This window comes from Mus musculus, chromosome 2 (genome assembly GCF_000001635.26).
Source record: "Mus musculus strain C57BL/6J chromosome 2, GRCm38.p6 C57BL/6J".
NCBI classification, from domain to species: Eukaryota; Metazoa; Chordata; class Mammalia; order Rodentia; family Muridae; genus Mus; species Mus musculus.
In genome coordinates, this window is record NC_000068.7 from 128,477,757 (window position 1) to 128,621,935 (window position 144,179).

The 144,179-nt window shown below is 45.4% G+C and overlaps 2 protein-coding genes, 4 long non-coding RNA genes and 3 pseudogenes across 19 annotated transcripts in view; 2 read left to right on the forward strand and 7 right to left on the reverse strand.

The window, feature by feature from the left end:
- Positions 1 to 12,413: 12,413 nt before the first annotated feature.
- Positions 12,414 to 71,961, reverse strand: Gm39928. Its single transcript, XR_866723.3, has 3 exons — positions 71,729 to 71,961; positions 24,725 to 24,836; positions 12,414 to 12,972 (listed from the first exon to the last, which is right to left on the reverse strand). It is a non-coding gene; the product is annotated as a predicted gene, 39928 (long non-coding RNA).
- Gm39927 lies at positions 42,268 to 44,132 on the reverse strand. Its single transcript, XR_866722.1, has 3 exons — positions 43,999 to 44,132; positions 43,545 to 43,683; positions 42,268 to 43,116 (listed from the first exon to the last, which is right to left on the reverse strand). It is a non-coding gene; the product is annotated as a predicted gene, 39927 (long non-coding RNA).
- Positions 79,308 to 80,496, reverse strand: Gm14006 (predicted gene 14006; annotated as a pseudogene).
- Positions 92,397 to 114,157, reverse strand: Gm36203. 10 transcript variants are annotated; one of them, XR_001783455.2, is made up of 10 exons: positions 113,345 to 114,157; positions 112,952 to 113,058; positions 108,387 to 108,392; positions 104,907 to 108,274; positions 103,646 to 103,801; positions 98,127 to 98,271; positions 97,520 to 97,636; positions 96,725 to 96,870; positions 93,789 to 94,028; positions 92,397 to 92,779 (listed from the first exon to the last, which is right to left on the reverse strand). It is a non-coding gene; the product is annotated as a predicted gene, 36203 (long non-coding RNA). The 10 variants fall into 10 exon arrangements; XR_001783459.2 differs by having other exon boundaries at positions 104,907 to 107,928; positions 108,139 to 108,392; positions 112,723 to 113,058; XR_001783461.2 differs by having other exon boundaries at positions 104,907 to 106,544; positions 107,768 to 108,392; positions 112,723 to 113,058.
- Gm14008 lies at positions 110,086 to 110,643 on the reverse strand (annotated as a pseudogene).
- Spdye4c (speedy/RINGO cell cycle regulator family, member E4C) lies at positions 113,445 to 123,906 on the forward strand. Of its 3 annotated transcripts, XM_017318199.2 has the most exons (13): positions 113,445 to 113,726; positions 114,496 to 114,675; positions 114,840 to 114,947; positions 115,129 to 115,245; positions 116,081 to 116,197; positions 116,363 to 116,569; positions 117,937 to 117,995; positions 118,285 to 118,370; positions 118,753 to 118,927; positions 119,028 to 119,146; positions 120,678 to 120,744; positions 122,271 to 122,376; positions 123,079 to 123,906. In XM_017318199.2, the coding sequence occupies exons 2-10, from the start codon at positions 114,585 to 114,587 to the stop codon at positions 119,085 to 119,087; spliced, it is 1,020 nt and encodes a 339-aa protein (XP_017173688.1). In that variant the 5' UTR covers positions 113,445 to 113,726; positions 114,496 to 114,584; the 3' UTR covers positions 119,088 to 119,146; positions 120,678 to 120,744; positions 122,271 to 122,376; positions 123,079 to 123,906. The 3 variants fall into 3 exon arrangements, with proteins under 3 accessions (XP_017173688.1, XP_017173687.1, NP_001297570.1); XM_017318198.2 differs by lacking the exons at positions 122,271 to 122,376; positions 123,079 to 123,906 and having other exon boundaries at positions 120,678 to 121,143; NM_001310641.1 differs by lacking the exons at positions 113,445 to 113,726; positions 120,678 to 120,744; positions 122,271 to 122,376; positions 123,079 to 123,906 and having other exon boundaries at positions 114,585 to 114,675; positions 119,028 to 119,087.
- On the reverse strand, positions 123,759 to 127,626 carry Gm39929. Its single transcript, XR_866724.2, has 2 exons — positions 126,836 to 127,626; positions 123,759 to 124,138 (listed from the first exon to the last, which is right to left on the reverse strand). It is a non-coding gene; the product is annotated as a predicted gene, 39929 (long non-coding RNA).
- Positions 127,627 to 129,185: 1,559 nt separating this feature from the next.
- On the forward strand, positions 129,186 to 129,463 carry Gm14007 (annotated as a pseudogene).
- Positions 129,464 to 132,326: 2,863 nt separating this feature from the next.
- Positions 132,327 to 144,179, reverse strand: part of Anapc1 (anaphase promoting complex subunit 1) — a 77,324-nt gene continuing 65,471 nt past the window's right edge. For 2 of the 3 annotated variants that reach the window (XM_030248086.1, XM_011239333.3), the window contains 5 exons: positions 142,138 to 142,224; positions 141,498 to 141,593; positions 139,798 to 139,996; positions 137,614 to 137,748; positions 132,943 to 135,307 (listed from right to left, as the gene is read on the reverse strand). In XM_030248086.1, the coding sequence (XP_030103946.1) occupies positions 135,192 to 135,307; positions 137,614 to 137,748; positions 139,798 to 139,996; positions 141,498 to 141,593; positions 142,138 to 142,224 (633 nt within the window). In that variant the 3' untranslated portion in view covers positions 132,943 to 135,191. Of the gene's footprint in view, positions 135,308 to 137,613; positions 137,749 to 139,797; positions 139,997 to 141,497; positions 141,594 to 142,137; positions 142,225 to 144,179 lie in introns of all 3 variants that reach the window. The other variant, NM_008569.2, reaches the window with a different exon arrangement.

Sequence of the window (144,179 nt, forward strand, 5' to 3'; positions counted from 1 at the left end):
AGGAACAAATGAGCCCAGGACACAGAGGAGAGCTGGGAAACCCTGTAAGAGAGTTTGTAAAGGTAAGGAACAGAGACAAAAGGTATGGGTCTCCAACATCCAGGAACAAGTCTGTTGATTTGGGGAAAATTCTGAGTTATCTCCCTTGTAAAGTCTGGACTGTGCCCATCTCCCAAATTAGTCTATGACAGACAAAAGGATGAAACCAAGGATGGGATGCTCAAAAGGAAGGTCCAAGCTCAGGAGAAAACAGAGAAACTTTCAGCTGCTTGATAGGAAATGATGGCAGTATCCTTAGTAACGACACCCACTTCCAAGGAACATTATGTATGCTCTCTGCTTTTCTAGCCAGACTTGGAAGTGGTCTTACGAAAAGCCAAAAGACAGACAAGTCTATATGGTTACTCTCCCAGCTATGGTGGCCCTTGCATGAAAGAAGTGAAGACATTCTACCACCAGAGATGGAAAAGAAGCATGCTCATCTGAGATGAAAGGATGGACCATGTAGAGACTGCCATATCCAGGGATCTACCCCATAATCAGCATCCAAACGCTGACACCATTGCATACACTAGCAAGATTTTATCGAAAGGACCCAGATGTAGCTGTCTCTTGTGAGACTATGCCGGGGCCTAGCAAACACAGAAGTGGATGCTCACAGTCAGCTAATGGATGGATCACAGGGCTCCCAATGGAGGAGCTAGAGAAAGTACCCAAGGAGCTAAAGGGATCTGCAACCCTATAGGTGGAACAACATTATGAACTAACCAGTACCCCAGAGCTCTTGACTCTAGCTGCATATGTATCAAAAGATGGCCTAGTCGGCCATCACTGGAAAGAGAGGCCCATTGGACACGCAAACTTTATATGCCCCAGTACAGGGGAACGCCAGGGCCAAAAAGGGGGAGTGGGTGGGTAGGGGAGTGGGAGTGGGTGGCTATGGGGGACTTTTGGTATAGCATTGGAAATGTAAATGAGCTAAATACCTAATAAAAAATGGGAAAAAAAAAGAAGCATGCTCATTTGAATCCAAACAAAAGGAAGGGGAATAAAGAGATATGTGTTTGAGATAGGGAGAGATTGGGCCAAAGGGTATCATATACCATATCAATGACAAGTTAAATGAAAATGGCACTTTATTAATGGCTCAGTAATAAAAACTATCAAACTTGGTGGCACCAATCTGTCACTGTGATAAAATATGATGGCCAAGGGCTACTTAGGGGAAGAATATTTTACTGTGGGCTTATGGTTCCAGAAGCATAAGAGTCCATAATGCTAGAGAAGGCAGAACAACCGAGAGCCCTAGCAGGAAGCTGAGGGAACATCTTAGACAGAAAGCATGAAGCAGAGAGAGCAAACTGGAAGCAGGGTGAGGCTATAAATTCTTAAAGGCAACCCCCAGTGACATACTTCCTCCAGCAAGGCCAGACCTCCTAAATCTCCCTCGAACACCACCAACTGGAGACCAAGTTTTTAAATATCAAGCCTGTAGGGGACATTCTTCATTCAAATCACAACCTGTAATCTCAGCTACTCAGGAGACTAAGACAGATTACAGGTTCATGGCCTGTCAACGCTACAGAACAAGTTCAAGGACATCCTGAGCAATTAGTGAGATCCTGTCTTAAACAGAAATATAATAAGGACCGGGACTAGAGCTCCATGGTGTAGTGCTAGCCTAGCATGTGACAGGGCCAGAGTTCAGTCTTCAGCACTGTAAATAATAGCCAGTGTCATGGCCCTAGGGTCTAATGTACAAAATACAATGATAATGGTTGGCAGGTGGTGCTCTGTAGCATGTGGAGTTTTGCTTGTTTGTTTTAAGTGTATGCAAAGTGATGCATGCATGCATGCAGAGGACACTGCAGGACAGCAAGTGCCTTCCTCTCAGTCTCTGCCTTATTGTCCAGTGCAGTCTCTCGTGCCTAAAAATTGTGAAACTGTGATACTCTGGAGATTCTGAGTTTTGAGGTCATTAAAGACATTACAAACTGTTGGGGTTCCATACGGGTTGCCTCCTCTCAAACGAAGTGTGAGAATCCATTCCATATTCTGAGGAGCATGGAAACAATGTGATTAGGGAGTTGGCAGGTAGGGTCCTGGGAGGTGACTGGGTCAGATAAGGGTATCCGAGCAAGGCCCATGATCAAATCCTGATGGCTTACAGAGAAGAAGAGGAGATCAGGAAGCACATACAAGCTGGAGCTGGTCATCTCATGTCATATGGCCTGTATCATACCGCCAGCAAAGAAGCTATCACCAGGAGAGGTCCTTGTATTTTGGACCCTCAGAATGACGAGGCAGGATAAACTCTTTATAAACCTGCCCAGTCTGAGGTGCTATATTACTTAGTCAAGAGATAGACCTGAACTGCTACCTGGAGCAACCATGGCCTCTGTCACATTAGAGCAATGGTGGCACCTCTTTGTGCCTCAGTTCTCATCACACTGGTCACATCATACAAGGCTAGGACAGGGCTGGATGCACAGTGTGTCACCTGTATAAAATGTCCTCCACATCTGCCACTTGCTGTGCCACCACAGGCACAGAGCGGTGACGTAAGTGGCCCCTACCTCTCATGACCACACCACTAGAGCACTGCCCCACAGTGACCCTGTTCCAGGTCATTCCTGGTGTGGGACAGTGACATGACCCCTGCATTGGGAGCTGGGAAAACCATTCTGGTCCAAAAGTTCTTCATCTTATTTAAGGATTTGCCATGTGTATTAGTCAGGGTTCTCTAGAGTCACAGAACTTATGGATAATCTCTAAATAGTAAAGGAATTTATTGATGACTTACAGTCGGCAGCTCAATTCCCAACAATCGTTCAGTCACAGCTGTGAATGGAAGTCCAAGGATCTAGCAGTTACTCAGTCTCACGCAGCAAGCAGGCGAAGGAGCAGGAGCAAGAGCTAGACTCCCTTCTTCCAATGTCCTTATATTGTTTCCAGCAGAAGGTGGAGCCCAGATTAAAGGTGTGTTCCACCACACCTTTAATCCCAGATGAAAGGCGTAGCCCAGATTAAAGGTGTGTTCCTTAAACTCGGAGATTCAATCTTCTGGAATCCATAGCCACTATGGCTCAAGATCTTCAAACCAAGATCCAGATAAGGATCTCCAAGCCTCCAGATAAGGGTCACTGGTGAGCCTTCCAATTCCGGATTGTAGTTCATTCCAAATATTGTCAAGTTGACAACCAGGAATAGCCACTACAATCCACCCCTTGTCAACTTGACACAAATAATATCTCATGTTCACATGAAACAATAACAAGGTTGTAAATACGCCTAACATGATATAACTATCCCTCGTACAATCGCAAACACATTAGTAAATTTACAATGGGCATTCATATTACTTTATAATCCTCGTTTCTGCAACTGGTTACGTGGCCTTAATTGGTATTTATAACTACCTTCCTCTACTACCCATTCTGTATTTCCTTCACCTTCAGCCAGCACCTCAGCAGGTCTTGGCTCTTTTCCTGGAGGATTGACCCATACCTTCATTCCTGATGGGTCTGTGTCCTTTGTCATCCTGCTTGGATTAGGATGTTGTAGTTTCCCATTGACTTTAATCACAGGACATGGTAGTACTAAGAGACGCCCTAAGGGATCTCCTACACTCCAGACATAATCTTGCTTACCACCATTGTGAAGAGGTAATCCAATTTCCCCATGGTAATCTGGATCTATCACCCCTCCTAACACTGTTATTCCTTTTTTAGCCTGTTGGTTTAAGGGCATTAGAAGCCCAAAATGACCAGGGGGAAGTCTGAGCTTCCAGTTCAATGGAATGTTTGTTGTAGCTCCTGGTAGGAGTACTCCCCTCTCTGGAGCCAAAACTTCTAGGCCAGCAGAACCTAGAGTTATGGGGACAGGAAGCAAAAATTTTCCTAGAGGGTCACTAGGAGTGATAGTAAGTGGAACTATTCCATTTTCCACCCCTTGATTCCTGGACCCATGAATCCTGGCTATGGGTGAAACTGTACCATATATCGAGCGCTGATTCAAAGCATATACTGCCTTCTGAAGAACTCTGCCCCAGCCTTCCAAGCTGTTACCACCTAATTGGCGCTGTAACTGCGTCTTCAAAAGGCCATTCCATCTTTCTATCAGACCAGCTGCTTCAGGATGATGGGGAATGTGGTAAGACCAGTGAATTCCATGATCGTAAGCCCACTGTCGTACTTCTCTGGCTGTGAAATGAGTTCCTTGGTCAGAAGCAATACTGTGTGGAATACCATGACGATAGATGAGGCATTCTGTCAATCCGTGAATGGTGGTTTTGGCAGAGGCATTACGTGCAGGAAAGGCAAATCCATAACCAGAATAAGTATCTACTCCAGTAAGAACAAAACGCTGTCCTTTCCACGAAGGAAGTGGTCCAATGTAGTCAACCTGCCACCAGGTTGCTGGCTGGTCACCTCGAGGAATGGTGCCGTATCTGGGGCTCAGTGTTGGATTCTGCTGTTGGCAGATCTGGCAATCAGCAGCAGCTGTAGCCAGGTCAGCTTTGGTGAGTGGAAGCCCGTGTTGCTGAGCCCAAGCATAACCTCCATCTCGACCACCATGGCCACTTTGTTCATGTGCCCATTGAGCAATGACAGGGATGGCTGGGGAGAGAGGCTGACTGTCCACAGAACGGGTCATCTTATCCACTTGATTATTGAACTCCTCCTCGGCTGAAGTCACCTTTTGGTGAGCATTTACATGGGACACAAATATCTTCACATCCTTTGCCCATTTGGAGAGATCTATCCACATACTTCTTCCCCAGATGTCTTTCTCACCAATTTTCCAATTGTGATCTTTCCAAGTCCCTGACCATCCAGCCAATCCATTGGCTACAGCCCATGAGTCAGTGAATAATCGTACATCTGGCCATTTCTTCTTGCAAACAAACTGTAATACCATGTGTACTGCCCGAAGTTCTGCCCACTGTGAAGATTTCCCTTCACCTGTGTCTTTCAAGGTTGTCCCAGAAAGGGGTTGTAATGCTGCAGCTGTCCACTTCTGGGTGGTGCCTGCATAACGTGCAGAGCCATCAGTAAACCAGGCTCTAGTCTTCTCCTCTTCAGTCAGTTGATCATAGGGAACACCCCATGAGGCTATAGGCGCATGCTTGGCAGCAGATGGCATTGTAACAGGAGTAGAAACCATAGGCATTTGAGCAACTTCTTCATGTAACTTGCTTGTGCCTTCAGGACCTGCTCTGGCCCGATCACGTATATACCACTTCCATTTGATAATAGACTGCTGCTGTGCGCGTCCCACTTTATGACTTGCAGGGTCTGATAGTACCCAGCTCATGATGGGTAGTTCAGGTCGCATAGTAACTTGGTGTCCTATTGTCAAACGTTCAGTTTCCACTAAGGCCCAATAGCAGGCCAAGAGCTGTTTTTCAAAGGGAGAATAGTTGTCTGCAGATGATGGTAGAGCTTTGCTCCAAAATCCCAAAGGTCTTTTCTGTGATTCACCTACAGGGGCCTGCCAGAGGCTCCAAACAGCATCTCTATCAGCCACAGACACCTCAAGTACCATCGGGTCTGCTGGGTCATATGGTCCAAGTGGTAGAGCAGCCTGCACAGCAGCCTGGACCTGTTGAAGGGCCTTCTCCTGTTCCAGGCCCCACACAAAGCTAGCAGCTTTCCGAGTCACTTGGTAAATAGGCCTAAGTAACACACCCAAGTGAGGGATGTGTTGTCTCCAGAATCCAAATAGACCCACTAAACGTTGTGCTTCTTTCTTGGTTGTAGGAGGGGCCAGGTGCAATAACTTATCTTTCACCTTAGAAGGAATATCTCTGCATGCCCCACACCACTGGACTCCTAAGAATTTCACTGAGGTAGATGGTCCTTGAATTTTGGTTGGATTTATTTCCCATCCTCTGATACGCATATGTGTTACCAATGAGCCCAAAGTGGTTGCTACTTCCTGCTCACTTGGTCCAATCAGCATAATGTCATCAATATAGTGCACCAATGTGATATTTTGTGGAAGATCCAAACGATCAAGATCCCTTCTAACTAAATTATGACACAGGGCAGGAGAGTTAATATATCCTTGAGGCAAAACTGTGAAGGTATACTGTTGGCCTTGCCAACTGAAAGCAAATTGCTTCTGGTGGTCCTTATGGACAGGTACTGAGAAGAAGGCATTTGCCAGATCAATAGCCGCATACCAGGTGCCAGGAGATGTGTTAATTTGCTCAAGTAACGAAACTACATCTGGTACAGCAGCTGCAATTGGAGTTACTACCTGATTTAGTTTTCGATAATCAACTGTCATTCTCCATGATCCATCTGTTTTCTGCACTGGCCAGATAGGAGAGTTAAATGGAGATGTGGTGGAAACCACCACCCCTGCATCTTTCAAGTCCTTGATAGTGGCAGTAATTTCTGCAATTCCTCCAGGAATACGATACTGTTTTTGATTCACTATTTTCTTTGGCAGAGGCAACTCTAAAGGCTTCCATTTGGCCTTTCCCACCATAATAGCCCTCACTCTACAGTTCAGGGAACCAATATGAGAATTCTGCCAATTTCTGAGTATATCTATCCCAATTATACATTCTGGAACTGGGGAAATCACCACAGGATGTGTCCGGGGACCTACTGGACCTACTGTGAGTCGGACATCAGTCAAAACTCCATTAATCACCTGCCCTCCATAAGCCCCTACTTTAACTGGAGGGCCACAATGTTTCTTGGGATCCCCTGGGATCAGTGTCAACTCAGAACCAGTATCCAGCAGACCCCGAAAAGTCTGATTATTTCCTTTTCCCCAGTGTACAGTTACCCTTGTAAAAGGCCGTAGGTCCCTCTGGGGAAGAACTGGAGAAAGGGTAACAGCAAAACCTTTGGGTGTCTTATCAAGATCCTTCCTCAGCGGAACCTGGCCACCCCTTCATTCAAGGGGTTCTGGATCTGCAAACTGTCTCAAGTCTGGAAATTGATTCACTGGCCGAGATTGCTGTTTACCACGATCTAATGTAGCCTTTCTTTCATTTGGCTGTTTACCACGATCTAATGTAGCCTTTCTTTCATTTGTTTGAGAATTTTTCTGCTTATACAGATCAAACAAATATGCAGTAGGCTTCCTATGTATTTCATTCCTGGAAACACCATGATTGGTTAGCCAGTACCAAAGGTCCAACCGAGTCATGCCATTATAAATTTCACCTCTCCTGTGCTGACCATTACTGGGTATGTTATTATAAACATTCTTTTGTCTACGCTGTCCATTATAATAACTAGAATCACCTTGTCTCGGGCGATTCAATGCTGCCACCTGGCCCTTGTTACCTCGGAATCCAACTAAACCCAGTGAATTTAATTCATCTAATTGAGCAGAAGCATCTCCAATGCTAAGATCTGGCACAAGGAAAAGGGAAAGAACAAAACCCTTCAAATGTGCTGGTGCCCCTCTCACCAATTTGCGTCTTATAGAGCTGGTGAAAGGCATATCTTCTGGACCTTCCCATTGTGGACAATTATGCTTTACACAATATATCCACTCTAGCATTGCAATTTCCCTAAGTCTTAAAATCCCTTCATCAACACTAAGCCATGGAATATCAGGCATCTCCAAGTCATTTCCAGTAGGCCATCTTTTGATAAACACCTCAGCCAACCATTCAAACAAACTTTTGACACCTTTTTTAACTATGCGAGCTTCCGTATTAAACCTAGAATCTCTACTCAGAGGACCCATGTCAATAAACTCAGCCTGCTCTAGTTTTATGTTCCTTCCACCCTTATCCCACACCCTTAAAATCCATTCCCACACATATTCACCAGGTTTCTGCTTGAATGAATTAGCAAACTCATTAAGCTCCTTAGTAGTGTAGCGAATTTCCTCATGGACTACACTTTCTACCTCCCCTCTAGGAGCCTGTTTTGCTTTGAGTCTGGTTACAGGTCTAGAAGAAACTATTGGTGGGCCATGAGCAGACTCTGCAAAATTAATTTCCTCATGTGGGGAAGGCATTATTTCAAGAGGTGGGGCTGAGGGTACTACTTCCTCAGGTGGGGCAAACCCTTGAGAATCTGAGGATTCAAAATTCTCAGCTTCAACATGGTCTTCCCACACATCCCCATCCCATGTTGTAGGATCCCATTCTTTGCCAATTAGAGCCCTTACTTTAACTGTCGACACACTCTGAGGCTGAGACTTGAATTTTCGCTGTAGTTCAGCCAACCTTACAATGAGAGTTTCTGTTTGATTTTCTGCAACTTGAGCTCTATTGCTACAAGAGAGAAGATTCTCCTCAAGGACACACTTAGCAACTTTTAGATCGTTTACTTGTGTCTGGAGCCTTTCGATTTTATCACACAACTCCTTCCTTTCATTCATCATTTTTTCCACAGATACTAAGAGCAGCCAGCCTGTAAAATCATTTTTCGATTTTTTCCCCATCTTGTAGAAAGCTTTGTGCACTGAATCACCTAATTCATTAAGAAAATCAAGGGCATTAGCTTCTTTAAGTTCGGAATATAGTTTCAACCATGGGTCTTCAAAATTCTCTGAGCTCCCAGGAGGGAGAGAATCTGGAGAGGTTTCAATATTTGAAAGTGCTGGTGGATCAACAAGCCAATTCCAGTATTTTAAAAGATTCATCCTTGTACTTCTGTTACTCTAGAACCACTCCTGGTACCAACTTCTGTATTAGTCAGGGTTCTCTAGAGTCACAGAACTTATGGATAATCTCTAAATAGTAAAGGAATTTATTGATGACTTACAGTCGGCAGCTCAATTCCCAACAATCGTTCAGTCACAGCTGTGAATGGAAGTCCAAGGATCTAGCAGTTACTCAGTCTCACGCAGCAAGCAGGCGAAGGAGCAGGAGCAAGAGCTAGACTCCCTTCTTCCAATGTCCTTATATTGTTTCCAGCAGAAGGTGGAGCCCAGATTAAAGGTGTGTTCCACCACACCTTTAATCCCAGATGAAAGGCGTAGCCCAGATTAAAGGTGTGTTCCTTAAACTCGGAGATTCAATCTTCTGGAATCCATAGCCACTATGGCTCAAGATCTTCAAACCAAGATCCAGATAAGGATCTCCAAGCCTCCAGATAAGGGTCACTGGTGAGCCTTCCAATTCCGGATTGTAGTTCATTCCAAATATTGTCAAGTTGACAACCAGGAATAGCCACTACACCATGCCAGATGTGCTAGGCAGAAGCCAGAATGGCTACAGGGTGACTTTGGGCAAATCACTTACCATAGCTGAGATTCTGTTTCCTGTTTTCTCAAGTTGAGACAGAAAATGAGATGCCAAAAATAAAAAGTTTGCTATGAATTACACAAGTCTCAGATGCTCTGCATCAGGACAATCCATGTGACTGGATTCTGAGATCACACTATAAAAACCACACATGTCACAGGCCCTAAAACTAGTTGGGTACCGAGTAAATGTTATGAGATGAGAAGTCACATGAAAACGTGCGGAAGGGAAACACATCTTTGAAGCTGGTGTCCCAGTGACACTCAGGACAATGCTCAGAGTCTTGAGCTTTGGAATAGTCAAAGGAAAATGCAATTTGCCTTTAAGCCAGTATTTACCCAATCGAGAAGAAAATTACATAAATCCCCCATGTGGACAATACTGCAAGTCATAGAAAAGAGGTGGGTCTGAGCCCCATTTAACCATTGCTCTAAAGATCTAACACTTGATAAATGTTGATGGTCCCTGTGTGCACTTCCTGTTATGTGAAAAACCATATTATCTATTCTCATAGTATCACTAAATGCCACAGGTTTAAAAAAATGACCTGAGTTAGAACAAAAAAAAGGAAGAATTTCCAACATGCACGGAACTCCAAGGGGAGGCAGGAATTGTCAGGTTGCTCAAAGTAAAAGGAACTGGAAATTTAAATTTGATACGTAATGAAGACTAGGACATCTTTTATTATGTGACCCTGTGGGTTTTTAATTATTATTCAACATTTGGAAGCTGTCAAAGGTGGAAAATGCAACTACCAAAACAAATAGACAAAATCCCCAGCAATAACCAGGCTAGAAAGATGGCTCAGTGATTCACAATACATACTACTCTTATGTGTATTTAATTATGTATTAATCACATAATTGAACCCTTGAGTTTGGTTCCCAGCACTCACATCTGGTGGCTTACACCCACCCGAAACTCTAGCTCCATGGATGCTGTCTTCTGCCCCCCTAAGTATCTACACTCATATATACATAGCCATACACAGACACATATATACACACATAATTTAAAATAATTATCTTTTAAACAATAATAAGACAACTTCATGGCAAAACAAAAACAAAAACAAAAACAAAACCCATTGGTAAATACCAAAGATAAATACTGAGCTAAAATAAAAGATTATAGCCCATGGCACAGACCCAAGATCAATAAAAGGTCTTTGCTTAGGGTTTGCTCGCTAGGGTTTGCTTGCTAGGGTGAATTAGAGCAAACCCAAGAGTCTTTTGTGCAAAGGATGAGCAAAGACTTCACAGCACAGCAATACGATGGTCCTAAGACAAAAGGCAACCAGAGTAAAGATGGACGCTGTGTGAGCCTTGCTGCCTTCAACTCATCCAAGCTGCACTGCTACCTGAGGGTGGCTCTGGCCAGCTCAAAAGGAGCAGCCATTAGCTTTTCAGGAGCTGGTTGTACAAGTTGATTGTTAAAGTCCATCATTACTAAAATGTTAACCATATAGACATTATTTACATAAAGCCTACTGATAAAGTAATAAGACTCTTAGATTCGTCATTATTATCCCATTATTCCTGTGCTGTTTTTGTCTCCATGTGTCAGGTGACACTATACAATGATGGCTGATGTTCATTTCAACTTCACGTGCAGGGAGCAGGCATGGGCATATCTGAAGTTACAATTGGGCTGGGAAGAAATAGCGTATTTACTCCATGAAAATCACCAGACACAATAAATCAGTGAGAAATACTAATACAATGAGAAGTGGTTGTTTGACACCAGAACATCACTGCAGAAATCCCAAATGTCACTAAGATAGACTGTTGGGAAAGCTGGAAGAGGAAGGACTTCCAATTTCATGCTCATGATACTGCCCAGCAGTTAGCAGAACTCTATGGAATGTAATTTGGTAATGTGTGCTAGAATTCTAAAGGCATTTGCCGCTTGTCCAGCAGTTTCTCTCCAGAGAATCTGTCTGTACGTGTCTGCCTGTGTGGAAGATAAGACTCCATCTGAGGCCATCCTGCGAGGTTCATAACTGCAGGGTGTGTTAGCCAGGAGTTGTCGCAGAGGGCCACGAAGCCAGCTATGTAGAAGTGTAGGGGTGCTTTCAGTGTAGATAGGGGAATCTGTCAGAGGCAGAGAATATGTTAGAAAAGCAAGGCACAGATGGTTTGCTTCTTCTTGTCTGAAAGTGGGGAAACGGAGTGTATTTCTACATGTTTGTGTTTGCGTGTTTGCATAAAAGACTTTGAAGGGTGGGTTAGTATGATGAAAGCCAGTTTCCTGATTCCACAGGTGACCTGGGGATGATGCACTTACTGCATAATGGATTTGAAAGTGCCATCCCATGAAGGGCTGCACTGGAGAAGGAAGGAAGAACAGGAGGAAGGACACTTGACTGGGAAGCCAAAGCTACCAGGAAGGTTTGAGGGCTGCATGGTGCTAGATGCTGCCTATGGGGGAAAGCTGTAGTCCACACAGACTAGAATAGAAGTGGAGGGCAAAGCCACCAGAACCCCTCACCAAGGGGGTACAGGCACATAAACACAGACACAAGGAGACAAGGAAAAAGGCTGGTCACACAGCACCCTCCCCTCTCTTTCTCTCTCAGGAAAGTGTTAGGTTTCTACTGTCACTGGTATAACAGCAAAAACACATGGGAAATGATGATTCTTTCCCACAATTCCTACCTTCTGAGGTATTAGATACGTTCTCAGAACTATCATTATAATATGTTAGTTTTATGTATAATGAAGATGCCTATTAGCTCCTAACAAGATGCTAATTTCATGCCAAAGTCAATTAAAGAAAAACAGAGTCTATATTCAGCAGTATTAACTTTTACACATGAAACATGTTTCTAGAGGGAATAGAATTAGATTCAGTTTCAAACCTCTTGTGTACAACCATGGAAAATTTGACAAGGACACTTAAAACCATACAGCACTTTAAGTTATAGATCCATAAGATGACAGATTGGTTAAAATTGACTTTAATTCTAACTTAGAGTTCTTCCAAGTTATAACCTACCCAGGACTCAACTAACAGGGTAGATGCACTTGAGCTGAGCCGGGTGGAGTTAGGAGGATGGCCAGAACACAGAGGAGGTGGATGCTTGGGCTTACTGAGTTCTATTTACAAATAATACGTTCACTATGCTCATCAAATGTGTTAACCAGAAGGTTCCTTATTCGGCTCTCCCGCTAGCCTATGGAAGTTTTTTTTTTTTTTTTGAATTTTTTCTTTTATTGAAAATAGATTATTTTCTCATATAATATAACCTGATTACATTTTCTCCTTCTTCTACCCCTCCCACTTTCTTCTTCCCCTCCTCTCCCCTCCCCTCTCCTCCCCTCCCCTCCCCTCCCCTCCCCTCCCCTCCCTTCCCTTCTCCTCCAGATCCACTCCCTTTCTGTCTCTCATTAGAAATGAATAGGCTTCTAAGAGATCACAACCAAACATGACAAAATAAAATACAATAAGATGAAGCAAAATCTATCATATCAACCCAACATGGCAACCCAGCAAGAGGAAAAGAGCCTTAAGAGCAGGTAAAAGAGTCAGAGACCTACTCATTCTTATAATTGGGATTTCCATAAAAGCACTAAGATAATAGCTACAATACATACACAGAGGACCTGGTGCAGACCCGAGCAGACGCTGTGCTTGCTGCTTCAGTCTCTATGAACTCACATGAGCTTGGTTCAGCTGATTGATCTCCTGGTGTCCTCCATTCCTCTGGCTCTTACATTCTGCCTGCTCTTCAGCTGGGTTCCCTGAGAGACAGAGGGAGAGGGAGGGAGGGAAGTAGGGAGGGAGGGAGGGAGGGAGAGAGAGAGAGGGGAAAGGGGGGGCATGAGCCACATGTTTGCTGCTTCCAAGAACCAAGTAGGCAGTGATCCATGTTGAGTCTAATCACTGTCCCTTTCTCCTGGTCAGCACTCGAGTCCACAAGCACACAGGTCTCCACAGTGAGCAGACACTGGCTATAAAAGCGACTCTCCTTTTCTTCCTAGCCTTCTCAGGTGAAGCAGTGGACAGAAAGCCCTCAGGCTTGGCTAATGTCTGGGGAAGACAGAAGTCCATCAGAGTAGTAGTCACATCTCACAGGGCTTTCTCTTGAAAGGAGTCCTCCCCACTGGTCCCCTCCCCTGCCTGTCCACCCCCCCCCCCACCGCCTAGACAGACATAAATATGCACCGAGACCTGGGACAACCGTGAACTCTGAAGCCCCGCATCCATTTCTCACAGGCATGCTTTATGATTCCCTGTCAGAAGCCAGGTTTCCATCCCTTCAACTCCTCTGTGGAAGAACACCATGCCCAGATCATAACAGCATGGAGCACGTGCCTCATCTCTCCTATAAAACAAGTCCAAGTACCTAAGGCATGCATCTTATCAGAGACTGTGTGCTGGGTGATTTTAAAATATTGCCCCCCCAAGTACATATTGAGTATGCCAAGAAACCATCAACAGTAAATCATCTCCTGCTCCAAGGGCCAGGACATGGGCACTGTCCTCATGCAAGCCATTCACATAAAACCCAAGATGTCTCACACTTTATCTTGAAACTTTGTAAAAATTTATTGATCTTTATAGCCATGAAAGGCAGGAGGAAATATATTTCAAGTTCATGTCTTTTATTACTGACCCACTGACCCACTGACCACGAGACATGGCTCAGATTTATCCTCTCCCTTCAGCTGCCAGCATTTACGGCGACCTTTAAACATGTCACTTTACCCAGAACTCTGCACAGTTCAGGCACAGTGGGAGTGAGCTGCGTGGCTCCGGCTTTGGGACCTGAAGAACACATTGCAGCTTAAGTACTTTTGCAGCTCATGAGGCAGAGGAAGGGAAATCCACTTGAGAAGATAGTAGACCCCAGAAAGTCAGTGAAGAAGCCAGCTCGCCCAGATTTATGCCTTTCCACACGGGAATAACAGAAGTTCCCCTTGTCAATGGGAGTTATGCGTGTTTCTCTGCTGTGATAGAAGTCTAAGAAATATTCAGACTCCTTGGTGACACATGCTACCTGCAGAATCACTCTCTAACAGAGACCCCCAGTGGCCTCGCTGGGCTCGGACTCAGAGACTCCACAGCTACCACATCAGCTGAGGACCCAGAGTGGGCGAGAGCAAGTAAAGAATGAGTATCCACCCAGGAAAGATGGGACCAGATATCCGCACCAAGAAACATCTCTATCAACTTCACTCCAGCAATGTGGAGGGATGATGGGAAGACCACAGGAGGATGGGATTAAAACACAAAAATGGCCAATCTACCCAATGTGTCTCCTCCAGAAGGCAGCATGTCTCTGAAAGTAGGCCCTGGGAGAAGCAACTTAGTTGAATCACAAGCAAGACAAGGGCTTCAAAATAGCAATTACATATGTGTTCAAGACTTGAAAGAGAGCATGCCTTAATGAAGACCATGAAAACACAAACAGCTAGACGAAATAATGAGAGCACTTCAAGGCACAAAGGTGGGATTTTACAAAGAAATAGAATCACTAAACAACAACAACAAGAACAAAAACAAAACAAAACAAAAACAACCTGAACTGAAATACAGCTGGAAATGAAAAACACTGAGGATGTCCAACAAAAACCTCAGAGATAAACATCAACAACTGATTAAAAGACAAGGAAGAAGGAATTTCAGGTCTTGAAGACAAGACAGAAAGAATGGAGAGTTTGGTCAAAGGAAGCGTTAAATCTAAAAAGAAAACAACATCGGGAATATCTGAGACTCTGTGATAAGAACAAAGCTGTGGACTGCAGGTACAGAGGGAGAAACCCGGGCCAAAGGCACAGAAAACGCATTTAACTGTTCACTCATACTGTGGCCCATGCTATAGCCAAATGGCTTAAACAACATCTATTTATTTTCCCACAGTTCTAAGAGACAGATATCAAAGCCCCGGGTGTCAACAAGGTTCATTCCTCCCGGAGACTGTAAGAACAAGCTGACCATGCTCCCTCCTGGCTTCTGTGTCTTGCCTGCTGGCACTTCTTGGTATTCCTAGTCCCATTAATAAGTCACCCTCATCTCAGGCTTTGTCCCCACAAAATGGTCCAAATTCTCCTTTTTATGAGGGTGCTTATCATATTCACCCCCCTCCTTATTACGTGATTATCTCTGTGAAGACTCTGCCTCCCAATTGCAAGACATCATGAGATAACAAGGTTGAGTTAACACATATTCTAGAGGCACACAATCCAGCCCCTACCATGCTACATATTGGCCCTGGGTCTAGAGAACTCAATAAAGCTTGGCTCTAAGTACTAAGCAGCTTACTGCTCCGGGAACTGGGGAGTAGCTGTGTTTGCCTCTGTGACTGTACTTGTCAACACGTAAGACACACAAGTCTCTGGAGTGAGAAGTTGTGCTAACCATGGATTCCCAACAGCACAGAGGCCAGGCCACTCAGGAAGCCACTTTTCCCTTCTACAGGGAGATAGACCTGGGTAGGGGCCAGGGCATAGGTGAGAGAGCTATCCACCCGACCCCACGAAGAAGAAAGGCAACCAGGGGAATGGCAGGACACTGTGTGGGGCCAGTGCCTGGAGAAAGGGTGGTAATTTAATGGGGATTTTAGAGGGGACACTTATGACCATGATGAGATTAAGACAATCTAGGCAGAAAGTGAACCAAGACAACAAGAAATGACAGTTACCAGATGTTAGGTTGCCCAATTGGGGATAGCCTATCCTGAGACCTACTGTGTTTCAGGGCATTGTCCCAGGACCCCGGGAGCTGCAGCACTCTGCCTGGTGTTTCCTACGGTAGAGGCAGGCCAGGACACTGATTAGAATACATACACTTCATACATGTTTCTGCTGTTAATCACTGCTGACTCTAAACTAGATGCTGTTACTGAGAAGCCTTCTTGGGATCCCAGTTGAGGTTTAATAAACACATCGAGACATCTGTACAGTTTTAGGCTGGGGCGGTCTCTCAGATAGCCTCTAACTTAACCCGACTTCTCTGACATTGTGGCTCTCCATGTGGTTCTCACAGTCTACTTCCCAGCACCTTCCGGACTCATCTCCCTCTGCATCTGCCTGCATGGGCCAACTGGCCCAGACATTCTGCACTACTTCCTCTACTTCTTGCCCCAGCTCCAACTGCCAGTTCTTTATTATGCAAAAAGCCACCTTCCTTACTCAACCAGTTGGCTTTAGGGGCTTTGGGAAACCAGGGCAGCTTGCCTTTCTTTTAAAGGCAGCTGAGGAAGTGACATTTACACATCCCACTAGCCTGGTGCTGCCAGGTCCAATTAACAACTAAAAACACAAGGACACGGTTTTTCATAGCAAGAAAATACAATATCTGTGGGTTGTCCCTACACCCTGTGATCTACGGTTCATTATGATGTATATACCTAAGATCTCAGGGCCTAGTCTCATAATCTGAAGCCTCATCTGTGAATCTGGGCAGGCAGTGATAACCTGAAAGACTTTTCGGTAGCCAGCTTTCTGACACTGCAACAAAATACCTGACATAATCAACTTGTAAAGACAAAAGGTTTTTACAAATAGCTCAGTCTTGGAGGTTCAACTCTATGGTGAGTAGGTACAATCACTATATTATAAACCTCTCATTTTTCTTGTAAAGTCTCTCTCTCTCTCTCAATTTCCCTCTCCCTCTTGCTTCCCCTCCCCTCCCTTGCCCTCCTCTCCCTTCTTTCTTTCCTACCTGTCTCCCAGGTTGCTCTATAGCCCAAACTGGTGTTAAACACACTGTCCACCCTCAGACTCAAGCTTGTAATCCCCAGCCTCCTGAGTTATGGGACTATAGTTATATGCCACTGCTCCTAAACTCTCACCATCCTGTTTGGCCTTTTCTTCTTCCTGCTTGGCCTTTTCTTCTTTCCCCAAATTCAAAGTTTCTTTATATCCTGCATACATCTGCCTGTATACCCAAGAACTGAAATTATAGACTGGGGCAGCAGAAGAGATTGTATTGAGAATGTTCTTTGGAAAACCATTTTTCTTTGCCCCAACACACACATCCACCCACGCAGAATGTTTGGGAAGCATAAATCAGTGATTAAAAGGTCATAACTTACAACTGAAAACTTACCTCTGAAAGAATGATGAGCAATGTGGAGGGATGATGGGAAGACCACAGGAGGATGGGAAGCCATCAGAACCACTATAGGGAGCAACTGAGCAACAGGTATTACACTTAAAGCTGAATAGCTGAGGTTGTGGAGATGGCTTTGTTGGTAATTTCATACCTAGGCAAGCAAAGGGACTTGTGTTTGAGTCTCAGAACCCGTGGGTGTGGGAGAGGCGCCAAGCACACACTTGTAATCTCAGTGCTGGGGAGTCAGAGACAGAACTCCTGAAGCTTGCTATCCAGGTAGTCTAGACAAATTGGTTAGCTCCAGGCTCAGCACGAGACCATCTCATGTATAAAGTGAAGAATGATTGAGGAAGACATCCAACATCAACTTCCAGTCTCCAGGTGCATGTACACACACACACACACACACACACACACACACACACACACACAGACATACACACACACACACACATACACACACACAAACACACACACATACATACACACACAAGACATATAACTGTAACAGGGAGACATCAACTTAGAAATGGCTGGGATATCAATGTTTTTTGCAGCCTTGCTTATGATAGCTAACAACCGGAAGCAATCTCAGTGTCTAACTGCAAACAATGAATAAGTAAGCTGGCCATGTCATGAACACATGTTCCCTTTCAGAGCAGGAACAGGGTCTCTCTGCTTGCCTCACCTCCACCACAGACAGAGCTATCAGCCCTGTGGGAAGCTCATTTGCACCCCAACTGTGGCATTGCAGTGTGGAACAGAGGCTAGCCAGACGACCACCGATTCAAACCTCAGCTTGGTCTTATCATGACCACTACTGTTGGTAGCTCTTCCACCTTCAGCCCTGGGAAGCCAGTTGAAACTCTTAGGTCAGAAGATTCTAGAATACTGTGCAGTTCTCCTGGTACCCGGGAGCTTGGCTTTCATGCAATCACCCACCAGCATCATCCACGGTCAGAATTCAAAACAGAGTCCTGACAGTTCCAGGAGCATGTCTTTCTCAGTCCCTTGGCATCCCCAGCTTCCCTCTTCCCTAGACTGGCTTCTAAAAGCCCAAGAGAGGCTGCTGCAACATGACTCTCAGACTAAGAGCCAAGATACAGAGTTCTGAATGTGGTCTTGGCCCCTGAGACACATAGAATACCTCTAAGAGGTTACAGCAAACAGCAGCTTTCCCAAGGAGGTCCCAAACCCTGGAGTTGGGATACCAGGAGGAGCCAGAGAAAACATCTGTGGATCTGTTAGGGAATGCTGATCCCCACAGCTTGCTGCAAGAGACACGGCTAGATTTGCTTATAGGGAATGGCAGGTTTTTTCCTTGGGAACATTTGGGGCATTTTATAGCTGAGCGAGAACAGGGGATGACTTTGGCCTGTAGAAGACAGAGAAGCAATCTGTGCTGCCTCCATGGAAGGGATCGGCTGCCCTCCCTCCAGAAGATGCTCAGGATGGGTCTAAAGTGTCCTGGGAGAGATTCTCCAGGCAGTGGGGCCTCCCTACCCTGCTGAGGCCTCACCTCAACATGTCAAAGACAGAGAGAGCCCAGCCTTCCTTCCACAGCTAGTTCATCTCTTCCCCTACACCCTGCCAAAATGTCTTCACACACGTGGTAACTCGGCGATCTTTTGTTGGTTTTTTTCTCTGGAGATGGGGTGTCTCTCCAGAAGAGGTCTGGTCTGTGATGGTCTACTTAAAAACAGGAATGTGGCTCTGGGACAAAATGTGGCACACTGGTAAAGGGCACATGGTGGCTTTTCCTCGTGTCTCCTAACCCCTTCGTGGGCTAGGGTTCAGTTCCCAGCACCCACACTGGGAGGCTAACATCCACAACTCACACCTGAGGGGGAAAGCAGACCTCTTCCACAGAGGCAGCACAGATTGCTTCTCTGTCTTCTACAGGCCAAAGTCTCACCTCCAGTAAATACCCGGACTGCTCCCAAGGAAAAGACCTGCAGTTCCCTATAAGCAAATCTAGCCCATGTCCCTTGCAGCCAGCTGTGGAGCTCAGCATTCCCTAAGGCTCACATCTGGCCTCTGCAAGCAGCATACTTGTGCACCAACCCACATTCACGTGAGCATACGCGTACACATGATTAAAAGGATTTTTGTTTTCTGGAACTATTGTGGGCAGGCAAATCAACTGGTCTACGAGGCTTTGCAGGGGTGCAGCTCACTGTTGGAAGGAAAGCAGGCAGTTGGAGCATGAAGCACCTGGTCACATTCTCTGCCATCTCTGTAGTCAGAGCACAGAGAGAGATGAATTCCAGGGCTCAGCTCATGATTCGAGAATCAGTCTACAAATTTAGGCAAGTTTCTTTGTTTTGTTTGTTTTTTACCTTTCTGGGTCTCAGTTTATCCACCCCTTAAGTGTGCATAATGCACTTACTGCTAGGGTTATCAAAGAGAATATGCATGTATGATTATCTATAATGCTGCCAGTATCTAGGACACTGGCTATCATTTTTATTGCTGTCTAGCTTAGCAGAAAAGAGGAAAAGAAACAGAGGCTGCTCCTTCCCCATGGAAGGTGAGTTCTGTCCTAGCTCTGAACACACTGAATCCACAATGAAACGGACTGGCTTTGAACTGAGTAATCCCTATTTGGCATTAGTTTGATCTGGGGCAGTACAGACTACATATGGGCCACTTTGGATGCCCATAGAGAACCCACCTACTCAGCTGAATCCATAGCAGGTCTCTGAAAGACATCTCTGAACAAATCACTCCAACTATGTGAGGATGAGCAAGGTTTCCCAAAGAGCCCCACACCCGGGAAAGATCTGTATAAAAACATAACTAATAGAGCTGCACTTTCCAGTTTCCTCTGAATGGATGATGACGGACTGGGGTGCTCCCACACTGACCCAGGTGGAGACCTCAAAGCACGGACTCTACATTAGCTCCCTTCTCATTACTGTGAGAAAATGGCTGTCAACGGCAAGTGAAAGACGGGAGGGGTTGCTTTTATTCACAGTCTAAGAAGGAACACAGTCAGCTCATGGTGTGGGAGGCATGACAATGGGGGAGGGGAGCATTATACAGCTGGTCACATTCTGCAGTCAGGGAGGGAAGAAATGATCACTGTGCTCAGCCCCCTTCCTCCTTTTTATTTTATTTATTCCAGGCCATGGGATGTTGACACCCACACTCAGGATGGCTATTCCCTCCTCAGTTAAGCCTTGCTGAAAACACCTTCCCAGAGATATGTTCCCATGTAGGTTTTAAATCCCCTAGTCCTGCCTTATTGTTTTACAGAACAAAACCTAAAGAGCATTTTCACTCAAAAAGGGGGAGGGGTCATTTTGTCTTTAAAACCCTCTCACGGTTATTTTCAATCACTTCATGACATCACATCTTTTATCCATCCGTACAGCCAGCTGAGGCTTCTGGCAGGCACAGTGCACGTCCTCCTCTGGTAGCATTGGTGTCTGTGCATGCTGGTCTCTCCACCCCATAGTCCCCCACAATCAGCTGAGACGCCACCTCTCACATCTCTATCGCACTTTTCTATCCTCCCATAGCATCCTCTTGCCCTTGTTCCTCTGTGTCCCACCACCTTGAAACCATTACCCGGGCCATCTCCCCCTAGTAGGCAGAGGATTCTTAGATCTGACAGTTCTTCTCTTTCACCTTTTCAGCAACTCCTACCTTCTCCCACCTATTCCAGCCATTTTTACAGAATCACTCCTCCTGCCTCCACCCACCTCCCTGTGACTCAAATGTGGCAATTGTGTCCTTTCTGAATTCACCGGGTGTGCTCCTTTAATAACTCGCAAGGGGAGATTTCTTGGTAGAAATCAGTTGGTGTGGAAATAGTAGCTACGTTGAGTAACAGATTCAGATGCTTATCTCATTATAATGGGAGTTCTTAAGGCCAGATTAGCTCACAGGAGCCAGTCGGTTGTAAAACTGCTATAACTGGTGGCTGGTATGTAGTATACAGCCCCTTCAGTGATGGCTTTATTGTTTTTGGATCTTTGTCATGTTTGTAAAATTCATTGTGTCCGTGGGTGGAATCTATCACTGTTAGTTGAAAAGCACACAACACTTAACTTAGAACCCAAGTCACAGAACAAGAAGAAGTTCTGAGTTCACTTTTCACCTTCCATGACCCAGATCTGGAGCTGGAGAAGCTAGCAACCTGGAGGCACCAATGGACACTACAGTGGTTAGCTTAACAGTCAAACTTGACACAACCTAGAATCACCTGGGCTGAGAGTTCAACAAAAGGATTGTCTGCACTACTTTTGCCTGTGGGCTTGTTGGCGAAGGGCTGTCTTAGGTTAATTGATGTGGGGAGACCCCGACCACTGTGGGTAGTGCCATTCCCTAGGCAGGGAGTTCTGAACTGTATAAGAATGGATAAATCAAGCTGAGCACTAGAAAGCAATTGAGCAAGCATGCATTTATTTTCTCTCTGCTCTTAGATATGGCAAGACCAGCTGCCTTGAGTTCCTACCTTGATTTCTCTGCAGTGATAGACTGGACTGTTAGTTGGGATTTCAAGTCAAATAAAGTCTCACTTAAGTTACCTTTTTTTGGGGGGGGGCGGGGGTGTCAGGGTATTTTATGACAGCCACAGAAATGAAATTAGAACACAAAGATAGCTCACGAAAGACTGCTTCCCCACAGCCACAGGACCAGGAGAAGACAGCCTAGAAAGACAAAGGAACCGCAGTCACACCACTTCTGCCAAATGCCATCAAGAAGCTGTGGTCTAGTTGCTACCCACACCAGCAAAGGCTCTGAGTGGGGAGCCCAGACTCACGGCTACCAGGCGTCACCCTAACCCTCTGTGAAAAGGAAGCTGAATGGGAAGCGTCTTCCATATTCCAAGCAGCATGAAGCCCCTTTGCCCTTGCAAGGTGCCACTGGAGACCGTGTGGGAAGTGTGGATCACCACGATGGTTCATAGCAAAAAGGCTGAGTGGGAAGTCGAGACCTTCACCAGAGCCCCGTGGCGATAACATCAGTGCCCTCCCCCTCCCCCAGCTTTTCAAGTGAAGAGAAAGAATGAGTCATTTATGCCCCTTTCGCAGGAGGAGCATCAGCAGATAGCAGAGGTGATAGGACGGTGGGATCAGAACTATCTGACAGAGATCCTAAAGCAACTTCTATGAAAGAGTGCTTCTGCGAGCATGTGCAAGCACAAGAGTACCAGAAGTCAATGGGAAACTGTAAGAATTACCAGTGTCATTATCACTGTCTTCCTTTTGATGTGTACCTATTGATGTGATAAAATACCCTAGCTAAAGCTACTTAAAGGAGAGTGGATTAAATCTCATCAAAAACCAACATCCAGGTATTTATTATAATACCACTTTTTTTTTGACATTAGAATCTTGTAAAAGTAATTTCTTAGTTCTGAAACTAAGACCTGAAACACCACATAAACCTTTGAAAGACCACCCTTTTTAATATATTAAAATTTGATTGTTAATTTATTCTTGGCTGTTTTGTAAATAATAAGAGAAGAATTTCATTTATTTAGTTAGTTAGTTTCACCATTTGTATGTGTGTGTGCTGTGCATGCATGTATATGTGCATGCATATATGCAAATATGGGCTATTAAATACATGTTTGTATGCATGTATGTGGAAGCCCAAGGTTAACATCAAATATCTTCTTTGTTATGAAGCTAAGTCTTTCACTGCACCTGGAGCACATTGTTTTTATAAATCTTTCTAGCCATCCTGCTAGGCCTCTGTCTCTAACTTCCAGGTGGCTCAATTATAGAAAGTCTGCCATGCCTGACTAAGTTTTTCATGGGTTCTAGAGATACAAACTCTGGTTCTCACGCTTGCATGGAAAGTACTTTTCCTGATAAGCTGTTCTCAAAGCCCTGAGAAGAATGTTTTTATAGAAGCTGTATTTAACACTGTGTCCTGATTTGACTTGAATATGGGCTGTGGACTAAGTAAGTAAATAAAATTTTGATCAAAAAAATAAAAGGAGAGTGGATTATATTTATTGATTGGAATTATAAAAGTCCATCGTTAATTCATAATTAATTATATAAGAACTATTAATTAATAGTGTATGCATGCTACTTTCCCATCTCAGACTCATTTTTCTCTGTAAAGTCTTTCTCAGGTAGTTCATCCACCTGCCCATCTTAGCAAGCACCTGCCAGGGGTGACACCCACCATCTAGTTCATAAGTACCTAGTACTTAGGTGAAAGTCTCTGTTAGCAGAGGCAGAGCACAGGGAAGGACTGGATACAAGAATCCAGTTTACTATGATGTAGTTTTCTAGCATTGTCTCTTCACTGACTGTCACCCTCTGTAAAATCAAGCTTCCCTGGTCTAGGCTGAGAGCAGTGCTAGTTTATAGAAATAAGCATCCCTACTTAGAGAGCTATTCTATTACATGCCCACTTAGCAATGCATCAACAGTAAATGCTCACCTATGACTTTGGACCTGGCCAGGGATAGGCTTTTGACTAGATTTACAGCACCACCCTACCATGGAGCAGACCTCAGACAGAACCAGGAGTGGTTGGTTACCCCCTGAACAAGCCATGCCACTATTGTACCAGTGGGTACATCTTGCCTGACTGGTCAGTATTATAGCACATAGTGTCTACGGATGTTTAAGACTGTTACTATCTTTTCTCCTCTGGCAGCCAGCACCTCTAATCAACTAAGCTCCAATTTGACTCTTAAGAGTCCTGCACATAAAGTATGTGATACCTTTAGCAATCAGGTCTTACTGTCTAGTTCTCCGGTGGATAACCCAAAACAATGGCAATAGGCTATATTGTTCTGTCAGCCTCTGGGAGCTCCCTGGCCAATAATTCATAGAGAGATATCCTCCATGTAAGCACTGGGATTTTTTTTTTTTTTGAGACAGGGTCTCACTATATAGATCTGACTGTTCTGGAACATGCTATGTAGGCCAGGCTGGGACTCAGACTCTCAGATCTAGGCTTGCCTCTGCCTCCTGAGTGCTGGGGTTAAAGGTGTGCACCACTACGTCCACACTGGGATATTTTTGCCTTCTCTTCCTGTGGGAAGCCACATGTGCCGTTGCAGAGTGGCACTGACTACTGCTGGCCACCACGCATAAGTTTGGACAAACAACCAATGTGTACATATGCAGTAAAGTTTTTTGCAAAGACACTGCCTGACCCAGGCATGATAATGAGGCTTTGGGAGTATAACCAATCAGATGTGAGACATGCAAATGAGGTATGATAATGAGGCTCTGTGAGGTACAGAGAGAGAGAGAGTAGCCAATCAGATGAGGAACATGCAAATGAGGCTTAGTGCATAACCAATCCGGGTGTGAGACACGCCTCTCCTAGGCCTATATAAGCAGCACCAGTTCTGGGCTCGCTGGTCGAGTAGGGCACGTGCAAGACCTTCCCTTCCCTTTTCTTCCCTTCTCCCCTTGTCTCCCCTCCCCTTGGAAATGTTATTTTACTTACTTATTTTGTGAGATAGTCTCCATCTTTTCAGTGCAGTCTGGATAAACTTGCTATGTAGACGGAGCTGACCTTGAAGTCAAGGCAATCTTTTTGTCTCATCCTTTCCCAAGAGCTGGAATGACATTCAAGAGCATCCACATTTACCTTCCTGGACAGTTTTACTTGTGCTTCATATTAATCTATAGTTTTAGGGGGTACTTTTAACTTGAAAATTGCTGTAAGAACATGTATCGATCACTTGTATCCAATTAATCACATCTGGTTCTATGCTTTCTTGTGAACACTTTCCCTGAGTCACTGATTTTCCTGTATGAGTCTGATGCTTTTCCCCCGAGGACTGTTTTCTTTAAATACCTGTGTTTGTGGGTGTGTTACCAGTGCACTAGAGGTTACTTGTTGCTGTTTCCTGCTTTCTGGTCTGATGACTGGTGAAGCTTGTGGTCATCATCTGTCAGTGGATGTGGCTCTGCATTACCTCATGGAGTTCCCCACCCACCCACCCATCCACCCACTGCAGCTCTGGTCCCTGTGAGCGCCCCCTTCTGGTTATCCAGTACAGGTAAGGGTTTTTATCCTCTACAAAGCTTACTCGATTACTCTCTAGAGATGGAGGATGAGAGGTCAGCAGGTCCCATTGCTCTGGCTAGCCCTCTTGGGATACATTTGAAAAGAGAAGTGAGAGCCAGGCCCGGGAGACAGGGAAGAGGGATAAAAAGAGACACAGACTCTTAAAGTCATCATGTCCCTTCTTGGCCTGGTTCAGGCAGAGTTTCAGGAGATCTTTACCTTCTCTCCTTTCTCCCCTGCCCTCCTGTGCTGGGCTGGGCCAAAAGCCAAAGCTGAGAGCAGCTCCCAGCTCTTCCTTCTGCTCTTTGCCAATGCTAAGCACCCTTTTTGTGGCTGCCCCCTGTGGCCAGCACACCAGTGTGTTCTTCAGAGGACCCAGCAGGCTTCTCACTACCCATTCACCCCCCCCCAACAGTCAGTAAAGTATCCTCTCTCTGAAGGAAGAAGCAGAGATCTGTCAGCTGATAGGTCAAACATTCACTGGGTGCTGTTACTGCTGGGTACTTAGAGGGGAGGGATGAACACATATAAATACGGCCAAGGTTCTGAGTTTTGGTGCCTCCTGGATTGGCCATATGACTTCCTTCATCCATCACTAAGTCATCAATAGTTTGTGGGGGCAGGGGTTGCAGTTTGGCTCAACCTCTCAAGCTCCCATGATTTGCTATAAAAAGCATTTGCTCCAAGGTCCTGCTGCTCACAGAACTAGACCCATGGAACAGACCCAAATCTGACTAACAGTTGGAGCCAAGCCTAACCAGAAGCAGCCAGATTTCAACTGACCCACAGATGCACAAGCAAAGAAAATATATACTTGTCCTTGATCAGTCACAGGACCATAGGTTAATTCTTAGGGGGCATTAGTGCAGCCATGCCTGATTAACAATACGCTTTACTGATCAGCCTTCATCACTGAAAGAGGTAAGAATTAGTTAAAAAACATCATCTTTCAGCCAAATGCAGCACAGTGTGAGACGGGGTAAGAAAGGAGTAAAATGTATAGTTACATTTCAATAGGTATTGATTTCAATAAAAGAATCTATCTATCATCATATATTTATCTACCTGTTTGTTTGTTTGTTTAGTATTTGACAAGGTATCACTTTGTTGCCCACCGATGGCTTGAAATTTACTATGTAGTCCAGGCTGGCTTCAATCTTATAGCAGTTCTCCTGCCTCATCTTCTCAAGTGCTGGGATTATAGGAATGAGCCACCACACTTGACTGTGAGTCACTATAGCCAAACACATGACATAGACTACAGATGAGGAATATATAGCTTATAGCCTTAAATATGAAACTCCAAGCTTCATAGCACAGGCTGGCCAAAGCTACCACTTGGCTGAATTACTTCTTGACACAGATAGCCACAAAGATCCAGGTAGAGCCAAACTCAGGCTTTTATAACAACTCTGTCTAGAAACTACTATAGAGTCAGGAAAACTACCCACTGGCCCAGGACCTCTAAGGTCCAACCACTCCCAACAGGTCCAACATTGGGTGGTAACCCAGAGAGTCAAGACTTTAATCACTCTGGGGATGGGAATGTTGCTAAAATTCCTTCCCTCTGAGAGGCAGAGGTAAACAATATCTCCCCAGTAACTCTAATTTATTCATAACCTATTTTAATGATAGTTCATAAATGCTTTAACCTCCCTTGTAGCCTACCACCCACCAGAGGTAGTGAAAAATAAAGTGGACCTGTGGATACTGAGGAAGTGGACCTGTGGCAGCTAGATCCACTCACAAACACTTCACGGATACACCAGCAGTCCAGTTCAGTAAAGTTAGGACAGAAAACATGAATCAGCAGCAGTGGCACCATCTAGCAGGGACAGCCAGGCCTCAGCCTTGGCACAAGTCAGCAGAAGGAACCCGGAGGAATGCCAGGAGAAGTTCTCAATTGTGCCTTTCTTGGCGAAGTGAAGATTCAGTGAAGATGCAAGACGCACAAGCATTGCACAGCTAGCTCTATAAGCAAGCATAGCTCAGGCCCCATCACTGTCCATTGAGTCCTATTTATACCCTCCAAACATCACATGTCCTCCACCTGCTTTCCTTAGCATGTGTCTTGCCTCAGATGACATCACTCTGCCAATCAACCCAAGTCTACAGAAGCAGCAAGAAACTGCAGCACAGCACCAGGAATTTTTGGTGCATTTCTCTCCATGGAGTCCTGACAAATGCATCTCAACTATGCAATGTAAGGCAGACTAATACATGTGTGTCGCTAGCAAAGAATCCTTACGTTTCCACTTCCCCTCCTCCTAAGGTCTCAATGACAAACCAAGATATGATTCTGTGGAAGTTCTTTCTGGGAAAACCAATGAGTTATTGGGCTGATTTACAGAGCAATGGGTGAGGGGTTTGGGGCAGGAGCAGGAGTGACCTAAAGCACCAAGCATGGCTGCATAGATGGAGCCTCTCCCCTAATCCTTCCATTAGTCCTTCGCAGAGACCCCAAGCCACATGTAATGCAGAATTCCAGGCAACTGGTAGAGAGGATAGTTGGATACTTGGTAAATGTCCCACAATTCTCTTTGCTCCCTCCTTCTAAAAGGTAAGGTCATCAGTCAATAAACTATAGATTACTTTGATGTTTAAAAATGCTTCTCTCAAGGGCTGAGGATGGCTTAGCAGTTAAGAGCACTGGTTGCTCTTACAGAGATTTGGCTCACAGCTAGCTATAACACCAGTTCTAGGGGAATCTGATGCCTTCTTCTGGACTTTGCTAGCACTGCAGATGTGCACATGACATACAGGCATAAATAATAAAAACAATTTTAAAATCTTTAAGGTACATAGAAGTACAAGTCTACAAAAAGAGCCAAGGTCACCTTGGAGGAGGACGAAGCTTGAGAATTGCTACTGCAAAGAGACTGCAGTACTTAAGACAGTGCTGCTTGTTGTGAATGTGTAGACAAATAGAAAAACAGAACAGAAAACTGTAGCTAGAAACAGAGCTTTGGATGGGTGTCCATATGCAACAATAGCAAAAGATAAAGATAAAAAGATGTTTTCAATGAAAGTTTTGGGGTCAATCAGGTATTTCATATAGAGAAAAATTAACTGTGAAGCACACCTGATACTATGTATAAAAGCCAATGCCAGTATTATTGTTTCCCTAAAGGTGGAGAGCAAAACAAATGAAGTGTCCATCATGATATGCAGGAGAGTAATTGTGCTGGCTAGTGTTACATCAACTTGACCCAAACTAGAGTCATTGGAGAGGAGAGAGACTTAGGTGAGAAAATGCCTCCCTAAGATCCACCTGTAGGCAAGCCTATTTGGCATTTTCTTAATTAGTGATTGATGAGTGAAGGCCCAGCTCATTGTGGGTGGTGCCTTCCCTGGGCTGGTGGTCATGGGTTAGATAAGAAAGCAGGCTGAGCAAGTCATAAGGAGCAAGCCAGTAAGCAGCAGCCCTCCACGACCTCTGCATCGGTGCCTGCCTCCAGGTTCAAGCTCTGCTTGATTGAGCTCCTGTCCTGAGTTCCTTCAGTGCTGTGGAAGTGTAAGCCAAATAAAGCCCTACCTCCTCAAGTTACTTTGGTCATGGTATGTCATCACAGCAATAGAAACCATAACTAAGACAGTAATCTTATAATCTTAGCTGGGTGTGGTGGTGCACACTTTTAATCCCAGCACTTGGGAGGCAGAGGCAGGCGAATTTCTGAGTTTGAGGTCAGTCTGGTCTACAGAGTGAGTTCCAGGACAGCCAGAGCTATACAGAGAAACCCTGTCTCGAAAAAAAAAATCATAATCTTGAGCTAGTAGAAGAGTTTTCAATGGGACAGAAAACCACTAACAGGTAAATCAAGAGATGGCTCAGCAGTGAATTCATACTGGCCTTGCAGAAGACCTGAGTGTGGTTCCCAGCACCCACAATGGGCGGCCCACAACTGTCTATAACTCCTGCTCCAGGAAATCCTGCATTTACATGCACTGGCCCACAGACAGATAAACGCACATATACATTCTATTTAAAAAGATTGAATTGCTAAATTCAATTTCATCACAATTAAGAATGTCTGTCTCTCCATTTAGAGGGTGAGATGCTTATGTGCTGAGAGACAGTTAGTTGTAGAATGAAGATCCAACAAAGAATTCATATCCAACATATATAAAGAATATCTCCAAACCAGGTAAAGTCTGACAGTCTAGTGTAACAACTGAGCAATAGTGTCATCGGGCCCTTCACAAAAAGGAACAGCACAAACAACCAGCAAAGAGCTGAAAAGGTACACATTATTACTCATTGTGGGAAAAACAAAAAACAAAAAACCCTTCTGTCCACCTTATAGAAGGATCTCACAGATGAGTATCTAAAGGCTGCCAAGCACAAAGGGACCATACTGTGGCATTCCATTTAAGTATGGAGTCAAAGCGTTAGTCAAAATAGCAGCTGCTTCTGAAAGAGGTGATTTTTTTTTTTTTTTTTTTTTTTTTTTGGGAGAGGCATGAACGCATGCCCAGGGTTACAGTGTTCAAAACCCTTCTGTAGATGCCCTGATTCCTCATAGTATACATTTCCCCCTGTGCATGTTGAAAGATTTCCCCCACACTTGAAGAAACACCAACAAAAGCCTCCAGAAAGCAAGAGAGGTCGCCCAGAAGCTGCCAGGAGTGTGAGCAAAAGGCAGCCCAGCTGAGAGTGAGGCTGACCAGAGCCTGCAAGCAGAGTCAGGAAGCAAGACCGGATTCCTCACTTATCGGATCTTCCAGGCGGAATCAAGCGCCTGCTCCTGCTGAAACGGAACAGCTGCTACCCTCAGTATCAGACAGGGATGCTTAGGAAATCTGGCTCTGGCCACATGGAAAACCTCGCTGCGGTTTTGAACCATCTCCAAGTCTTTGCTGATATAACGAAAGGAAGAAATGTGTATGCATCGAGGTAATCCCACCCTACCTCCCCCAAAAGAAATCTCTCTCTGAAAATGACCAGGAAGCAACAGTGGAACCCTGGTGTTCTACTCTTTTGCCTCTTGGAACGGACACAGCCCCTTCAATGGTGACAGCCCCTTCAATGGTGCTGCTGACAAGCATGGGTGAGTGTGAGCCTCATGCCAGGAAGTATCTGGCACAGACACTCAGTTAATCCCACAAGTCCATATTTTATCATCCCCATCTCTAATGTTCAGATGAGGATAGTGAAGTACAAATATGGACTGTAATTAGAAACACAAGAGGCAGTGAAATGCATCAAGCACCTAGACCTATGTTTGCTCCTCGGTACCAACTGAAAAGATAAAATAATACTGTTTAAAAGCTGAGTGCAATGGCCTTGGAATCACAGCACTTCAGAGGCAGAGGCAGTATGGGTAGTACCCTGGGGTGCTCATTGTCCAGCCAACCTAGCCTGCTTTGTAGGCTCTAAGCCAATGAAGACCGCATCTTAGAAGTAACAAAAGAATGGGCTGGAGAGTTGGCTCAGTGGTTAAGAGCTGCTCTTCCAAAAGACCTGGAATTGGCTCCCAGCACCTACATGGAAGCTAAGAGCCATCTGTAACTCCAGTTCTAAGAGATATGACATCTTCTTCTGACCTCCAAGGACACTGCATACACATGGCACACAGACAGACAGACAGACAGATGACAGACAAAACACCCATAAAACCCACATTAAAAAAATGAAAACAGTAACAAAACAAGAAAAGGCTTGAAGAAGAATACCAAAAGCTGTCCTCTGGGCTCCATGTACACACACACACGTATGTCTGCACACACTAGAGTGTGCGCACACATAAAATCTTGGTACCCTGATAATTCCTACCTCAGTAGGTAGCAGAGCTGGGCTTTGTCTCCCTTCATCTCTGCACTATTCCAGCTCCTGATGTCACAGTCAAAATCACCCCATAAGCTACCCAGGTTCATATCTGCAAGACCAGTTGTCTCCTGGTCGAATAGTCTTAGGGAATTCGTGTCTGATGTAAATAATCTATGTACAGAGATGCAAAATGTGTATTCCACTGGGGGAAAAATTGAATTCAGTTTGATTACCTCACAGGTTAACATTTTCAGGAAAGTAACCACAAATACAAAATTTCATCAAGTAGAAATAATGTTCTTTTTAAGAGGTTCATATATATTCTGGAAAGTTCAATTCAACCACAGCCTAAATCCTGCTGTTTATTCTACAATAATGGTCAGGCCCAGAAAAAGGTTTCCCCTTGACAAAAGCCTTTGAAGAGGAGGCTTGCCAGTGAAAGAAAACATCTGTAGTGGGGTTGCTAACCACTGCTCCACACGGTACCCAGAGGAGGGAATCCCCCAAGCCATGATGCTACTCCTACTACCAAGTGGTTCATCAGAGATCTGGGGGCAACGGTCCCATGAGCTGGACCAGTTATCTTGGTATCAAGAGGTTCCCAGACCACCTTTGGGTGCTAAAGTCATATTTGCATTCAATCCACAAACACCACCCTGTGTACTTTAAATCACACAGATGACTCATACCACATAATACAATGCGGAAGCCGTGCAAGTGGCTGTTGGACCATATTGTTTAAAGAATGATGAGAAAATAAATCTGTAACTGTTTAGTACAAATGCATTTCTTTCACAAGTTGAATCCATGTGTGCAGAACCCTTGAATATAGAAGGCCAACTGTGCTATCAAGAGCTCTCCTCTCCTTACTATCTAGTGCATCCTAGAGGTAGACTAGTGGGCATGAATATTTCATGCTTTTAAGGGCTGGGATGGCTCTGGAAACACAGATGTAAAGTCCCCCAAAGCCATGGACTTGAACTGATTCCCAATGGAAAGAGCTACACTGAGGTTATAGTTTCTCTCCTTCAAAGGATAGACTCCATATCACTGTGGAGGTTTGTAAACAGCAGCCATCGAGGGCAATGAAGAGAGACGCATGCAATTTGGAGCAAGGTAGTGGTCATTTGCATCATGATTAGCAAGTACCTTACTTTCTTGTATACAATCTATTATTGCTACCTTTCTCAAATCCCCCTTCTCTGGGTACAGTGACAGAGCCAGCTCACTCAAAGTTCACAACCACAAATGGAATCCTTGTTTCTGTGCTCAGACTAAAATGTCTGAGTTTCACAGGATAATGGATGAGGAGAAAAATAAAGACAGATACCATAGTTGTTCAGTGTGCAGATCAGGGGACACTGTACCTAAGAGATCAGACATAGTTTTCTCAGGAATAGCATCCCAGGGGAGGGCACCCAGGTGAACGTCAGGTACAGCCTGATAAGTATCCCTCGTGTGGAAGAAAGCCACAGGTTCCTGTATAACAAATCAGGGTAAAGGACATAAATCCTATTGGGATTCACAGTCACAATTCGCAGTCACAATTCGAAATCACAGTTCCCTCCTTTGCTCAGCACTCTCCTGTGGGTGACCCAGTCACGACCAATCAAGTTCTTGAGGCAACTGTGAAAGTGTGGCATCAGGTGCTGACTATCTAGTGGGCGGCTGTCCAGCCTCAGACAGTTTGGATCTACAGGCCTTGCCTTGAGAGACCTCCTGGGCCTAATTCCACTGGGTAGGGAGCTTTCTTGAGCCTAACTTTCAGGCTAGTTAGGATTCCTGGTTTCTTCCAATTCATTGTTTTTGGTGGTGGTGGTAGTGGTGGTGGTTATAATGTTTTGTTCTGGACAGTACTGGGGATTGAACCTAGAACCTCATACACGCTGGGCAAGTATTCTGCCCCTGAGCTATAGTCTTAGTATTCTTTTGACTTTATATTTTAAGATAAGGCCTCACTAAGATCTCCAATCTAATACAGGTCTTCAACTTGCAATTCTACTGCCTCAACATCCCAAGTAGTTCTTGCCCCACTAGGGGCTACTGTTAGATTTACTTAAATTAGCATAGTGATCCTTTCTCTTTAGCTGACACAGGACATTAGTCTCATAGGTGGCACCAGATGCTGGTACCAGGGGAAAGGTGTTCTAGGGATATTTCTACCTATGGATGACCAGTGCCCCACCCCCCATGGTCGCAGCTCCCTCATGCCCTGCCTCATTCAGTTCACAAAGCATGTTTTCAAACACAGAATCATTTCCAAGCCAGCCTCCACTCCGTTTCTTCTTTGTGGATGTTGCCTATACAACTTTCAGCCTTTCACATATTGTGTGGAGTGTCTCTCTGAAATATGATTCTCCTTTTATTTCCTTTGCCTCAACTTCTGGCATGTACAAGTTTCTCTTTCTCTCTTTTTAAACAAGCTAAGAAAGTCAATCTGAGGGAATGTTTTTGAGATTTTTCTTTACCCAAACCTGATTGATGTATGCTACAAAAACACCAAGATTCTTCAAGCAAGCTCTGCACCGGGGAGAGAAAATCCAACAATACAGCTGCCAACACCCTTCAAAGATTGTTTTTCAAGTCCCTCGCTCCCAACAGTCCTCAGTGGGTTAAACCAGGTTGCAGACTTCACTACAGACCAGATTTCTTTCCAACACTTTATGGACCTTGCTCCTCCTCTGGCCGGCACTGACTGACAGCATCATGATGATTCCTCTCTCAAGCATCTGGCTCTGCAACTTGATTATTTCCATTTTTATTTTTTTTAACCTACTGACAACTGCCACGCATGTGCAGCTGGGACCTCCCAGTCTCCCTTCCATGGGCTCCGTGGGCTCTGCGGGCTCCATGGGCTTGACTCCTCCATGGCCAGGACACCCACAGCAGGCACTCAGGCTTCTGCATGATGTAGAATAATTCTGACCCAACCCTCCAATGGCAATCAAATCTGTCCTCAGCCAGGGCCCTGTTTATTGTTGCTAGAGAGGAATGCGGGAGAGGGACGGAAGAGAGACTTTGTCTTAGGGAAATATTGCATAGGATAGCATGCTGCTCTGAGAGGCAAAAAGATGGAGAGATGACCCTTGCTTCTGCAGTTGTCCTTGCATTAAAGCCACCTTTGTGCTATGGTGGCACTATACTATCTATTAACAGAACGAGGAAGGGACTAGGTAAATGGACTAGTGAATAAATGCAAGTATAAGGACCGGCATTCAGAGATCCAGGCTGCCCGTGTCAGCCAGCCTATAATTCCAACACTCAGGAGGTTGATACAGGGGCTCTTCCAGAGCAAGCTCGCTAGCTACTCAAGCCCATAGCATCAGTATCTGGGTTCAACTGAGAGACCTGGCCTCAAAGAACAAAGCAGAGCTGCCAAGGAAAACATCTAAAGCCAACATTGTACATGCATATACACCATTATCCACATGAGCCCACACACATTAGGAACATACACACTACACACACCTGCACATTAAAAAGTAAAATTTAAATAAATAAAATTTAGAGGAGTAGGTAATACTTGAGTGTAAGAAGGCCCTAGGGACTTTACAGAGCAAAGGACAACATACACAGAGACATACACACACACACAGACATACACACATAGACATACCTACACAGAAACATACGTATACACACAGATAGGTAGATATAGATATAGGTATAGGTATAGATATAGATATATACACTAAGATATGTACACACAGATACACACATATATACACATATACAAACATACATATACACATACATATGCACACATAGACATAAACATAGCCACACATAAACACATACATGCATGCACACGTGCACATGGATATACCTATACACAGACATATATATATACATACATATATATGCACACATGCACATACAAACACCCACATGTACACAAATATCTATACACACCTGACACTAGGCATCTCGGTCATTTTGTACAGTGGATTAAGGTTTGTCATTGTTATTGGAGACAACAACCTTTGTCTCCACAGCACAAGGTTAACCAGAGTAATGACTGCAAACACCTCTACAAAGTCCACACAACATAAAGTCCTAAGAACAAATGGGTTCAGGCTGGTTTTGTCCTCCCACCTCGAAATAGCCAGCTGTGGGCAGGCAGGGAGGGTTCATCCTGCAGGGCAGCAGTCTTTCCTGCTCTATCCTCCCACGCTGCACAGACAAATGCACTGTTTCCCCTAGGATAACCTCGCTGTCACTCTCTCTGCTGCTGAGTGTCACCTGACTTGAAAGTGGCTCTCTATGACCCAAAGGGTAAAGGTCTAACCGGTTTCTTCATGAAGCACTATCACTCACTGACTTACCGTGATAACGTTCCTTAAGCCAGTGTGAAAAATGGCCAAGATGCCTAATGCTGGCCTTGGGCCTGAGCAGGGAGAACATGTGTCTCCTATTCAGGAGAATGGGGGTTTCCCCCCCTCATATCTCAAGTGTCCCAGATGTTCTATGCCTTATCTATGGCTGTTCAAACAGAATGCATTGCTCATAGTCCTGGACAGTAAGTGTATGGGGAACTGACTTAGATCCTAAAAGTCCTGTTTCCCTATAAAACAACAATAGTATTAGTTCTGACAACTGTCATCCTCACAAATGTCCAGTTGAGGTAGAGAGAGAGAGAGAGAGAGAGAGAGAGAGAGAGAGAGAGAGAGGCAGAGGCAGAGGCAGAGGCAGAGACAGAGAGGTGTGTGTGTGTGGGGGGGGGGGGGGTTGTGTGCCAGTACGTTTGCCTGTGCTTGCTCATGTAGAGGCCAGAAGTTAACTTTGGTTGAATTTTTGTAAAAACATTTTTATTTATTCATTTTGTGTACATGTGGGGCTGGGGAATATGTCACGTGCATGCTACAGTGAACACATTCAGATGTGAAGACAAGTTCTGCGGGTCAGTTCTCTTCTTCCATCATGTGGATCCTGGGAATTGAACTCAGGTTGTCAGGCTTAGTGACAGACACCTTAACGCACAGAGCCTCCTCAAGAGCCTCTGATTGGCTTATTTTTTGAGATAAACTCTCACAATGAACCTAGACTGGCTAGCCAGTGAGCTCTGGGAATCCTCTTATCTCTGCTACCTTCCCTACCCAACCCTGGGGTTGCAGGTACCTGCTGCCACACCCAGGTCCTCATGCTTGAGTGGTGAGTGCTTTGCCCACTGAGCCATCCCCCGCCCCTCTCTGAGATCTTGGATTTCCCATCAAACTCTTTTTCCTTTGTGTATTCTGAATGCTGTGCACATTGTTTACCCAACCTTTGCAGAGCTTTAAGCCACGGGTCAGCCGTGTGGTGTCTCTCAGTTCACACTGAGCCCTACTGCGCCTCTGAATCCTGCTCCTCCTTCTTTCCTGACTGTAGGCTAGACACTACAAGTCTTTACCATCTCCATCCATAGAGCTCGGTGATTTCATTCTTAGACATAGTCTTGTCACTACCATAGTCTTATAAAGGACACCAAGTGTCTTAATAAAGGACACCAAGTTCTGAAAGAGCAGAGCCCTGCCTGGCGAGAGGAACCAGGATCTCTGGGAGGTACCAAGCCATGCTGGGCTGTGACAAGCTCACTCTTTGCCTCCTGCTCCTGACCCAGAACTTCTAATGCTGTCGCAAGCTCCTGAGTGTGGCGATGTCTTTATTGTTCATTAGGATATCTGATCTTGATTATCCACTTGAGAGCATCCATTTAGTATCATCATAGAAATAAATCTCTGGACATATCTGTAAAGGATGTTCTAAATTAGGTCGATGATGAGAGAAGACCCACCCTAAATGTACGCAGCACCATCCCATAGGCTGGGGTCCCGGGCTAGACACGAGCATTCATCTCTGTACTTCCTGCTTATGGATACACGTGACCAGAAGTCTCCTAACACCAAGCTTTCCCTACCAAGACAGAATAATCCCTTCAAGCTATAAACCAGAATAAATCCTTCAACTCTTAAACTGCTTCTTGTCAGGTCTTTAAGTAATTTCAGCAGTAACTTAATCTAAGTTTATGTTAAGGGGGTGACCCTTGGATAGTTTCAAGGGACAAGCTGGCGTAGTTAGAAAACCAAGTACACGCCAGGGGAGCTGGAATGCTCAGCTCCAATCCTGTATCTCCGTGGAGCAGAGGCCATAAGGCATGGAGTTCAGTCACATGGCGACAATCTCATCAGCAGCATCTATGTAACGAAACTGCCAACAAAACCAAGAGAAGCAAGGTTTGGGAGCTTCCCAGCTGGCGAGTGCAGATGTATATGTTAACCAAGGACCACCCTTTAGCACAGACTCAGACGGGGAGACACATATGGAGCCCTATTTAGCCAAGGACATCCAATGACTAACGCACGTGATGCTTCCTACGTGTTTAATAGATTACCCAAGATTAGCATTATTCAGTAATCAACTATGAAGACAAGGAACCTCCAAAATGCTTCCCTCCAGTCGGCTCGCTAAAGCTACCCACACATTGCTGGTGTGGTTAGCCAGCTTTTTAAATTGAGTTTTCCCTTCTTTCATTAAACAAAAGGCCAATAATGGGGGGGGGGATTTTATGTTCTTTCCACAAATCTAGTGGGGAAAACAGGTTTATTTAAGACCACTTTTTTCCCTTTGTGACCATGTGAGTCTTTATCTTGTTCTCTTAACTCAACACATAAAATCCCCCATGTCCTTAATGTTCCCTCCACCTGCCCAGCGAGAGCCCAGCAGAGACTGCCAACAATAATACTGCACTGCGTGTTTACATTTCCAAATTACTTTCACACACATTGCCCTGTTTCATTTTCTTTCCAGAGCAGAAATAGCTATGGCCATCTTCCTTTTTAAATAGGAGAAACTCGAGACCTCAGAAACAACATCATGCACATATGAAGAAGTTTTTATTCTGTACATTCCTGTGTTGTGTTTCCATAAGCTATTTTACCTGGTCCTTTGGATACCTTGTAAGACCAACACTATTAAGTGACCCACAATATAGACAATGAAACAGGAACTGAAGAGGCTGATGATTCCTCATAGAGCTCACAAAGTAGGGAGGGGTGTCCTCAACGCTTGAGTGCAAAAAGCCATCTCCTGGCTCCCTGCCCGGCTACCTCTGTGTTTCTATCTGATTAAATCTTTCAGGCTGGTTCCATCCGGCCGTATTCCAAGCAACAGGTCCTGATGTTCCATGCCCCTGCCTCAGCTCCTGTCTACTAATGATCTCACTGTTAAGGCTGGCAAAGTTAGCTCAATGAACTGTACCTCATCAGATGCCTGACCATCCTGAGACCCAGCTGGCTCAACTCATCGGACGATGAGAAAATTAAATGTTCTATTGTCTAAGGAATGGGGAATGACGTGGTGTTTGGAGCATGCTCCAGTAGGGCCTTCAGTAAGCAATGTTGTTGGTGGTAATAAGACTACAGATAGGACCTGCTGGAGACAATGAGGAAATGCCATCTGCTTGAATTCTCCCATCTGATGAGGAGGATACCAAGGCCCAAGATTGGAAGTGAGTTGTCCATGGGTGTTCAGTCACATGGCACAGCTGGGGCTGGAAGCAGAGACCAGTATGTCCAGGGCTCTCTCTATGGATCACACCACCCATGGACCGCAACTCGGTTTCGCTCTGACAGTCATGGGAGTTTATATAACTGGAGCTCAGAACTCTTTTCTGTTTTCAAGCCTGATGACCTGTCCTTGGCCACAAGGAGCACTCTCCCCAGCCTCCTTCCCTGATACTTTCTCTTCTCTGAGGTCCCATTGCCATCTCTTCAACGCAGCTTCAATATGGAGACTTGGCATGCCAGGATCTAGCATATGACTTTGGTCTGATTTTAGAGTACACAGTATGGGCCTGGAAAATGTTTGTTCAGTCTATTCACAGATTCACAAGTAGGAATAAATCACCATTTTGGTGAAAAGACATTGAAACCACTAATAAAAATAGAATCAGGACTATGGTTTTCCTGGCAGTGTGCAAGTTCAGTGACCCCCTCACCCAGCTGCCAAAATAAACAGCACTGGGATTCCCATTTTGTACCTCGAGGGCGGGTGGTTCCCCCAAGATGGTGAGGGTTCGTAACTAGCACAGTGATTTCAGCTGGGGCTCTCCCTGCAACCCTTTGGCAGAGTCAGCACCAGCCACTAGATGTGCCGCCTCAGCCATTGCCCCACACTGCCAGCCCCGCAGGTGAAGAGCCTGAGCCGGGCCCACCTCAACACTAAACGTTATGGTTCTCAGAAGTTCTGCAACTCGTGATACTTGCATCCTCCTCACAAACCACAGGGCCGAAGACAGGGCTTTGCAGGCAGATGTGATTGGTTTGAGGCCCCTGCTGGGTCGGGCAGGGCTGGGGATGTTCTCCACTGCTGGGCAGAATGACTGAAGGAAGGATAGAAGCATCCTTTTGGAGGACAGTCATTTCTAAGCTTCATTTGGCTTCACTGGAGAAAAGCCTTCTGTTTGGGGCCTGAGATCTGCATCTCGTGTTTACGTGGAACAAGCTTTGAATCAAAGTCAGTAGCTGGAGGAACCTGCAATGCATTCTGGGCCCAACTGCAGTCTGACTGCACCCTCAGATAACTTCAGCTGACTCTCTGACTCCCTCTTGGGCTCTTCTTCCCCCGGAAGCTCCAGGCAGCCTGGGGAGCCCTGGAAGTCTCAGTTGAAGCCATGCTCTCTCACCGCCAGTACCTGAGTCTCCTCCCTCTGTGTTGATTGATACTTGAAAACTTAGATGTCCATGTGGCTGCCCCTCAGCAATAGAAAAGCCACTTTCTGGGTTACCTCTGGCTTACATTTCTTTCTTACACAATGGAGCCTCCAACGCTCAGTTGCTAGTGACCACAGACTTTACACAGGATCAGAATGGACTTCAGGTCCCCTGGACCTGACAGCAGGGACAGCCTCGGTGCACTCTTGGCTGGCAGACTCTCTAGAAGAAGCTCTCTAGAAGAGCTCTGCCATGCTCTCTGTCTGTGTCCATCTCCTAGCAACAAGAATTTAGTAGGATGGTTCTAAGGGTGAGGATGCCTCCTGTTCTTCATGAACCCTTCATGACAAGCAGGGACAACCTTTTCTCTTTTCTGTTCTTTTAAAAACAGAGCCTCCTTTATCATAGGCTGACCTTGAACTCACTTTGAAGACAGAAATGCCCTCAAACTCTTGATCCTGTACTTCCAGGTTCCAAGTGTTGGAATTAAGACATAAGACATACATGTCCCACCACTGGGAGTTTATGCAGTGCTAGAGCTAAAACCCAGGGCTTCTGGATAAGCACTCTACCAACTGAGCTTCATCTCCTTGCCCCTTTCCTTTCAGCTGTGGATCAGACCCATTCCCCCTTCTGTTCAGCATGTACTCTGGCCTCAGACTTTTGAAAAGCATCAGTGGCTTTGAATATGACCTGGGAAAGAGCAGAAGGGTAGGCCTCCAACCTTTCCCTTCTCTACTGCTGTGATCTGGGGGCCTCCCCTGTGACATTCCTTTGCTCTGCTGTTTGGGTTTTTTGTCAACTTGACATAAACCTAGAAAGTCCTGAGAAGAGAGCATCTCAATTGAGGAACTGTCGACAGCAGATCGGCCCATAGGCAAATCAGTGGGCACTCTTCTCTTAACTGATGGCTGATGTGAGAGAAAGCAGCCTATGTGTGGTGCCACCCTGAGCAGATGGTCCTGGGATGCATAGGGAAGCAGGCTGGGCAAGCCATGAGGAGCAAGCCAGGAAGCAGCACCCCTTCACGGCTTCAGTTTCTGCATTCAGGTTCCTGCAGCTTGCTTCTGTAGAGGCCAAGTGCACCAGAGCAAGTGCTTGATGGGACACAGGACCTCTGCTTGCAAGGACCTGGCAAGACCCGACTGTTTCCATCAGCATTCTAAGGACTGAACTTGCGATCTCTTACTAACAAATGACAGCCACACAGCACCCAGACTCTAGCCTCCTTTGAGGTGGCTTTTGGCTTTCTAAGGCTACTTTCATGGTTTTTTTTTCCTGGTAGAGCAGGAGATTTGACACCCCCCCCCCCACACACACACACATCCCACACCCCGAAATACCCTTTCACCTTTTGGGATATGATTCACCTCTAGTCTGGATTTTCCACTGTGCTTTAGAAGTGAAAATGTAATAGACGCTGAGCTGAAGACAAGTCTTCCCTTTTGAAGGCCTCAGCCCAAACATTGTTCCCAATGAGCTTACCTCTTAGAAAAGTGAGGGAAACTAGACTCAGTGTCGGATCTGGGAAAGATGGGCCAGGGTTCCCATCCGACACTGGTGGGATGAAGCCAGGGTGGGAGAAGACTGAGGTTGCCGGAGTCTTCACTCATCCTGGGAGTGGCAGTGAGCACATCCAGTCCCAGCATTTGAAAGGCAGTAGCAGGGGGATATCTGTGAGTTCACAGCCAGCCTGGTCTACAGATTTGGTACTCTGGAGACTGCAATATAGCTGCTCAGGTCTGTGTCTGTCTTACACGAAAAGTGACAAGTGCCAGCATCAGCCTGGGTTAGACCTACATCACACAAATGGGCTATCCCAACTCCAGGGCATCAGGACAGCATGCACTCGGACTCAGTGGTGAGCCTGTCATCAGTATCTACCTATTACACAACTGGACTTAGTGGTGAACACTATAGGGATGATGCACTGAAGCCAGAGAGATGGCTCAGTGGTTAAGAGTGCTTACTGCTCCTGTATAGGACCAGAGTTTGGTTCCCAGCACCCTCATGGGGCAGCTCACAAACGCCTTCCCTGTCCATTTCACCTCTTGGCTAAGCACTGGGCATATTCACAACACACTACAAGTTTCTCCAGCTAACACTCTGCAGAAGGTCAAGGCCATCGAGCCTGGCACTTGTCTCAGCCTCCTCCTCCACCACTGCTCTCTACTGAGACGCCTGCTCCTCCAGCCGTGTGCACAGGCTGCAAGGCGACATCGGAACCACCCCTTTCCTGTACACATCCACTCTGTCACTCAGTCCCTCTCTGTCTTCCAGGGTCCTGCCTCCGATGTAGACCTTAGCAGTCACATCCTCACGGTCCCTGATTTTCTGGTCTTTGTGGACTCCTGTGGAAAGAGCTTGTTTCAACTCACATCAGGTCACGTGTGATCTCACATCAGGTCACGTGTGTCTACTCACTCCTTCTGCAGTGCATTGAGTAGTTGCTATGACAGAAAACCTGACAGGAACAACGTGATAGAGGAAGGGTTTATTTGTCTCCTGGTTCAAGAAATGGAGTCCATTGTGTCAGCAGGAGTTGACTGTATAGTTTGTTCACATCTTAGCTTAGGAAAGGGAAAGCTTGGGCTAACACCTAAGCGGGTGTGGCATTCAAGGGCCACCCTCCCTCCCCCAGCAACTTACTTCTGCTTGCTAAGCCAAAGTCCCAAAGTTTCCACAAAGTCCCAAAATAGTGTTACCAGCTGGAGGCCAAGTGTTTAAACGCAGGAGCCTGTGGAGACATTCTAAATTCAAGCCATCGCTCTGGCCCTCGCGCTAACGATCATCTCACAGTGCATTCGTTTGGATCTGAGGAGTAGTCTGAAGCACCCCTGCGCTGTTCAGAAGTCCAAAGCCTCTTCCTGAGACACAAGGTAATGTCCTAATTGTCAACCCATGTAAGAGAACTTTTAAAAAGAGTTACCGACATCCAAGGGCTGCGCACAAAGTAAATATTCTGTGCTAGAAAAGGGAATGGGTGGATATCAAGGAAAATTCAGGGAAAAAGTAAAACTAAAATGTAGCAAACACAGTTCCTGTCTCTTGGCTTCTGGATCTGGGTCCAAGTGCTGGTACCACCTTAGCTCCAGCAGTCTTTCTGCTCTCATCTCTACAAGGATCCCCGAGCTTGGGGGGAAACAGGGTGTGACTTAGATGTCCCATTTAAGGCTGAGTACTGGAAATTATTCTCTGCACTTAGACCTTTCAGATAGAAACCATGGCACCCAAGAACCCTAAGCCCGCGATGATGCGAGGAAGTGCAGACCACTTAGGTGTGAGTGCCTGTGTTAATCACCATCGACAGGGCTGAGAGGGGAAATAGGTGGGAATCGTCTCTGAAGAGGTCTGAGAGCTGCACTGGTCTGTGGATAGAAACAGATACAAATGTAGAAAGCATTTTGATACTGTGTCCATTTAGGAGACCCGGTAGTAGTAGGTTCACCCCTGGGTCCCGTGAATTCCCCCAGCCACAGGTTCTTAGACAGTTTTGCAGTACCGGACATGTTTCCTCCTGTAGAGTGAGCCTTAAGTACAGTGGGAAAGTGGTTACCTTATAACATTCAGACCCTGTTGCACTCCTGGGCATATCTTCCCACACCACTTGTTATTATAATTCACAGATTTGGTAGCTGGGTAAGACTATTAATGGCCCCCACCAAAGCAGCCTACATAGCACCTTCTGATACCATGGAAGTTTGTTATCAGGGAGGAGACTTCCTGGTCGGCACCAATTTAATGTCTCCATGTCTTGTGACTACCATGTGGGGTGCCTTCAGCAATAGTGTCTTACCACCAAGCTCTGGTGGGCAACCAGGAACATGGCAAGAGTCTGCGTTGTTTTGGGGAACTCCAGGAGACATCCGACCAACAACTTGAGAGAAGATACCTCAAATCTGATACTGGGATTTTTATTTAGTGACTTGTGGCTTCTGGAAAGAGAATAATCACCTGTGTGGTTTAGATCCAATTAAACTTTGATATGCTTATAAAAATATGTTTGCATCCATCCCCAGCCCCCTTTTATTAGATTCCTGTAATATTGCATTATTACATACATTTACATTACAATATTATATTATTACATTCTTATTAATCTCCACTTGAACACCTCTTCCCTCTTCCCCTTCACATCACGTGTGCCCTGCACTCCCCATCCCTTAAGGGCTTTTAGCATCTTCCAAGAGTAATCTCAGTTAAGGGACACAGAACAGCAAAGTACCCCCTTGAGGTTTCTTTCCTCTTACCTCATCTGCAAAATGCTGTCCCTAATACGTCTGGGCAACAGGGGTGAGTAGTATGCAGCTCTTACATAAGTAACTGCTCTAAAACCAGAGCAAACAGGTTTAACCACGAGGAGAAATGGTACATGATCTATGGCAACATTCTGACCCAGCTTCAGCATCAGCCCCCCTCTCCCACCCTCCCCTCCTTGAGTGCACAGAACAGGTCAGGCAACTATTTTCAGACTATTTTTCTTCCTTGACTGAGCAGAATCCCATAAACACTGTACTTAAAGCTCTGCCACTGTCTTTACGGGTACAATTAATACAAATAAAAGTTCTCTTAATATTGTCCCTAATCCTTTCCTACAAGGAAAAGAGAGCAACCAGATTTTACATATTAAAAAAAATCCAAAAAACAAAATGCCCTTAGCTTGGGGTGAGGGCTGGAGATATGGTTCAGTGGTTATGATTTTATACTGTTCATGTAAAGGGGAGAGTTCAGTTCTCAGTCTCCACGTCAGGTGACTCACAGCTGCCTGTAACTCCAGTTTCAGGGGATCTGACACCCTCTTTTAGCCTCTTTTAGTAACTACACTCATGTGCACATACATTACATAATTTCTAAAAAAAAAATTTAACTCAAAAAAACCCACCTCATAAGCATAATTAAAAACAAAATTTTAAATTAAAATAAAATCAGCTCTGGGATGGGAAGATGGCTCGGTGGATAAAATGTGTGAGGACCAGAAGATCCCCAGAGACCACTCAAAGGATGAGAGGGAGAGTGGTCCACCCGCAGGTCCAGTGCCTGCATGGCAGAGACAGAGGATCCCTAGAACCAAGCTAGTTAAACTCGTTCTGATGGTTCAATAGAGACCCTGCCTTATCAATAAGGTGGAGAGGGATGCAAGACTATTCCTGATGCCCATCTTGGGCCTCCACATATACACACATGTATGCAAATTTTCACACATGTGCACTACATGCATGCAAACATACATATATACACACATACCACACACATATTCACATGAAGAAAAACATTCGTCTTAAGGTGGAAAAAATGATTTTTTTTTAATTCTACGTCTATGATTTGTGGCAATGGTGGCCATAAGGTGGATCTAAAGGATGCCCACTGCCGTCTATTCACACAGTCCTACCGCACGGTTCCTGGGGTTTTAAAGTTCCTTTGTGGCTGTATTAAATTTATATGGCTGAATACTGAAGTGTCACACACTTAACAACTTAAAAGCACGCCTATGTGTCACATATAGTTCATCGGGTCAGACGACTCTGTTTAAAGTCTGAAAAGGCTGAAATTAAAGCTTAGAGATAGTAGACTTCCTTTCCAAAATCTCAAGGAAAGATTTGGCTAAGTTCACTCAAGATGAATAAGCTGTAGGATTAATGTCCCTAAGGACTATAAGATTCAGTTGGCTGCCACTCAAGTCCCCTGCCATACTGCCCTTTCTATCTTCAGACCCAATGGCAGGGAATCCCCCCTGTGCCTTGTATACACACACACACACACATTACCTTCACTCTTGGCATCTCTTGCACCAGGAAAAGCTTGTCCCCTTCGAAGACCCTGTTAGGTCAGGCTGGCCCAAGATAATCTCTTTTCCCGATAGTCTACTTGAAACCTAATTATACCCGAAAAATCCCATCCCAGTGGCACCCAGTTTGGTGTCTGACTCCACAGCTGGGAAAAGGCACACATGCACCAGGGAGCCATTGTGGTGGCTTAAATTCGGATGCATAAGTCACTGTCTTCTTTTCAACACGAGTGGGAAAGGCTCCTTTACTTCTAATTGTTTCAATATGTTAGAAAATGAAACTTCTTTTGGAGCTGACAATCCAATCCCTAGCCAAGCTGGCAACATTTCAGAGACCAAATAAAATCCAGCCTACTCCAAAACCTGTTAGCTAGGGCCTGGTGTTAAAGTCTTCTACCACTTATTACTATGGGCAGAACTGCAAGGTCACTTGGGCACTTCAGGCTATCAAACAGTGCTCTAGGGACAATCAGGACCCTGCGCAGGTAGGAGTAGCTGTGTCTCTCCTATATTTGACTGTTCTTAGGAGTCATAGCTCCTCTAAACTCCTCCCACACAAAGTGATGCCCTGAACAGCCTGAGAGCATGGATGAAATGCAGAGCCCAAGGCTTCATGCCAGACCTGCTGAGACCAAGGCTGCCTTCCCACAAGGTTTTACATGAGCACAGTCACGGTAGAGGAGCATAGCTGCAAACCATGCCTTTAAAGACCAGTGTTTACCTTTCCTTCTAGAAAATGCACAAAGGATGTGGTGAAGTCCTAACAGTATGTTACCCATTTCCCTCCCCACCCCCACAACTCCAAGTGCTCCCCTTGCCCAGTCTCTACATCATCAACAATGGGCCAGGTCTATGCTATATCAGTTATTAGAGTCTGAGTGTATGTGTCCTTCTAAAATGTTTGCATAGGCACTTAACTTCCCAGATGATAGACTCAAAAGTTGAGGCTAATGGAGGGTGACCTTCAGATTGAGTTAATCTCCTTATGAAAGAGACTTCAAAGAACTATCTCACACACACACAAACATGCATACATGCACATGCTGTCCTTCCATGCAAACACAGATAACGCATGATCATGCAGAACAAGACCACTACAAACAATCTGTCAGCACCTTGACCTTGGGCCTTTTAGTCTCTAACATATATTGTATCAGTAAACTCTCAACTGCTGTTTAAGCTTGTTGAAAGTGGACTCCAGGAGTGAGGAAGCCCTCCCTTGTCTCAGACTCAAGCACGTTCACTTCAAGTGCCCTCCCAAGCTCCCTGTCATAGGGCAGGATGGCCCTCTAATTCTGTGACCATAAAGCTACTAGGAGGCAGCACATATAAACAGACTGGGTTTGAGTTCTGCTGTCCCATCTTTCTTACCATGGGACAATATGGATGTCATATGAATGCTTGCAGAAACATTTTTCTTGGATACTCAATTCTCTTGGGTTGGTTTTCCCTCCAGAAACACCACATTCCTTGAGGATAGAAGGCCTGATTGTTACCCAGGGCCCTGACCTCTGGTGCTCACCACGGTTACCCAGGGACGCTTACTGATTGAAGAAGCCCCGGATAACATGTTTCTTACTTTGTGTTGGAAGGAAGAGCTCCAGCAGATTTCCCCATCCCTTCAGCCCACAGCTACCTGGCTGGAACCGGTCACATGGCTGACCAAACTCAAGGGGCAGGAAGCAGTATCCTTTCCAGACAGTAAAGACTATGCGGGTAATTGCTGGCTAAAGACTTCCAACCCACTGATGGAAAAGACAGATGGGGAGCAGCAGGTGGGTGGTCTCATGGCCCCCAAGTCTCCCTTGGCTACCCCGTTCTCAATGCATTCTGAGTAGCAATTGAGAAGCTCCCAAGAACCCCTTCCCCAGTAGAGCATTTTCCAATAAGTAGTATAAGATACAGGAGGGTGGGTAGCCCCAACCCCTCGCCTCCATATTCACCATCTAGTCCCAGGCAGGGCTTGCTGGTAGACAGCATGCATCCTCACTCTGATGTCTGATTCCTAGTGAAGGTGAGACTTCCCTTTCAGGAGTCAAATCTGCCTCCCTGTGGACATAGAAGAAGAGCTCAGCTAAAGGAAGCCTGGCTATGTTTCTGGCCTCTTCTGGGGACACTGACCACAGCTGATGTCTGGCTGTCCCAGCCTGGCTGAGGACAGGGCTCCTGACCTCCTATCTGCAGATTCTAGTGCCTCAGAATTTGGGGATCAGTCACACAGTAAAGGAACCTGGGAGCTTTCTCGTGCTGGAACTAAAATAAACAGCAGGTCACGGAGGCCTCTTCAGCATGCTGTGCCCAGGGACATTTAGAAATGGGCTGTGTGAAGTGAAGTCGCCTCAGCTGGCCTTTCAGAGGACCACACGTTTTCTTATGTTTCTCTAGAATGCATTTTTAGTGGTTGTTGCTTTGGAATAAGCCAGCCATCTTCTCTTTCTGAGCATGATGGGAAACGAAGCATCGCCAGTGTCCTATGCTGCATCCAAGATGAACCAGAGAAATTTCTAGATTTCTACAAAGGTTATGTGTTCCTAGCAGGAAAGACAGTGGCATCCCTTTACCAGAAGCCTGACCAGTGTCCCTGCCTCTGGGTGCTTTTTGGAATATGTCATTCATGCAAGTGACTTTTATTGGATTTGAAGACATGGGTCCAATGACCCCATGGAGGTATTTAGGAAGCCAGTGAGGCTTTTTTGTGTTTTCCATGGTGGCTCTCAGTTCCCATTTGGGTCCACAAATACTGCATTGTAGAGACTCTATCTTTAGAAGCCAGATAGTGAATAAACACCATTTTGACAATCCCATCACTACTACAGGATGCTGGAAGGTGGTTCCTGTGAGAAGTGAGGATGGGCAAAGAAAAGCATGCTGGAATATTTATCTGGGGGCTCCCCACATCTAAATATATACTACTGACCCAAAGAATATTTACATCCAAGACAGAAAAAAAAAATCCACTTTCCCTTCTGTTCCAAGTCACATCTCACTTTGGGGATCTGTCATCTAACATGGAAGCAGAAGAACCCTCTGCTAGAGCAACTCCAGAAGCTTTTGGCAAGTTCATTGCCTTCATGATCTTGCAGGGGTATCAAGCCTTGTAAGCCTCCTGCTATGACTGGCCTCAAAGTTCTTCCACGACATTGATCTATTTAAGGGCATAGGTGAGTCTTGTAACCTATTTTCCTCGGAGTGTTCAGGGTGGGTGTTCAATGAAAGAAGAAGGGTTTATGGCTGACTAAGCAGATGGCTGGCTGGATGATGGATGGATGGATGGATGGAGGGTTGGATGGATGATGATGGATGGTGGATGGATGGATGGATGGATGGATGGATAGATAGATAGATAGATAGATAGATAGATAGATAGATAGATAGATAGATAGATAGACGAGCTAGTGAATATATACAAAAGGATATAGGTGAATAGGCAGGCAGGTGATGGGTAGATGGATAGATGGATGGACAGACTGTTAGATGTATGGATGTATGGATGTTGGCAACAAATAGCCCAGATGGGATGCTCCTTTCAGGTGACCAAGGTGTCAGAGTGGCTCCTGCCACTTTCTGGAGAGAGCATAGCTGTCCCTCCTGCCTGAGGCCCCCTCTCCTGGACTTTCTAAAGTAGCTGACAGAAGAAGCTGGTGGTACTCTGGGTTCATCACAACGTCACAAATCATTTTTCAGGCTCTTGGCCCAGTCCTCCAGACCTTTTGCCAAGCACTTTTTTTTCTCTTGGTTTTTAAGCCCTTGGGAAATGTTATCTGAATGTTTCCAATTCGTTTATGCTCAGCTCATCAAAATGCCATTTTATAAGAGCTGTTTAAACTCCGAAAGGTCTGGGAAACTTTCCCCTCATATATTTATATATGGAAAATAGCCAGGGTTCTTCTATTAAATGAGAGGCCCAGTGTGCTGTCAGGCTCCATGGTCCTGATGCCTGCCCTTCCTGATCCCTGGATAGTCTGACAGGCTTAGGAGCAGACACATCCAAGGCCAAGGCAAGACAACTGGTCAACTGGGTCTTGTCCAGCCTGTGTTATCTTCACAACTAAGAATACCCAGGTCCTTGCAGCAGATCTGTGTGTCCAATACAGGCCTTTCCAAAAACCTCCCTCTTGATATAGCATTCTGCAGTGTAAATGCAATGCAAATGCAGAGTTCCTAATGGGGAGAGGGAGACTATATCCTCTCTGGAGCAGCCGAGGGCCTCAGCATCCTTCTCTGTTTCTTCTTCTTTTGAGGTTTCTGGATAACACCTCCCATATAAAGTCTCTCCTGATCTGATCCAGGGGCTCTTTTGAGAGAATCTAAGAAGCATGAGGGGGAGAAGGATTGCCTTCCACAAGATTTCCAGTTCATTCCCCCAGTAACTTGGAGGCAGAAGGAACATAGATTCACAGTGTCAGGCCTAACACCCCTCTCTTCCTGGGCTCTTCTCTTCTACCTCCATCCACTCTTCCCATCAGTCCCCTAAAGGGAAGGATGGCAATTCCTCCCTCATCCCACATCTCCACTGTCCTTTCTCCTCCACCTTGCCCTTCAGTTATAAATTCTTTGAAAAAATTTAACAAAATTTACAAACTTATATCAAGACTGCCAGAGAGAGAGAGAAAGAGAAAGAGAGAGACACTGGATTTCCACTACCACAGATTTAATAGAAGATAAAACTAGAGATGATATAGAAATCACACAGATAACAAACAGGATTTCATCTATAAATTTGATAATTTTGAGGAAATGGATTTATTCAGGAAAAATTCCAACTTTTACAAGCACCTAAGATGGAACGCTCAACATCCCTGAAACTAAAATACAAATACTAAAATACAAGTTCTTCCAAGAAGAAACTTCCAGGCCAGATAGTTTCTCTGAAGAGAATTACAATTCATGTTTAAAGGTGGTTTAATGTAAACTTTATGCAAGTCCTCCTCCAAAGTACAAGGGGATTTGATACAACTTATTTTATGAAGCTGGAATCACCTGGTATAAAACCAAAAATAGAACCCAAATCTCTGTAAACTTCATGAGTACAGATGCTGAAAGTCCTTCACAGGATACCAATAAGCAAATTTTAGAAATCTTTAAGAGATTAACGCCACATGACCAAGAGTTTATTTCAGGGATGCAAGATTTGTTCAGTGCTTGAAAATCAATCAGTGTAGTCCATGCAAACCACATGGAAACTATAAACCACTTCATGAGAAAGGAGTATAATGAAAAGGAAGGGTTAAATGAAGTGAGGGGTGGGAGAGCAGGGTCAAGGAGGGCATACAGGGAAGGAAACCTAACACTAAAGACCTTCAAAAATGCCATTTGAAAATCTACTACTGTAGAAACTTGCCAACACACACACAGGGTTTAAACGGAGTCACCCTGTGATGTGAGGACAATGTCTCTTCAAGACACCATAGGCTATCAGATAGACAGACAGATAGATAGATAGATAGATAGATAGATAGATAGATAGATAGATAGATAGATGATAGATGATAGATAGATAGATAGATAGATAGATAGATAGATAGATAGATAGATAGATAGATAGACAGAGTACCAGTAATGGATTATCTCTATATGAACTGTTGATCAGTGAGGTCCTATAGGTCACCTCAAACATTACAAGATATTGTCATTTCTCTTGGTTACCATTCAGTACTTGATGGTAAGACCCTATTGCTGAAAACACCACATACCTGAGTCACAGGACAAGGAAAACGCAAACTATTACTGAGTTGGAATCTTCATCACAACTGGTTAGATTGCAGAGGGCTGGAAGCTTTTGTGCCTGCTACCCAGAGAGAAAAGTCATCAACTGTCTTACTCAGCTGTGAACTCTGTGAGCTACAATAATGAGTGGCCTGGTAAAATATGTCCATATGTGTAGTGGTGGCCCAAAACCAACTCCAAAAATGCCTGGCACCACTAACCCAAGAACCTGTGGCTAGACAGATCAGAGGACCTAGAAGAGAACCTAGCACTATCATCTGGCTAAATGGTGACAGCAATAAACCATCTCCTGCATTCTTGTTGTTATACTCATAGGTTCACGTATCACTCAGCCATTACCAAAGAAGATTATTTTGTAGTAGATGGTAATTAATAGAGACCCACGTCTAGTCACCATACAGAGAATACAGAACTTCAGAGTGCCCAGTCCTATATCAAACATCTAAATCCCATCCCTCCCTTCCAAAGCTTGGGAATCATCTGGGAATAGAGGATAGAAATAGGGTAAGAGCCAGGAGTAGTAGATGTCCTCAGCAAAACAGTGTTTGCAAGGCACGGCAGGACAGCTGTAGCATGAACTCACAGCTCAACTCAGCTAAACTCCCAACGTGTGTGGAGGAGGGCCTCATGAAGCCTAACTGATGGCTACTTGGAAGGAGACTCAGTTGTCATCAGGGATACGGCCTGAGAGGTTACCTGAGCTCCAGGAGGTGGTCCTGCCCTCACACACATGGGCAGCTCTAAATGAACTCAGTGGTATTAAAAAGAGGATGTGTGCACATGGAGTTGGATGTGTGCACATGGAGTTTGCAGGAAAAGCGGTGGGTGAGAATCGAGAAGGAATTGGAGGAGAGAAAATGGGGGTGGATTTGATGAAAACAGATTATATGTAAGTATAGACATTGAGTGAAATATTTTTTTAAAAAAATTAAAATTTTGACAGAAAAAGAGACAACATTTAACAAAATCTGACACCCATTCTTGCCAAAACTCTCAGGAAACATAGCATTTACCAAAAACTACAACTAGTTTCAAATTTGATGAAAGATTGAATGGTTTACACCCAAGATTGAGAACAAGGCAAGGCGTCTGTTGTCACAGTTGTTAATCAACTTACTACTGGAAGTTCCAATAACACCATAAGGCCACAAATGAGCAAGAGAAAGGAAGAAAGTCTTCATGGAAAGTTTCCATGGTCTCCAGGGAAACCGCTGTGGAATCTCATCCCCACCTCCATTTTTTAACCAGATTAATAAGCAAATTTAATGAGGTCATGAACACTGATGTCTCTACATATTAGTGTGAGTATACAAAAACCAAAATCGGAATACCAGCCATACTCTGTCTAGAAAATAAAATATTTAGTATTAATCTACTATAACACATAAAGGATTTTTATACTAAGATCTGAAGAAAGTGCTAATAAAATAAAGACTACAGCAAAGATGTCAATCTTCTCCAACTAGAAGCTCATATTTAACACATTCTATCAAAATCCTAGCAACATACTTTTATTTATTTTGGTTAGCATACAAAGAAATGGGTCTCATTGTGATGAAAGATAGATAGATAGATAGATAGATAGATAGATAGATAGATAGATAGATAGATAGATAGAGATAAAGATACGGTGTTTTTTTTTCTTGTCTCTCCCCAGCTGCCCTCTCCTGTCCTCTTGCAATATATTTTTAATTTCATACAAGATTGTTCTAAAATTTATGCAGAACCTATTACTATTCTACTATTCTTCTAAGGGAACAAAGCAATAAAACAACTCCTCATGATACATCACTATACCCATAGATCAAGACATTCTCAACCCTCATCAGAGAGACTTCTTCTTATAGTAGATTGGTAACTAATGAAGAAGCCTACAACCGGACAATGTGCAGAGAGTAGAAGACTTTGGAGCATTCAGTACTAAATGAGATGTCGTTATCAAACCCTTCCCTCCAAGGCTCAGGACACTATGCAAAAGAGGAGGGAGAAAGATTGTAAGAGCCAGAGGTGGTGGAAAACTCCAAGGAAATAGTATCTTTCAGGACGTTCATTGCACGTGAACTTTCAGAGACTGTGACAGCATGCACATGCCTGCACAAATTCAAGCCAGACAAAAATTCAGTACGGAGGGCTAGAGAGATGGCTCAGTGGTTAAGAGTACCGATTGCTCTTCTGAAGGACCTGAACTCAAATCCCAGCAACCACATGGTGGCTCACAACCATCTGTAATGGGGATCAGATGCCCTCTTCTGAGGTGTCTGAAGACAGATACAGTATACTGACATATAATAAATAAATTAATTAATTTTTTAAAAATCCAGTACAGAGAATGGAAACAGGGCACAGAGTTCCTCCCCTAACCAAGAGGCTATTTGCAATCGATAGCTTGCTGTGAGGAAGGAAAAAAAATCAGTTTTCTTCAATGGAGTGTTCCTGGGTATGTCAACCACACCCCAGAGCAGGCCCCAACACAAAACAGACTCCATAGTTTTTTGTGTGCCTTTTGTTGTTATTGTTGTTGTTGCTGCTGCTGCTGCTGCTGCTGCTGCTGCTTTTCCTATGGTTTGGTGGGGTTTGTATTTATGTACCCCCCCCTTGAGTTTTTTGTTGTTTGTGTTTTAGGGGGTGTTTGTTGTTTGTTTGTTTGTTTTTTAGAGAAAGAACATGAAGCTGGGTGGGTAGAGAAGATCTGTGACGACTTGGAAGAGGAGAAAGAATATGATCAAAACACACAGCATGAAGAAATAAAATTGATAATAAATATAGTTGAATTTTAATTGATTTGTTTAAGAAAAATGAATTAACAAAAATCAAAGAAAGTAGAATAGATAAAACAATTGCAATTAAAAACAAAGCAGAAAGAGTCGTGCAACCTGAATTGCAGAGCTCGTCTACAGCAGCAGTGATCAATGGGCCAACGGGATAAAGAGAGAACTGAAAGCCAACCCCAGTCAGAGCAGGCATCTGATTTAGATGGAGCCTCTGGAGAATGTGTATGGAGAAGAGTCATCTTGCAACAAGTGATGCTGGAGAAACGGAATTACCAAAGAAAAAGAGGAAGAAAGGAGGGAGGGGAGACAGGAAAGCAGAGGAGGGAGGAGGGGGCCCCGGTCTCCATCTCACATCTTACACAGTAACATTCCGAAAGATAATATATATAAATATAAAACATAAGCTACGGAGCTGGTGAGCTGGCTTAGCAGGTGGAGGCTGACTGAGTTCCATTCTCTGACTCTACATGGTGGAAGGAGAGAAGAGACTCCTGGACCTTCTCACCTCCATTGACACTGTAGCATGGGTGCTTGTGCATGTGTGTACAGAGGGAGAGTCCCAGACACATACAGAGAGAGAGAGAGAGAGAGAGAGAGAGAGAGAGAGAGAGAGAGGGAGAGAGAGAGAGAGAGAGAGAGAGAGAGAGAGAGACCCAGACACACACACTCATACACACACAGAGAGAGAGAGGGAGACAGACAGACAGACAGGCACAGAGATGTGCAGGGCAAGAATAAGTAAATAAACAATGAATGTGAGGAACAGCCACAACTTATGGAGCATTTAGAAGAATCTGTATAGGAGCGTCTTCATAACCAAAGGCTTGGGGAAGAGTTCTTATATGTAGCCCCACCAGCGCACTCCGTAAAGAAAAACAACAAATTGAAGCTTGCTGCTTTCGCTTATGAATCACCTTATTGAGAGCAGAGCAAGACGACTACAGGTCACGCTTCTCTCACTTCTGTGACAAATCCCTGTGAAAGTGGCAATGTAATATCACACCTATAGCCATAATCGTGTGTGGAAATCTCTTCCCGACAGGACCTATTTAGTATTTGACATGATAACTAAGAGATAGGAATCTCGGAGAACATCTTTTAAATTCTTCCGATCACAGACTCAGAGAACTTTTCAACAAAATAAATATATGACAAAGGACTCATGTCTAAAATATATATTTAAAAGTTTTTAAAATTTATTTATTTTATGTATATGAGTACATTGTAGTTGTCTTCAGACACACCAGAAGAGGGCATCAGATTCCATTACAGATAGATGGTTGTGAGCCACCATGTGGTTGCTGGGAATTGAACTCAGGACCTCTGGAAGAGCAGTCAGTGCTCTTAACTGCTGAGACATCTCTCCAGCCCAAGAATATATATTTTAATAACACTTAAGGGTAAACAATATAATTAGAGAATGGCCAAAGAAACAGAGACAATTCATTGAAGATGATGAAGCAGATGCCAGTCACAAGAAAGTGGGTTCCAAATCACAAGCCACCAGGAAAATGCAAATTAAGAACCTGAGAACTGTCACCGTCCACCTATGGGAACTATGAAAATAAAAAGAGCAACAATACTAAGTGCTGGTGAGGATAGGGAAACTGGAGCTCTCGAGTAGCACAGTTCCAACATGTAGAGGTACTGTCACTCTGGAGAATAGCTCCCCAGATAGTCCAGTCAATAGAGCATTAGATTCTTAAAACAACAACAACAAAAAACGACCAACCATCCAAACAAACAAACAAAAGTCCAAGCTCAGGGACCCTTGCCGCTATCAGGGAGGAAGATGACACACTGTCTTTTAGACAGGGCAGAACTGCTACACTCATGAGCTCAGAGAAGCCATGGCTACCTACACAAGATGGAGCCAGACAACACTCCAGCAGGGAAGGGCTCAGGAGCTCCCACCCTCGACTGAGGAGCTGTGGACAGTTGATGCTCCCAGATGAAGAGAGTTAGTTTCCTTTAGGGTGTGTCCTCTGGCAGATCAACAATGCTCCAGTGGAAGGCCTCACACCCAGGAGAGTATGAGAAGCAAAACCAGGACCTGCTGAGTTACAAACATCCAGAAAGAACCTGAAGGTGAGGTGGGGAGGGAGGTGGGGGACCTGCTGGGTTATAAACATTCAGAGAGAACCTGAAGTTGGGGTGGGTAGGGAGGTGGTGGATCTAAGTGGGAGGAGTTGAGAAGGTAGGCGAATATGATCAGAATACATCGTGTGAAATTCTCAAGGAATTAATAACATATTAGATTTAAAAAACACATGGGAGGGGGCTGGAAAGATGGCTCAGTGGTTAAGAGCACTGACTGCTCTTCAAAAGTTCCTGAGTTCAAATCCCAGTAACCACATGGTGGTTCACAACCATCCATAATGAGATCTTGATGGTTTCCTCTGGTGTGTGTGAAGACAGCTACAGTGTACTTAGATATAATAATAAATAAATCTTTAAAAAGAAACACTTGGGAGAAGCTAAACATAAGACAGGCATGGTTCTATACCTGTAATCCTTATACATAGGAGTCTAAAGCCAGAGATTACAAATTCAAAGCCATCCTGGACTACATAGTGAGACCCTGTCTCAGAGAAGGGAGGAAGGAAGAAGGAAGGAAGGAAGGGAAAAGCTGAATGTACTTTTCTTTACCTTACAACCCAGTCACTGAAATACTGAATGTTTATCTCACAGACATAGAATGTATATCTCTACACAAAAACATATATCAGTCATATGCTCTGTCTCTCTGTCTCTGTCTGTCTCTGTCTGTCTCTGTCTGTCTGTCTGTCTGTCTGTCTCTCTCTCTCTCACACACACACACACACACACACACACACACACAGGCTCACTACACACAACATATTGGTCAGAACTCAAGGGAATTGATTCTGCTGAGTGGAAAACAGCCAGTCTCTAAAGGTCATACACTACAGGATCCCATGTATGTGACATTTGAAAAATAACAAAATCACAGGCATGGAAAATATCAGCAGTTGCTAGAGGCGTGGGTGAAGGAGTGAATCCATGGGGGGAGGCAGTTGTCTGTGGGGATGGACTGTCTTGACTGGAGTGGCAGTTTGGGAACTGTGCGGCTGTGATAGCATGTCATTAGGCCTTACACACGAGATACCCATGCCAGACTCCTGGTCTGGGCACTGTGCTGTAATTATGCTGGAACAAACCCACTAAAGTGAGGGGAAGGTAAGTAGACCCTCTGCACCATGTCTGAAACTTCATGGGAACCTGGGATTATGTCTGAACAGATGATGGAGGAGGAGGAGGAGGGGGGGGATGAAGAAGAAGAAGAACACATAAGCAGGAGGAGAAGCAGAGGCAGGACAGGTAGGAGCAGGAGGAGGAGGAGGAGGATTTACAGCAAGGAGCCCACATGGAGACATTCAGCAATGAGCACAGGTGCCTTCTGAAATACTATGTGCGTTACCATTTTTTCTTCTTTAGTCATTTATTTATTTGTGTGTGCGCCTGTGTGTGTGAGTGCATGTGCTCATACCCAGGTCACGGCATGCATATGAAGGCCAGAAGATGAAGATGGCCTATGGGGGTCAATTCTCTCTTCCCACTGAGGGTCCCAGGGTTCAAACTCAAGTCATCTGACTGGGTTTACCCACTGAGCAAAGCCACCAGCTCCTTTTTCTTTCTTTTTTAAAGGATGAAAATAAAATTTTTCCAAAAAATTTTTTTAGACAAGAACCTGCCTACTAAAAATTGATGCCTAGGCTGGGAGGTGGTGGCGCATGCCTTTATCCCAGCACTTGGGTGGCAGAGGCAGGGAGATCTCTGAATTTGAGGCCTGCCTAGTCTAAAGAGTGAATTCCGGGACAGCTAGGGCTACACGGAGAAGCCCTGCCTCGAAAAAAAAAAACATAATTAATTAATTAATCAATTACTGCCTAGAGTCCGGTGTGGTGACACATATCTGTAATCCCAGCACTTGAGAAGTGGAGGCAAGAGGATTAGGAATCCAAAGCTAGACTTGTTAACAAAAAAAGAGTCTGAGGCTAGGTTGGAGCCAAATGGAACTCTATCTCAAAAAGAAAAGGAGAGAAGGGGGAGGGGGAAGGGGGATGGAGAGGGAGAGGGAGAAGGAGAGAGAGAGGTGCAGGCAAGAAAAGAAAGAAACCTGATGATTAGCTGGGTATGGTGGCACATACTTGAAATCTCAGCACATGGGTCCAGCTGAGGCAGGAAGATCCAGGGCATAAGGCCAGCCTGAGCTACACATCAAGACACGGAAGCTACTAGGGAAGGGTCAATTGCAGCTCAGTGGTAGAATGTGATCATGCATGCAACCTTGGGTTCAATCCCCAACAAATCAACTGTTAGAGCAAGCATGAGAGGAGACACAGAGTCAGAGTACCTTCTGCTCACACGACAAGCCCTGCTAGAGTAGCCAAGCCCCAGGAGCGCAGGACTCTGGAGGAGGCTGAAGCACTCACTGGCCCCTTATTCTCTCCTCATGGATCCCAAGACAGAGGAGCAGCAGTAGCCACACAGCATGTGGAAATCTGTTGCTTTGGGACCCAGACTTGTGAGTTTCCATTTCCCCCTCTTCTGAAGACAAGCTGAGTTCATCTCTATCAAAACTAACAGCTGGAGGGGAAAAAACACCCATCGCAAAGGTCACAGACATCTGCACAGATAGACTCCCTTCATAGGAACGAATTAGACCACAGAGGTGGACCAACCCTCAGCAGGTTCTTTATCAAGGACTTAGTCCTTTTGCAGCTGCTGTAGTAGAAAGCCACAAACTGAATGACTTATAAACAACACAAGTTCCTTAGCTTGTGGTTTGGGAAGCTGGGAAGTCCAAGACCGAGGGAGCTCATCTGGTAAGAGTCAATACCTCTGCTATATCATAACATGGCAGAATGACCAACAGGTGGTGGGGTACAGAGGGAACCTAACCTTCAATAACCCATACCCATAGATAGACTCTGTAGCCCAGGCTGGCCTTGAACTCACTGTTGTAACCTAGGCTGGCTTTGAGGAAGTTTGAACTTTCTCCATCTTGCCACCTCTGTCTTCCAAGTGCTGAATTTACAGACATGTTCCCCAACATCTGACTCTACCCCATTTCCATGTGTCTATTTATGTATATGAGTACACTGTAGCTGTCTTCAGACACACCAGAAGAAGGCATCAGATCCCATTACAGATGGTTGTGAGCCACCATGTGGTTGCTGGGAATTGAACTCAGGATCTCTGGAAGAGCAGTCAGTGCTCATAACATCTGAGCCATCTCTCCAGGCCCTACCCCACTTCTTAAAACCAATACAATGACAGTTTTCCTCCGAGGTTTGGCAGGAACAGGCAGGCAGGAGCTGAAACAATTAGCCATAGTAACCGATGAATCTGTGAGCAACTGTTGAGGCCACGCAGATCCATTTCATCTGACTCTGTGGTTGTAACATCCAAGTTCTCTTTTATACAGTATTCTAGGATAAAAATAAGGACATTGTAGACATGACCTTAGGGGACCCTGAAGAGTCAGCATCCAATTGCCTCTAACAGGGTTGGTAGACCTGATGGGACCGGCTTATGGAAATATTAATCTGCACTCTTGAACTTCGCCAGTGATACTTGCCAGTCCTCTCTCTAGCAGCCTAACCTCCTTGCTCTTCGCTTCTCCCCTTCCCTCCAACCAGGATGCTCAGAGAAAAGGGTTAACTGACCTCCCTGGGCCTGGTATCTCCTGTTGGCTCTTCCTCCACAGCCATCCTGGGGTAGTAGCCCTGGCTGGTTGGCTCCCTTCCTGCCTGTGGTTGTTCATGCTGACTCAGAGTGCCTGGGCACAGTCTGCAGTACTGATGGAGCGGGCTTCACGTTAGATCACATTTCCCACTGTCATTAAATATTCCTGGAAAACAGGATGTTCAACAGTGCAAACACAACCAAGGCCATCTGTGTGCTTGACGCTCAGCTTGAGCAAGCGAGACCTTGTCATCTGGTTCCTGGAGTAGAGAAAGTGCATCAGCACCGGGCTGGCACCTGGGCTACTCCCTGCTTCCCCAGCAAAGACATTGCTTTGACTGTCCATCTACACATTAGAACAGGGGAACTAGAGATCAATTATGCATTGATAAACCCTATAGCAAAAGTCCTGTCACTGCAGCTACCTGGCCAAAAGTAGAAAACATAAACCAGATACTAGACATGTAGTCCTAAAAAGATCACAATAAAGGACCTTTGATTATAGATATCTTTAAATATTTATGTCCATCACACACACAAAAAAAGACTTATTAATTTCATAATTTAAATCTACTGGACATCTAGTGGGCAGCAGTTAGGCAAACTGGTTAAAGTGACAAGAACTGATGAGGACAAAGTGCTTGACCCTCAGTGGGACAATGCATCACACTCCTCAAGGCTCAGGACTGAATAGGAGAGAAGACAGAAAGAAGATAAAAGCCAAAGGATTGGGAGATGTGACACCAGAAGACATCTCCAGGGCATGACCTAGTCATTACAGCCCAGAAATCTCTGTAGCTGTGGTTCTCTACCAGTCCTGACCAAGACTGGTCCTGCCAGCATTTCATCAGGGATAGGAGAAAGAGTGACCCATGAGGTTCCACCTCTCCTCGCCGGACTACTGGTAGATGACGAGAAGGGTTCCAGCTAGTCCGGCGAGGAGAGTGGGGAAGGGTTCTGTGAGGGGAATGGTAGTCAAAGCAGTTAAAATTCATTACACATGTATGTGGAACTGTCAAAGAATTTTTAAAAACCTACTAACCATGTAAAAGAGTTTAACGCAGGCAGTTTTCTCCTGTATGCTGTGACATTTAAAATAACTTCCCCTGAGTTGTGCACCTCCTAGGAATGTGAGCTGGTAAAGGTGAGAGACAGCTCTTGAACATTAAACAGTAAAATGCCCCTGTATCCCACGCTCAGCCGGGCAAGTCAGACCAGTACTAGCCTTGTTAGTAGAGCACAGATTCAATCCCAGGAACTTCACTAGGCAGCACTTTTCTAGAAAATGTTCTAGAAAATATTGGCACTGCGGATTAAATCCAGGACTCTCTGCCTGCTAAACTTACAGTCCGCCGCTGAGCAATCCCTTCAAGTCCCCAGGCCATGCTGTTGGCTTCAAACAGCGTGATGAAAGGTATCGCACAGGAAAATGCCAGAGCTTTGGTTGAAGTCCAGAGCAGCACATGTTCCAAACTGAGGGTCCCCGAGTCCCCTGCCTTCACAAGGGTGTTTCCTGGTCATCTATCTTAAGGCCCTCATGCCTCATTCAGTGCCAAGATTCGGTGTAGGCTACGTAATCTGGCCTTTGGCTACCACTGAAGTCCTAGCTGATAGCATCAACCTCCTCAAACACAAGTGAACCTTTGGAAGATTCTAGACCTCAGCATTCGCATCAAAACCACCTGAGGCCCTAGTCACTGTCAGTAGATAGTGTCCAAGGAAGCTAATGCCGCTTGTAACACGGCAGCCACTTCACACCAAAGGCATAAGCAACAAGCTCATTGGTGAGTGTTGTCGATTCTAAGACTACTTGTGATTGTCCAGTATTTCATGCAAGAAAACTTACATTCCCCTGAAAATGAAGATCTTGCACATGAAAGAAACTTGTTGAAAATATGGACTAAATGACCCAAAGCTTGAAGAGATCACAGCTACTTTAAAAGGTGGTGGTTCGTAGCTAGCATCACCCCCCATGTCGAGTGTTCCAAAGAAGAGAGCAGAGTCTTAAGTCCTGCTGTGAAAGCCAAGCCTGACCCACAGGTCACAGTAGGGACAAGCAGGAGCAAGCTGTCAGAGGAGGCTGATGGGAAGATAAACTAGGAGGGGGCAGAAAGGGTTGTTAGTGGTATGATGTTAGAAGTTTCTGCTGTCTTACAGCACTGTAGGGTGGCTATGACTGGCAACTGTACATCAAAGTACTAGTAGAGAGGACTCATGTCTTAACACAGAAAACATGGATAAATGTTTGGGCTGATGGACATGTATAATGGAACTTTCTCTATAACTTTAACTTTTTCAAAACCTATTTTTAATGGTGGTTCTTAAATGCTTTAACCTCCCTTGTAACCCACCACCCACCAGAGGTAATGGAAAAGAAAGGATATGGGGAAGTGGACCTGTTTAGAATGGTTCTTTGGAGCAACTCCCATCTGTATTGTCTGGAGATCAGCAGTTCAGTTCACAGGTTAACAGTGGCAGCTCGATCCACTCACAAACACTTCTCAGATACACTAGCAGTCCAGTTCGGTAGAGCTGGGTTAGCAACAGCAGTGATACAACCTAGCAAAGACAGCCAGGCCTCAGCCTCAGCACAAGTCAGCAGGAGGGACTTGGGGGGACACCAGGAAAAGCCCTTGGCTGTGCCTCTCTCAGGGAAGTGAAAATCAGTGAAGACACAAGACCCACAAGCATTGCAAAGCTACCTCTATAAGCAAGCCTACCTCAGCCTCCATCACTGCCCATCAAGTTCTTTTTTCCTGTCTCCAAACATCACATGTCCTCCATGTGTCTTACCTCAGCACATACATCTGTCTCAGCTGACATCACTCTGCCAATCAGCCCGAGTCTCCTGAAGCAGCAGGAAACTGCAGCACACCACCAAAAGCATTTTGGTGCATTTCTCTCTATGGAGTCCCAACAAATGTATCTCAACTATGCAATGTAAGACAGGCCAATACACATACACGTGTGTCATTAGCAAAGAATCCATCACACATCCTTTCATGTGCTTGCTTTAGCAGAACATCCTCTCTTCTGTGTCTTCTTCAGTGAAATGTTCCTTCACAAGTCTGCCTTAGCCTTTCACACCTGTGTCCACTTTAACAAAACGTTCCTTCACATGTTTGCCCCAGCAAAACACCATCCAACTGACTTTCCAAAAACCCTTAAATTTCCACTTCATTTCTCAGACTTGCCAGCAGTATAAATAATGATATGAATGTTTCTAATATAGCTTAATGCTTAGGTGTTTTGCTGGGACAGTCCCCAGCTAGCTCACCTAACTTAATGCACTCTTCTAGCCTATGACTCATCATGTGGCTAGCTCTATACCTCTCTACTCCTTGGACATAGCTTGACCCCTATGAGCTTGAGAACAGAAAGAAAATCCCACATGTGCTCCAATGAGAGGGTGTAACACACCTGGTCCACTCTCCTCCTGCTCCACCCTCCTCTCCCTGGATTGTGAGTAAACACTTTTTCATTGTGACCTCCCCTGAGAGAATGAGCTGACCCACTGAGGCAAGGAGGGCTGTTTTCCTCCATGGGCATAACTGGAGAACTCGCTCTAAGAGGTGTTCTTAGTAGAGTTCACAGAAGGACAGTCTCTCAGACACTCCAGCCTGGTTCTTCTCTTCCTGGCCCCATAGTGCTTTCCATGGAGTGAGAACTCACTGTGGTAAAGAGATGCCCATGGAGGAAGCAAAGAGAAGAGAGAAATAGGGCTCATCATTGGATACCAGGAGAGGAGACAGTGGAGCACCCTGCAAAGCTCACCTCAGACACACCTTGGTCTCCACGGCACCAGCATCCAGAGGAGGAATGGGTACCAGGATGCTTTGTGAACCCTTAGTCCCGCTTCTGAACATTAACCACCATGCTTTGTGTCCAAATCTAAGATGGAAAATAGCTATGCAGGTGATTGGCAGCAATCTGAGTTGACTATATTCTGTAGCCAAATGGAACAGCAAACACCATGAATAAACTCTATATAAAAAAACTGGCCCCTGTCTCTCCCTCCATGTCCCTAGAACACTATAGATCGGCCCTGTGGAACAGAGTGACCCCTCTCACCTGCCATTGGCTCAGATCCCAGGTATTCAATAAACACTAGTCAAATACTAAGAGGGAAATCTTAGAAGTGGCTTATATCGTTCTTAAAGTCCTTGATATCTTCTGAGCCTCAGACCCTGGGGTCTCAGGATGTCCATAGTTCCTGTCAGCATAACAAACATGGTGTCAATACTGGCCAACTAGGTAAGAAGCCATGCCATGGCCCACCCATAGGCCTCTGGGGATCAATCACCCCCAAGTGTGGGAATACAGAGACTGAAAGAATCTCACATTGGCCTCAAGAGCAGCATCTTGGCCTAGGCAGGGCTTCTTTCTCACAAAGCCCCACTCCCACCCCTTACATCTCACCCACTGCTAGCAAAAATGCAGTGCAGTAAACATCACTGGTCCACAAGCCACACTTGGTCACCTGCAATGGCTGGCTTCCCCCACAGAGCCCAGGCCCACCCATCAGCAGCCCCATTAGAGGAGCAACCTCTCCGGTGTAATGTACTCATGAAAACAAGCCCCACTGCCTATTGTCTGCCTCCTTCACCATCCTATTGCTCAAGGGAAGAAGAAAGAAGACAGCCCCTCCCTCGGACAGTGTAACACTGATTGGTGTCCCTTCCTGAAAGCCTGGTAAGAAGAGAATCTGCAGGGTTCCTGCGGGGGTCCAGTTGGCTGACTCCTTGCCTGGCATGCATGAGGCCGTGGGTTTTGATTCCCAGTGCTGCACACACCAAACGCTGTGAAGCATAGTTATAATTCTGGGAATCAGGAAATGGAGTCAAGAGGATCAGAAGGTCAAGGTCGTTCTTGGCTACTTAGGGAGCTCAAGGTCAACAGTTTTTAACCTAAAAAGTAAGGAGAACCAGGTACAGTGACGCACACCTATAATCCCGAGACATGGGAGGCTGGCAGGAAAATCAGGGGTCTGAAGCCAGAACTTCATAGCAACACCCCATCTCAGAAACGAGAGAACAAAGCTAGATCTGAAGGCACAAAGTCACAATCCCGGCCCCTTGGGAGGCTGGAGCAGGGGGACTCAGGCCCAAGGGTTTAGTCTGGGCTATAAGTTCCACACCAGCCTGGGCAGTTTAAATAAGAGTGTCATCTTGAGGGGGAACTGATATTAGGATGTAAAGTGAATTAATTAATTAATTTTAAAAGAATGTCATCTGGTATATATTAACATACACACACACACGTGTGTGTGTGTGTGTGTGTATGTGTGTACACAAATGAATAAACACATAAATAACTGAATAAATAATAAAGATGAATTAGAATATTAGGTCCATCTCAAGGGTAGAGCACTTGCTAGGATTAGCCTGTATAAATGGTCCTGGGCTCTAGTACCAAAGAATGTTAAAGGAAGCACTGTGCTCCTTCTGGGTGCTAGAGTACTGCAGGTAGGGAACAAAGCGCACCTGTAGCTCTGCCCTTCTCCTTGCTCTGTGACCTCTGTGGGACCTGCTGCCCCTCTCCCTGGGAGCATGGTCTATAACATTCCTCTCTAATAATGCCTGCATCAGAGTCTTGCAGCTCCTACTCCCCCCCACCCCCACCCCCACCTCGCCCCCAGTAGTGCGTCTGTGAGACACTAGATATTTGAAATTTCCTGCAGCAGAGAAGGAGCCCTATGTGCCAGAGCCCCTCAAGCCTTCGTGATTGACCTGGTGGCAGGGTCCAGAGTAGGTTATGCTGTAAGCAGTCACTGTATTAGTTACTTTTTCGTTTTGCTTTTATGTGTTTTTTTTTTCAAGACAGGATTTCTCTATGTAGCCCTGGCTGTCCTTGGAACTTGCTCTGTAGACCAGAACAGGCTGGTCTCAAACTTAGAGATCTGCCTGCCTCTGCCTCGTGAGTTTTGGGATGAAAGGCATGGGCCACCACTCCCAGCTTTAGTTACTTTTCTTATTGCTATGACCTAATGCAGGACAAGAAGCAACTTGAAAGTAGGAGGGTTTCTCTTGGCTTACAGTCTAAGAGTCAGGATAGTCCATCTTGGCAAGGAAGGCCCGGCAGCGGGAGAGTAAGGCATCTTGCCGCACTGTGCATGAAGGAACCAGATGACAGATCTGAGGTGAGGCCTGGCTATAAAAACTTAAGACCGTTTCTCTAACGACCCACTTCCTCTAGCAAGGCTCTATCCACTAAAAGTTTTGTAATCCTTCAAAACAGCTCCACCAGCTGGGCACAAGTGCTCAAACACACCATCCTTAAACCATAACACTCGCTTGTGGTATTCTAACCCATCTATGGTCCGACTACAGACTAAAGCCCCAGGCCCACAGGTAAACTAGGCCCACAGGTGAGAACGGTGGTGAAAGAGCCAGCTTTAATCCCCAGTTTTGCTTCTGCTCTGTTTCACTAGCAAACGGCAACCACTCGGAGACCTGCAGCGAAGGGCCCAAGCTGGTGTGTCCTTTCCCTTTCCCTTCTGTAGAGTGCAGAGAAGCCTCACCTTTTGTTTTAAGGAAACCCTGAAAAATCCCACTTCAGGCCTGAGCAGCAAAGGAGGCCGGAGGCCCCTGCACCTCAGAAGACAGTGGTTCTAGTCAGTCTGTTATTGTTAGTCACAAGAGTGTCTGCATCTGGTAATAACAGCTGTCCAGTGTCTGGAGGCCCAACAAGGTGGAAAGAATCCCAATGCAGAGCTTAAACATATACTCTATATCTAAGGAGCAACAGAATTTGAGGTGAGAGATGTTGGCTTCTATACAGAAGCAGAGCCAAGATTTGAGCACACACACACACTTCCGAGGCAGGGATTTGCTTCCATGGGGCTGAGAGGGTCCAGAGGACTGGCTCAGTAAGGTGAGTAACTCAAATAAATGATCTGATACCTCCACTCCAAGCTAACTTGAGCACCACAGAAGCCTGGCTCGTTATCGGTGCCCAGGGATGCCCACTGCTTATCTACGATTCACATTGGCACTGTAAGTGACTTGCTGGGTCTCATGTTCAGTGTATCTCCTCTCTACCAGACTGGGGCAGCCCCGGGACTACAGGGGGCAGGCAGTGCTCTTTCAGACACCCAAACATCTGTTGTTCTTGCTAAGTAAAAACAAGTGACTAGTCACAGCAAAACCATGAAAGAAAACCACAAGTGACCTAAGGATTTCTGACTCACCCTTCAACCTGGGTACTTTGTGACATTCCAACCAGAGCTCTCAGCCACCTGCAGCTGAGCTGAGAACTGCAGTCCCTTTGTCTCCCTGGCTCAGGGTAATTACCCTGCCCCCAGATGGCTTTTGCCTTCAGAACAAAATAAAGAAAAACCACCTCCCCCCACTAAGCCCAAGTGACTAAGAAAAGCTGGCAGGGACCCTCCCTCAGACCATAATTGTGGGAACCTCTTGCAAAACAATTTTAGTTGCCAGATAAACTGTGTCTTTTCCCAGCAGCCAAGTGCCACACCTTAGAGACTGGGTGAGAGATTTCTTTTGAGATATCACTGAGCAGATGTGAAGAACTGGGCCTCCTCTGTCCACTAGGGAGCGCTGTGTAGAGATGCATCCTGAGAGGCCTGAACAGCCTACATGCTGTGTGTGTGTGCAGGGCACCAAAGTGTTCTAGCTAGCAGGGTTCTGTGCTCAGGCTTGGAATTAGCAGCCTCCTGATGGGAGAGGGTTCATACTGGGTGCCAGTCAAGACCCTTTCTCTGTGGGATGGGCAACTGTGACAAGGCCATCTGTCTAAGAGGATACAGGAGCCGGACAAACACCACCTTCACGTTAGAAACAGTGCCACAGTGAGTTGTCGTGTTCTGTAACACCTAGCTCAGGCCTTTGGGGATCACACCTGACAAAACTGGAGCCAGACCTCAAGCCAAGTGCAGCTTCCAAAAATTGTATTGCATGGTTCTCTGAACACAGAAAACTTCCTTTTCCTCAACACTGCCCAATATAGATGGCCTATAAGGAACTAGGGATACGGTCAGTCTCCTCACAGCAGGGGGAAGGGCAGGAAACAAGCACAGAAAGCCTCCCCTCCATCACCTGAGCTGCTAGGCTCCTCGGTTCAGCTGCCTACAAGTGTCAGGCTGCCAACAGACGGTCTCTGCTCCCTGCACACCAACTGCTGGGTGCAATAAGCACCTCACTGCTAAAGCAGTAAGGAGTTAGCGATGCAGAGAAGATGCGCGGGCAGGGTTATGAAGGGATTGCCTAGGCAGCTCCACGGAGAAGAGCAGCCTGCACCATGATCAGGGACTGTGCATCAAGGAACCTTACTGGTTGAGAACAGTATCTTTAAGGAGGTCACCTACACAGAGAGTCTCCCTTCTGGCTAATGGTCTCTCAAAACATGACCACGCCACCTTAGGTGTGGCTGGTTCTCCCAGCTCATTTTTGTAAAATGTTTATTTATTTTTATATGTAGGGGTGTTTTAACTGTATGCATGTCTGTGTACCACATGCATGCAGTGTCTTCAGAGGCCAGAAGAGGGTGTAAGAAACTCTGCGACTGGAGTTACTGATGGTTGTGAGTTGTCATATGGGTGCTGGGAACAGAACCCAGGCCGTCTGGAAGAACAGCCAGTGCTCTTAGCCACTGAGTCATCTCTCCAGCCCCTCTTGGCCCGTTTTTTGTAGATGAGGAATTATATATAACAGACCCCAGGGCATCAGACCCTACAGCCCTTTTCTCTATCCTGCCTGCTACTAGCCTGCTGCAGAACAAATTACGTCTCTTTCTTGAAGAGACTGGTGCTGCCAGGGTTTGGAGAGTCTAGTGTTTTACCCTCCACCTCAGGGTGGTCCTGGGCCACAGGCATCTCAGAAGAAAGGCCATCATAGGGTCATATTGGGGACCCAAAACTTCCTTGATCAGTTCATTCAGGTACCACGAACACTGGCCTGGTGTATCCCACCTGAAACCATCATGTCTTCATTAAAGTGTTTTATGCCAATAACTCTCTTTATGGATTTAAAAAAATAAGTAAGCTTTACATTTGAGACTCACAGCATTCTGCAGCACTCAAAACCATCCCCCACAACTCTGAACTCAGCAGTTAGCAAAGGGTGGGGGAGTCTGAACCTGCAGAAAAGAGAAAAATCATTGAAGTAGCCAACAATCCTTGTCCGGACACCCTGGGGACAGCCTTCCTCAGAGTCTGTGTACTGAGAATTAGGTGCAAAGTGACAATTTTGACATTTCTCAGAGGGAACGTCCAGCCTGGGCCCGGGTGTACCCAAGGACCTGCTAGCTGTAGACACTGTACAGAGAGAAGCCAGAAGTGACTGTGGCTAATGTCGAGGGGCTCTGCACATCCCCTGACCACCACTGACCACACTTGAGTGACTTATATGACTTTTACCTAATGCATTGCATCTCTGTAAACTGGATGCTCTGATGGTGAAAATAATAAAGATTTAAATAAAAATGTTAAGAAACCAAGGAGTGTGGAAGGTTCTAGAAAGAGCTCCTTCCCGGGTATCATATTATTATCACTTCCTCAGGGTAACTCCTGGAACATTCATTCACTGCATTCTTCCTTTTCTGGCCTTGAAGAACAAGTCCAGTCCTGACCTCTTTCCTCACGTCGAGGGATGTGAACGGGGAGGGGACTCTCCTTACTTCCACAAGTCCTGAGCTGAGGCTGCCTTCTGCCTTTGGGGGAAACACTCTGCAGCAGAATTTGGCAGCGAGAGTGAGGAGCCTGAAAGGAGTTTACGTTCTTCCACCTGGCAGTGGCCCTCTCTGGAAAACCGCTGGAAGGAATAAGTCAGAAACTTGGCCCCGTCTTCCAAAGAGGGCTCAATGAAGCTTTATATATAGCTGTTAAAAGCTGGCAACGGTGCATCTCCCTTACTGTATGGGAATGGTTAAGTAATTACGGGGCGTCCAGAGGATGGGATATACTTCACAGTCTCAAGATGGCACCTCCAAGATTATTTAATGATGTGGAAACATAGGACAGCTTCCACGGTGTTAAGTGGGAGTCTATAATACAAACTCAAATACACAGAACAATAAAAGTACCTGTATGTGAACATGTACAGAGAACTGGACAGGAATGTAAACTGTCAAAGGGAACTGTTCTGGGTGGTAAAGTTATAGCTCGATTTTTACATTGTTCTTGGTTACTTTCTATACATTGCCTTTAGAGGTTTATAAGTGACTGAAGAGAAAATATAATTTCCTAGCTAGTGATGCAGGTTAAGATTAATAGCTTTTCTGTATGGAACATCAGTTTAACATTGCAGTGAGGATCCCAAGTCCCTGCCCCAGCGTGACAGCTTTGCCTTGTGGAATCAGACTTGGTGTCAAGTTCCCAAGAGCACAATGGAGCAGGGGATGAGAGTGAACCGGGAAGGTTTGTAGTAACACATCAACCTGAGTGATGGCTCAACACACCTGACCTGACTTTGTGAAAAACACCATAAGGGCAGCAGGAGGTTCTCTTACCACTGTGTTTACACTGGGAGATTGCTTTTCATAAAATGCCAAATATCGACGACATATGGCTGAAGGTGCTGAGCACGGGCACCCACTCAGAGCTGACAGTGAGGAAGACAACAGCTTCCAACTCCTGAGACAGCTCTGCCTAGCTAGAGTTCTGAAGTTTCTAAACCCCAGCTTCGAGGAGGACATTTCACACTTCCCAGAATGTCCCTGGTGCTCACAGAAAACACATGTCGAAGTGGCTTCCTTGAAACTGAAAACCTGCCTTCCCATTGCATTCCCCACCTGCTTTCTCCATTCAGCCTCCATATTTCAATAACACAACATGCCTCTCCAATACAGCAGAAGAGGATGGCTTTGACATGCTAGCATGGAACACAATCCACTGCTTTTACAAGGGAAGCCAAAACACAGTAGAGCTGGCCCTGGTGGTGTGGGTGTAGGAGAGCTGGCCCCGCCCCCCACCTGAGCAGTACAGGAGAGCTGGCCCCGCCCCCCACCTGAGCAGTACAGGAGAGCTGACCCCACCCCTTGCTGGCTGCAGCACTCAGGGAGCAGCCCACACCTCACCTGAGCAAAACAGGAGAGCTGGTAGGATAAACAACTCAGCTTCCACCAGGCCCAGATCCAGGGCTTTGAGCTGGCCTACCCCAACATCTAAACCCTCTATAGAAGAGCACATGAAGGGGTCAGTCCTGCTGATCCAAAGCTTCAGGATCTCCATGACAAAGGACAACAGCAGGATATCCTAGTGGAGTCCCAGTAAGTCCCAATATTGAAAGTGTAGCAGAAGCCAGAGGCCTCAAGCCAGATCGATGGCATATTGCAATGAACATTTGCTGGTAAAACTGGGCAAAATGGTATTATAGAGATGCCACAGCTTACACACTGAGATGTTTTTGTTTTGTTTTATTTGTTGGGAAAGGTTGTAAAGGCAGAGGGCAGATGCAGAGGAATGAGGAGATACACAGGATCGGAGTCCATGATGTGAAATTCACCAAGAATCAATAAAAAGGTTTTTTTAAGAGCACATACCTAAATCCTGCTGCTCAGAAGGCAGAGACAACAGGATCCCAAGTTCCAGGCCAGCCTGGGCTACATAGCAAGATCCTATCTCAGAAAAGAGGAGAGGGCCAGGCAGTGGTAGCGCACGCCTTTAATCTCAGCACTTGGGAGGTAGAGGCAGGCGGATTTCTGAGTTCGAGGCCAGCCTGGTCTACAGAGTGAGCTCCATAACAGCTAGGGCTATACAGAGAAACCTTGTCTTGAAAACCCAAAACAGGAAAAAGAAAAGAAAGAAAGAGAGAGAGAGGGAGAGAGGGAGGGAGGGAGGGAGGGAGGGAGGGAGGGAGGGAGGAAGGAAGGAAGGAAGGAAGGAAGGAAGGAAGGAAGGAAGGAAGGAAGGAAGAAAAAGGAAAAGAAAGGAAAAGAAAAGAGGAGAGGGTGGAAGAACAGGGGAGAGAAAGAAGAGGAGAAGGAAGAGGAGAAGGGGGGCGGAGAGGGGGGAAGGGAGGGACTTACCTGATGTCACCTGCTTGCTGAAGTCAAAGGCAGCCCAAAACTGTCTATTCTCCTGTGCCCACGTGGTCCAGCCCAACCATGTCCTTTCTGAGTGGACTTCCCTTCCAACAGCATTCCAAACCCAACACTAAGGGGTACACTCTGTAATAAAAGTGCAGCTTGAGTCTCTGTGCTCTGTGCACGTAGCAATCGTGTGCTGCCCAGAATCACACCGCAGCTCACCCTAGGGATGATTTATGTGACGGCCTGATCTGGCACAGAGCTGACAGAACAAGACTCTGATCCAAACCATGCACTTAGGAGCATACTGCAAGCTCAGCAGCCACCCGACTGACTGGCGATGGAGATGAGTGGCCTCCCACGGGGGTTCAAGACCAACAGGGAACCTTGGAAGACAGTGTTGTATTTAACTCCCTTACAGGATGCCTGGCTAATGTGACATTTTTTTAAAGCTTATCTGGGTGCAGTTAACATATCACGCAGACTCTCCTTTTCCCCAGTCTCTGACCTCTCCACCAGCAGACGGGAGCAGTGTTTATTTCTCCAACAGCAGCAAACTTCCAAGCTCCTTGCAGCCCCACGGCAGTCCTAGGACTCCAGACAGCTGCATAGAAAGATGAAGAGCCTGAGCAGGAGAGGGAGGACCAGAGGCTTCCTGGACAGAAGCCAAGGATACAACAGGAGGAGGAGAGATGGGGCTAGGAAGTACCTGCCACCCAAGAAGCTCAGGTTTGATGTCTGCTATCAGACCGCCCCTGGCCAAGGGAGGCTGAGCAAGGAGAGAGAAGAGTGCCTGGAGGAAGATAGTCCTCAGAGCTCGTGTGCGTGTGTGTGTGTGTGTGTGTGTGTGTGTGTGTGTGTGTGTGTGTGTGTGATGGGAGTGTTGTCCTCATGCACTAGGAGAGGATGAACAAGAAAGCAGGAAGTTGCTCCCCAGAGGGCTTGAATACCTTTCATTGATATTGCTAGGGATAGCTGGACAGCCCACATGAGCCGACCTCTCCCACTGTGTGCTCCCTGAGTGAGCTCTGCTGTAGCCCTTCTTTCCTAGAGTCCTAGCCTGTCAGGTTCGTGGTCAGGACAACTGTCATCTGGTGCTTGCCACAGGCAAACTACTGCTTAAAACACAATCGATATTATAGGATGCAGTAAGACAGTTCAATGCAATGCTATTATTTTGAAAACTGCTAAGAAAGCACAGTTTCAGTGTGCTCACCACCAAAGGTGATTACTATGTGAGGTCATACATATGTTAATTAGCTTTATTAAGCCATTCCACAGTGTGTACATACTATAAATCGTGTTATGCATGATAAAAATTTACAATCTTGTCAATTTAAAAAAATAAAATCACATTTAAAAACAAAGTATAATTGTGCCTTGCTTAAACATGAGACATGTTGTGAGTCGACTTTGTCATTGTTCAAAAGTATTTTTAGGTGGTATCTCCAATACACATCTATGCAGTGTGGCACAACCCATCGAGAGTCTAACCTTGTACAAATGTAAGGGATAGATCTTGTTATAATGGAGATGAAGAAACTGAAGCACTGGGAGTTTATGGTACTTTCTCAGAACAGTCGGGAAAGTCAGGCTTCAAATCCAGTTTGGCTCTTGAACATTTGTTGCTAAAGATATATGGTTCTGTTTCCCTAGAAATGCATGCTGAATAATTAATCAAGGCCATCAATCAAAGATCCTTAGGGAACTGTATTTCATAGAAATAGTCTAGTAAAAATGTGTCCTCAGGGGTTGTGGGTATAGCTAGCGATAGAAATACTTGCCTGGCTTCCTTGATGCCCTGGGTTTAGTACCAGTGCCAAAAAAACAAAATAGAAAACCGTGAAAGAAGTTGGCCCAGGGCTAGGAAGATAAGAAGTGGGAAAAGAGCCTGTGTGGTGTGATGCTGTCGGTTCCCATGGTGGAGATGGCTGGTTTATCATCCATCCCAGACAGGCAGACACCACCAGGTGTCGGTTCCTATGATGAAGACAGCTAGTTCACCATCCCAGACAGGCAGACAACACCAGGTGTCGGTTTCTATGATGAAGACGGTTAGTTCACCATCCCAGACAGGCAAGAGTCACCAGGTGTCAGTTCCCTTGATGGAGATAGCTGGTCACCATCACAGACAGGCAGAAGTTACCGGATATGTAATGACTCTGTCAATGGAGCTGAATTTCAGCTCACACTTTCTTCCTTGTATTTTCTGTGTTGGATGCATTTTTTTTTGTTTACTTTTGCCCTTATGAAAACCTTTTTTTAAAAAGTCCAAGTGTAAAACCTCTCCTCAAGGGTTCCCCATCCAGCTACAATGTGTCCAGAGCTAAAGCAAAGGAAAAGGGAGAAGGCCTCCTCTGCCCTGGGAGACCAGCGCTGTGGTTGGGAGAGATGGACAGCCTGTGTCAGGGGCCTGGCTTGCAGGGCAGAGGCTAGAGATGGATGCTACCAGTGGATCTCAAGGTTTCTGAACGTTTCTAGAAGGTAAGCTAAGCAAGAAGTTGGTTTGGGTATGTCATTTTTGTTGAACTAAAAATGGACGGCATGGCACGTCACTCTCTACTTCTTTTCTCACGAGTTAGAAAATTGCATGGTGTATGCTTGCAATGTTTTCTGGGAAGGTCTGGATGTGGTAACAGGAGTAAGGCCAGGCTCGGGCTCAGCCTCAGCCGTGGGAAGAGGCAAGGTGCACACATGACTCCCGCAACCAAAACACAGCACAAGAGGTTCTGGGAACTGAAACCACAGGTGAGTCAGCACATGGGAGAGGGAACAGGACAGGGCACGTGAGTAAATCCTCACCCCAGCCCAGCACTTAAGGAGAATGTTCAAAGCAGGAGGCGGGGGAGGGTCCCATCCCAGGTAGGAGGTGCTGGGCCAGGTCACAAGAACCCTTAGGCGAGTCCTAACCACCACTCATCCACTGGCAGGGCTGCATTGCCCAGCTCAGGCAAGCTTTAACTCAGAAGGAGCCCATTACGGCTTGAACTCAAAATGTCCCACACAGGTTCAAGTGTTTGAACACTTGATCCCCAGCTGGTAGCATTGTTCCGGAGGAAGGTTGTAGAGCCTAGGAGGTAGAGCCTTCCTGGAGGAAGTGATTCACTGGTGGGGGGACCCACTCACTTCCTGACTACTCTCTGCTACAGGGCTGCCAAGACAGTGTGGTGTGTCTCCTCAGATTCCTGTTGATGGACTGTGTCCCTTATTAAACCATGAACCACAATAAATGCTTCACTCCCAAAACTGCCTTGTCAGGTATTTTGCCAGAGCAGTAAGAAAGGTAACTACACTGGGCACAAGCTGGCTTCATTTAGGACTCTGAAATATCTGACCCCCATATAGAACCAGCCAGTGGAGGCCCCACCCCAGAAGTTCTTGCTCAACAGACAGACACATCTATCATCGATGTGTTTGTGAAGTCCAGCAACTGATCCAAATCAGTTCCCTCATAGTAAACACTGCACTTAAAGGATTTAAAGGAAATCTCTGTGTAACCAACAAGGAGAAGGGGCCCACTAAGCCTGCTTCCCTCTGAGAAGGAGAAGTAGGTCAAGGCTACGCCCTATCCAGGGATGTGAATGACTCCTGAGCCCGTCTGGTGCTGAGCTAATTCTGTAAGAATGAATTCATCTCATACCCAGCAACCTGGTAACTTGCTTCCTATTGTTATCCCTCCTGAGGAACCCTAGCTTCAGAGAGCTTTAGAACTTCAATCATGGTCAGAGCTAGAATCTGAGTGTTGGCAGCTTTTTCGGAACTTTTCACAACCCCATTGTCCTGAAATGTCTCAGGAGACTGCCACACCCTAACATCCGGGGAATTCCACAAGGGTCAGATCCCTGGGCTTAGCACAGAGTGATCCAAGCTAGGGTGGCATCTCAACAAGAGGTTTATTCATTCTAAAATGCGGGAGATGTGGCTGGGCCATGCATACTAGGAGCATTTGTAGGCTCTCTCTGCCAACATGCCAACCAAGCCTCATGCAGGTTTGGTGAAAGGCAAGAATCAACAATTTTCCAGCCATGCGACAGCTGCTTGGGGGAAGGTAGGCCATGGGATGGCAAGGGTAGGACACACTATTTCCCACTGTCTGGCCTCAACTTGCCCATAGTACAGAAGGCTAGATGCTACTTAGGTTTGGAAGATGGGGCCAAAGCAACAAGTATATGTTAAAAACCAGGGTGTCCTGGCCCCCCATCTCTGTTTTTAACCTGTATAGCCCGTGACTAGGCAGTCTCACGAAGACCTGCTAGCAGCTGTCTCCTGTGGCCCCAGCCATCTTTCTTTTTCTTTTTTCTTTTTTTTTTTTTTATTACGTATTTTCTTCAATTACATTTCCAATGCTATCCCAAAAGTCCCCCCCCCCCACTCCCCTACCCACCCATTCCCATTTTTTGGCCCTGGCATTCCCCTGTACTGGGGTATATAACGATTGCCTGACCAATGGGCCTCTCTTTCCAGTGATGGCCGACTAGGTCATCTTTTGATACATATGCAGCTAGAGTCAAGAGCTCTGGGGTACTGGTTAGTTCATAATGTTGTTCCACCTATAGGGTTGCAGTTCCCTTTAGCTCCTTGGGTACTTTCTCTAACTCCTCCATTGGGGGCCCTGTGATCCATCCAATAGTTGACTGTGAGCATCCACTTCTGTGTTTGCTAGGCCCCGGCCTAGTCTCACAAGGGACAGCTATATCACCGTCCTTGCAACAAAGGCTTGCTAGTGTATGCAATGGTGTCATCGCTTGGAGGCTAATTATGGGATGGATCCCTGGATATGGCAGTCTCTAGATGGACCATCCTTTTGTCTCAGCTCCAAACTTTGTCTCTGTAACTCCTTCCATGGGTGACCCAGCCATCTTTCAAGGCTGGCGTTGTTCCCACTTACACCCTGAGAGTTGGCAACCCTGGTGACTCCTGCTAAAGAGTCATAGCTGCAAGTCTCTAAGGAAGAAGTGTAGATGGCAGGAGACAGGCCCTTCTCCAAGATACAGGCTCTTCTTGGCCCAGGTTCACAGGCCCTTTTCAGGTTCTGTAGCCCATGCATTTTCATTGGTGGGTGTGACACTCTTGCTGGGTTCTCAGAGCAGCCATCTCTGGTTTGGTACATGAGTGTTAGGGGAAAGAGAAAGGCCATTAAGTTATGGCTCCCTTCTGGCTCTCCAGGAGAGGGAAATGAGACGCTGCAGTCACAGTGCACAGAGAGCATGAACCTGTTGCCAGCTGTGAGCTTGCTCTCAGCAGTTTTTGGTACAAGGGCCATCTTGGATGTCAGAGTCAGGCTCTCAATGGCACCCTCCTCCATAGAGCATACACTAGCCTGCTGCTAACTATATTTTATATTCATACTTCTGATTTCTTTTCTAAATTCTTTAAGTATTCAAGCGAAAGTAAGTCTTTCCAGGGGCCACATGAAAGTCTGCATAGATGTGCAAAGGCATGTGTACGCCGCAGGTGTGTTTTCCCACTACCCAGCTGTTCTAAGAGAATCCCAGCTGACTCTAACCCCCGCTGTCCAGAGGAAGGGGTGTCAAGCAGGTAGAAGAGAAGCCAAGGGAGGCTGAACCCAGGATGACAGGACCAGGGCGGGGGGGGGGGGCCAATGACAAGGCTACCCCATTGTTGTCAGAGCAGTGAAGAAGAGGGTGCTGACTGTACCCCCAGATCTGTGTTCCGGAACTGCTCAGATCTTGTTGCCTTCGCCTCCATTATCCCCTTGCTATCGTCTTAGGAATTAATTACCCGATTGCTCCAGGCAGAATACGGGAGCTGGAAGAAGGCCGCAGGCAGTTTGCAGACGCCTGCAGAGCAAGACAAGCCATGTTTGATGCTGAAGAACAGACGAGTCCTTAGAGGATGGATTCTGATGTCCAGTGCTTATTTCGTTCTGACTACATCAAGAGTGGCCAGTCCTCTGACAGAACTCACCTATGAGGCATCTGCCAGCATCCAAGAAGTATAAAAGCACTTCAAGAGGACCTCTGCATGCAATTCAGGATGGCCCAGTGTCGATCTAAGGACCTCATTGTTTTAAATTGGAGTACATGTGAGTAAGACAATACATGGTCAAAAACACAGAAAAACACCACAGGAGCAAACATCTAAAAATAAATAGGAAAAACATCAAAAGCGTCCCAAGACGCCGCTAAGGATTTCTGAGTTTCTTTCATTCCAGATGGCTGCTTTTCCTTTACAGAAAAATATCTTCTGAACTGCTTCTCTAGAACATAAAAAATAGTTTTGTGCAAGTGAGGTCAATTAAGAGTGGACAATAGGACTGGGGGCAGGTGGCTCACTGAATAAAGTGCTTGTCATACAAGAATGAGGGCCAAAGTTCAGATCCAGTTCCTCCATCCACACAAAAAGCCAGACTTGGTGCCATACACTCATAACCCCAGTGCCAGGAAGGAGGAGACAGCCCTGAAGCTTGTAGGCCACCTAGGGCAGGTGGCCAGCTAAGCCAATGGACACAGGATCAGGGAGAGACTTTGCTTCAATGTTTAAAAGTGAAAGTTATTGGGGGCTAGAGAGATGGCTCAGCAGTTAAGACCACTGACTGTTCTTCCAGAGGTCCTGAGTTCAAATCCCAGCAACCACATGGTGGCTCACAACCATCCATAATGAGATCTAGCACCCTCTTCTGGTGTGTCTGAAGACAGCTACAGTGTACTTATTTATAATAATAATTAAATCTTTGGGCCGGAGCGAGCGCGGCTGACCGGAGACAGCAGAGGTCCTAAAATTAAATTCCCAGCAACCACATGAAGACTCACAACCATCTGTACAGCCACAGTGTACTCATATAAAATAAAATAAATAAATCTTTTTTTAAAAAGTGAAAGTTACTGAGGAAGACATCCGATGTCAATCTCTGACACACACAGACACACAGATGCCCACACATACAGACACATACATACATACACAGACACCCACACATATCATACAAACACACACAAACAGCTATACACATACACAAGAGAGAGGGTTGGGGTGGGAAGTGATATGGTTTCATAGTAAATCGTAGCTCCCAGAGCCTAGAAAGGGTGGCCTGGGGAGGAGATAGCAGTGTAGAAAGCAATGGGATAGGAGTAACTTCTTGTGCTTTATCAAATGCTAACTATGGCTGACAATAATTAATTATGTATCTCAAATAAAATGTAAAAGAACTTTTAAATGTTCCTCAAACACAACAAAAACCAGATGTCTTAGGTACTGGATCCAGCAAGTGCCCGGCTATAATCATGAGAACCTTTCCTCATTGCTCTGACAAAATACCTGGTAAACGAGGCTTAGGAAGGTAGGGCTGATGCGGGCTTATGGTTTGTGAGTACAGTCCATCCTGGAGAAGGGGACAAAGCAGCAGGAGCAGGAGGTAGCTGGTCATATCGCATCCATAGTCAGAAACCAGAGAGAGAGGAACAGTGGTGCTCAGCTGGCCACCTCCTTGTTTCTTTTCATTCAGCTTGGGATGGCAGCCCATGGGACAGTGCCGTGCCTTCTGGCCTCAGTTAAACCTCTCTGGAAACAGATACCTGGAGGTGTGTTTCTTTGTGTGTGGGGGGGTGGGGGGGGGGAATACATCAAACTTAATGACGATATTCAAGAAAGTATGGCTCCCTAGGCCTCTCCTGCTATTGTAAGTCTGGGATGGAAGTCGTGAGGAACATGCTCAGTGTCAGGTCCTAAGTGGGGACAGGGACTTTGCAGGAGCCAAGGGCCTCTCTCTTGCTCTTGTGTCCTTGCTAGGGTGAGTGGCCCAGGGCTTCTTACTCCTTGGAGGCCATGGAGGCCATGAGGTCCACCACCCTGTCAATGTATTCATTGTCATAGTAGGATATGAGTTTTACAAAGTTGTCATTGAGAGCAATGCCAGCCCCAGTATCAAAGGTGGAAGAGTGGGAGTTAGTGGAGTCTCAGGAGACAACAGCGTGGTCCTCAGTGTAGCCCAGGATGCCTTTTAGTGGGCCCTCAGATATCTGCTTCACCACCTTCTTGATGTCTCCATACTTGGCTGGTTTCACCAGGTGCCATGTCAGATCCACGACAGATACACGGGTGATAGAAACATGGAAGGCCATGCTAGTGAGTTTCCTGTTCCGCTCTGGGATGACCTTGCCCACAGTCTTGGCAGCACCAGTGGATGCAGAGCTGATGTTCTGGGCAGCCCCATGGCCATCATGCCACAGCTTTCCAGAGGGGCCATCCACAGTCTTCTGGGTGGCAGTGATGGCATGGACCGTGGTCATGAGTCCTTCCACAATGCCAAGGTTGTCATGGATGACCTTGGTGGGGACAGGGGTGCTGCTAAGCAGTTGACTGTGCAGGAAGCATTATTGACAATCTTAAGCAAGTTGTCATATTTCTCGTGGTTTATACACATCATAAACATGGGGCCATCGGCAGAAAGGCCAGAGATGATGACCCTTTTGGCCCCACGCGGCTTTCTCCATGGTGGTGAAGACAACAGTAGACTCCACAACATACTCAGCACCAGCATCACCCCATTTGACGATATGGGGATCTCATTCCTGGAAGATGGTGATGGGCTTCCTGTTGATGACAAGCTTCCCACTCTCAGCCTTGACTGTGCCATTGAACTTCCATGGGTGGAGCCATGCTAGAACATGCAGACCATGTAGTTGAGGTCAAGAAAGAGGTCATTGATGACAATAACCTGCACTTTGCCAGATGAGATGGCAGCCCTTCTAACCAGGCACCCAAAATCCATCCATTCCAACTTTCACCATCATGTCTAAGGGATGAGGCTGTCACTGAATGAGAAGATGCAGCTGTCTCTGGAACAGGGAGGAGCAGAGAGCCTGGAGGTGTGTCTCTTAAGTGATTCTAAATCCAGTCAAGTTGCCGAAGAAGTTTAAATTTCACACCCCTGCTTGATGGCACAGAATTGTGGATTTGTGACCCATTTTTTAAAAAAATGTATACTTGTTAGGTATAAGTTCTTCTATTTTTCAAATAGAAAATTAACTGGAGAATAAATGATACCAACAAAGTCCATAATGATAAAAAAATTATTAAATCGCCGTGGCAGGAATCATGGGATGGGGTCTACTCAGCAGAGTCAGGAGGCAGCAGAGAAAATGGGGAAATTGGGAGAGTGAGTCAGACCAGCACATGTATTCGGAGTGGGAGAGGGGTTTGTTGCTAAGACATTCCCAAAAGTGAGACAGCACATGTATGCATTAACTATCTATTGGTCAGAATTTTAGGAGTCCCGAGAACGTCTGGGAGGAGCACAAACGACATGTAAAGGCATTAGTGTGTCTCTTTAATCTCAACCCCCCATTGCAGCATTCTAAAAGTCTATATATTTTTGTGTATTTATAATAAAAATCTGCCATGCCCACCATTCTACTGTTTGTATTCTATGATCATACCATGAAGCTCTTTTGATAAATACCTTTTTTTAAAAAAAACAGCTTTATTCATGTTGATGGCTTCTAACTGCTGGACACCTGCACTGTGTCACCCAGACCCTTGGGATCTGTAGGTGCCTGAGGGTGGGGTACTGCTCAGCGCTGAGTTTCCTTCAGGGTGATCCAGGGAAGGGAGGCTTTAGATCTTGCACTGGTCCCTTCCAATCGTGTTCTCCTTGGCTTCCTTCAGGGCAGGGTTAAAGGCAGATGCCGTCTTCTACCTCCCTATCGATCCCTGCAGTTAAAGCTCAGCTTCGTGTATCCCACAGAGATATTACATGAGCAAGTCTGGGTTCTGAGGCTGGAGGGAGCGAGGGCCTTCACCCATGAGTTTCTACACGGACCCTTTCAAACACAAAGACCTTGGCTTTACATCTCACTCTGTCCTTAGTTCTGTGAGAGACTCTGCCCAAAGTCCACCCAAGACCTTTTTGCCTAGAAGACTAAGAGATGCATGAAATCTAAAATCTATGAAGTAAAAGATTCATGAATCTTTTTTACTTCAATTTTACTTCAAAAGATTCATGAGCTGTCCCAGTCCCCAAAAACTAGGTCATTCACCCCTAACTCAAAGTTCTGCATAAGAAACCTTGTCCCCTCCACCCCGCCCCCAGTCCTTTTATCCTCCTGTGCCTGCCCCTGACTGTAGGGCACATGGGACTGCCCTACCAGATGGGCATAAGAACTGGTGCTGTGGGGTGTGCTAAAACCCCAGGAATCTTAGAGATCTGAGGCGGTAGGAGTGGAGCTGCCCCCTCCCACCCCCCTCAGGCCTGCTCTGGAACATGGAACCACAACCACCAACTGGGAGGACCATGGGCACTCAGTCATGAGAATAGCACCTGGAATCCTTCTCCATGCTAATGAAGTATCTAGATAGTCCTAGCCTTCAGCCAGTAACCTCCCCTTCCTAGATATTCTCACACCCTGCCCCAAGAAAGTATATAATCCCTGGTTCACACCAAATAAAGTCTATGTGTTCACACCCACCCCTAGTAAAGACATATGAGTAAGCTAAGATCATCTCAGTGAGTTGCCTCAGTAGATCACCACAGGGAAGCCGTTATCTAAACAAGCCATGACACTAAGGCTCCCTCCCGAAGAAGGCCTTTTCCCTTCGCCTGACCCTCCAGTACTCCGCACAGACTTCCAGGTCCTGCTGGTTTAGAGCTCCTCTTTCCCCTTCCTGGCTAGTGTGCAGATGCCCTGAGGAGAAACGTGGACCATGGACCCCCCAATCCTCTCAGGTGTCCAGGCACCCCAAGAGGAGACCTTGGGACCACAGCATTTGTCCTAAACCCCACTTTCCCCTTCCTGTCTGGCATGTAGGCGTCTGATGCCCAAAGGGAAACTCAGGCTTCGGACTCTGCCTTCTCCTCTCTGAGCAGGTGAATTGGCAGTACCCAGACACCTCCAGGAAGAGAGGCAGAACAGGATACCACACGTGACCTGTACTCGGTCATCTTCCATGGAGTTCCTGCCGCATCTGTGACCACTAGCCAGCTTGGAAACGAGGAGGTTGATGGGGCTCCCATATAGTTCCAGCCCAACAATGCTCCTGTACAAGCTGCACCTGGCTTTTCGCTTTCTTCTGCTTTCTCCAGGCACCAACCAATCTTCCCTGAGATGCTATGTGCCCATTTCAGCCTGTGGGGCTGGGGGAGGCATGCACGTGCCTGTGTGTAGGTATATATATATGCCATAGGACAATCTTGGGTACCATTTCTCAGGCAGTGATCACCTCTTTTGGGAGGTCAGGCACTTCCACTGACCTGGAAGTTACCAAGTAGGATGGACTAGCTGGCCAAAGAGCCCTAAAGATCTACCTTATTCAATGAATCCAGTTTCCAACATAGGGCCTCTTGGGACTCATCTGCAAATATTCATCTTCATGTATAGCTAGATCAGAAGCAGGAAACAGGTGGAAAGAATGTGCTGAAATAAAGCAAAAAAGAAACAAACCCTTAGTTCACAGAACTATCTGGGTTCAAAAAAATTGGGATGGTGGTGACCTTTGCAAGGGCCATTTGCAAAACGTTGAGCACATGAAGCCATCCAGATGGCAGCTATGACAGAGTCCCCATGGTATACAACCCGCCACCACCTCTTGCCAGGATCTATGGTCTCTCTCTCATGGGGATGAGGAAAGTCTCCTTTAGTTCCTGAGCCCCACTCCCCACTTTGTGGTGGCTAGGGAGGGAGGCAGGCCCTTGCTGTGGTCTGGATTCGGGGCAGAGTAACCACAAGACAATCACTGCCAAAATTAAACTCATGTTAGCAGAGTCTCTGTGGGTGCCTAGGCTCAAAGGACTTCTTAACATTGAATCATATTTCAAAAACACCCAAGGGAATGGCGGGAAGGAGTTGAGCCGGGGAAAGAAGTCAGTCCAGTTGTGTTGGTCACAGCTCATAAAAGACGCTGAATCCTCTACACCCAGGGAGAGTTCGAACCCTATCAGGACCGCAGCCCCACCTCCATCCTCCCAGGATAATGTCCTGTCATCCCCTGAAGTGAGTGAGCAAGATGAACAGGCCCATGTGCCCACCAGAGAAGCACCATGATGGGCAGAGAGTTGAGAGGTGGCTCAGGGTAGAGGCATCAGTAAACAAAAGGCAAATGAACAGAAGTTACTGAGACAGAGAGGGGTCTGCACACGGTGGCATGTTGCATGAGTCCCTTTGTCTTCACAGTGAACAAGGACAGTCCCACTCTAGACTCAAAGTCAGTGAACCTGCCTGACATGACGGAGCACACCTTTAATCCCAGTACTTGGGAGACAGAAGCAGCTGAGTCTCTGTGAGTTCATGACCAGCTAGGGCTACTCAGTGAAACCCTGTCTCAAAAAAAAACATGTCTGTGACCTTGAGTGCCTGGCCTGTAACTCATCAGCTAGACCAACTGTGTCTGAGCTCAGTCCTAGGCCTATAAAGCTCAGGTGACTCCTCTGACTGTGCTGGAGCCTTCCTCCACAGTCCTCCTTCCTCTTCCTCCTTCACAGTCCTCCTTCCCCTTCCTCCTCCACAGTCCTCCTTCCCCTTCCTCCTCCACAGTCCTCCTTCCCCTTCCTCCTCCACAGTCCTCCTTCCCCTTCCTCCTCCACAGTCCTCCTTCCTCTTCCTCCTCCACAGTCCTCCTTCCTCTTCCTCCTCCACAGTCCTCCTTCCTCTTCCTCCTCCACAGTCCTCCTTTCCCTTCCTCCTCCACAGTCCTCCTTCCTCTTCCTCCTCCACAATCCTTCTTCCTCTTCCTCCTCCACAGTCCTCCTTCCTCCTCCACAGTCCTCCTTCCTCTTCCTCCTCCACAATCCGTCTTCCTCTTCCTCCTCCACAGTCTTCCTTTCCCTTCCTCCTCCACAGTCCTCCTTCCTCTTCCTCCTCCACAGTCCTCCTTTCCCTTCCTCCTCCACAGTCCTCCTTCCTCCTCCACAGTCCTCCTTCCTCTTCCTCCTCCACAGTCCTCCTTCCTCTTCCTCCTCCACAGTCCTCCTTCCCCTTCCTCCTCCACAGTCCTCCTTCCCCTTCCTCCTCCACAGTCCTCCTTTCCCTTCCTCCTCCACAGTCCTCCTTCCTCTTCCTCCTCCACAGTCCTCCTTCCCCTTCCTCCTCCACAGTCCTCCTTCCCCTTCCTCCTCCACAGTCCTCCTTCCTCTTCCTCCTCCACAGTCCTCCTTCCTCTTCCTCCTCCACAGTCCTCCTTCCCCTTCCTCCTCCACAGTCCTCCTTCCCCTTCCTCCTCTACAGTCCTCCTTCCCCTTCCTCCTCTGAAGTCCACACAGATAACTTAAACCATGTCCAAACACATATAAGGATGAAAGCTCAGAGACAGACTCTAAGCCCAAACTCCCTCCTTTCAATTTTCCTTACAGGTAATTTGTTAACCGTTTGGTTAATGGTTTAAAAAAAAAAACACTTTTAAAAATCTTATGTGTGTGGATGTACATGTGTGTGTATGCATGTGCACGTGTGTGTCTGTGTGTTCTTGTTGAGTACAGGTTTGTGCCGTGATTGCTTGTGTGGCTGTCAGATGATAACCTTGAGTGTTGTTTCTTATCCTCCACACTGTTTGAGACGGGGTCTCTCGTGTGCTGTTCCATACACCAACCTAACTGGACTACCAATGGATACTCCTGTCTTCAGTTCCCATATCATCATAGGAATACACGCAGATGTATGACTTCATCTGGGCTCTAGGGATCTAAGGTCAGGTTTCACACTTGCATTCGGGCATTCTATCCACTGAGCCTTCTCCCCAGCCTCAGGAACCACTTTCCCTAAGTGCAGGAAATCACTTAGGACCTCACTCCTAAATGAACAGCTATGGCAATTAAAAACTTCTGAGAGAGAATTAGCCTGACCCAGATAGGAGCAGCCAAGGTGGCTATCCAACCCCAAGTGGTCAACACTAAAAAAGCAGACATACAAGTCACTCCCACTAAACAAACTAACCAGGTTGCATTTGTACGTGTGTGTGTGTGTGTGTGTGTGTGTGTGTGTGTGTGTGTGTGTGTGTGTAACAATCATAAAGAGGCCATGAACTTGAATGGGAAAAGAGAATGGGAGAGGCTGGGGGAAGAAAAGGAGGGGGAGGAATGATGTAATTATCTTTTATTTTTAAAATATTATTCAAAAACTGAAGGTCCTTAGGAGAGAAAGTTTTCCCAATTTTTGACCTGAGGAACTAAAGACAAAGCAAGTTCTGGGACGCTGGGTCACCTCCCTTCCTCCAGACACGTGCTTTCAAAGTACAAAATTGATCCAAGTCACTGGAGCACCGTGTGAAGCACCTGTGGACTTCTCCATCCAGAAAAAAAAAAAAAGGTACGACCCAGTCATTCACTCTAGGGTGGTGTGGGAAAGGCAGTCAGTTCTCTCTCTCCAGTGTCCAACATCTGGATGATGCTTATCATGGAATCTTTCTCTCCTTTTCCTCCAGTTCTCTAGGAGGTCAGCTGAGGGAGACAAGCCTCCCAGCTCAGCCCTACGAGAAAGGCTAAGTTTCTCAGAGATAAGAAATTATCTTCGACCTCCATGTAGGTTGTGTGTAGAGGAGTGGGAACACTCAGACAAGAACAGACAAGAACCCAGAAGAGGCTGGGGAAGTCGCTGGTACCAAATACAGTAAATATTTTTAGCCACACTAAACAACTAACCAGGGTGCATTTGTGTGTGTGTGTGTGTGTGTGTGTGTGTGTGTGTGAATTCATACATATATATAATGCATGCGTACATATGTGAATACACACAGGCGCCATTGAGGAGCTTTAATCTGTAAATTAGGCACAATAAGAGATTGGCAATTTGGAATACTCTCAAGCTGTTAACAGTATTACGAACTTAAAAGTTATTTAAAACTTAGGCTGGAGGGATGGCTCAGCAGTTACGAGCACTGGCTTGGACCTAGGTTTGGTTTCTAGCATCCACATGGTGGTTAACAACTGCCTGTTAACTCCAGTTCCAGGTGATTCACCGCCACCTTCTGGCTTCTGCTGGCACTGCACACAAACAGACAAGCAGGCAAACACATATACACATAAATAAAATTAAAATTTGTAACTGTTTAAAGATATCAGAGACTTAAGAACTGCTACTATCTGGGATTTTTCCTTCTACATTTTCAGATCAGCATTGCCCTGGGGTGGTAGGGACAGGTCACTTTGCAAAGCCTGGGCTGGGCAGAACTGAAATGGCTTGAGGGGCAATCAGAGAAGAAAGGGTGAACAGAGAAGCAGGTGGGGAGTGAACCTCAGCAGAGCACATATGGACAGAGAGTGGGTCAGAACTTACTTGTTCCTGGGTCCATTTGTAAGGTCTCTCAATAATTTATGAAGAGAATGCATGAGGCGAATGAACAGGGCAAGAGTAGCTAGCCAAAGCTGCAGTGACAAGATGACTGTCACCCCACCCCCATGCCCGCCACTGGGACAATCTTCCATGAGAGATGCAACTTAAAAATCAAGGCATGCACATTGTGTCTTTGGCCTATAGTCTATATCATCTAACAATCTTCTAAAAAGTTGGGGGGATTTTTTAACCTCTTCTGTCAAAGCATCATTTTTAGAACATGAAAGATTTGGCTCTCTGACTCCTGTACCTGTGCTAAGCACAGTTAACAAATGAAAGAATGCCAGGAGGATTCTGGGAGTGTTTGCAGTTCATCTGGGAGAAGGACTAGTTAAGTTTGCTACGATGCATACAAAACCTAGTTCATGTTCCATGCCAGAGTAAACCCATGAGGGTTGGGGAATCTTTTCAACCAGAAAGAAATTATTTCCCTTGCCCTATCAATCGTAGCAGAGAATTGGGCTCCCTGGGCCCTCCCCTTTATGTGAACTATTGGCTACTGATAGACTGTGGAAGAGGAGGAATCGTTGTCTTTAGTTATGTATCCTTTGCTCAGCCCACCAGGCTCCAAAATATAGCTCCAAAGTCAAGGTCACACAGAAGGCCTTGGTTGTTCTGAGCGAGTCACAAAACAAAAGGAATCCACAAGACGTGAGAAAGAGATTTGATGTTGGGGGAAATAGACAGATGTGGTGGAGGGTAGCGGGGAGAGTGCCAGTATGCACTGCAAACTTGCAAGAAATTGTCAAAAACAAATTTAACGGATTCAAAGTAGTAAAGTAGTAGTAAACGCTGTGCACTTTTTAACTTGACAAAAATTGTGCCCAACTTCAGGCAGATCCGCGTCGTAATTACCAGCACACAGCATATGCAACGATGATTCTGTACTTGGAGGTTTAAAGAGTTCCTGCGTGGAGCCCCTGGGCAATGCTCGACGCATGGCTCCAACAGCTTCCTGCAATTGTACATTTCCCTTATTGCCAGCTTGCAGGGCCTCTTTCTGAGCGTGCCCTAGGCTCCTTGCTAACAACTTGGGTAGCTTCTAGCAAGTTATAACTTCATGTCCAAAAAAAGCTAGTAACCAAAGCACAGATTAGCAAACAACTCAACTCCACGCCTCTATAAAGATGAGCTACATAACAAAACCAGAGCTGAAACTCCTGGGAGGAGCTGCGTCTAGAGCAAGAATTCTTAAGGCTGGGGGCGGAGTTTAGTAACAAAGTGCCTTTGGCACCGGCTCAAGCATCACTGTATATATGTCCTGCAGACAGCTTGACCTTGGCTGGCAGGAACAGCAGGAAAAGTGAAACGGAGCTTATGAGCTGGTATTACCCTGGGCTATCTTAGGCCAATTAACTTTGGATCTGACCTAACATGCTCATGACTAACAGGTGACTCCTCAGAATGTATCACTGAGCTTAGCAGGACTCTGCCCTCCCCCAGCCCGAAGGCTAAGAACGCTCTAAGACTATGTCGGAGACTTTTAGAAGAGATTCTTGCCCAACCCCCTGCTCCGCTGTAGCTCATCTACCTAACAGTCTCACCATTGTAAACTGGTCAGTCTTTTGGCTCAGAATAAACTATTTTTTTTATTTCCTGAAAAGGAGGACAGTTCTTTCAAATTGACAAAGCATAATATTAAACTGCTAAATTAAACAATACTCACTTAGTAACTGAGAACAAAGTCTAACCAACACGCAGGCACAGCCTGGCACTTGCGTATGTTTTACCAGTCAGCCTCACCTGGGCCTTCGCACTTAGCTTAAAGAGAAAGTTTAACTTTGTCAAGGCCAGCCAGTCTGTAACCTCATGCTTAGCCACCTGGGTCATGGCTGCAGAGTGAACTGAGGAGTAGGTGACAGCCTGGGGACCTAGGACAAGGGCTTAGCTGAGCTAGACCAGGCCTGGGGGTGGGGGTGGGGCTTCTGAAAGCACGTGGTTACAGCGAGTCTTAAATCTGGAGTCTGGCCTTTACAGAGCCATCCAAGGCATAGCCAAGAAAGCGACCCTGGTTTCCCTCCTGTTTGGTCCACCATCCAGGACACAGTGGCTTTCTAGTTGACAGTGTTGACACTGCTGAAGAGAGTTGTGGGGGTAAAAAGGAGGGCCACCCATCTGGGTGCTCTGGGTGGCCAAGGTTCCCAGATAGCCTTATGTCTGCAGGAAGCTCCAGGCAAGTCTGCCAGCAGGGTGGCCAGCAGGGGGCCTGTGGGTATCCAACGGTCCCTGCTGTTTCTCACAAGAGGACAACATGGCTCTATGCTCTTCTGTTAAAAAACCCTCCTGCTCCATGTGGCAGGAGTCATTTGAAGGGAAGGTGAGGCTCACCCAAGGCCCTGTCTCACGGCACCCGTGAGCATTGAGAAGCGATCCTTAGAAGAAAGAGTCCTCCTCTAACTGTAAATCACGTCAAAGTGGCATATACTGTTCATTGTGTTTCAAAACTGAAATACAAAGCCTCTCCCACAATTATAGCCGTTTTATAACTAAATCCCACTGTTTCCCAGAGCCCTCCAGACCTACTTACTTTAAATCAGAAAAATAATGCTGTTTCCCGACATGTCCTTTATTGGGCAACCTGGGTTTGTACTGCATGCTGTTTCACACTCTGGAATTAACTCCGGGACTGCGGGATGTGGGACAAACTAGGTCATACTGTACACTGCCGTCTCTGAAAGTGTTGTCCGAAACTGAAGTTTAACAGAGGCTGAGCTTCATTGTCAGTTATCCAGGACCTTGTTCCCAGTTGGTTGCTAAGAGCAATGGAAGGTAACGAGGAGCTGACCCCAAGGGAGGAGCTGAAGAGATGACTCAGTTGCTAGCACACACACACACACACACACACACACACACACACACACACACACGACCCCAAGGGAGACCCAGCACCTGCTGTGCATGTATGGGGGCGGGGGCTGAGTTTGTTTCCCTTGTGTATATGTAAAAGCCAGGTGCAGACACATCTGCAATGCCATATCTGGAATAGCGGACAGACAGATGGAACTCTAAAGCTAATTAGTTGGCCACTCTCAGCCAAACTGATGTGTTCCAGGGTCAATGGGAGACCCTGCCTCAAAAAGAAATGTGGAGAGAGATATGTGATACCTCATAGCTGGCCTTGCACACGGGCACACACACACACACACACACACACACACACACACACACACACACACGACCCCAAGGGAGACCCAGCACCTGACGTTTGGGGTTCTGTGCTGCCGGCTGAATGGGTGTCAGGGATTCTCAGCGTGTTCTCCAAGACAGAATGCTCAGATTTTTTTAAAGGTGAGGTGTGAGCTAGAAGCTTACAATAGGCCGTTTTTCTTGTGTCTAGTCATTTCTCTGAATGAAAAACATGAAAACACTCGACATCCAGGCTTAGACAGAGTAAACCTCACCTGAACTTTACCCTTGACCTTGCCCGGGGATGAGTAAACCACCTCCTTTGATCCCACAAATCACATGACCCAGGGCTGCAGTGGGGGCCAGGAGTCTACTCCTGCCATGAGGTTTGTAAGCTTAAAGTGATTTCCCGGGGAGGAAGCCAAAGGATTTTAGGAGAAGCAACCACCTTGTACTTTAAATAGGACACACGCTTATGAATCACTGTCGCCCCAGGTACAACAGAGTGATTCAGGGACTGCCCAAAGGATGTGTGGACTCTACAGAGCTTTCAAGAAGTTTCAATCCAAGCCCATGTCAACAACTATTTTTCCTCCAATACTTTTCTTTTAATTGGGTGTCAGTTTTTACCAGGTGTGAGATACAGCGCTATTGAGCCCCATTCCATGTGTTCAGCAGGGGTCTTCCTGGCTCCTCAACTTTTATCTTGTATTTAAACTTGACGGAGCCATTCCTTGGAGCACGTGAGATAAAGGTCGGGAACTAAGCAATTCAGGATGTTGTAAATGACTCTGCCATTAATCACTCCCCACAGATATGTTCCCCTCTGGCCTCAACCTGGGTGGAACTTGAAACAGCCACTAGAGGCAAGGACATAAAACTGAGGACCCAAAGAACACTTGAGAAATGTCACACACACACACACACACACACACACACACACACACACACACACACACAGAGTAACAGGATGGGTGTGCCTTCCTCCAGGAAGCCTTTACAGAGCCTAGAGTTCAAAACAAGGGTCATCGCATCCATTGAGATGTCTTTTCCCCTAAGGCCAAGCAATTTAATTACTTATGAGGTCCTATAAGACATCTCTGTCTTAGTCAGGGTTACCACTGATTTGACAAAAAAAAAAAAAAAAAAAAAAAAATCATGACCAAAAAGCAAGCTGGGGAAGCAAGGGGTTGATTCGGCAAATACTTCCATATTGCTGTTCATCGTTGGAGAAAGTCAGGACAGGAGCTCAAGCAAGTGAAGGAACCTCGAGGCAGGAGCTGATGCACAGGCTGTGGAGGGGAGCTGCTTACTGGCTTGCTTTCCATGGCTTGCTCAGCCTGCTTTCTTACCAAATCCAGAACCACCAGCCTAGGAGTGGAACCACCCACCACGGGCTGGGCCCTCCATCAATCACTAATAAGGAAAATTCCTTACATCTGGATCTTTTGGAGACATTTTCTCTATTAAGTTCCCCCCTTTCAGATGACTCTAGTTTGGGCCCAGTTAACACACAAAACCAGGTGGCACAGTCTCTAAACACCCCCAGACAGGTAAATCACTATGGGTTTCAGGAAAGCTGATGCCACATTCTGGGCTAATGTCGTCCATTTTGATACAAATGGAATCTTGAAAGACAAATTTATGAAAACTTAAATTTTAAACGTATGCCTTCATATGGCCTAGTAATATATAAACACATATACATAAATATACATAAATACATATGTACATACATAAACATATATAAATACATATAGTATCTTGATTCATAACTGCTCCAAGCTGCAAACACATCAAATATCCAACTTATGAAGGGAAAGCTAGATGTGGCAGTGGCCATTGTGGTGGTTTGAATATGCTTGACCCAGGGAGAGGGACTGTTAGGAGTAAGTTTGTTTTTGTTAGAGGAAGTGTGTCACTTTGGAGGTGGACTTTGAGACCCTCCTCCTAGCTGCCTTGAAGCCAATCTTCTCCTGGATGCAATAAAAACAAGATGTAGAACTCTCAGCTCCTCCTGCACCATGCCTTTCTGGATGCTGCCTTGCTCCCACCTTGATGATAATGGACTAAATCTCTGAACCTGTAAGTCAGCCCCAGTTAAATGCTGTTCTTTAAAGAGTTGCTTTGGTCATGGGGTCTCCTCACAGAAATGGAAACCCTAACTAAGAGAGCTGTCAACAGAGGTCCACTACTAACACGTGAGGACATGGCCAAGTCTCAAAGGTAGAGCAGCAAGTAAAAAAAGCCAGGCACGAAAGATGACATGTTGCTTGGTGTCGTTTATATGAAATTTTATAAAAGACAGAACCGTGTGATGGAGAACAGGTCCCTGACTGTCGGGCCCAAGGATAAGAGCAGGATTGCAGAAATAGTCAGGGACCTTGTGTGAGGTGGTGGCATGCTGTGTGTCTCACTTGTCACTGGTGGCTGCATGACAACACGTGTACAATAACCAGAATCCATAGTGTTCCAATTAAGTGATCTTCGGAAACCCACAGCAATGCACACGAACTGTCCCAAGGCAGAGAAATTGACAAGCTGTGAGCCTCTTCCTCAGGGCATAATAGACAAGAGGGGAAAAGAGCCCTCCAAAGGAAGAGGGAGCCTCCATCTCCGCAGCTTTTACATCCTTGGATTCAATCCACTGGAATTGAATAGAAGAAAAATCAATAAAAATAGTGACGCCACAGTAAAATATACCACTACCCTACAGTTAGCAGCCTGAAAACATTTACACAGCATTTTGTCTTATATTAGGTATTTGTAAGTCCAGAGATGAGCTAAGGTCAACAGGAAGATAAGCAGAAGCTACATGCAGACACTGTTCCACCCTACTTTCCCCTGGATGCTGGGGGATGAGGGATAACAAGCATACACGCTGAGCTATGGAGACATGGCATCCCTGTAAGATATGCCAAGATTCTCTCTCTCACTCTCTCTTCCTCACTAGAAAACAAGCCATGACGCTTCTATGTACTTAGAGGACAAACACTGAACGTTGGTTTGTTATTTTTCCAGATGTCGCACGTGTACGGAGCCTGGGAAAATTTTTGAGCAAGAGTGAGAGGCACCACAGCTGAGATGTATAAGTCAGCAAACTGACCACAGGCTCTTCCCACCACCCCACTCACTGGAAAGATGCTAGCAAGCAGGGGGACCAACACTACCACAGAACGTGCCAACAGTTGGTACCAATCCCTGTGAAATAACACAGACACCAGTGCTGAGTCTCTTGAAGCCAAACCCCTGAATAATACCAACAATACCACAGTGGCCCCCAAATTAAAGGTTGCGGCCTCTAGTCCCTAAATGGCTGCCCTGGAACCCAGCCAGGATCCTCAGTCCCTGCTAAACACTGCCCACATGCCCATTTCGAAAGCCACAGAAGGTGTTAGGCTTTTATGATCAAACTGATGAGTTTATGTGAAAGCAGAAGAGGGCAGCTGAAGGTCAGGCGGTGAAGTATATGCAGTCTTTGAGTTCCCCAGGGATCCTTGTCCAGGGCCTGGCCTCAACTCCCTTCTTACTTCCTACACCCCTAGCCATGTTGCCGTGATTGCTTAACTCACCAGGGAAAGAGCTGTGATGAGGAGAAACTTAAACTAGATAATAAAGCATGCAGGGATGGAGCCCAGTCTCCATTTAGCTCTTACACTCTCAACATTGTAGCTTTGAGGGGAGACTTTCATTTCTCAGACTGCCTTGCATTCTACAGCTGCAGATGCTATTGGGCCATGCACTCCTTTGTTGTTGATACTGTTGGCGTCTTGCTATGTAGCCCAGATTGGCCCAAAGACTCTTATGACTCCGTTCCTCAGAGCTGGGATTACGGCAAGGTACCACCATCCTGACCCACGAAGCTCTGATGAGTGGTGGCTCGTTGAAGCCCAGGCCTGCGGATGCAGGGGTGAAGAGCCCTCAGGTCTGAAGGTCTGAGAATAAGTAGCCTCGAAGTGCAGACTCAGGAGAAGATACATCTCAGTTCAGGAAGAGATTGTGCACCATTCTTCCATCTGGTTTATTTGGGCCCTGGGCAGACAGGGTGATTCCTATCCCTGTTGTTGAAGGTGAATCCTCTTTGCTCAGTTACAGACTCAAATGCTAATCTCATCCAGAAACTAACTACATCCAGATACAATGTCTGCCAACTATTTGGTCCCGCCTTAGCCCAGTCAAGGTGGTATATAACATTAATCGTCTCAGGGGCTGGAGAGGCCCAGAGATGAGAGAACTTGCTCTTCTTGCAGAGGAGTTCAATTCCACAGACCCACAGCCACCTGTAGCTCCAGCTCCAGGGATCCAACAACCTTTTGTGACCTCCATGGGAATATACATATATACATACACACATATACACAAACACACACACATTCGCATGCATATATGTACACATAGACACATAAATAAAACAATAAAAAATTATTTTTAAAAATAAACATATAGAGAAAACAAGAATGTATAATACATCATATGTAATACATAATACATAAAAAGTCCCATCATAAAATGACCAGTACTCTATGATTCCATTTATATGGGGCACTTGGAATAGTCATGTTCCTAGAGATAGAGATCTGGATGGTAGTTGTTGGTGGCTGTTGAAGGCACCTCTGGTGTTTACCAAATAGTGTAATGGATGTAAGCTACAGTTCTGTATTATGTGAGAGTACTTAGCACTACTCAACTAAATACCTTTGAGTGGTGAAGGTATCTGGGATTGGTGGAATGCTTGCAATCCCAGGGCTTTAGAGATTACAAACTGGAGTTCAGCCTGGGCTACACTGCAGGGCCCTGTATACAGATAAATAACCCTGAGATGATGAGTGTCATACTCTTGTGTATTTTCCCACCGTTAACAATTGTTGTGCAAAGTTTCTGCACGCACTGAATCCTTTGTTGCCCAGTGTTCGGCAGATTCCACTTTTTGTTTGGCTGAGATGTGTCTTCAGCTACAGATCTATTTGGTGCCAATTTTAGTAATGGTAGAATGAAGTTCAAATAAACTTTCCTCTCGAGAAAGGCCTAACTCCGGCAAGTTGCCAGGACAAGAGAAGAAGCAAGCACATGCAACAGTGCGGAAGGCACCGAATCCTGCAGGCACACTCTGTAGGTGATCTTGACACCAGGATTGGAGCCGTGAGGGGAGTGGAGGAGACAGGCAGCCGTCAACCACACTATAATCCACAACATGTATTATCACTGTCTTCTGGATTATAGATGTTTCTTTCAATGAGTCAGGAAGGTTGACTGGCTGATGGATTTAAAAAAACAAACAAAAACAAAACCCTCATAGGGCTTTCCTTATATAGATTGTCCTCAGGAGACCTCTGACTGAATGTTCCCTCCTCCCTAGCTAGCAGCTGCTTCTTAGCATGTGTGTTTACAGAAATACCAGTAGTTATTGCATGTTCCTTGCCATGTGATTAAGCATTGCCATAAAGCCCTGGCTAGATTAGGGAAAGATCTTCCCTTTCTGAGACTGGAACCAAACTAGTGTCCATGACGGACAGCTTCTGCCACCTACTGGCCAATGGTAGTATCACTTGCCAAATGCCTCTACTTGCCAAGGAGAGAGAGCTAGAAAATTCAATATAGGAGGACACACTATATGGGCTTGCTCACACACGCACGCGCGCACACACACGCACACACACACTGAATCATATATTTTAGCGTTATATCACAGAGTATATACTCAGATGTTGGGTTAAGTGGAGTCTACCCCACTATTGCTGACAACTTTCATTTAGCATCTCCCTCAACTCTTAGAAACAGTGCATGAGGTAAGCTCCATTGTTCTCATTTTAGAGGTTGGAAAACTGGAGAACGGAAGTGTCCTTCTGATATGACAAGGGATCAGAAGCACCATGAATAATATATTGGAAAGAAGGCCTACAGTGAAATTACTATCTTCTCTCTCCATTTTAAATTTAATTTTGTTACTTTATGAGTTCTGCTTGATTTTCATATGTTTATCACATGCATACAGTGTCCAAGGAGTCCAAAAGGCAGTGTCAGATCCCCTGGAACTGGAGTACAGGCTGTTGTGAGCTGCCATACAGGTGCTGGGAACTTAGGAAGAGCAACCAGTGCTCTTAATGCTGAGCCATCTCTCCTGTCCCTGCTTCTCCATTTTTTTTTCAAATCAAACACACCATTGTAAAGATGTCTAGTGTGCTCTAAAGAATCCAGAAGAGCCAGCTTAAGAGTCAGAGAGATGACTCAGCAGTTAAGACCACCAGTCGCTCTTCCAGAGGATCTGGGTTCAGTTTCCGACACCCACATACAACCAATCTTCCAACCACGGTCTGGAGTTCCAGATAGTCTGATACCCTCACATAGACATGCATGCAGGCAAAATACCAAGGCAAAATACCAATGCACGCAAAATAAAATAAATAATTTTCTTTTTAAAAAAAAAAGTCCTACAGAAAATAGCAGCTAATGCTTCTGTCCAGGTTCACTCTGGCAAGGTCACCGCTTTCCAGACCTCCCACAGTGAGTGTAGCAGGTGGCTGTGTCCTCATTACTTACCTTCAGTTCATATCAACAAACACATGGCTATTTCTCCAAACAAAACAAAACAAACCTTACATCCTGAAAATTTGCCACCACTGAAGATCTTTATGCTCTGGAGTCCCTCATAGTCATTCAAGCAACAGTGCAAATATGCAAATGTGTAAAATTTCCAAGCGTGACCAGGTGAGACAGGAGTACATCCGTGGACATATATGGCTTGATTAAAAAAAAAATCAGTTTTAGACCCACAGTTGAAATTTAGAGGAAAGGGCTGGGGAGATGGCTCAGCAGGTAAGAGCACTGACTGCTCTTCTGAAGGTTCTGAGTTCTATAAATAAATCTTTGGGCCGGAGCAAGCAGGGACTGAGTGAGTGGGGTTGACTAGAGCAAGCAGAGGTCCTATACTCAATTCCCAGCAACCACATGATGGCTTACAACCATCTGTTCAGCTACAGAGTACTCACATACATAAAATACATAAATAAATCTTTTTTAAAAAGAGAAATTTAGGGAAAGAATCAGTTGTACTGGCAACCTCCCCAAAGACAGGCCCATCCCTTCAGGAAGAACATTCTAGACACTGTATCTTCTCACTTTCCTGCCTCTTTCTAGTGGGCCGTGGACAGTGATCAACAGTCGCCTGTCTTTACTGAAGGGAAAGGAATGAGACCTGCAGTTTGAGCCCACTGTTTCCCGTTGGCATAATCAACAGCACACCTCCATCTAAAAACAAGACAGCCTCCTGCTGGTGTGAGGTACAGGCTCCTCTCCTCCCATCCCCCCCCCCCCCAATCCCCTCTCCTCCCCTCCTCTACCCTTCTCACAGCATCAACTTGACTGGAACCAGAACCAGGGGTGCAGTCACCTTGCTAGCACACAGAGTGGGACGCAGGTCTTCACAAGGGGTGGCACTGTTGATTTATGAACTTCTAGTACTCAGAGTCCATGGTTGGGGATGGGGGTTGGGGGAGGAACAGATTTCCTATAGTAAAGGTTTCAAAATAATGTCTATGTCAATATATTTAGCAATGTATATCCATTAGCTTTTACTAATGACCATTTCCTTATAAGATGTCTATAGCTGAATCCTGAAGACTGCTGTTGTTCTTGAGAGAACAGGGAAGGTTTCTGGCCAAGGTTCAAGGCAGAAATGGGCTGGAGATTTCATTTCCAGACACCATTCTTGTATTCACTGTGATGCATTAAAGGAATGAGTACCAGTCCATGAACACAGGAAATTGAAAGGCAGGACTAATAAAAGTTCTTAGACAATCTCTACCCCTGCTTTGTCTCTCTCTCCTTCCTCCCGCCTCACCTCTCTCTCTCCTTCTTCACCTTCCTCCCTCTTTCTCTCTCTCCCTTCCTTTCCCTCTCTCCCTTCCCCTCCTTCCCCTCCCCCTCCTTCTCCTCCCCATCTCCCGTTACCTCCCCCTCTGTCCCAGGACCAACAGGAAACCGTGAAGGTGATTCACCGGGAGGATCAGACAGGATGCTGTCTCCTTGGCCCTACTGCTCCAACACGTCTGCCAACATTGACCTGTGGCTTCTTCCTGAAACCCAGTCAGCCATCCCAGTTTGCTTTCTGTTGCTGTGATAAAGACCCTCAGTGAAAGCTACCTGGAAGGAAGAACAGCTTTGCTTCAGCTTACACAACCCACTGGAAAGGGCTGATGTCTTTGACTCTTTCCTGTCAATTCAGCAAATACCTGATTATAGGAAACTTAGAGGGTTATTTACATCTCAGTTTTGAAGGCAGATCATCTCAGATTGGGCAGCCCCAAAAATGAGACCTCCGATGTTCTCCTTACATTTCGGTTGTGAGCCTAGCCTTTATTGGTGAAACGCCTCTGTATCACCTCTTTGGGACCCAGCACCTCACTGTCACTCACACTCCCCCTCTGTAGCATACACAGCCACCGCCCAACCACACACAGTCACCTCTGCAGCACACACAGTTACCTCACTATCACATACAGTCACCTCCTTAATTCAAACAGTCACCTCTGGGTCACAGTCACCATCTTAGTACACAGAGTCACCTCCCTCACACACAATGTCACCTCCCTATCACACACTGTCACCTCCCTAGTACACACAATCACCTCTGTAGCACACAGTCAACAGTGTAGCACAAACAGCCACCTGCCTGGCACACACATTCACTTCTGTAGTACACACAGTGGAACCATTTCTCCAGCCCCACCACCCCGTGTTCTCAAGGCAGCCAACACTACAATGGCAGAGGTATGCACTCCTGGAATCACATGAACCCAGACAGATCCAGGGCCTAGTCTTGCTCTTTTATAGCAGCTTTCCTTCAGAGGAACTAGCAATCCCTTGAGAATGATATCAACTCATTCCAAAAGCATAATTCCTGATGAGCAGTCTCTTAAGGGTTCCACAACCTCTTAGCAGTACCTTGACAGGGGTCAAGTCTCCAATACATGAAACTTTAGGGGACACACTCAAACCGCCTCTGAGCCATAGCAGGCAGCCAGGAATTTGGGGGAATTAACCACAATTCATGATTCCGTTACATGGATTTCATTACATTACATGAAAGCCAAAGATGCAGTTGCTAAGAGGTCACAAATGATAGAGTCATGAAGTGTCTCTAGGGGCATGTCACAGTCACAGGGTGCCTTTACAGGGATCGTCCCTAGATGGTACCCCATCTAGGCTGACAAAATGGTTAACAACACCAGAAATAAACTGAACAGTTACGTAGTTAAGCCCAAATAGTGACTTGTGCCTTCAAGATCTAAGCACCTTCTAATATTCATGTCTCATACCATGTAAGTGTGACAACAAACACAAATCTTGCCACTGGGGACTTCCCTTGGGCTTCAGGGGGAATCCTTCCTTCCCAAGATTTCTCCCTTCTGCAGTAACTGAATGGTCCCTTCACAGCACGGTGAATTGTGGGTGTTTATACCCTGGTTTGCTCACAAAGATGCCAGCCATTGAGGATTTTGTATTTTAGACATACAGATGCATGTGAACAATAAATGTACTGGGTGGAATTGTAAAAGCTGAAAGACAAATAGAATAATGAGGATAAGACGTGCCAGTCAAAGAGGAGAGGAAGCTGCAATCAGACTGTATGTGGAGTGGTCAAGAATGATGTCACTGCAGATATGGTCCTGCCTTAGGTCTACTCACAGCCCTTGTGATTTGCTCCACTGGGCCTACCACCTGCAAATGAGAGAAGATGGGCTCCCACTAGTGTGTCTGCAAACCAAGAGCTACAGAAGGACAACTCTTCTAAGCAGGGCCTACAGACCCCAAAGCCGCGGAGCACAGTCCCACAGACTCAGCTCCACTGGCAGGAACTGAAAAAGCTTCCCACCCTCCCTAAGAGGGAAACAACTGAGCTACATAAATACACATGGGAGAGAATAAAGAAACCAAACTTAATAAACTGCCCTACAAATGGCATGGGTTGTGCTCAACTGGGACACTGTAAGCTCCTTTTTGCAAACAAAGCCGGTGTGAAGTAACCAAGCAACTGGCTCATTTATAGGAGACATAAGGAAGACTCCTGCCTATTAGACATGTAAGACGGTGACATTTTCACAATCACATACTCAAGCCCTCTGTTGGTGGCCCTACAGTGTCCTGGGATTTCTACACTGCAGCTAGGCTGCAGAGGTGCTTCAGTTGGGACACTGTCCCACTAGGGCCACTCTAAGCCACTCTAAACATGTTCCATGGTCCCAACAGGGCTTGACATGTTCTCATGGGCCTTTGCAGGTAACAAATAATCATGCTTTAGCCAGCCCTGCCACAGAGCCCAGGGTCAGTGGATAAGAAAATGAGATTTCTCCGTGTTTGTGCAGGAACCAAGGATTCTTGAATTCATAATATTTTTTATACTTATGTCCCTGGACAACAGTACAAATGGAGTACTACTTTTTTTTCTCCCGTTCTCCAGCCTGCAAATCTCTTCTACCTAAATGAAAAAAAAAAAAACCATTAATTTTTGGTCTTTTACACAAATTGACAATGGGCAAAGAAATGAGGCATAGCTATGTTCTGTCTACTGGGTGAACATCCAGCCAGATAGCAAAGGTCATCTATGTAAGATGATAATAATAATAATAATAATAATAATAATAATAATAATAATAATTTTTAAAGTCTTTAAGGCCTGTTTGGAGAAGCCTCCATTTACCAAAGGCCAGAGTTCTCTCTCCCCACTCCCCACTCTGCAGTGACATCTCAATTGGCACATGGTCCCCAGAGAGCCACAACTCCCATGCCAACGGTCCTTCCTCCATGTGCCAATCAATACTCTTCTCTGTCAGGGCTCCTCTTTTCATGTGCCAATGGTCCTCTCCATCAGTGATCCCCTTTGTACTGATGGTCCTTCCCCCATGTGCCAATGGTCCTCTCCTCAGTGATCCCCTTTGTGCTAACATTGTTCCTTCCTCCATGTGCCTGTTGTCCTCTCTGTGTGCCACTAGTCCATCCTCTATGTGTCAATGATCCCCCTTAGTGTTCACAATCACTGCTCCCTGTGCAATTAACCAGGCCTCTGTGTGACTCCCCCAACACACACACACACACACACACACACACACACACGACTCTGGATGTCACTATGTTTTTCCTTTTCCATCCACTTACTTGTAACTCACCAATGTCTTCATAGTTAGCCTTATATAGCCCTCATATAGCCTTGGGTCCAGCTTTTCTTTCCAGTCTGGAGATCCTCACGGAACTTACTACTTACCTAATAGGAGCCCTTGGTAACTTACCCTGCCTCTTTCAATGTTTTTGCTGAACACCTCTGATTGGTTTCTATGTTAGGGCAGCATATCAGGTTCACTTTCAGGCTAACCTGTAAAGCCGCAGGACCCACACACTATGGGGATGTGTGAGGCTGTTGTATTCATATCCTCTTACCTCCTCTCCATACCAGACAGACGGCAGCATTCTAGAAAACTGTGGAGCCACAAGGTGGGTCTTAGCATTTGGCCCTTACAGAGCCTCACCCCGCCCCCTAGACTAGACAAGACAGAGCTTCAAGATCACTGAGAGACCCTGTTCCCCAAAACTAAGATGAAAAAGCCATCACAGAAGATAGTGACATCTACCTCTGACCCACTCACACACACATACATGCACATGCATGTGCACACACGTACACACACTCTCTCTCTCTCTCTCTCTCTCTCTCTCACACACACACACACACACACACACACACTTGCTAACAAATTTTTGTAAGAAGGAAACAACTAAATTAGAAAAGACATCATCAAACATTTCCTACAAAAGGATACATAGATGAGTATATGGGAAATGTATCATTTGCTGTTAGAAAAATGTCAGTTAAAATAACAGCATAATACACATAAAGAATAAGATAGCAGTACCATGAGAGTCTGTCCATGAAGTAAGTCCAGTTGCTCATCCACTGCTGATGAGAAAGCAGAGTGGTTGCTCTTTCTAGAGCAGATACTGGCAAGGCTTACAAAACAAACCTGCTTTGCTGTGGCTGAGATTTGCAGGAGCCCAGGAGGCCGTGTGTTAAAGCTTTCTAGGTGGGACATTTAAAAGGTGAGGTCTATGCGGAGGTGCTGGTCCTTGAAGAGGCTGCATCTGGGTACCTTTGAGGGGGTTGTGGTGTCCTTACTTCCCAGCCATCATGAGGTAAGCATCATGACCTACCCCACAGTCCCTGCAGTGATGGATTGCCTCAGCCTGGCAACATGGCCAAACAACCATGGGCTGATATGAAATGAACCTTTTGCATTTTTCTTTTTTTTTGCAGGGTAGGGGATTGAGCATAGGTCCCCCTGAATGCTAGGCACAGCACTCTACCACCAAGTTACACCTCCAACTGCCCAGCTTCTTTCTCTCTCTCTCCCTCTCTTCCTCTCTCCTCCCTCCCCCTATCTGTGTCCATGGGTGTGGGTATGGGAGGGTGTGAGTGTGACTTGATGAAATGTGGAGGTCAGAACAACTTGTGGGTGTTGGTCTCTGTTTCTGTCATTAGAGACTTTAGGTCTTTGACAGGGAAAGGTCATCAGGCTAACTAGCAGCAAGCACCTTTACTGCCTGAGTCTGCCCACCTACCCTCCTTTGAGACAGACAGGCTGTCTCAGTGTTTTGTTCCATCGCCAGGAGGGTGACCAACCCATTTATGTACCAACATGATCTTGGAGTACTAAAGAGGAATTAACTACTGATAATTGCAATTATTTAGATGGATCTCAGAGAATGTTGCTGAAGAAAAATGTTAATCCCTGGCTATATACTTTCCATCAATATAAAGTCTGAGGCCCCAATCATACCCTCTTACCCAATTTGCAGCCCTTTTTCCTTGCTCAATGAAAGAAATAGGAAGCGGTTGACCCCACTCCCATTGCACTCTTCCTCTGGTACTCTATACCACTTCAGGAGAGTATAATTAGCAGTTACATGATATAGTCCCAGCTTGACTCAGCATTCCAATATACCTGTCCTGAAGTCTCACAACCCCAATTTTTACAATAATATTCGTTAAGGCGCCCACACTTAGAATTGAGAGACCTCATCGATGAGACCCAGGGCAAACATAGAACTCCTGTTTCCAGAGCAACTTTCTCCAGCGGTCCTTGCAGCAACCCCCATAAAGGTGCCGGTTGTAGTGAGCCAGTTCCATGGTGGCGTGCAGGTTTAAGGAACCCTTTGAAGATCAGAATATCCCTCTAGGTTCCCATCCTGGGGCACCAACAGCTAGTTTACAGATGTCAGGGAACAGGTCTGGCCACCATTGGTAGGGTATAGTAACCTTGGATACACTCCATACTGTATCACCTGCCTGATTAAGTTACTTGACCCGTGAGGGCTGTCACTAGATGGGCATAAAGGAAAAGAACTAAAATATAGTACCATTGTCAGGGGGAGGAGTCTCATTTTCTGTTCTCCTGACAACTTTTAACTTTAAAGGGTTCTCAGTGGTCTGAACTGTCCAGTTTCAAGTGTTGTCCTTTTATTTTACCAGGGTAGCTGTCTTCACGTGGGATGCGTAGATCCAGGCAGCTATTCCATCCACCTTGCCGGCTGTTGGGGTGGTCAGCAGCACTAGGTATGGTCCTTTCCAGTGAGGCTCAAATGTCTGTGCTCGATGCTGCCTCACGTAGACTGAGTCTCCGACCTGGAATGAATGGGACATCTCAGGGGTCCCTGGCTCATAGGTGGCTGCCAGCTGCGACCACACTTCTTTTTGCACCAGCTGTAGTCCTTTCAGCCTAGCATATAACTCATTATTACTATGACATGTGGGTTCAAGCACATCTCCCAGCACCGTCAGGGGTGCGGGAGCCCCAAATAGAATCTCAAAAGGAGTCAGGCTGAAATGGAAAGGGGTATTTCTAACTCAGAAAAGAGCCAAGAGAAGGAGCACCACCCAGTCATCGCCAGTCTCCATGGTTAATTTGGTTGGGGGGGGGGTCCTCTTTTAAAGTTCTATTCATCCTCTCTACCTGTCCTGAACTTGGAGGTCTGAAATGCAAATGTAATTTTCAATTGACCTCTAGATACCTGGCCACCCACTGACCCATCACCTTGGCAATGAAGGCCAGGCCATTGTCTGACCCGATTACCTTGGGTACAACCAAATCGGGGATAGATTTCTTCCAGTATCTTCTTGACGACTATCGACACCATCTCCTGCTTGGTGGGAAAGGCTTCTACCCATCCTGAAAAATTATCTACAAACACTAGGAGATACTGATAGCCAACCATATTTTCCTGGTTTTACCTCAGTGAAGTCTACTTCCCGGTAGGCCCCAGGCTGATCTCCACGGAGTCTTTTTCCAGCGTCAACTTTGCTTCTATAAACATTTACTTTTTGACATGGCACACAGTCATGAACAATTTGCTCCACCAGGTGTTTTAGCCCTGGGACATAATACTTAGTCTTTGAAATGGTTTGAATTAGTTTACTTAACCCCAAATGGGTCCACTGATGCATTTGCTTAATCATTGTCTTAGCTGCTTCTTGGGGTAAGATTTTCTCTTTTCTCAGGTGTAAGCCAAATGCCCGTCTTTTCATTAAACCAATTGTCGTGTTATTTTGTTATGAGTGCCAGGTCTTCAGCCATATATTTGAACTTTGGATCTGCTATGCTAGGACCTTTTAATGCCATCATGAGCACAGTACCTGTGGCTACAGCCTGAGCCTCTTGATCTGCCTGGTTATTTCCTTGGGCCACTAGAGAGTTTCCTTTCTCATGCCCTGGGAAGTGTATGATACTTACTTTTGCAGGTTTCATCAGAGCTTTAAGCAGTGCCAAGATTTCAGGCTTATTTTTAATTTCTTTGCCCCCTGAAGTCAGGAGGCCTCGCTGCTGGTAGATCGTGCCATGCACATGTGCAGTGGTGAAGGCATACCTGCTGTCAGTGTAGATATTGACCTTCTTGTCCTCGGCCAATTTTAATGCTTTTGTGAGTACAACAAGTTCAGCCTTCTGGGTGAACGTCCCTTCAGGCAAGGCCTGTGCCCATACAATGTTATGCCCATCAACCACTGCTGCTCCTGCATTTCGCTGTCCTCCCTCTACAAAACTGCTCCCATCTGTGAACCATGTGATTTCAGCATCTGGAGAGGCTGGTCTGACAGATCTTTATGCCAGCCGTGGGTCTCGGCTAGTGCCTGTTTACGGTCATGGATGGGAGGCTCCAAGTCTGGATCTGGTAGCAGTGTGGCAGGGTTCAGACTGGCAGGCTAAGTGAATGTTATTCTATCAGAGTTGAGCAGCAGAGTCTGATAATGTGTCATGCAAGCATTAGCCATCAATCAGGGACTGATGAACCACACTTTCTAGGATATGCATCACTGAGATCACCAAGTTCTGCCCCAGAGTCAATTTATCTGCATCCTTGACCAGTAACACCACAGCAGCCACTATGCGCAGACAAGCAGGCCATCCTGCAGCCACAGGGTCTAATTTTTTAGATAGGTAAACCAAAGGTCTTTTTCAGGACCCCAATCTCTGAGTAAGAACCCCTTTGGCAATACCTTTGTTCTCAGCCACAAACAGATGGAAGGGCTTAGTCACATCCAGGAGGCACAAAGCTGGGGCCGACATTAGGGCAGTCTTAATGGCATCAAAGGCCTGTTGTTCTTTATTTCCCCATACAAAGGGATGTTTATCTCTTGTGAGGGGATAAAGTGGGGCAGCTAATTCAGCAAAACCTGGAATCCACAGTCTACAAAAGCCCCAAGTGCCCAGGAACTCTCTAATTTGTCTTGAACTGGTCGGTGGGGGAATATGAATCACAGTCTCTTTTCTAGCTTCAGAGAGCCACCGTTGTCCCTCTTTTATTAGGTAACCCAAGTAACTGACCTGTTGCTGGCAAATCTGGGCTTTCTTGGACGACGCTCAATACCCCAATTTCCCAAGCTCAGCGAGCAGGTGTCTGGTTCCTTGTAGGCACAGTTCTCTGCTGGATGCAGCCAGCAGAAGGTCGTCCACATACTACAAGAGGGTTACCTGCAGGCTGGGGGCTCTAAAGGTAGCCAAATCTTGATGTAAGGCTTCATCAAAGATGGTAGGAGAGTTCTTAAATCCTTGAGGCAGGCAGGTTCATGCCAGCTGTCCAGTTGTTCCCGACTCAGGATCTTTCCACTCGAAGGCGAAGTACTCTTGGCTCGGGGGTTGGGGGACAGGGTTAGACAGAAGAAAGCATCCTTGAGATCTAATACCATGTACCAAACCTGTTCTGGTGACAGGGTGCTCAAGAGACTGTAGGGATTGGGGACTGTTGGATGTAAGTCAGCTACCTGTTTATTTACCTCTCAGATCCTGAATGGGAAGGTAGTCATCAGTCCCTGGTTTTCACACAGGAAGGAGAGGAGTATTCCAAGCAGATGAACACTTCCTCAGAATGTCCATCTGGAGGAGGCACTGGATATGAGGTCTTATCCCATCTCAAGCTTCCTTGGGCATAGGGTACTGCCAGACTGCTATGGGGGAGGCCTGAGCTTTAAGTTCTACATGGACAGGAGACTGATACTTGGCCCTCCCCATGCCTGCCATCTCTGCCCAGGCTTCCAGGAACTTGTGGAGCCAGTTTTTCATTTCTTTATTTTGGGGTCTTATGTGCTCATAGAGTTTATACTCATCTTCTAGTTTATCAGTCAAGACTTGTATGGGCTCTCCTTTCTGTCCTTTAACTACAGGCTCTTTGGGGAGGAAGTGGATTTGGACCCCCAATTTGGTGAGAAGATCTTGTCCCAACAGTAGGTAGGGGTATTCTGGTATGACAAGGAATTAGTGGGATACCCAGCCCATGCCTAGGTCCACTGTTCTTTGGGTAGTCCATGGATATTGTTTACTCCCAGTAGCCCCTTGGACCCAAGATCTTTTGGGGAACAAGGGTCCATCAGTTTATAGCAAGACTGAGTGTTGTGCTCCTGTGTCTACCAAGAAACAGGTGGGTTTCCCTTCCACTCTGAGAGTTACCCTAGGTTTGGGGAGGGGGTCAGAACCCCATCCCCACTAATCACTCTCTTCTTCCTGTACCGCCAATACTTTGAGTTGTGGGGCTCCTCTTTAATTTGGTTTTTTGGGATATTCTCTTGCCCAATGCCCTTTTCCTTTGCAGTATGCACACTGGTCTTTAGCCAGGGGTTCTCTTCTGTTGCCATGTTCTATCTTACTAGATTCCTGAGGCTCTCTAGCTTCTTTCACTATGGTGGCCAGGATTCTATGAAGATTTCTTTCTTGTCTCATGTCTCTTTTTAGCTCCCTAGCCTCCTGTTCTTCCTGCCTTCTCTCTTCTTTTTCCTCCTCTGTCTCCCTGTTATAAAACACTTTCTCGGCTACCTGCACAAGTTCCCTCAATGACTTATCTTGTAATCCTTCTAACTTCTGCAACTTCCTCTTAATATCCTTGGTTGGCTGATCTATAAAGGCTACAGTAACAGTAGCCTTATATTCTTCTGCTGTAAGGTCATAGGGTGGAACACCTCCATCAATGTACTCAAGGAATGCTGAGGGAGATTCTGTCGAGCCCTGGACCATTTCCCTTACCTTGGCCAAATTGGTGGGGCATCGTGCTGCCCCTCAGAGACCCACCATTAGAATCTGGCAGTAGACCCTCAGGTGCTCCCTACCTTCAGGGGAGTTGTAGTTCCACGAAGGCCTAGTAAGGGAAAACCCAGTATCTATCTCATTGGGCAGAAGGGAAGGTCTCCCATCTGGTCTGGGTAACATTCTTCCTAGCTTCAAGGAGGATCTGTTGCCTCTCCTCCGTTGTGAAGAGAGTTTGAAGCAACTGTTGGCAGTCAGTTGGTGAGAGAAGAGAATAGAATCCAAAAGATTAGTCAAAGCCTGGGGGTTTTCAGAGAAGGAGGAGTTATGAGTTTTCCAGTTATAGAGATTGGCCAAAGAAAATGGCCAATACTGGAGAGGTTGGTTGCCTTGGTCATCTGGGGTGCCATGGGCCTAGAGGGGTAAAATGGAGGCATCAGGGGTTCCTACCCACCTGCTCTGTGTCCCAGCTGCCAGGCTCTGATCTCCGGGTGCACCTGTCTCCGACCCCTGGAGAGCCTGTGCTGGCAGAGCCAAGGGTGCATGGGTTCTGGGGCAGCTGCCCTTCCCTGTGGAGCCAGCACTGGGGCCTGAGTGGGGGAATAAGGGGGAGAGGGATTGAAAAGAAGTAGATCTGTTTCTCCAGAGGGCAGAATACTCTTCTTTTCCATCTCAGTTTTCACAGCACAGACTCTGACAGACCTGGATCTGAAAGTGAAACAAAAAGGTGAACCCACAAAGGGAGTGACAGGACCAAATATTCCCAGACAACAATATAAGGAAACTGGTCAGGGTGTCCCCCGAGTTCCAGGAAAATCTTCTCTTTAACCTCTTTTATTTTATCTAAAAAAAAAGGAGCCCTCGGGCGGCCATCCAGTCTGAAAGGAGGGCCACTCTGAAGCACACAGAGTCTGCCACTTTCCCTTTTTAACTTCAACAGACAAATTGTGTGTCCTCGTTTTTTACGTCTGTCCAGTGGCCAACAGTAATAGTCATGGGAGTAGAAGTCTTCTGTCCCATTGTTTCGTCCAGATAAAACGTCAAAGTAATACCACAGAAAGTAACTAAGACAAACAAGACCAACACACGTGTCCTAGACATGACTCCCACAGAAACCTGATACTATTCCTACCATGTAGTAGCTGAATCCTAGCTACCTCTGGGTAGAGAAGGGCTGCCTCTAATCCAACCTCCCAGCAGGATTCTGGAGTGTCCTCCAGTTTCCCGTGGCCTGTGACATCCCGGCATGTCTACCCATCACAACGATCACCCAGACGGGTCTCTCCCAAGACCCCAGAACCTGAGACCAGTAGGTCCCCTCCCAGGACCAAAACAACCTTACAAATGACAAATACAGACAGAGGGCATGAACAACATGAAACAGAAAGTAACACAGACCTGCTCAAGCACACCTCCAATCTCTCCCCCAATTGTGGGTCTGGGGGAGTGCGATCCTAGATGAGTCCCCAGTGTAAGACCTCCAGAAGTCTTACCCTGGGTGCGCAACCCCCAAAACACAACTTGATGAAAGATCATTGCAATGGCAAGAAGTTTATTGTTCCAACATGCATGGGGTTGCTCAACGTCACAGGGAGAGTCAACCCCGAGCTCAAAAACACAGCTCTTTTTATATTTTTTATGGAGGGTTGAATAACCATACTATGATTGGTCAGCAAAGCAGCTGTATGTTTTAAACTCATTGGTCACCTACCTATTAATGTCGCAGGGAATTCTGGTGGCAAGGTCAGGGCAGTTTGTGGGTTTTCTCAGAATTTAGTGTGGGGAAGGGCAGGTGAATTTTCTGAGAACTGCTAATCTTGTTTTGGCAGCTGCAGACTTGGTCTGGTCATTTTGACCATGAAAAGTATGTTTCTATATGACATCTCACATTAAGGATGTTGTTTAACAACTTTTCACAAGCCGACCTTGACTTTCAGGAAATGAACATGGCAGAATTATCAATCTGAGATCCACAATCTTTTATCAAAGGAACCAGTGCTCTTCTGAGAATACTCGATAAAGTAACTGCAAAGTCCACATCGACCAATAGACTGGAAAACCAATTTTGGGGGCCAGGTTCCAATAGGTCTCTGGTTTTAAGGGAATGAAGTCTATGTCGACGATACAGGGGGAAGAGGAATGAATTTAGAGATTTGCCAGACCACAAGGCATTTTGTGCCTTGGTGGCCACCTATATCAAGACCAGGATGTCTCTCCTGGGAGTCAACAGGAGCCTTTCAAAATTATCAGGGAAAGAGGTTTTCTGTTCTCAATTCAGCTTGGGAGATATTTTGTTAGTAACACATGATCCTACCTCCCACCCACAACAGTGAAGTGTTCTGTGTGCTAACAATTAGCTTAAAAAAATTCTGCATTTTTATAAAACTTGATAAAAAATAGTATTTCAAATGGTACAGTCATCAGAAGGGCACAGTTATCAAAAATGCACACACATCACTTGGCATCTCCAGCACCTTCAGCTTTCTGTGCCTGGTCTGTTTTGGCATCTCCATTTTCTGCTGGATTATTCGCATCCTTACTGGCATCGGCTTTCTCCCTCCTCCCCTTGGGTACCTTCTCTCTCTTCTTTGCTGTGGGCCATTTTAGGCTTGGGCTCTGGCTTTGGAGGAGCAGGTTTAGCAGACAACCTTGCAGATCTTCTTTGTGGCTTGTCCTTCACCTTGGTTTTGTCTCCTTTAGCATCCCCTTCAGCCTTTCTTTTGGGCATGGCAGTGACAGGGTACATCAGCACTGGACACCAGTATACAGCGGAGCGCAGGGTTTGGTCAGCGGTTTGTGGATTTGAAATCCATATCTCATCTTTTAAACTGGGTTATCTGCTTTGTTGGAGTCTAACTTCTTGAGTTCTTCATGTATTTTAGATATTGGTTCTCTGTCAGTTGTAGAGTTGGTGAAGATCCTCTCACAATCTGTAGGCTGCCGTTTTGTCCTGTTAATGGTGTCCTTTGCCTTACAGAAGCTTTTCAGTTTCATGAGGTCTCATTTATCAATTGTTGATCTTAGAGCCTTAGCCATTGGTGTTCTGTTCAGGAAATTGTCTCCTATACCAACAAGTTCAAGGCTATTTTCCAGTTTCTCTTCAATTAGATTTAGTGTATCTGCCTTTACATTGAGGTCTTTGATCCACTTGAACTTGAGTTTTGTGCAGGGTGATAAATATGGGTCTATTTACATTCTTCTGCATATAGACATCCATTAGACTAGCACCATTTGTTGAAGATGTTTTCTTTTTTTCATTGTATGGTTTTGGCTGCTTTGTCAAAAATCAAGTGTTCGTAGGTGTATGGGTTTGTTTCTGGCTCTTCAATTCTACACCAATACCATGCAGTTGTGGGTTTGTTTTTTTTTTTTTTTTTTTTGGTTTTGTTTTGTTTTGTTTTGTTTTTCTTTTCTTATCACTATTGCTCTGTAGTATAGCTTGAGATCAAGGATGGTGATTCCTCCAGACATTCTTTTATTGTTCAGGGTATTTTAGCTATCCTGAGTTTTTTGGTTTTCCATGTGAAGTTGGATTCCTAATGTGGTTTATTTACACAATGGAATACTAGCTATCAAAAACAAAGACATCATGAATTTTGGAGGCAAATGGATGGAAATAAAAAATATCATCCTGAGTGAGATAACAGCAACCCACTTATAAGTGGATGTTGGTCATAAAATACAAGATACCCATGATGCACTTCACAGACCCAAAGAAGCTAAACAATGAAGACCCAAGAGAGGATGCTTGAATCTCACTTTGAAGGGGGAATAAATAGTCATAGGAAGCAGAGGGAGGGAAAGAAGGAACTGGGTGGGAGCAGGAATGGGAGGAAAATGAAGGGCAGGATAAGGTATAAGGAGAGAGGTTGTGGGGGGAGGGTTGTGGGGGTGAAGAGAATCTCTAGGACATGCCAAACAACTCATGGAGGTGGAGGACTCTTGTGGAAGAACTGAGGGAAGGATTGAAGACCCTGAAGGGAATACTTTCCTTCACAGGAAGAATAACAGAGTCAACTAACCTGGACCCTTGGGGGCTCCCAGAGACTGAGCTACCAACCACCACAGAGCATACATGGGCTGGACCAAGACTCCCTGGCACATATGTAAGCAGTTCAGTCTCCATGTGGGTCTTCCCTCAACTAGAGCAGGAGCTGTCCCTAAAGCTGTTGCCTGTCTGTGGAATCCGTCTCCTATGGGTCTGTCTTGTCTGGCATCAGTGGGAGAAAATGCACCTGACCAAGCCTGCTCAGTCAGTCAACAGGTTCTCCTGCGCCAGAATAGAGGATTGAAAAGAAAGAGACAATTAGATAAAACTACAGCATGGCCTCAGTCAATTCTGAGACTGAAAGCAGGCTTATTTTTTTCCCAATCCGCTTTTATACCACTTTCATTACACGTAAACAATAAGGGCAAAGAGTACAATAAACACAGATAGTCAAGGAACAAGCAAGGCAATAAGCAAAGTCCTGTGATCACTCCCAGGATCACTGTTTCTAAGGGTCTGTCAGGATGACCCAAAATCTCAGAGCCTACTTCCTCGTCCAAGCACAAAAATCAGATTCTTGCCTGAAGCCTACTTCTTTTGTTCCACCCTAAAATTAAGATTCCTGCCTGAACTTACTTCCCTGTTCTGGCCTAAAATTTGATTCCTGCCTGAGTTTTTACTTCCTTGTCATGGCCTAATGTCAGATTCCTGCCTGAAGCCCATTTCCTTGTCCTTGGCCAAAGTCAGATTTCTGCCAAACGACCCCCAAAGCTCCCCACATGCACCTAACCCTATTGAGATTTAATGTGTCAGGGTAGGGGGATGGGAGGCATCCTCTCAGAGCAGAAGGAGAGGGGGACTGGGGGAGGGACTCTTGTGAGGGAGAGACTGGAATGGGGGGGATAGCGATTGGGATATAGAATGAATAAATTAATTAATTAATAAAATAAATAAATAAACAAACAAACAGAAAGAACCCTGGACTATTCCGGGTGCCTCTGGCTGTACTCTCTCTCCAATCTACAATTAAGACATCCTGTTCAATCATACCTTGGAGCAGTCATGTCCTCACTTTTATAGACAGATGAAATTAATGGTTGTCAGGGATGTTGGGGAAACAGAATCCTTTGAGAACCACGATGGAGCCTTGACATAGAATTGTGTACATCTTAATAAAGATCACAGCACACACACAAGACATACAGCCGCACAGAAGGAATACAGACACATGAGCATGAACTTGTCCATATGAAAAACCCAAGTAAAGCTGGTGACTTACCAATCTCCTCCTCCCTGGGGTACTGAACTGGTTATGTAGGTTGTTCTCACAAGAAGATCATTTGGAGAAAGTAATGTATGATCAGTCTCTAGGTGTAAGTTCTGAACCTGCATACCAATCTTAGTATCAACATAGAAGATTTGAAAGATGATTTGATTGTATTCTGATAGGAATCAAACCCAAACAGCAAAGTAAACTGTGTGCACAGCTTTGTACTATGGATGAAGGGGTCAATGCTTGTGTGCTCTGAATCTACCCTTTCAGGAACACAGTTTCATTTGTATTCTTAGACAGTGTGATTTAGGTACAAGGTGAAGCCCAAAAAGAATTTATCAGGGAGACAAGAGAAGATCACTTGATTGTCCAGAGGGGACAGGCATGCATCTTTTTTACCCTGGATGCCCATGGCCTGTTCCTCGGGTGCATTTCTTTAACAGACTAGAGAGCAGGTTCTGACGGAATGGTGTGATGTCAACAGGACCTTCAGAATGTTTGAGCCCATTTAGCTACTATCACCGCCCTCCTCACAGTTGTGAGACAGAGCTCTGGGTACACTCTGAATGTGCCTGGAAGGACTAGAGCTTGAGAGACCAGAGCAGGTGCTCACACGGGCGTCACCCAATGCTGTGCTAGGCTGAGTATCAGGCGCTGCGCTGTGTTTCTTCAGAGAGAGAGTCTTGGCGTATGTCAGGGATCCACTGGAGTCTCAGGATGGACAACTGGTGATACAGTGGGAACAGAATCAGGTTTTAGATTAGGGGAAACAAAACAAAAGGTAATGTGAGATAAAGGGGAAAGAGTGAAAACAGGGAGGGGGACAGTCAAGAGGAATCTTGTCCACCAATGACTGCCCTTGAGAAGGAGCCACAAGGAGGACAGTGTGGGCTACTTGGGCTGTATTTTTAACAAGATTTAATTGCCTGTGAATTTATAATGGCTCATAGACATATAAAGAGGTAATATCAAAGAAAACAGGTGTGTAAAATCATCCATACTGACCCAACTGGAAACATGACTGGCAATAGCCATTCTTCCCATTGGCAAACCCACGGTGGCCTAGCCACAGTCAGGGGACACACTCTACACAAGTCCACCTTCTCATGTGTAAAGCAGGTGGATTACAGTTCTTCACAGATTACAAGGACTACATGAGGTATTCTTTATGCACAGATTAAATTCTAGTTTCATAACGAATCAAAAACAGCGGCTGGAGAGATGGCTCGGTGGTTAAGAGCACTCAGAGGTCCTGAGTTCAATTCCCAGCAACCACATGGTGATTCACAACCATCTATAAAGGAATCTGATGCCCTCTTCTGGCACACAGGTGTATATGCAGATAAAGCACTCATCCATAAAATAAATAGATTTTTTTTAATTACAAAAAATAATCAGGAATGATGGCATGGAGCTCCATGGTGAAGTGCTTCCCTGCATGTGTGAAGTCCTACATTCAAGTCCCATTACCTCAAAAGAAGAAAAAAAAAAACTTTCAGCCACCATTAACTATTTAACCACTGCAACTTTTTATTTTTCTTTTGTTTTAGTAAAAGAAGACTACACAGAGATAGCCTGGAGTTGGAATCAAGCGGGGCTGTCTCCTTGGTTGGGAAACCAAAGACAACAGGATTCCATCATGTCCACACCAGTTGCCTCAGATACCACACCACGGCTTCAGAAGCCAACGAAAGGTCAAAAGAAAAAAGTGCCTGTGAAAGCAACGATAGGTGTGTGTCACCCTTGGCGCTTTCGCCCCTGGTCCCCAGAAGAATGCAGGGTGGGACAGTACAGCCCCTCCCTCTTCCCCAACCATTCTGAGTCAAGTTCTGCAAGGGCATGGCAAGGGCTGTCCTGCTGAGCCAGGAGGTCACTTCTTGTTCACTTTTTGTAGCTTCAGACAGAAGATCCGAGATGTCACCTGTCTCCTCAAAGGAGTCCTGCAAGCAGAATGATTCAGGGAAACAGGTGCCAGCGGACAGTGTTTGCTTGGCAAAAAAAGGTGCGTAGGAACTCAGCTCGAAGCCACCTTTGTAGATAAGCATATACCTGGTGGGGGAAGCATTCCTCTTGCTGTCTTCAGGTGTTACATGTAAATTCCTCACTAGGCTTGAGAAGGGGAGAGCCCAGCATTGGCCAAGTGGGTGCCTCTCATGGTCACGTGGGGTCTTCTGTTCCTGCAGCTCCACAGGTCACCAGTATTCTGGCTTCCAGTGATGGCTCTGCAGGGGATGTCCCTGAGCAGAGATCCAAGAGGAAAAAGGGCCAAAGAAAAAGAAAACTGGACAATATCAAGATGGGTAGGTGTCTGCCCCTTGACATTCTTTTTTTTTTAATATTTTTATTACATATTTTCCTCAATTACATTTCCAATGCTATCTCAAAAGTCCCCCATACCCTCCCCCCCACTTCCCTACCCACCCATTCCCAGTTTTTTGGCCCTGGCGTTCCCCTGTACTGGGGCATATACAGTTTGTGTGTCCAATGGGCCTCTCTTTCCAGTGATGGCCGACTAGGCCATCTTTTGATACATATGCAGCTAGAGTCAAGAGCTCGGGGGTACTGGTTAGTTCATAATGTTGTTCCATCTATAGGGTTGCAGATCCCTTTAGCTCCTTGGGTACTTTCTCTAGCTCCTCCATTGGGAGCCCTGTGATCCATCCAATAGCTGACTGTGAGCATCCACTTCTGTGTTTGCTAGGCCCCGGCATAGGCCCCTTGACATTCTTGTCCAAGTATAAATGCAACTTGAAATAGCATACCACTGTGCCTAGTTCCTCCCTCTTCCCAAACTCTTCTAAATCAAGTTTTACAAGGCCAGAGCAAGGGGTGTCCTGATGATCTAGGACATCAACTTTATTCTTCACTTTTGTAGCAATTGTAGATAAAAGATCAGCAAATTCATTTATCTCCCTGGGGTGTCTTACAGGCAGAATGATCCACAGAAAGAGGTACCAGAGAACAGCTGGAGCTTGATAAAATATTTCATTGTAACTCAATGTCTACTCTAATGTGTAGATAAGTGAAAGCAATTTCTGCCAGATGTTTCTAGATGTCACATGGAATTCTGAGAAGGGAAGAACCCAACCATGTCCAGGTTGTCTTCTTGTGGTCATGTGAGGTCTCTTCCTGCAGATCCAGAAGTCTGTGTCACTCTTGCCTCCAGTGATGCCTCGGCAGGGGATGTCCCTGTGCAGCGAACCAAAAGGAAGAGGGCTCACAAGACAAGGACACTTGTGGATGTCAAAGCAGGTATATGTCCATTCTTGTCCCTGCATGAAGAGCCAGTCACAGCCAAGTTACTACCGTCACTTAGTCTTCGAGAAGTGACGGATTCCTGAGCAGTGGTCAGGAGGTTGCCAGTGTTCTCAGCCTGGCCACATCCATGGTTATACTGAGAAGCTCTTATTCCCACAGCTATCCAAGAGGGCAGCGTGCTGGCCTCCAGCACAGCCACCCCTGAAGCTGCCCCTGGAGCCACCTCAAAGCTCAAGTTCCCCAGGAGGGGGAAGAAAAGGAGCATATGGGCTGTGAACCGTATAGAGGGGATGAAACTCATACTGAACAAGAAGAGAAGAGCCAGCTACCGCCCTGAGGACCTCGAAGCCTTCTACCGACTTCTGGGTGGGTCCTCTGAACTGAGGATTAGATGCTTGGGGCCAACTCTCAAAACTGAACATTGAGTGTAGGGAGCAAAGGTTCCAACCTCCCCAGAGTGCTCCCTAGAGTGCACATGGGCCCCCAGGTAACACAGATGAAGGGCCCCAGAGTTATGTGGAGGTGTTTTGTTTCTGTGACGAATCCTTGGAGAGAAGAACACAGAAAACATTACTGATCTGGCTTTTGCAATGCGCTAGCACCCAAACATTTACAAAATAAAGTTGCTATCAGCTCTTGTTCGTGCCATAAGAGAGCTTCAGACGGCCACAGCACCTAGAGGTGGGCAAGGACAATGACAGGAGAGCTCTATGAAACCAGAAAGGCACAGAAAGTCTCTCCAAGGTGATATGAGGCCATAGATCTGGGATCAAGTGTGGCAGGTTCGGAACAACTTCCAGGTATACTACCTGGTAGAGCATCTACCAGCCATAGTCAGTTATTTACGCCTTTTTTAATGAATTAAAGGATATCCACTCAGCTCCTCGGCCTCTTCCACTGCATTCCAGTGTTCAATTCCTACATGTGACTGCCAGGTACCCTGTTGGATGACAGTGTCCAATACTTACATGTGGCCCTAAGGAGTCATGTTGTTTGGCAGAAGAATGGAATGGTTTAACCACTTGAGAATGCTCTATCAGACAGTGCCCTTCTGAGGGTCAGGGAAATTACAGAAGACACACACTGTACAAGTGCTAGTTGCCTAGGCAACTGGTGAAGGACTCACAGGACACTACAAGCACAGGTCTTCACCAGAAAAGGGTGACTTCAGGAAGGAACTCTAAGCAGAGATGAGCTCTGGTGGAGAGGCAAAGTTGGTCACTATCTCAGGGAGAGAGACCACCCAGGGAAGAAGGGAGAGGCTGTAAGCATGGAGCTATGAACTCTGCTTCTCTGCCCAAGGACTCAGTCATCATATAGACAGGGGATTTTGATACAGTCCCAATATAGTGAATGGACAGGCTGTGCATTCCTAGAGAGCTAAGGTCACATCTGAGTTGTTGTAGTAAAATTTAACATTGAGAGCTATGTCAAATCCCTTCAATGAGGAAAAGTACCAAATGTCTTCACTGAGCAAGCTCAAGAATCAACAGCAAAATTCAATACATAAAAACAACATGGTATGTCAATGACAGGGACAAACTATGTTTTTGAAATAAATGTTATAACCTTAAGAGAGGTCCTGCTTCCTCTAAGGAGCCAGCTCAGGGGGAGAAGTCTGGAGGCCACAGATTACTCCTGAAACATACCCCTGGGAAAAGGGGCCCCAAAATTATATCCTTGGCCCACCAGATGGGAGCTCCAAGTCCCTCTCATTCTTGCTTCCTTTGCAGAGGATCCTGTGGTCCAGAATTTCTTGGCAGCGGACATTTTCTTCAGGGTGACTGACAAGGTACCTGCAGCCTCAGACATTCTATAGTCACAGTCCTTAAAGGACAGGCAGACAATATTAGAGGGTGGGAGCCCAAGATAACCCAAGGCTGCTACTACCCATTGTTATTATATTCCCCCAATTCCTTCCTGGTTTTCCAATCAGCTCATATACACAAAACAAGTGTACTCCAGCCCCTCACTCTGTGTATCATTGGGTATGGCAGTGGGATGCAGAAGGACTAGGCCCCACTGAGATTTCTTGTCCTCTTGTCTACCACTTGCCTCCTCTCACCTGTCTCTCTACACAGTATCTGCTGTCTATGGTGGTGGAGTATTTTGGTCGAGTTGGGCTTCCTGGACATCTCTACAACAGGATCTACTTCTTCCTGGCCCTGTGAGCATCTCCTGGGGACCAGTCCTCAATCTTTCCAAACCCTAATCACACAGCTTCCATCAATCCATCAGGACCAAGTGGTGACCCTCAAACCAGAGTAGTTGAAACTTTCAAGGGAATCAGGTAGGGGAGGAAGGAGAGAGTCCTGAAAGTTGAGAAGTTGAAGGAAGTTGAGAAGTTGGGAAGGAAGAACTATGTTTGCTTTTCCTGAGCTGAGAAGTAAATGGGCTCTGTGTCCAGGATGCCCTGGGGATGGTCTAGACCAAAAGTCAACCTGCATGGACTGCTTCCCTATCCTCCCTCTCAACTGTGTGTTCCCGCCAACTCTGCCTGAGTCTGACTGTCACAGTTAGGGATATGTGTTTCCCCCTCCCTGTGGCAGCTATATCGCCTGTGACATGGAAGAGGATGACCCCATATCCAAGAGGAGCATCTTCCAATTCTTGCTGGGCAGAGACACCTGGCAAGGCTTATACAAGGATTTCCTGAAGCTGCAGAAGGATTTCATCCTAGCCATGGATTACCAAGCCTGGGTCACGCCAGATCAGTGTGCAGAGGTCTGCCAGGGTTCTGCTAGTGGAGTGGGTAGACAGGGTCCTGCCCAGGGAAGACCATGGATGGGTTCATCCTCCTGGACTCACCTCATTTCCCTCTCAGATCCAGAACCAGAACCCACAGCACTGGGTCTGGAGTCGGGTGCGCCAGGGCACCCCTTAGGTTCCCAGGCCTGGGGACCATCAGCAGGGTCGTGGAGCATGGGGCTGCACTTGAGCCAGGTGAGTGGAGGTCCTAGCCAAGGGCTCAGCTCCACATGCATGGGCTAGCTCTGTCCTCTGGGTCCCTGAAGCAGCATTCTGGGCTGTGTAGACATGAGAGGAAACATATAAGCACTGCTGAGATACAGAAAGTATACCTTAATTCTCCAGCCAGATTGTGTCACAGAACTACGAAATCTGTGACACAAGGTTTTAGTCCTTTTATTGTTGTTATTTTAAGCCTTTTATTGTTGTTGTTGCTGTTGTAGTATTTTTTGTTTGTTTGTTTGTTTGTTTGTTTGTTTTTGAGACAGGGTTTCTCTGTATATCCCTCCCTGGCTGTCCTGGAACTCAGTCTGTAGACCAGGCTGGCCTCGAACTCAGAAATCCGCCTGCCTCTGCCTCCTGAGTGCTGGGATTAAAGGCGTGCGCCACCATGCCCGGCCATTTTTTTAAAATATTTATTTATTTATTTATTTATTTATTTATTTGTTTGTTTGTTTGTTTATTATATGTAAGTACACTGTAGCTGTCTTCAGACACTCCAGAAGACGGCATCAGATTTCATTACAAATGGTTGTGAGCCACCATGTGGTTGCTGGGATTTGAACTCAGGACCTTTGGAAGAGCAGTCGGTGCTCTTAACCGCTGAGCCATCTCACCAGCCCCCTGTATTTTATTTTTAACTCACAGAAAAAAATTTAAACTTACATTGTTAAGGCAACAACTCCAGTCTGAGCTCAGGTGACATTTTAAAATATAGTTAGATGAAAAATACTGGAGGAATCCACTCCGGTGAAGAGACTTTGTTGTGTGGCTCTTGGGAGAGAAGAGAAATTCCAACCTCCGGGTTTGTATGTTTCACACCCGCATAAAGAAAGGTTTTCTGAACTGGGCCCGTGGAGAACATGATCAGATCACATGATCAGGTCCCATGTCAAATGATGTCCTCATATCTAGCGCTAGTCTCTGAAAATAGTGGGATTGCAGGGAACAAAAAGGAGCAAGCAGGCAGGGAATTCTGTGAGGAAGACAACCACTATATAACACAGGAAACAACCCTGTCTGCCATTACACTCCAAGGCACACCCTCTTGGGTTGAAATTTCTCTTTCTATTTGGATTTATTTGAAGTGGAGAGAGAAGTCTATGAGATGTTTAAGGGTCTCTTTGTCCTGTCATACAGTTGTGCTAAAATAGCCCACTAGCTATCCTACCATGCTGCAGGGTGTGACTGAAACTCATCTGTCCCAGTGGGTGGATAGAGTAGGGGAAAGATGAAATCAGGAACCCCGAGTTATAGGAGAAACCCAGTTTAGCAGAAGTTTTGTCTCATTCCCTGGACTTTCCTAGAAGAGTAAAACTCACCACATATACACACACACACAAGGATCTCAAGATATGGCATCAGTAGTCATGGCTACTCTGGGTTCATCACTTGGAACAGTGAGAAGTAACCCTAAGCTTCCATAGCATTTTCCACCATAAACTTTGTGTGTGATATGCAGAAATTTACCTTTTCTATCCTAACAACACACTCTCTCTCCTTGTAGCTCCTGACCACCCCTGCCATCTCCCCTGCCCCCAACAAGAAGCTAGATGATGAAATCAATGGCCAAGGTGAAAGGACACACAACTCTAGCCTCTGTATTTTTGACCCACATGCCAAAAAGACACATGGGAGAAAAGATAGACACATGGACAGATGGAGCTGGGAAACCAGTCACTACACAAAGAAGAATGAGACAAGAGCCTATGTTTCACCCTGCACCAGAGTCAACTCCAAATCTGTAGCATAAGACCTGAAACTGTGAAACTGTCAGGGGTAAAATCAGGGAAAACATTGCAGGACACGGACATAGGTGAGGAGTTCCCAAACAGTTCCAGTAGCCCAGGAAAGAAGGCCAACAATGACTGTGAGCTCGTGATGCTACAGAGCTCTATATAGAAAAGGCCAAGTGAAAAGACAGCCTGCGGGGCGGAGAAAGTCTTGGCCCAGTGTACATCTGACAGGATCAACCAGGATATACAAGGAATTCCAAAAAAGGAAATAACACAACGGAGGAGAGAGGGAGGGAGGGAGAGAGAGAGAGGGAGAGGGAGAGGGAGAGGGAGAGGGAGAGGGAGAGGGAGAGGGAGAGGGAGAGGGAGAGAGAGAGAGAGAGAGAGAGAGAGAGAGAGAGAGAGAGAGAGAATAATTTAAAAAAAGATCACCTGCCCTAAGGCAGCGTGGGTGGGCAGGGGGAGTCACTATGGTGTGTAAATATGTAGTGGAGAGATAGGAGAGAAGGAGAAACAGTTCAAGCATCATGAAGAGAGGTGGAACTGGAGATGTGAGGGTGGTATGACTAGCCCTGCCACCTGAGGCCATCATGGTGAGGTCCTGACTCATGCTCAGGACTTAGAATCCCACCAATCCTTGCTCTGGAAATGCAGACACAGCAATGAAATCTTCATTTCTTCAGGAACAGTGTGCTAGAGTTATAAAAGTGTCCAAAACGGAAAATACAGAGAAAGGATGGATAAGCTCTCTGGGTCACTTCTTACAAATGCATGTGAATCTTTATAGCAAAATATAAAAGTTTTATGGGAATGGGAGAAGATCGCTTGAGGGTTCAAAGGAGATGCCACCTTTACCCTTGCTGCCCATAGCCCATTCCTGGAGTGGGTTTCTTCAATAAACCAGAGAGCAAGTTCTGGTGGAATTGTGTGTCATCAGTGAAGAGACTCTGGCCAGCTCAAGTGTGGGGAGTGAGCATGGCTCTGGCAGGCATTATTCTCCCCCATTCCCTCTGCCTTGCTAAAAACTGTTAGGTTACATTCCTAGAGCGAGCCCAAGGTCTATTCCCTTACTTTGCCACTTCCTTCTCCTGAGGCTGACTACTAACGTCCACCTATCAAAGTATTGAAGTCCAGCAATCAAAAGCCACCTTTGGCTCACCTAAAGGAGGAAGGGAGGGAGGGAGGGAGGGAGGGAGGGAGGGAGGGAGGGAGGGAGGGAGGGAGGGAGGGAGGGAGGGAGGGAGGAAAACTGTAACTACTATTACTTTTTTTCCAGGAAGCAGGTTAAGCAGAAAGAAATAGCCTGGTTAGAATCAGGCTGAATCCCTTAGCTGTTCTGAGATGACCTTTTATGTCCACACCAGTTGCCTCAGAGATGGCTCCAAAGCATGAGAACCAACAAAGAAGGGTTGGAAGAAGCAAGTGCCCATGGAAGGTGTCTTCCTAGTTCTCTTCACCATTGGTGTCCAGGTGAATGAGGAGCAGAAGCCAAGCTCCCTCTCACCACCAACTCAACTCTTAAAGTCAAGTTCTAGAGGGCACTGCGAGGGGCATCCTGATGTGCCAGGAGGACAATCCCTTGTTCACCTTTGTAGCTATGACAGAGAGAAGCCCAACATTTGTGTATGCCTCTCCACAGAGGGCATCCTGCAGGCAGAATAAGCCATGGAGAGCAGAACCAGAGAGAAACATATATTTGACAAAGAATAGTATATAGTAACAGAGTTCCCAGCCTCTTCTGTAGATAAGTGCAAGTGTGTGTAGGAGTAGGGAGCTGGGGAGGGAGACACATTGACCATTCCTTTCATGTCCTCAGAATTCATATACAAATTCCTCACCAAGTTTTAGAAAATAGGAACCATTGCCCGGGTAGGTCTCATCCATGATCACATGGGGTCTTCTCTCCCTGCAAAAGCTCAGGTCAGCTCTAGTGATGCTTCTGCACAGGCTGCCCATGAGGAGAGAACCAAGAGGAAGAGGGGTCAGAGGCAAAGCAAGTTGGTATGCATACTTCAAGGGAAGTATGCATACTCTATCACCCCTGAACTCCCTTGTCCCTGAAGGCCCAGTGACAGCTGAGTGATTTCTTGTCACCTTGTCTTCATGAGGTGATGTCTACGTATCAGAGTAGTGGCCAGGAAGTAAGTTACTTATCAGGTTTTGTCTCTGCAGCTTTCCAGGAGAGTGGCCTGCAGGCCTCTGAAGCCATAACAGGTTTCTGAGCTGAAGTTCTCCAGGAGGCAGAAGGGGAGCATGTGGACTGTGGAGCATACACCGGGGTGAAACTTTGGATAAACAAGAAGAGAAATCCCAGTTACTGCTCTGAAGCCCTTTGTGGGTGTGTTTTGTGAGCTGGGGAAATGCCCAGGACCAGCTCTCAAAACTGAGGAACCTTCCTCCAGGCTTCAGAATAAACCCAGATGGCACAGATTCAAGGACCAGCAGCTCTGCAAGGTGTAAGGAGTCTCCCTTTGTGTGTCAATAGGCTGACAAATTACAGCAAGCCACCTCTCCACAGGCAGACCCATTCACTGCTCCCCCCTCCAGTCACAGAGGTGAAGGCAAGTGGTGAAGACTATAAAGGTTCCTACTTCTCCGGTCTTCGCATAAAGTCTGTGCTTCCAGAAAGCAACTCTAAAGCAAGGAGCTCCTGTGCAGAGGGAAACAGTCACTAATGCAGGCAATGAGAAGATGCAAGAAAGCAGTGGGGGGCAGGGGTTGATACTGTGAGCAGTTGGCCAAGAAGACTCCATCCCTGCCAGAGCATCAGTCAAAACATAGAGAGGAGCCATGTCACATGGTGAACTGACAGAATGTGGTACCATAGAGTCAAAAGGACAAAAGCCAGGTTCTTAAGTTGAGGAAAATTTATTAAACATTGGGAACCACAGAGAAACAGATCAAATCTCACCATTTACCACATTAAAGGATTTACAACAATGACATTTAACAGATTTAACACCCAGCATGCCTGTGCCAATGAGAGAAGCAAGCATGGGTTTGTGATACTGGGCTGAGGGCCTCCTGCAGGGAGGCGGCTGCTTAACCCCAGAAACAGCTGCCACTCTGACAGGAGAGCCCACATGTGACCACTGAGCTCCTTCAACTTCCCTTCCTTTGTGTAGCCTGCAGAAGGCTTCGTGATCCTTGGGAGCAGTAACTAGGATTTTCTTCTTGTTTATCCAGAGTTTCATCCTGGCAGCTGATATTTTCCTGACTGACTGAGAGGCACCTGCAATACCAGAGAGGGAGGGTGGGTCTAAGGAGTAATTCCTAGATACAGGAGAAAAGAAATGTCCAGAAATGGATCCTGGGAGGGCACACTGCCCATCTTTATTGACCCTGAACTCCTTCCTCACAGCCGCAAGGCTTCTAGACACCTCAGTCTCTTATGTGTGAAATTGATGACATGGCAAAGGGATAGGGAAGGTCCCAGGGTCTGTTGAGATATTTTGTTCCATATCCAACTGTCCATTCTCCACCCCTTATGAGCAGTCTGCTCACAGTCAATGCTGTCCATGCTGATGGAATACTTTGGCCTATTCAGTCTGCCTGGACATCCCTACAACAGGATCTATTTCTTCCTGGTCCTATGAGCATCTCCTGAGGACCAGCTCTCAAACTGTCCAAACCCAACTCATACAGCTTGCATCAGTCCATCAGGCTCATTCTGTGTGTCAAGTGGTGACTCCACACACAGCTGAAATCTTCCTGTGTCCAGGTGGTAAGGGGACACAGGACTTGAGGTCATGGATGTGCCAGTAATCACCAGTAGCCCTCTACAGACTGAGCTACCTGAAGGAAGACGGCACTGTGAAGGAGGACTTCCCTTTCCCTAGGCTTGGGCACATGGACCTAGTGTTGAGGATGCCTCGAGATCCCTGTAGGCTCAGGTCAATCTGAAGATACAGCTTCCCTGTGCCTACCTCATCTCTTAGATTTGTACTTCCCCCTCTGTAACATCTCTCAACTGCTCTGTCTTGGTCTAGGGGTTATGGTTAGGGACATACACTTCCCCACTCTTTGTGGCAGCTACATTGCCTGTGAATGGAAGAGGATGACTCCATACCTAAGGGGAGTATTTTTCCATTCTTGCTGGGCAGAGACACCTGGCAAGACTCGTACAAGGACTTCCTGAGGCTGCAGAAGAGTTCTTCCAAGCCTGGGTCACACCAGAGCAGTGTGTAGAGGTCTGTTAGGGTTCAGCTAGGGGAGTGGGTAGACAGAATCCTGCCCAGGGAAGAGCAAGGATGGGCTCATCCTCCTGGACTCACCTCATTTCCCTCTCAGATCCGGAACTAAAACTCACAGCACTGAGTCTGGAGCCATGTGTGCCAGGGCACCCCTTAGGTTCCCAGACCTGGGAGCACAGTCATGGAGCAGGTTGCTGCACATATGTGGGCTATCTCTGTCCTCTGGGTCCCTGAAGCAGTATTCTAGACTATGTAGACATGGGAGGAGGCTGTGCTATCATCTTTCATCTTAGAGTTTCCTCTTGGATGAGAGCACATGAGCACTACTAAGGTAGAGAAAGTGTATAAACCTCAGTTCTCCAACTGGATTGTATCACAGGACCATGTAGTCCATGGCACAAAGTTTCAATTTGCATGTCCTTTTTTGGTGTGTGTGTGTGTGTGTGTGTGTGTGTGTGTGTGTGTGTGTGATGTTTTGTTTTTAACTTGCAGAAACTTGTTTCTAGGCAACAAATTTAATTTAAGCTCAGGTGACATTTAAAAATATGCCTTGGTAAAAAAAAAACACTGGAGGAATCCACTCTGGAGAAGAGACTCTTCATTGTGTGGTTCCTGGGAGAAAAGAAGAGAAATTCCAACCTCTGCTCCTGGGTTCTGTATGTTTTGCTGCCACATGAAAGAAGGTTCTGTGAGCTGTGCCTGTGAAGGACATGACTAGGTCACACATTTCCATGGGCAAATGAAGTCCTGACATTGCTAGTCTCTGAAAACAGTGAGATTGCAAGGAACAAAATGGAGTGAATGGACAGGGAATTCTGTGAGGAAGACAACTGCTATATAGCACAGGAACAACCCTGTGTGGCAAGACACTCCAAGGCACACCCTCTTGGGTTGAAATTTCCCTTTCTATTGGATTTACTTGAAGTGTAGAGAGAACTCTAGTGAAATGTTCAAGAGTCTTTGTCTAGGCATATGGCTATGCTAAAACAACCCACTAGATATCCTGCATATTGCAGGTTATATCAGTCTATTTTAACCCTGGACAATTAAAGAAGGGAGAGAAGAAAACAGGAACCTTGTCTTCAACTGTGAGCTAGTTGGCCAAAGATTAACCACTGTGGGTTTTATGGGAATGTCAAAAACAACCACATTGGGAATCTTTAAATTCCAAATGCTATAGTATTCGGGGGCCCTAGGGTTTTGTCCTTCCTAGACAGGTGAGTGACCACTGATCTCCCCAGTTCTTTTCTTCCATGTAGCATATATGTGATGTTCAAGAGTTTCCTTGCACTTTTCCTTTGTCTAGTCCTTGCCTACCCTTGCTAACTCCTTCCCTGCTAAGAAGCCATTGTCTTATGCCTGGGATCCAGTGTCTGTGCAATGGCAGCAACCCACCTCCAGCCCTCCTCAGGATGTAAGATGGAAAGTCCAGTAAGAACAAGAAGCCCTCACCAAGGAATCACTGTTCTCTGCTGTCAAATGGGTACCCTACAAAGGTCCCTGTCCCCTGAGTATCCAGGGCAAGGTCTCACAGCAATTTGGAAGGACACTCAAGGACAGCTGTACCTTTGGAGAGCAAGAAGAGGAAGAGGAAGGCTATAGGGGAAAGCTTGAGTGTCCTAGACAACTAAGGAAGAAGGTAAAGAGATGGTGGGGGTGGGGGGCAGCAGGTGCACTGGGAAGAGACAACTGAGATGGGGAGAGAACAACTCAGTCTGGAAGCCCCAGAGACTTACATCAGAGGATGGAGGGATTTCCGAGCTGACATTCCTGCGGAAACTGTCTTCAGAGCTCTTTCTGCACAGTCTTCCAGATTATCCAATGAAGGAATTTGAGGGGAAATCTGAGATGAAGCCCTGAGGTACTGGGCATTACAGTGTAGAGATATGAGGCTGAAATCAAAGCAGGAACAGAAGTAACTTAATATGCAACTTGCATGCCCTAATGACTTAACAAGCAGCCATCAGGACCCAGGAGGAGGAAGAGAAGAGGCAAAGAAGGTGAGGATGAGGGCACCACCAACACTGGAAACAAAAGGCTGGAAGACAAGAGATAGGAAAGAGGGCCTGAAGAAGTGAAGCCATCCTAAGTGCAAAGCATCCGATAAGTATCAAAAGAGCAAAGAAAGGAGATCAAATAGAAACTTAAAATAAAAAAAAAAAAATACTACACATATACCATATGGCTGAGGAACGTAGTATTATACTGGCTATTATTTGAAATATATTGTTATGTTTTGGTTCTGTTGTTCTACTAAATGGTAGTTTGGTTACATTATTTGTATTAATAAATGTTTTACTAAAAAGGACCCTGATTGACTCACAAAGCAAAATCTAGCTCTTCACTGCTTGAAAGATCATATCAAAATACTAAAAACTATGCTTGGAGTAGAGGACAAGTAATTGGGAACTCCAAGATGAGAGTGCCATCTGGAGTCCAGAGGGAGGAAAGCTAGCTTAGAGCATCTAAGGTCTTGGGAACCTGAGGAAAGCTAGGCACTACAGGGTAATTCAATGGAGTCAGTGGGGGGTGGGGTGGGGGATGGGGTGGGGTAGGGTGGGGTGGGGGATGGGGTGGGGTGGGGTGGGGGGAACACTTGATGTGCAAGCCTGATGTGAATTTGATCCCTAGAGTATGATACACAACAGAAACAAAAGAGACCATACCCCAACAAGAAAGAAGGTAAAGGCCCACTTCTCAAAAGTTTTCCTCTTGGATTTGGAGAGATGTCCATTATGAGAATTGCCTGTTCTTGCAGAGAAACTGAGTTCAATCCCTAGCATTTACAAGGAAGCACAATACAATCTGTAAATCTAGTTCCAGGGGATCTGAAGCCCTCTTCTGGCTTCTGGGAGCACTGCAAGCATGTGGTACATGGACATACATTCAAAGCACTCAAACATACAAACAAGTGGGAATTCTGTGGTACACATGTACCTTCACACATACATTTTAAAAAATTTGTAAACATAATTAAAGAATCAAGTTGGTCCTCTGATGCTTATTGTCCTCATTATCACATCATCAATATAAAATGTAGGGCTCCAGAGATTGCAGTCCCTTTTACTACACAAGGGAGAATCCAATTTGTTTTCCTTATAAACTAAAGTTGCTTGGAGTTTTGTTGTTATTACCTCCCCCCAAGTTATTGCAAGCTCTTTGCCAACGTTCATTTTCTGCCCATAATGAGGCAATCTCAGCATTAGTAAAAGGAACCACAATTTCTGCTGGGTCTATTCCTGCTAACTGATGAGCCTTGTTTTACCTTTCAGAAACAATTTAGAAACCCTTTCTATATATGTTTTTATTTTTTTTACTGTGTGTGCTAAAAATATTTATTCTAAGATATAATCTTCACTTTGCTTAAGAATTCCTGTGGGAGAATGATTAGAAGGCAAGATAAATAAAATACAAGCCATCTTTGGATCAATACAATCTATATGTCTAGCCTATAGTTTCTTTTCTACTAGAACCAACTTCTTTCCAGCTAACAATTTTCTTTGACTATTTAAGTCTTTATTACCTCATAAGGTTTGAAATAAATTACTTAGCTTTTAAGTTTTTAAGTAGTCAATCCAATTGTAGGCCATAGCCAGTTAATATCTCAGCAATTTCTGAAAATCATTAAGAGTTCTTAATTGGTCTCTCCTGGTTTGTAGTTTTTGTGGTTGAATCCTTTGTAGACTTATGTCCTAGAAAATTAATATAATCTCCTCTTTGTATTTTTTTTTCAGGAGCAATTTGTAATCCCCAACAAGGCAAAATTCTCTATTTCATCAAACGTATTTTCTAAGGTATCTCTCTTTGAATCAGCCAGCAAAATATCATCCATATAATGGTAAATTATGGACTGAGGAAACTGCTTATGAATTATTTCGCATGATTGCTGTACTGAAAAGTACTGGCATCAAGTAGGGCTATTTAACATTCCTTGTGGTTTTCCAAAGGCTTTCCAATGATACCTCTTTATTGGACAACTATTAAAAGTAGGTGATGAGAAAGCAAACCTTCCCCTATCATGTTCATGTAAAGAGATTGTGAAAAAGCAATCTTTAAAATCAATCACTATGGGACTCAGTTCTCTCCTAAACTACGTGTCTCTAAGCTATCAAACCGCCATCCCACAAATATGGATCAGGTAATGATGCAGTTGGTAGAGTCAAGTTGGCAGTTTATAAAGGACTCAATTTGGCTGGTTAAAAGATGCACCAAACCCAACAAAAAAGAATTCCAGAAGATCGCCATGGCCACAGCTATAGGATTTGCTATCATGGGATTCATTGGTTTCTTCATGAAACTGATCCATATCCCTATTAATAACATTATTATGGGTGGCTGAGTCCTTTCTCACCATGGGACGAGTGAGCCAGTGAGGGGTGACAAGTGCATGAAGTGAAACGTTGCCTGGATGCTGTGTGGTTTTTGTTTCTTTCCTCTTTCCTATGAGGTTTTCTATTTCTCAATTAAAATAACTTCAAAATAAAATAATCAATCACTATAATAGGCCATTCCTTAGGTAACAAGAAAGGTAATGGGATTCCAGGCTGTAATGAGTGATTTTCTTAATTGCTCTCAGATCTGTCAACATCCTCCATTTGCCAGATTTCTTTTAAATGACAAATACCTGAGAATCCCAAGGGCTGGTGGGCTCTTCTGTATGTTGAGCCTTCAGCTGCTCATGGACTAGCTGTTTTAGTGCCTGAAACTTTCCTTGTGTCATAAGCCATTGTTCTATCCTAATAGGTTTGACAGTTTAGTGGTAGGGCAGCTGGCTTTGCCAAACAAAGTTGAAGAGTCAGCCTCTATTGTATCCTGCTTATGGACAGCTTGGATATTAACTGTCTTCAATAACATCTTTTAATCTCTTTATCAGAAATATCTCCTCCCTCACAGCCTGTCTTTAAATTTGGAGCAAAGTTAATCGGTATTTCCCATTGCTGCAATAAGTCTCTTCCCTATAACTTCACAGCTATATCTGACATGTATTGCTTTAACTATTCTATTTGACCTTCTGGTCCTATACATTTAATCTATTTTATACTTTGTTTTACCTGAGACAATGTCTCAATCCCTAGAGGCTGTGTAGAAACTTTTTGAAGTACCCAAGCTGAATTCCAGGAATCTTGGGAAATTGTTACATTTACTTCGGTATTCACTAATTCTTCAATCTCAATGGCATCTAATGGTAATTTTAACTTTGGGCTCCTATCTTATATAGCAGTTTGCTAAAATATGGGGTGGGGGGTGGGGAGTGTTTGTTTTGTTGGCATCTTTAGAATCTCGTTTCCTTAGGAACCGCTCTATTTCCATTAAGTGGTTTAAGTCTTGAGCAGCTGTTTGTCTTATGAGGCTTTGAATTATATAATTGTTTTTCCAGAATAATCTTTCCTTAGTGGACAGGAAATGAATGGCTCATGTCTTTTGCTGGGCCTTGAGAAAAGCCCATTAGTCAGTTTTCTGAAATTAAGAAATGGCCTTGGCTATCCTTGGATGACCTATATTCATGAGCCACATGACTCTCCCTTCCACAACATCTACATTTTACAGGAAACCTTTCCCCTGAACTATTACTAGTATAGAAGAATTTATCCTTAAGAACTGTTTGTTCACGGTCCTTTAGGGAATGACATGGTCTTTCACAATGGGCATTTTGTTTTTAAACCTCCTGTAATTGTTTGCCTAACTATAACCCAATTGTGAGCATTTACTTCTATGTCTGCAGTAGTTTTACTCCATTCATAAAAGTTTTATTCCATTCAGCATTAGCATTCTCAAAAGCTAGAGACTCAATTAAACCTTCTCCAGCATTTGGATCTGACACCACTGTACTCAGAGTTATAGTTAATCTTAGTTAAAAAAAAAGTCAGTGAAAGGTTCATTTGAACCCTGGGTTATCTTTGTAAATGATTCAGATCGTCCCTGTAGTTCAACCTTGTCCCAAGCATTTAGGAAAAAGCCAATTATTAAGGTTAAAATTGAGGATTGTTAACGTGATGTCATAATAAGTAATATGCTCTCTCTTCTATATCTATTCTATTTCTACCTTGGAATCATTTTAAAGAGCATTAGACAAACTCCAAAACCTGTTAGTGTCTCTCATCTTTACATGCCTATATCTTTAAACTTACCTTTTTTTTTTTACTTATATGTATATGCTAATTTTAATATCCAATTCCTTTTTAGTAAGTACACTGTAGCTGTCTTCAGACACTCCAGAAGATGGCGTCAGAGCTCATTAAGGATGGTTGTGAGCTGCCATTTGGTTGCTAGGATTCGAACTCAGGACCTTCGGAAGAGCAGTCAGTGCTCTTAACCCCTGAGCCATCTCACCAGCTCCCCTTTTTAGTTTTAAAATACAATTGTTTTACCTTTCTCGAGTTTCAGTGTGCTCAGATTCCTTTGTCTCCCTCTGTTCTTCAGCTCAGGATACTGCAGTGTTTCCTGCTCCTAGGTTTACAGGGATGGGCGAATCTGTTTCTGTCTCTGGGTCCCAGCAGTCCGGAGCTCTTGTGTATTTGCACAGATACACGTTGTGACCTTTCCCCACTCTGGAAAGGCGGGGTAAACCCTGCCTTATGCCATCAGGGTTTCACTGAGGGCTGTTTTTTAAACCTCTGAATTCTGGCTGCATGATCTGGATGACTGACCCCTGTCCCTGTGGCCCGTTGCAGGTGTTTCCCAGGCAGGTCCCCACCAGCTACAGTGAGGGAGAGGTCTTCTTTGGTCCACAGAAAAGTGTGCCAAAGTTCAGCAAGTGTTGTAACCTTAAAAGTGCTCCTCTGCTCCTTCAGTGGCAGCAGGCAGGCTCTTTGCTCCTTCAGTGGCAGCAGGCAGGCAGGCAGGCTCTTTTGGTCTGAGACACTGCATGCTCACTGGCCTCAAATTGTTTATTCACTTTCCATCCAGGACTTTATCTGTTTAGTATGAAATTAAAAGGTTTGGATTTCTTGCCTTATATGTTTAGTGTCATCTGTTAAAAACCAAGTTTTCCTCCTGACCCCAAGCTCCCAAATAAGAACCTGCATGCAACCATCTTCTTTCTGTGGATTTGCTCCTCCCCAGCCTAGAATCCTTACTGCCTATCAGATGTCCCACCTTCTATTTCCTGCTTCAGCTTCAGGCAAATCAGCTTTTAACTGACAGGTACTGCATCCATACAGTACACAGGAGCTTTTCTCTATACACACATGCACCCAAACACCAGAGAATCACTGGCATACCAAAGTAATGACATTGCTAAAGTCCAACTTTAGCAATATAATGAGTTTATTGGGGTCACTTGTAGGAATAGGGGTTTGTGTTGTTCCAGGAGCAGGAACGACTCAAAAAGCAGCTCTATCACCAAAGCCCACATCATCATGGGTAACAACTCTACACAACTTGCAGGCTGCTTGACTAGTCAGGGAATCTCCTCTCCCAGGCAGCCAGGCCTTCTCTGGGGAGCTCTGCTGGTAAGTCAATCTGTCCCATTCTGTCCTGTTCCCATACAGTTCCATTTCTACAACCTTGGGAAAGCACTTTGTGACTCTTAAGCTTCAGCTTCCTAAGACACGTGATGCTTATTTAGTGTCTTGGGGCTCCCCTCCCCTTCTTCCTGGAAGGATGTTTCAAGCAGAAGAAAATTACCATGTAACACTAGCTGCTGGCTTCTGTCCTTGTTTTAGGTACCCACCCTCCACCTATGAGGTGACCATGACACCATGACCCAACATGTCTTGAGTTCTTAAAACACGTGGTCTGCAGCCTCACAAGGCAGAGACTTGAGACATCATTAGCTACAGAGAAAAGCTAGCAGCTCAGCTAAACATTGGAGTATAAAAGAACAGGAATTAAGATCTGGCAGGTGCTTATAAATCTTACTAAATTTATTATGAAGTTCCTGTTTTAAAATTCTGATATGTTTCAAGAAAAAAAAAAGTCTTAAAAGTACACTCCAAAATATTCTAAAGGAAAAAGATTGCAGTATTAAAAGTTTACCAAAGAAGTGTTTTTAGCTAAAAAGACAAAAGCTTAAACAAGATGCTCTATATAATGTGACCAATAGTGATGACTAAGTCAATGGGAGAAACATCAAGAAAACACACAAAAGCCCATGTGATTGCAAAGGTGCTTGGCTGCTTTCAACATGTTCAGAAGCTCTGCCAACGCTAAGACCTTCCAGTTCACATTGAGTTGTTTCTGATTCTCTTGGACTCAGAATCCATGCAGGCAGCAGCAGACCAGAGCAGGGTTGGGTGTAGCAGATAGGGTAGAGTCCAGAATGTTGAGAACTATGATGGAGTAGTGTAGATGAAGTTTGGCATCTGAGCTCAGTTTTCCTTCACTCCCACGTTAGACCAAGAGAGAGAAGGACAGACGTCAGTACCCTTTGGGGAAAGAATCTGAGCACACCGCTCCATTGTCTGTCTGCTGGACAGTACCTACACTCAAAGCAGCTGCCCCTTGTGTCTCCATTCCACATGTATCAGAGGTGAAGCAACGTCCTGGGCAATCAGCCTTCCCTTGTAGTCACAAGTGCCACTTTTGATACTAGAACACTTCAGGTGTTTCTCGGGCTCTTCCCTTGACGTGGTTCCCAGGAGGCTGGCTGCTGTGCATGGTAAGACTGGTTCCCACAGCATGGTTTGGAGACTAGTAAATAGTTTATCTGAAGATCCTAACATGGTTGACTCAAGAGCACTAGAATCTCTTCTTGGTGTCCGTCCAGCGGACAAAAAGGCCCATCAATGCTGTTTCCACTGAATTCAGTCCTCTCTTTCAAGTCCTCCCATGGCAGCCATTAACAATTGAGAGTGAAAAATAACTTGGACAGTGGGTTCAATATTGATACAAATTGAATGTTCATCACCAACTGCCATTTAATTGCAATCCCTAATCTAAAAGTGAAGGAAAGCACATTTTGCCCTCAAGGTCAGCCACAAATTACCTTGCTGCAGGCAGGCAGGCAGGCAGATGGACATTACCAAATCCCAACGCAGCAATTTCTATTGGCTTTTTCAGAAACAAGCGGGAAGTTAACGAGTAGGCATTCTGCAGTTCCTACTTGTTTACAGTCACACTGGTCTGAGAGAAAGCTGTGAGCACAGGTTGAAATGGAGTGAAAGGAGTGTTGTTCCTGTTACATGGGGCATCATGAGCTGTCCTGAAACTCAGAATGCAAAAGCACTTTCCAGACCTTTAGTTCAGATAGACTGATTTCCGTATTTCTTAACACTCCTCTGTGGCGGTAATTCTGTATTTTCAGTATTTTGAGCAGGTGTCATGCACAGCCTGCACAGGCTGCAAACACCAAGTACCACAGACAAGCATCAGGAGTTTATCGCTTAATACTTCTAGGTGCTAAAGCTCAAGACTGTCTGACTGGTTCCTCACAAGGGAATCTTCTTAGTTTGTGAGCAGTTGTGCTATGAGTTCTCACATGGTACAGAGAGAAAATCATCTCTTTTTCCTCTTCTGAGCAGGACATCGATTCTACCAAATAGACTCCCCCTTAGAGTGCCCTTTAACCTCGATTACCTCCAAAGAGCTGCAGCCTACACAGCTGCACCAAGGTCAGGGCTTGGGCACAGTCCAGTACTCCATGCTGAGCAATTCTTCATTCAGTAGAAAACTGCTGGCAGTAACGCTGTCTGTCATCCATCCACCACGGGAAGCACAGACTCATTGTAGAGAAGATAACTGTTACGTAACAGACAACACACAAACGCTCCCGGAGAGCACAAAGTCCATTTTCACAATGTGGCTTTTTAAGCCTTGCACTTCTGAGTACAGAACCTGAACCACTAAAGTTATAAGGCTTAAAAACTCAGCCTGTCCATCTATTCTCTGAAGTCCAAAGCAATCAATAGTTTTGAAAACAAACCAAAAATCTTTATTTACAAAATGTGAGTTTTAACTGATGTTTTATACATCATATGACACGTGGACAGCACCAGCGTTATCTGTCTTATTTTCAACATGAATTTTAAGCACAGTGAGGCGTATGCAACTGAGTTCCATTGGTTACAAAACAGAAATGCTGCCTTCACTTTGCTGCCATCAGGATTCTGTGCCGCAGTCATTTCTAGGGTGGGTTTCCCTCGGCAGAGGTGGTCACATGACCATCGGCTGTGGGTTCCCAAGCAGCACAGGAGCCAGTCTTAGCAAAGCCCGGACGGGCATCTTCAGGTGTCGGAACCTGTAGAGGAGTTCAGCAAAGCTTGTGCTCCCTAAAGAGACAGAGATGCAGAAGGTGACATCACTACACAGCCGCAGCCACACAGCCCTCCCAAGCTCTGCACACCACACCTGAGCCAGAAAGCCTTCCTTCTACACAAAAGCACCCCAGTGGCAAACCTTGAATTTTTAATTTCCTAAAACAATTAAAGAATTTAAATGTATCCATTCTGTACTTTAGAAATTAACCACTGTGAAAACTTATCTGTGTACATTAAATTCAATTAACTTCAATTACTATAAGTGATTTTGAAAACTGATTTTAATACTTGATTTTTGATCTGTGAGTTCAATCTTTTACAAACAAACAACCTCAACAGACTAAAGACTGAGAGTTAATCTACTGTCTCTTGTTCTTGGTCCCACAGTTTACAAATACTCACTGGAGTGAGGCCTGGATATCTGGGATTTTAGACAATACCCAAGCGATTGTCTACCGAGATCTAGACCCACAGGCACATCGCCAAAGAGTCTCTCAAGCTTCCTCCTCCTTTCCTCCCCACCCCACAGTCCCAGCAGCACGGGTTATACACCTTCCTGTTTCTCTGCACGTGGGCTGCTGCTTTTGTTTTACTTTTTCTTTTTCTCATTCTGCAGTGTTTACTTTCTTATTTGATTAAGAACAGGGTGGGGAGCAAAGAAAGAAAATAGAGGGGGTAAAAGGTAGATAAGAATCTTGCCCCACCAGAAGCCAGGGAGAGACAGCTATTTGGTTTGCAGCAAAGTACGAATGGCAAAGTGTGAACAAGTAGGGATGCAGGAGCACCGTGAGGCAGCACAAATCTAAGCAGCTTAGGCCAGGGGCTGCACTAGCATGGCAGCGTGTGGGCCTGGAGACAGTAGCTGCTGTTACTGTTGTTTATTGTTGTTATTTTTTCCTGAGACAGGGTCCTGTGTGGGCCAAGACCAGCTCCCACCTCACTCTGTAGCCAGAGATGGCCTTGAACTTCTTCCCCTCCAAGGAATTTGATTTCCAAATGCTTAAATTATAGGTGTGGACTACTATGCCCTGGGGAGTGGGTGGGGCTGTTTTTATTGTATGCCACATATTGAATTTCACCTACTTTTCATTGCTGGGTACTTCCATGTTCTTTAGCTACTGGGCTTAGATCTGGGTAGAGTTAGATTTCAACAAAACATGCCTGCAGTTACGATCATAGATCACAACTTATGTTGATCCTTTGAGATTTATAAGATGTGACCACAACATGGTATAGTCCAGAGGTAATTTACTTCCTATGACTGAGGCCATACCCTCCTAAATTCTACTAGGAATTCTTCTAAGAAGCGGTGGGATAGGCACTAGTAAACAACTGGCAAGTTATCTTCTAGTACACTTGTAAGCTTCCCTCCAGGGAATTCCTTTATATGCAACCTTTTGGCCATTAACTTCTAAACCCAGAAACTCCCCTGGTACTTACTGCATAGCCCGCTCCTCTCTGACACATCTTGCAAACTCTGGCTTCCTTGGTCTCTCTATACCCTCACGTCTCTCCCACAAGTCAAGGAGTCTTCCTGGCAATACATGGGTTCCCTTTCCCTACCATAGTCAAGAAACTCCCAAACAATCCAACCAGAAAAGGTAACAGCAAACCTATAACTGCTATCTTATGCATTTGCCTAACCTTTGTATTTGTTTCCATGGGAAAGGCCACAAAATATAAGCAATTCCTCATGGCCATAACTAAGTACATTTTTTCCTGAGGTTTTCTAAACAAAAATGCCATTAAGCTAAAAGTGATTGCACATTAACAGAACCATCTTCTCATTCTCAAAAATATTTTTTCACTCTCAATTAAAGGGTAGCAATTTAAATGTGACATGAATAAATCAGGTTGCTTTATAGACAAACTTAGTGCCTGATTCCATACTGGACATAGCATCCAATCAATAGCTTTGAAGTTTTAGGGATCAGAGACTGTGATTACATAAACCTTTTAAAAACTAAGAAATCTTACAAAGTTATAAGAAAAATCAAGTAAGTTCTGTAAATATAGCCCAGTGGTAGAATGTTTGGCTACCATGCCCAAGACCTTGAGTTCAATTCATATAAGTTAAATATATAGAGATGTCATTCATATATGGAATAATATACACATTTACTCGATAGTCCTGCTCTAATAACATCTTTTTTTCGGAGGAAAAAGTATATGGTCTGTTCTCCTTTCAGAAAGCATTCTCAACAAACAAATCATGAACCCAGCTGAGTACCGCATTAGAGAAGGGGACTGACACGAGTTTCTCCCGAACTAGATACTAGCAAGGAACAAATACTGAAAAGAGGCTGAGATGGGGTTACCTTCCAGTCCCATGGGGGGCAAGTGTCGTGGTGCTGGCACAGAGTGGTAGACAAGGAAGCAGGCCAGCATGTTTAGCTGAGACTTCTCAACAGGCTGCCCACTGAGGTAGGCATGCACACACACATCACCGCCAGCTATAGAGGACACAAAAGGAGTTGAATGGGTCAGAGACAGAGATGAGAGACACGGGAAATTATTGCTTTCATAACCTTTTCATCAAGTGCGTACACAAACCAGGCAGTGCTGCACAGGTACAAAAGCCAGGTAGCCTGACACTGCCCAGTTTTGTGTGCTGAAGAAGTGAGGAAATACACACAAATACAGGTGATTACAGGATAACAGATGCCCACTGTCAAATCTTTTCTTCCAGTGTAATATTCAAGGAGACTGATTTCAACCCAGGACTAGAATCTATTTATTCTTAGCAGGAGACGATCAAATTGCAGTTCTTATCAGAGTATTTCTGAAAGTCTGACATGGGTCACATTTCTGGTGTGGTAGGTCTGGAGTAACAGCAGGAAAATGCACATGTAACATAGTGCAAGCAAGCACTGCTGCTGCTCAGGAGCCATGCTTTGAGAATTCTAGCCTAGAACAGCCAAGGCAGTCCTATCCTTGGACATAGTGGTCAGCTGAGGACAAGTGACCTAAGCCATTCAGTGAAGATACTCTGTGACAGAAGGGGTGGGCTAAGGAATAGTCTGAGATGCAGCTTGGGTCACAATCAAGATGCTCAACACATTTGCTTCTGGGATAGGAATGTCTATCTTCATGCCATGGTTCCCAAAAGCATCTCCTTTCTCTCTCTGAGTGGCATGAAAATATAGAAGAAAGGAATTGTTGGTTGTTTTAGTACAAGGGGACAAAGTGACCAAGCAGAGGATAGCAAATGGAACTTCAGGGGTAAAAGTTGAAGGTCCAGCAATCAACAAGTTGAGTCTCTCAATCCTGTCTTAACTGTGTTCTTCCAGTAATCCGAGCTTACCGCTAGCCTCATTATTTCCATTCAGTTCAGTCTTCTGTTACAGACATAAGTCATTTGAACCAAAAAAGAAAATTTGAGAGAATAAGAGAGGTAAAGATGTTTGGAAAACTGAATTCACCAAATGTCCTAAAGAACCACAAAGCAACTAGGACTAAGACTGCTTGTCACTACCAAACAGTTTTTACATTCTAAGATGTTTGCCATCAGAGAATTTGCAGAAACTCAATGGCATACTTCTCAATAGCAAAGGCCTTCTACACGTGTTGACATACCAAACCCAATGGAAAGAAAGCACTGACATTTATTACATAACATCTTCACAAAAGGGTGGGGGACTTAAATGTCTATCAGAAACATTGCAAAGTTACACAGTGCTGGCACAGTAGTGTCCTTCACAAACCTCTTTACAGTCTGGTTGTTTGTCAGAAACTTATTTCCCCAGTGTCACAGCAGGACAGCTTAAATACCGAAATAAGAATTGTTACGACCATGACTAGGGTTTGCATGTACTGAAAGCAGGTCACCATCAGATACTTGGTGTAAGGACTTGAATAAACTGAAAGGAATATAAAGACCCAGGAACTGAGTGCAGGAAGTCAACCTCATGTACAAGTGACATACAATGTATTCCCATGGTTGCATCCTTCGTGTGATGTAAGTCAGCATGAGTGACTTGATAGTTTCCTTCGTTCTCAAGTCAGCACTTCTCCTGCCAGAGAGTCAGGGCTACAGGATGCTCAAGGATATCACTGACTCAGTCAATATGCCCTTCCCGAGAGCAGGGAAATGTATTTTTTTAAAAGACATTGAAGTACACAATCAGACTCCTCAAAAATCAAGCTGTAGGGGCTGGTGAAATGGCTCAGTGGTTAAGAGCGCTGACTACTCTTCCAAAGCTCCTGAGTTCAAATCCCAGCAACCACATGGTGGCTCACAACCATCTGTAACAAAAATCTGATGCCCTCTTCTGGAGTGTCTGAAGACAGCTACAGCATACACACACATAATAAATAAATATAAATAAATAAATAAATAAATAAATCTAAAAAAAATTATTTTAAAAATAAGTTCTTTAAAAAAAAAAAAAATCAAGCTGTAGATTATGCCCAGGTTTACCTTGTTTGCCAGTGGAAACTGTTAAGAATAGAAAAGCCTCAGTTGAGTTACCCTTCAAGCACAAGGCCACAGTACACCATACCTTGTAGCCACTGGTCCAGGGTAGCATCAACAGTGCACTTCACCACAGGTAGGAACTCAGAATTTATGAAGAGCCCTCGCTTAGGATAGGTATGCTGCCTATCCTGGTGGCTTCGGGAACTGAAAAATTCTAATATCAACTTTATCTGCCAAAGATCAGATGTGTCTGACATGTCTCTCTTTTTAAGACTTCTTAGAGCCTGTGTGAAGAAAGAGAAAGAACAGTCTGTTTAATGAAATGGTAAGATGTTCTAATCATGCTGTCTTCAGGGTATGTCCCAATATGGCTGACAAGATCAGCAAGAGGCTATGGAGATTCATGGGGTATTGAAGTGCAGTTGACTACACTAAGGAGCCCTCTCCAGTGTGGCTCACTTTCTTCAACATGAGGGCAACTTCCAAGTAAAAGCAACAAAGGTCAAGTTCATTCTTGGCTCAACAACCCTGAATAATGTAGACCCCCTACACAATGGGGTATAAATCTCTGGGGAAGAAGTTGGGGTACAGTGACATAGCAGGGACAGCCAGGAATCCCTGTGGGGCAGAAGCCTAATCACTGATCATGCTGATGTTAAGAATCACTAATAAAGGTACCATGGCTACTACCAGAGGAGACATTCATTCATGGAGACTGTTCTAGATGGTAGAGGGGTGAAGGTACCCAAAGTTTTTAAAGAGAAGAGAACATTTAATCACAACCAAGAAGTCTAACTTAGCTCCAAGAGAGGCAGCAAGCAGAGCACCAGCACAGCACCATGATCACTCTCTGCAGCCGAGAAGAGACGGAGCCACACAGTAACAGCGTTCTGGCCCTGTGCTTCTGCTGGAATGTACAACACTACTTTTATGTACTATGATTTTCATGCCTGGGGAATTATTTCTTGATTAAATGTTTTTCCCACTCAGCTATCCACAAGATTAATTTTATCATCAGAGATTAGTTCTTTGGCTTGAGACAGAATCCCAAATGCCAATCTATAAACTCTTCATATTTACTGCAGAATTTTTAGAACTATGGGTTCTGGATCTTGCCCACCAGACTCCAACTTAGAAGGTATGGAACAGGATTTGAAGATCTTCATTTTAAGATTCCCCAGATTAATTTTAGCCAGGTTAGAAAACTACTGGCTAAGCTTAACTGTAAACATGGGTCTGAAAAACTATGAGACCGTGAGAAAACTATATTAATAACAACCCTGACGAGAAGGTCAATGCTTTAGGAAAGCTCTCAGGCATTATGTCCCTTCCCTGGTAGGCACTTACAAACGATCAAAAGAATCAAAATGGACAGCATCTTCCTAAATCACCAGCTCCTGGTTCTAAACTGCCTGCAGACTTGGCCAAGGTGGAAGTTCCTATCCAGCAAACACCAGGGCACATAGGACTCACCTGCTACTCATTTGTGGCCTTCCCATGAAGAAAGGAGATAAGAGATGACACAGGAAGACTAAATCAAAAAGGAAATGATCTCTCCCTCCCCGAACCAAGGGAAAAAGATGGAAAGGGATGTGGGACTCCCAAGAGGAAGGCAGCCTTCCAGAGAACACTCCTGCTATCACCAAGTCCAGCATAGAGCTCTCAACTGGAAACAGTTTCTTGATGTCTACAAGCAAACAAGAAACTGAAAACTGAATACATGGGGAACTTCCCACTGTGTATACCATCAATTGCATTAGAATGCAAATAACTTTGGAATCATACCTGATCCATTGCTATGTAGGCAGGCAACATCTCTGGGGTTTCCTGAGCAACACACTCATAAAGTATCGAAGAAAAGAGGTCCAGAATCTCCTGTTTCTATGGAAAAGCACAATTACTTTGTAGCACATCAAAATATATCACAAAATCAAGTCAAGAAACAACCATGTAAGCTATTACGAGCTCATTCTGAAGCTCTATGGTAAACAGCTCATCTCGTTAGAAAGTCATAGTCCATGCAGTGTTATAACATCAATGAAAACCTAAAAAGAATGGTGAGGTAGCAGCATGGGATCTGGTAGATCAATCTAGGGAAAACAAAACAAAAAACAACCTGCGAGTACACCAGAGATGAGCCTTTAGTCAGCTGTGAGTGGGATCCAGAAAGGCAGCATAACACCAACAGAGATGTAGGGGTAAACAACACCCAGGTAAATAGAGCTCCCAGAGTCAAATCCACAAGGGGGCCCAGGAGAGGAAAATGTGGCAACCGAAGGCACAGGTTTTATCAGCAATCTCTACCACATGTAAGGGGTGTCATCCATCTCAAAGGCAGACATGAACAGTACAGGTGACTTTGGTTGTCTATTGATAGAACTAACAAAGGCTTATCCTGGTGCCCAGCGAACAATATAATACTTACTGGACCCATGCTCACAGTCGGCTTGCAGAAATATTCAGCAAATGACAGAAGTGCTGGATCAGAAGTGAATGATGAAATTGTTTCAGGCTAAAAAGAAAACAAAGCCCACTTTAAATGAGATAACCAACTATTACTTCCCTTTCTGCTCACAACGTGAGGCTTGCAGTTATAAGAACTCTACCTACTGCTTTCACACAACGGTCAGTCCCACAAGACAAAACAAGGTAGATCTTTGTCATCCTGTTCTGTTAGGAAGTTACAAGCTTTTGCAAAGATAATATGAAGTGTCGATTGACCAAAAGGTCATTAATAAACATGTCTTCTTTCTACTCACAAAAGGCTTTCCTTCCTCACTCACTGTCTAACTAAAAAGCCTGCTTAAAACTACAAATACTTAGCCAGGCACTGGTGGCGCACGCCTTTAATCCCAGTACTCAGACAGAGGCAGGCGGATTTCTGAGTTCAAGGCCAGCCTGGTCTACAGAGTGAGTTCCAGGACAGCCAGGGCTATGCAGAGAAACTCTGTCTCAGGAAACAAACAAACAACAACAACAAAACCCCAAATACTACAGAAGAGAGTAAGGAAAGAGGAATCTCACTCAAGCGAGCTTCCAAAACAGGACAATTACTATGCTCCTTCATGTATGAGGTCCTTAGAGGAACTGGAATCACACAGACAAAAAGACAAAGTGGGCAGCTACATGGAGCTAGTTGAGGAATTAGTGTTAAGAGGGACAGCTTAAGTTTTCAAGTTGTAATTGTTCTAGTGATAGCTACATATTTAAAAACATTTCATATTTATAAACAGCTAAGGTACTAATTTTATTTTCTGTGTATTTTACTACAATAAGAAAATTTAGTAGGAAAAACATTCATTACAGCACTTACTATTCGAAACTGAAAATGGAGTACTTCAGTTTTGGTTCCTATTTTAGTTCTGAACTCCCAGAAGGCAAGACACTAAGCTGTCCTTTCATTTTTATATACTTTCAATATTCAAAATTAAGCTCAAACTTACCTATAAATTGGATTCACTTTTCATATAGGCTCTAATTTTTAGAAGAAATAGTGCTAACTTAAGCCAAAAATAAAAGCAACAACCAAAAAAAAAAAAAAAAATCTTCAAAATATTTCAGCAACAATCCACACTTGACATCAAGTCTGGAACTTTTATACATTTACACCCTGATAACCGTGAGAAAGGGTTAACATCAACTGACCAATTCAGAACTGTTACCTTCTTACTCAGGAATAAAGAACAGGAATCTCGCCTTTAATCCCAGCACTGGGGAGGCAGAGGCAGGCGAATTTCTGAGTTCGAGGCCAGCCTGGTCTGCAGAGTGAGTTCCAGTTCAGCCAGGGCTATACAGAGAAACCCTGTCTCGAAAAACAAAAACAAAAACAAAAAAAACAAACAAGCAAACAAAAAAACAAAAAACAAAAAACGGGGAATCTGTGGCTGTTCCTTGGCTGCTGAGCTAACACATCTTTGCTTATGGCCTGAGACCCAGGTACTCAGAGGCTCCTCAACACACATCTGGCCCTGAACTCTTAAAACTGAGATTAAATTCCTAAGTTTAAAGCTAGATGTATTACAGAACACATTCTTAATGACGGAAATGAATTCCAGAACACAGAATATGCACAGTAGTGAGCTTTAACTCATGCTTTAACTGGTTTGTTTTTGTTTTGTTTTGGTTTGGTTTGGTTTTTTTTTTTTCATTTTAAACAGTACTGTAGCTGAGTACTAGGAAATAGTAAACTAAAAAGCAAGACTCAAGTTCTCATCATTTCCTTTATAAAGAAACAAATGTGGTTTAAAACTGGGTTTTCCCTCTAATGTTGTACAGCCAAGCATGGTGGTGTTTGCCTATAATCCCAGCACTCAGGAGTCTGAGACAAGGAAATCACACACTATGAGGTCAGGCCTGGGTTATTGCTGAGTAATAGAACATTTAATGCTGGCATACATAAAGTACCGGGTTCAATCTCCCACACTGCAAAACAGAAAGCCAAGGGGAGCCAGAAGAGGTGATGCCAAC

Excerpts from the sequence above, each read along its gene's own strand:
- Spdye4c (XM_017318199.2), top strand. The coding sequence starts at position 114,585 with ATGTCCACACCAGTTGCCTCAGATACCACACCACGGCTTCAGAAGCCA. Across the intron at positions 117,996-118,284 it reads TCTTCAGGGTGACTGACAAG|TATCTGCTGTCTATGGTGGT; the intron begins GTACCTGCAGCC and ends CTCTCTACACAG. Across the intron at positions 118,371-118,752 it reads ATCTACTTCTTCCTGGCCCT|CTATATCGCCTGTGACATGG; the intron begins GTGAGCATCTCC and ends TCCCTGTGGCAG.